Below are 144,179 nucleotides of genomic sequence, written 5' to 3' on the forward strand. Positions count from 1 at the left end.
GAGAACTCCAAAATTACAGCTCACTGCTGAACAACCATCAACAGGAGAATGTTGGAGTCCACCAAAAAAAGATACCCCATATTCAAGGGCAATGGTGAAGCCCCAGCAAGATGCTAGGAGGGGTGAAATTGTGTTTAGAATCAAACCCGATACCTGGCAGAGACACTTGGAGGGCTCAAACAGAACTTTGTGTGCACCAAGAGACCTCACAGAGATTGAGCCAGTCCTGCCTTTGAGTGTTTGAGTGTATCATGCAGAGGTATGGCTTATTGTCACCCTGCTTATTTAACTTAGATGCAGAGTACATCATGCAAAATGCTGGGCTGGATGAAGCACAAGCTCCAATCAAGATTGCCAGGAGAGATATCAATAACCTCATATATGCAGATAACACCACCCTTATGGCAGAAAGCAAAGAATTAAAGAGCCTCTTGGTGAAAGTGAAAGAGGAGAGTGAAAAAGTTGGCTTAAAACTCAACATTCAGAAAACTAAGATCATGGCATCCAGTTCCATCACTGGGTAGATGGGAAATAGATAGATAGATAGATGGCAAATAGATGGAAAAACAATGGAAACAGTGATAGACTTCATTTTCTTGGGCTGCAAAATCACTGCAGATGGTGACTGCAGCCATGAAATTAAAAGATGCTTGCTCCTTGGAAGAAAAGCTATGACCAACATACACAGCATATTAAAAAGCAGAGACATTTCTTTGCCAACAAAGGTTCATCTAGTCAAAGTTATGTTTTTCTAGTAGCCATGTATGGTTGTGACATTTGGACTATAAAGAAAGCTGAGCACTGAAGAACTGATGCTTTTGAACTGTGGTATTGAAGAAGACTCTTGAGAGTCACTTGGACTGCAAGCAGACCCAACCAGTCCATCTTAAAGGAAATCAGTCCTGAATATTTATTGGAAGGACTGATGCTGAGGCTGAAGCTTCAATACTTTGGCCTGTTGTAAAGATCTGACTCATTGGAAAAGACCCTGATGTCAGGAAAGATTGAAGGTAGAATGAGAAAGGGATGACAGATTATGAGATGGTTGGATGGCATTACCAACTTGATGGACATGAGTTTGAGCAAGGACTGGCAATTGATGATGGACAGGGAGGCCTAGCAAGCTGCAGTTCATTGGGTCGCACAGAGTAAGACATGACTGATTGACTGTACTGACTGACTGACTGAAGCTACTTTTCAATTAAAACTAATTTTAATAAATTTAAGTTATGAATTCCACTTTCCATGTTCTCTGTTAAGAAATTATCTAAACAGTTACACCAAAGGAAATGAGAGGGAAGGCAAATTTTACACCATAAAAGTCTTAGAAAAGGAAGTCACTAATGGAGCAAAGCAAGAACGAAAAAGAGGAAAGATGTGTTGAAAACAAATACCAAAATGACAGAAATAAATTATTTCTTAATAGTAATTATTTTAAAGTTAATTTGATTAAACCTGCAGTCAACAGGCAGAAATTGAATGAATAGATTAAAAAAAAAAAAACTATGGAATTCCATACTATTTACAAGAGATTAACTTTATATCCAAAGGCACAAATAGATTCAATGTGAAAAAGTGAAAAAGACAATTTATGCAAATGGCAACAAAATGAGAGCAAAAATGACATACTAATGTCAGACAAAATAGGCTTTAAGTCAAAAACTTTTACAAGAGACTAAGTCATATATAACATTTTTATAAAAGGGTCAATTCATCAAGATTATATAAGAAATAAAAATACATGCAGCAAACAACAGAGTCCCAAATATATGAGACAAACATTAACAGAATTGAAAAGAGAAAGACAATTCTAAAATAATAGTTTCCATTTTCATACTTTAGTAATGAATTTAATTTCTAGACATCAGATTAGTAAGGAAATATTAGTCTTGAACAATGTGCATGTTTTATAAACATGAATAGAAAACTTACCCCCCCAACAAATACACATTTTTTAAGTGCACATGGAACATTCTGCAGACTAGACCATACTTGTCCACAAAACAAATATCAATAAATTTAGAAAAGTTTAATTCATAAAAAGTGTCCTTTTGTTCACAATAATTTGTATACATGTTTTTAGAAGTAAAAATTGCTAATAACACATGAAAATGATCAGTATGATTAATCATTAGGGAAATGCAAATCAAAACTACTTCCTAGCCACCATGATGGCTATAATTAAAATGAGAGACTAACAAGAGTTGATGAGGATGTGAAGAATTTGAAATCCTCATATATGGCTGATGGTCATTTAAAATGGTGCAGTTCCTTTCAAAAATAACTTGGTGGTCCCTTAAAATGATAGTCATAGTTACTATATCAACTAGTAATATTATTTCTACATGTTTACACAAGATAGTTAAAACATAAATCCACACAGAAGCTTAGGATGAACATAGCATTATTCATAAAGCAAAAATAGTGGAAACAATAGAAATTCAGTAATTTATCAACTATTGAAGAGATAAACAGCATGTGATATGTCCATACAATGGAATAGTGTTTGACCATAACTAGGAATGACACATGAAGAAGGCAATGGCACCCACTCCGGTACTCTTGCCTGGAAAATCCTATAAACGAAGGAGCCTGGTATGCTGCAGTCCATGGGGTCGCGAAGTCAGACACGACTGAACGACTTCACTTTCAATTTTTACTTTCATGCATTGGAGAAGGAAATGGCAACCCACTCCAGAGTTCTTGCCTGGAGAATCCCAGGGATGGGGGGAGCCCAGCGGGCTGCTCTCTGTGGGGTTGCACAGAGTCAGACACGACTGAAGTGACTTAGCAGCAGCAGGAAAGACACAGTGAGTTAGACCACAGGGTAAACTTGGAAAACATTATGCTTAGTGAAAAAGCCAGTCACTAAAATCTATGTATTATCTGACGTGTTTCTAGAAAATGTCCAGAATACACAAATGTATAAAGATAGAAAAGTAATTACTGGTTGCCTAGGCCTAGGTTGTAGAGAGGAAAGGAATGATGAGTGATGCTAATTAGTATGGTGTTTCTTTGGAGATGATAAAAATATTCTAACATTAGATTGAGATGATGTGTGCATAACTCTGAATCTACTAAAACCTTAAATTTTGCAGTTTATATAGATGGATTTTTATGGCTTGTGGATTAGTTCTCATTTAGCTGTTAAAAATAAAACAATAGCATTAAGAACTAAATTCTGCAAATGCATTTGACTAATTATCAATTAAGGTTTTTCTTCCTTTGTATAAAATTTGACAAAGGGATTCTGTCATAACTGCTGATTAGATGCAAGGATCTTCTCAATGAGTTGTTGGAGATATGGCTGAACTCTGGCATTTAATGTTCAAAACTTCTGGTGATTGCTCACAACTTTCAAACTCTGAATGTTGCTCATATATTTCAAATTACATGATTCATTGATTTGGGTTGTCTTGGACTTATCAATGCTATATGCCTTATTGGATGATCACTTGTTCTTGTTGAGTATATATATATATTACTGAACGAAACTCAAATACCTTGGATAAACTCCATTGGTTCATCATTTACAATCATTTTTATATATTACTAGGTTCAATTCATTCATATGTACTTAAATACTTTTATACATGCATTAAAGAGAGATACAGGTTTTTGGTATTATAATGTGTGTGTATATATATATATATATTTATGTTTAAATAAAAAATTATTCTTATAAATTGGAAAGCATTGCTCTTCAGTATTCAGAAACATTTTACACAGGATTGACATTACTTTTATTTTTAAATTTTTGAGAGAATTAGTCAGTTTGAGGGAATTAACATCTTGGCTTGGGATTGTTTTCCAGAAGATACAAATTATGAGTTCAAAATCTTTGACAAGATCATCAAATTTATTGTCATATTATTTTTCAAATGTTCCCTTAGTATATTTTTAATGTCTGAATTATCTAGTATTGCTTGTTTTTAAATCTGTATTTTTATACTTTTTATTAGTCCAGCTAGAATTTTATAAATTATGTTGATTTAATTAAGCAAAATCATTTGATTTTATGAATATTTTCTACCATGTAACTTTTCCCAGTAATTTTGACTCATCTTTATTTTACTTTCTTTCTATTTATTTTGGGCTTTATTTAGTCTTCTTTATTATAGTTTTCTTAGGTAAACTCCTAGGTATTGGTCTGAGGTTTTTTTTTTTCTTTTTCCTATTTAAATTGTTACAGCTGTAAATTTCCCACTAAGAAGTGCTTTATTAGCATTGCACAAATTTTCTCAGGTTTTGATTTTCACTCATTTTGAAAAAAAAATCTATTTTTCCTTCAGGTTTATTTTTTTAACAGATGATATTTAGTTTATCCTGCAAACATTTGAATATTTTTAACATACTTTCTGATTTTAAATTCTCATTTGGTTTCATGGTCATCTGAGATACTTTATATGATCCCAAATTATTTAAAATGTAGTGAAATATATTCTGAGTCTGTTAAATGAGGAGAATTTAAAAATATATTTACCAACATATTTATGATTTAATTATTCTCCTTTTGTGTAACTCCATGTTTTCATCTAATGTCTTTTTTATTTTAGTCTGACTACATTTCTTGAAGTGTTTTTTTTTTTTTTGCCAGCAAAATAGTGTCAGCTTTGTGTTGTTTAAAATTTGCCCTCATTTTAGTGCAGTATTTTCTGTGGAGATAGAATTGTAGAGTGACTTTTTTTCTTCTTCTAATTCTTTAAAAATTTCATTCCATTTTTGTCTCGGTTATTATTATATTAGTGAGACAAACAAGCTATTTTTCTCTATGACTGCGATTTTTATTTAGGCTATTGTTATGGTATTATTTTTATACTGAGTCACTTGTGAAAAACTTCCCCAAAAGTGAGAAGCACAGGACTGTCTATTTTCACTGGTAAATTTTAGAAAACATGTAAAGATATAATGCCAATCTTTCTCAGACTTTTTCAGAGAATTGAAGAAGGAAAAGCTCTTCAAAATTCATTTTATATAGCCAGAATTACTAGTACCAAAACCAGAAAAGATATCACAAGAAAACCAAAAAACATTCTTGATTTGTATAGAAAACCCTAAAGACTCCACCAGAAAATTATTAGAGCTAATTAATGAATATAGTAAAGTTGCAGGATATAAAATCAACACACAGAAATCCCTTGTATTCCTATACACTAATAATGAGAAAGTAGAAAAAGAAATTAAGGAAAAAATTCCATCCACCACTGCAACGAAAAGAATAAAATACTTAGGAATATATCTACATGGACTCAATGGACATGAGTCTGAGTGAACTCCGGGAGATGGTGATGGACAGGAAGGCCTGGCGTGCTGCGATTCATGGAGTTGCAAAGAGTCGGACAAGACTGAGCAACTGAACTGAACTGAACTGAACGAAACTAAAGACCTATATATAGAAAACTATAAAACACTGATGAAAGAAATCAAAGAGGACACTAATAGATGGAGAAATATACCATGTTCATGGATCGGAAGAATCAGTATAGTGAAAATGAGTATACTACCCAAAGCAGTCTACAAATTCAATGCAATCCCTATCAAGCTACCAGCGATATTTTTCACAGAACTAGAACAAATAATTTCAAGATTTGTATGGAAATACAAAAACCCTCGAATAGCCAGAGCAATCTTGAGAAAGAAGAATGGAACTGGAGGAATCAACTTGCCTGACTTCAGGCTCTGCTACAAAGCCACAGTCATCAAGACAGTATGGTACTGGCACAAAGACAGAAATATAGATCATTGGAACAAAATAGAAAGCCCAGAGATAAGTCCACACACATATGGACACCTTGTCTTTGAAAAAGGAGGCAAGAATATACAATGGAGGAAAGACAATCTCTTTAACAAGTGGTGCTGGCAAAACTGGTCAACCACTTGTAAAAGAATGAAACTAGATCACTTTCTAACACCACACACAAGACTAAACTCAAAATGGATCAAAGATCTAAAAATAAGACCAGAAACTATAAAACTCCTAGAGGAAACCATAGGCAAAACACTCTCCGACATAAATCACAGAGGAATCCCCAATGAACCACCTCCAAGAATTCTGGAAATAAAAGCAAAAATAAACAAATGGGATCTAATTAAAATGAAAAGCTTCTGCACAACAAAGGAAACTATAAGCAAGGGGAAAAGACAGCCTTCTGAATGGGAGAAAATAATAGCAAATGAAGCAATGGACAAACAACTAATCTCAAAAATATACAAGCAACTTATGAGGCTCAATTCCAGAAAAATAAACGACCCAATCAAAAAATGGGCCAAAAAACTAAATAGACATTTCTCCAAAGAAGACATACAGATGGCTAACAAACACATGAAAAGATGCTCAACATCACTCATTATTAGAGAAATGCAAATCAAGACCACAATGAGGTACCGTCTCACACTAGTCAGAATGGCTGTGATCCAAAAGGCTACAAGCAATAAATACTGGGGAGGGTATGGAGAAAAGGGAACCCTCTTGCACTGTTGGTGGGAATGCAAACTAGTACAGCCACTATGGAGAACGGTGTAGAGATTCCTTAAAAAATTGTAATAGAACTGCCTTATGACCCAGCAATCCTACTGCTGGGCATACACACCAAGGAAACCAGAATTGAGAGACACATGTACCACAATGTTCATTGCAGCACTGTTTATAATAGCCAGGACATGGAAACAAACTAGATGTTCATCAGCAGATGAATGGATAAGAAAGCTGTGGTACATATACACAATGGACTATTAGCCATTAAAAAGAGTACATTTGAATCAGTTCTAATGAGGTGGATGAAACTGGAGCCGATTATACAGAGTGAAGTAAGCCAGAAAGAAAAACATCAATACAGTATTAGTTTCAGTTCAGTCGCTCAGTCGTGTCTGAGTCTTTGAGACCCCATGGATCGCAGCACGCCAGGCCTCCCTGTCCATCACCAACTCCCGGAGTTCACACAGACTCAAGTCCATCGAGTCCATGATGCCATCGAGCCATCTCATCCTCTGTCGTCCCCTTCTCCTCCTGCCCCCAATCCCTCCTAGGATGAGAGTCTTTTTCAATGAGTCAACTCTTTGCATGAGTTGTCCAAAGTACTGGAGCTTCAGCTTTAGCATCATTCCTTCCAAAGAAATCCCAGGGTTGATCTCCTTCAGAATGGACTGGTTGGATCTCCTTGCAGTCCAAGGGACTCTCAAGAGTCTTCTCCAACACCACAGTTCAAACGCATCAATTCTTTGGCACTCAGCCTTCTTCACAGTCCAACTCTTACATCCATACATGACCACTGGAAAAGTCATAGCCTTGCACGAATCTTAGTCAGCAAAGTAATGTCTCTGCTTTTGAATATACTATCTAGGTTGGTCATAACTTTTCTTCCAAGGAACAAGCATCTTTTAATTTCATGGCTGCAGTGACCATCTGCAGTAATTTTGGAGCCCCCAAAAATAAAGTCTGACACTGTTTCCACTGTTTCCCCATCTATTTCCCATGCAGTGATGAGAACAGATGTCATGATCTTCATTTTCTAAATGTTGAGCTTTAAGCCAACTTTTTCACTCTCCTCTTTCACTTTCATCAAGAGCCTTTTTTTTTCCTCTTCACTTTCTGCCATAAGGGTGGTGTCTCTGCATATCAGAGGTTATTGATATTTCTCCTGGAAATCTTGATTCCAGCTTGTGTTTCTTCCAGTCCAGCGTTTCTCATGATGTACTCTGCATATAAGTTAAATAAGCAGGGTGACAATATACAGCCTTGATGTACTCCTTTTCCTATTTGGAACCAGTCTGTGGTTTCATGTCCAGTTCTATCTGTTGCTTCTTGACCTGCATACATATTTCTCAAGAGGCAGGTGAGGTGGCCTGGTATTCCCATCTGTTTCAGAATTTTCCATAGTTTATTGTGATCCACACAGTCAAAGGCTTTGGCATAGTCATTAAAGCAGAAATAGATGTTTTTTTGGAACTCTTGCTTTTTCCATAATCCAGTGGATGTTGGCAATTTGATCTCTGGTTCCTCTGCCTTTTCTAAAACCAGCTTGAACATCAGGGAGTTCACAGTTCACGTATTGCTGAAGTCTGGCTTGGAGAATTTTGAGCATTACTTTACTAGCATGTGAGATGAGTGCAACTGTGCGGTAGTTTGAGCATTCTTTTGCCTTGCCTTTCTTTGGCATTAGAATCAAAACTGATCTTTTCCGGTCCTGTGGCCACTGCTGAGTTTTCCAAACTTGCTGGCATATTGAGTGCAGCACTTTCACAGCATCATCTTCCAGGATTTGAAATAGCTCAACTGGAATTCCATCACCTCCACTAGCTTTGTTCGTAGTGATGCTGTCTAAGGCCCACTTGACTTCACATTCCAGGATGTCTGGCTCTAGATTAGTGATCACATCATCATGATTATCTGGATCGTGAAGATCTTTTTTGTACAGTTCTTCCGTGTATTCTTGCCACCTCTTCTTAATATCTTCTGCTTCTGTTAGGTCCATACCATTTCTGTCCTTTATCGAGCCCATCTTTGCATGAAATGTTCCCTTGGTATCTCTAATTTTCTTGAAGAGATCTTTAGTCTTTCCCATTCTGTTGTTTTCCTCTATTTCTTTGCATTGATCACTGAAGAATGCTCTCTTATCTCTTCTTGCTATTCTTTGGAACTCTGCATTCAGATGCTTATATCTTTGCTTTTCTCCTTTTTCTTTTCGCCTCTCTTCTTTTCGCAGCATTTGTAAGACCTCCCCAGACAGCCATTTTGCTTTTTTGCATTTCTTTTCCATGGGGATGGTCTTGATCCCTGTCTCCTGTACAATGTCACGGACCTCATTCCATAGTTCATCAGGCACTCTATCTATCAGATCTAGAACCTTAAATATATTTCTCACTTCCACATAAGGGATTTGATTTAGTTCATACCTGAACGGTCTAGTGGTTTTCCCTACTTTCTTCAATGTAAGTCTGAAGTTGGCAATAAGGAGTTCATAATCTGAGCCACAGTCAGCTACTGGTCTTGTTTTTGTTGACTGTATAAGCTTCTCCATCTTTGACTGCAAAGAATATAATCAATCTGATTTTGGTGTTGACCATCTGGTGATGTCCATGTGTAGAGTCTTCTCTTGTGTTTTTGGAAGAGGGTGTTTGCTATGACTAGTGCATTTTCTTGTCAAAACTCTATTATTCTTTGCCCTGCTTCATTGCGCATTCCAAGGCCAAATTTGCCTGTTACTCCAGGTGTTTCTTGACTTCCTACTTTTGCATTCCAGTCCCCTATAATGAAAAGGACATCTTTTTTGGGTGTTAGTTCTAAAAGATCTTGTAGGTCTTAATAAAACTGTTCAACTTCAGTTTCTTCAGTGTTACTGGTTGGAGCATAGACTTGGATAACTGTGATATTGAATAGTTTGCCTTGGAGACGAACAGAGATCATTCTGTCATTTTTGAGATTGCCTCCAAGTACTGCATTTTGGACTCTTTTGTTGACCATGATGGCTACTCCATTTCTTCTGAGGGATTCCTGCCCGCAGTAGTAGATGTAATGGTCATCTGACTTAAATTCACCCATTCCAGTCCATTTTAGTTCGCTGATTCCTAAAATGTCGACGTTCACCCTTGCCATCTCTTGTTTGACCACTTCCAATTTGCCTTGATTCATGGACCTAACATTCCAGGTTCCTATGCAATATTGCTCTTTACAGCATCGGATCTTGCTTCTATTACCAGTCACACCCAAAACTGGGTATTGTTTCTGTTTTGGCTCCATCCCTTCATTCTTTCTGGAGTTATTTCTCCACTGATCTCCAGTAGCATATTGGGCACCTAATGACCTGGGGAGTTCCTCTTTGGTATCCTATCATTTTGCCTTTTCATACTGTTCATGGGGTTCTCAAGGCAAGAATACTGAGTGGCTTGCCATTCCCTTCTCCAGTGGACCACATTCTGTCAGGCCTCTCCACCATGACCTGCCCATCTTTGGTTGCCCCATGGAAATGGCTTGGTTTCATTGAGTTAGACAAGGCTGTGGTCCTAGTGTGATTAAATTTGACTAGTTTTCTGTGAGTATGGTTTCAGTGTGTCTGCCCTCTGATGCCCTCTTGCAACACTTACCATCTTACTTGGGTTTCTCTTACCTTGGTGTGGGGTATCTCTTCACGGTTACTCCAGCAAAGCACAGCCACTGCTCCTTACCTTGGACGAGGGATATCTCCTTTCCACCACTGGTCCTGACCTCAACGTGGGATAGCTCCTATAGGCCCTACTGTGCTGCACAGCCACCACTCCTCGGGTTGCTCCTCCCCGCTGCCGGCCCTGGCCTCCGGCTCGGGGTGGCTCAAGATGGTAATGATGACCCTGTATGCGAGACAGCAAAAGAGACACAGATGTGTAGAGCAGACTTTTGGACTATGAGGGAGAGGGAGAGGGTGGGATGATTTGGGAGAATGGCATTGAAACATGTATACTAGCACATAAGAAACGAATCGCCAGTCTATGTTTGATGCAGGATACAGGATGCTTGGGGTTGGTGCACGGGAATGATTTAGAGAGATGATATGGGGTGGGAGGTGGGAGGTGAGAGGGGGGTTCATGTTTGGGAACTCGTGTACACCCGTGGTGGATTCATGTCAATGTATGGCAAAACAATACAGTATTGTAAATTAAAGTAAAGTAAAAATAAAAATTAAAAAAATAAATAAAATAAGGATGATAGCATTCAAAAAAAAATCCTCAATAAAATATTAAAAAACAAATTCAGTAGCACATTAAAAGGACCATACATCACAATCTAGTGTGTCTTATCCGTGAGAAGAAAGGATGGTTGAACATATGTGATCAATTAGATACATCATATTAAAGTGCTAAGGCAAAAAATCACAGTTCATCTCAATAGATGCACAAAAAGCACTTAACAAAATTCAATAGCCTTTCATTATAAAAATACCAAATTAGAAGTAAATTCCCTTGTCATAATAAAGGATATGTATGAAAACCTCACAGCTGTTATCACACTAGGTGATTAATGACTAAAAGTGTTTCCTCTAAGCTTAGGAACAAGGCAAAGATATATATTCTTACCAGTTTTTTTTTTTTTTTAACCATAGAAGCCAGAGCAATTAGGCAAGAAAAATAAAATTTGTCCATATTGGAAAAGAAATAAAATTAATATTATTCATAGATAATACAATGATATTCAAAGAAAACTGTAAAAACTTACCAAAAAAAAAACCCCTCATTTGAATTGATAAATGAATTCAAATAAACTGGTAGTTTACAAAATCAATGTAAAAATTCAATTCTGTTTCTATACACTAACAATGAACATTCAAAAAGGAAAATGTGAAAAAAAAATGTTTTATTTACACTAGCACCAAACAGAATGAATACTTAGGAATAAACTTAACCAAGGTCATAAAAGATTTAAACATTCAAAACTCCAAAACATTGCTGAAACACAAATAAATTGAATATCTCATGTTCATGGACTAGAAGAGTTAACATTGTTAAAATTTCCATAGTGATGTATAGATTCAATGCAATTCCTATCAGAATTTCAATGGAATTTTAAAATATATATAAGACAATTCTAAAAGTTATATATAACCACAAAAGTCATCAAGTCAGAAAAGTCTTGAGCAAGGAGAACACAGTTGTCAGATATTTTGCACTTCCTGATTTCAAAACTCATTGTAAAACTACAGTAAGCAAGACAGTATAGTACTAGTATACAGACCAACCAATGGAAAATAACAGACAGCACAATAGAAAAAAAAGAAAAAGAAAAATCCTCACATACACAGTCAACCATCTTCAACAAAATTGTCAAGAATACGTAACAGGCCATGAATAGTCTCTTCAACAAATAGCATTTGCATAATTGGATATGCATGTATGAAAGAATAGAATTGGATCCTTATCTTTTATCATACAAAAAATTCTCAAAATGAATCAATACTTAAACATACAATCTGAAGCAATAAAATTCCTAAGAGAAAACAGGAGCAAAACTCCATGTCATTGGTCTTGGCAGGGATTTGTTAGATATGAAACCAAAAGCACAGTCAAAAGAAGCAAAAATGGACAGATGGGGTTGCATCATACCAAAAAGTATCTTCTGCCTAGTAAAGGAAACCAGTCACAGGGTGAAAAAGCAAACCTCAGAATAGGAAAAAACATTTGTAAACTGCCTATCTGTTGGCTTCTGTAATGGCTTAGTGGTAAAGAATACACCTGCAATGCAAAAGACCTGGGTTTGATCCCTGGGTTGTGAAAATTCCCTGGAGAAGGAAATAGCAACCCACTCCAATATTTTTGCCTGGGAAATCCCATGGACAGAGGAACCTGGCAGGCTACAGTCCACAGGGTTGCAAGAATTGGACATGACTTAGCAACTAAACCACCACCATGTATCTATTAAGATAATAATATACAAAATATGTAAGGTATGCGACTCTATAGAGGATGAGATGGTTAGATAGCATCATCGACTCAATGGGCCTGAATTTGAGCAAACTCTGGGAGGTAGTGGAGGACAGAGGAGCCTGGCATGCTACAGTCAATGGGGTTGCAAAGAGTCAGACACAACTTAATACTGAACAACAACAACTCTATAGCAGAAAAGCAAATAACCCTTTAAAAATAGGCAAAGAAATTAAACAGACACTTCTCCAAAGATAACATACAAATAGCTAATACATATATGAAAAGGTGCTCAGAGTTACTAATCATAAGAGAGTGCAAATTAAAAACAGAATGTGATATCACCTCACACCTATTAGGATAGCTAAAATCAAAAACAAAGGCAAAAAAGAAAAACAAAATACATTTTGGAGAAGATGTGGAGAAATTAGAACCCTTGTACATAATTTGTGGGAATATATGGAAATCTTCCTCCAAAATTAAAAATAGAACTATCATATGACTAAGCAATCTCACTTCTGAGTATATATCCATAGAATTGAAATCAAGATCTCCAAAAGATATTTGCTCTCCCAGGTTATGTAATGTGAGGTTGCTCAGTCATGTCCGACTGTTTGTGACCCCATGAACTATAGCCTACCACGCTCCTCCATCCATGGGATTTTCCAGGCAAGAGTACTGGAGTGGGTTGCCATTTCCTTCTCCAGAGGATCTTCCCGACCCAGGGATGGAACCCTGGTCTCCCACATTGTAGGCAGACGCTTTACCATCTGAGCCATCAGGGATGTCAGCATTAGTCTCTCAGGTTAATTGCAGCATTATTCAAACTAGCATTATGCAGACTAGCCAAAAGATGGAAACAACCTTCACGTCCACTGAGAGATGAATGGATAAAAAGTATGCTGTATATTCATGTATGCTAAGTTGCTTCAGTCGTGTCTGACTCTGCACCCTGTGGACTGTAGCCCACCAGGCTCCTCTGCCCATGGGATTCTCCAGGCAAGAATAATGAAGTGGGTTGCCATGCCCTCCTCCAGGGGATCTTTCCAACCCAGGGGTCGAATCTGCATCTCTCATATTGCAGATGAATTGTCTACTGCTGAGCCATCAGAGAAGCCCATATACACACATACGATGGTGTATTATTAGGCCTTTAGAAGAGAGAAATCCTATAATATGCAGTAACATTGTTGACATGAAGTGTAGTCTTATGTGTTTTTTACCACTATTTTTAAAAAAGAAAAGATGTATTTACGCACAGACTTGTCACTATTTTACACTTTATGACTTTTAACTCCTGTGAGTTTCCATGTATTTATATGGTAGATCTTGATTTTACTTCTTTGGTCTGTGTTTTTTTGTGTGCTTCACACACTTGAGAAAAAAAGCTGGTCATTATTTCTTTAAATGTTTTTCTCTACTTCCCTTCTCCTTTTTCTGAGGTACCAGTTACCTGTATGTTAGACTGCTTTGTAATAGCACAGGTCAATTGCTAATGCATACTTTTTTCCTTGTGCTTTTTTTTTGCTATGTCTTAAATTTAGTGTATTACAGTTTGTAATCCACTATTAAGTAAAACAAGCTCTTTCCCCCATTTAATCTATTTCATATGTAGAAGTATTTATTTGTTCTTATTTAATTTCTGTTTGTACTAAATTAATAAATACTTGAAATACCTGGACATATTTAATATAAATGTAATAAAATCCACTTCGATTCTTTTATCATTATTTTTTAACGTTCATTTTATTTTTCATTTCTCCTAGTGATATACTTCTTTATTTGAATGTACAATTATTTTTAATAAGATGGTCAATTTCATTGTTATATATTTTATGTTTTCAATTTCTATATTACAAGTATTTCTTTAAAAATTGTTGGACTTTGTTTTGGCAGTTTAACCAATGATTGACAAACCTGACCATTTTGAGGCTATTTTTCAGCTTTTTGTCTTCCTGAGGAAATTAAAATTTTCCCTTATTCTAGGGCTAGCTTAATCCTATGTAAATTTTTTTAGGTCCCTGGCCTACATTTTGTGCAGCCTTCTGAGAGATCCTGAAGAAATGGTTTCAGCTATGCTGTATTTGTATCCTTGACCACAAAACTATGAGACAATAAATGCTTGTTGTTTGAAGCTACTAGACTTTGGACTAATGGACAGTGTGGTAAGAAATAGCCAATGTAATAAGACTATACCTTTGCTCCTTGGAAAGTGGAATCAATTTTTCTGATTTTAATGTTTTAATGTAGTATATTTTTGGAAAGGATGGTGACTAAGAAGATTATTTTTACATCTGCTTTAACCAGAAATCAAATCTTTTAAGTTTCAAATAAGTAGAAGATTATTTACATATCAACAAAAGCAAGCATTCTTTAGTTAATCACAGTAAAATGTTATAGGATGGAATTTAAATTAAAAGTTTCTAAAATTAAATTTTATTTATATAGACCTAAAGTAATAAATAATAGCCACTCTTTTCATTGTTTAGTATACTTGATATACAAAATATAGGAAAACAATTTTTGTAGAAGTATATTTATTGCATATTGTGGCCCAAACCAAGTACTGAACGAGCAAAGTGTAGAAGCAGGAACTAGTTCTTTCAAAGTATATTAACTTGGTTGGAATAAATTCTACAAAATATCTTCCTGCATGATAACTCCCTTGCCTTCTCTCTAGTTAGAATTGAAATACGTACCTTACAAGAAGGCTTTAATTACAGACTTTTTAAAAAAAATTTATGGGAATTTAAAACTGATGTTTGCCTTTGTTAAATTATCAATAGCTCTGTATTTACACTTGGAGGATTCATAATTATTTAAGCATTAATAACAATTAAACACAAGATGTTTTTCAGAATTGTTCATTTTATCCAAACATTTCCGTTTGTTCTCCATAGAATTTTTTATGAAAATTGCCTTTGGCGACATAGGAAATAGAAAGAATTGACATTTTAAGAATTATAAGTATTCAAATATGTGATGAGATTAATATTTTATTAATTAGAAGATTTTAAATTCGACATATTTAAATATATTTTTGCTAAGTTTACAATGTAGATATTAAACCATTTCCTTTTCAGTGAAGTGGCTGAAACTTATAGTCAAGAAAGACGTTATTAAGATTTATGTGTGGGTGTTAAGGAATTAAAAGGCTCTGTGGCTATAACAAATGCTTTTGAAATTTGCTTTAAGCATAGAGTTTATCAAGAGCCTCCTTTTTATTAAAAAATAGATTTCCTGTTGGATATAGTACCCCATAGTTCTCATCCAGACTCTTGGCAGCACTTTGCTTTTAATAAAGAAAAAATCTACAATCAGGGATTTTTTTATTGCACTTGATTAAGCTTCTTTAATAAAAACTAAAACAGTAAAACTGAGCTTAAGTAATATTAAAACTCACTCAGGCACTAACATACATGTGAAAAGAAATTAAATAATCTTGTTGAAACAAATTACAGATATGAAGTTTCAATGAGGATCTGGAGAATCTTTGAAACACTTATAAATTTTAACATTTGTTTGCTATGAATAAATGTATTCTTATTAGCTTAAAACGCAGTCATCCATTGAATCTCTATTATTTAGAAATGATTGTGTACAGGTCTTAGCAAGGTTACTGCTCTCAGGATGTCACATAAAGATTACAAAGACTGTTAGGGGAATTCTCTGGTGGTCCAGTTAGGACTCCTTGCTAAGGGCCTGAGTATATCCCTAGAAGGAGAGCTAAGATCCAGAAGCTGTGTTGCATAGCCAAAAAAAAAAAAAAAAAAGGCTGTCAGTTTACAATAAAGTGTGCTGCCGCTGCTGCTAAGTTGCTTCAGTCATGTCCAGCTCTGTGCGACCCCATAGACGGCAGCCGACGAGGCTCCCCCGTCCCTGGGATTCTCCAGGCAAGAACACTGGAGTGGGTTGCCATTTCCTTCTCCAATGCATGAAAGTGAAAAGTGAAAGTCAAGTTGCTCAGTCATGTCTGACTCTTAGTGACCCCATGAACTGCAGCCTACCAGGCTCTTCCATCCATGGGATTTTCCAGCCAACAGGACTGGAGTGGGGTGCCATCACCTTCTCCACAATAAAGTGTATCTATTTTAAAAAGGTGTAGTCATTTTGTAAAATAATGCTTTATGGAGCTTTATTTTAAAATTTTAAGATAAATTTAAAACTTTAAAATTTTAAGGTAAAAATTCAAAATTTTCTAACAAATGGACTAAGAAAAAACAAGTCTTGGACTTTTGATATCAAGATATCAGGATTATGATGTGGACATTTAAAATGCACACATATATCATCCTGAAGTGGCTCCTAAATTGGCCAAATCTGAAACAATTTAAACAATAAGTAAAATAAATAATGATAAATAATGGAATATACTCTAACTTATAGAATAATATAAGTATCTAAGTAAATATTAGTGTAAATAATTGAATAAATAAGTGGGGAAGATAGATAAACTTTTTCTAAAACTAGACTTACATTTAATAGGTGAAAAAGTGTAACAAATGCATAATGGATTAAGAAAATAGAAAAAACACTATGACATATGTTGGGGCTTCTCTGGTGGTTCAGATGGTAAAGAATATACCTGCAATGCAGGAGACCAAGGTTTGCTCCCTGGGTCTGGAAGATTCCCTGGATATCCACTCCAGTAATGTTGTCTGGAGAACTCCATGGACAGAGGAGCCAGGTGGGTTACATTTCATGGGGTTGCAAAAAGTCGGACTTGACTGAAAAACTAACACTTACCGTGGCATATATTGGAGATATAGTAGAGTAAAAATGGCTTCAGAAAAAAAAATTAATAGATGAGATAAGTAGTGGGTGGAAATATCATGAGGAACAGGATACTTTTATTATTGCCCCAAATGTCTCAAAAATATTTAGCAATTCCAAAAAGCTCTGGCAGATTTATGGATACTAGGATAAATGGAAAGATGAGAGGTAGGACTCGGAGTGCAGAGAAGTACTGTGTCAGAGTAGAGAAAGTGCCTTCAAGTTTTTTTCCTCTTGATAAGGCGATCTTGGCAGAAGTGCCTGAAAGAACACTTCCGACTAATTCTTCAGATAAAGAGACTTTAGAAGGAAGCTGCCTCAGCTAGTGAAAGTTGCTCAGTCATGTCCAACTCTTTGCAACCCCATGGACAATATAGTCCATGGAATTCTCCAGGCAAGAATACTAGAAGGGGTAGCCTTTCCCTTCTCCAGAAGATCTTCCCAATCCAGGGATCAAACCCAGGTCTCCTGCATTGTAGGTGGATTCTTTACCAGCTGAGCCACAAGGGAAGCCCAATGCAACATATGAAGAGTATAACTGACCAGAGATGCCTGAAACCTTGCCTGTAACTCTCTCCAGATACTTCAGTGTGTTGACTGTGAACATAGTCTGTTGTGTGGGGTGCAGCTTTTCTCTTAGATCTGGAAAAACCTTTGTAATTGCCTACAGATAGGCCTGAAAAGTTGCAGATAGGTTTTTAACCAGAAGATGGACTTCTCACCAAGGGGTAGACATTCTTGTTTGTAGAGCAAGGAATTCACTTTTACTTATGGTATCATATGCAAATTTTTATAGGTGATCTTTATCAAATTGAGAAAATTCATTTCTATTGTTATTTTGCTAAAAGGTTTTTTTTTTTTTTTTACCATGAATGGTGTATAATTTTGCCAAATATGTTTTCAATTGCAATGATCAAATGTATTTTTCTTTATTTTGATAATATGATTAATTACATCAGTTTAGAGTTTATGATCCTGATGAGGGTAAAAGAGAGTGAAAAAGCTGGCTTAAAACTCAACATTCAGAAAACTAAGATCATGGCATCCAGTCCAATTACTTCATGGCAAATTGGTGGGGAAACAATGGAAATGGTGGCAGACTTTATTTTGGGGAGCTCCAAAATCACTGCAGATGGTGACTGCAACCATGAAATCAAAAGATGCTTGCTTCTCGGAAGAAAAACTATGACAGACCTAGAGAGCATATTAAAAAGCAAGGACATTACTTTGCCACCAAATGTTCGTCTAGTCAAGGCTATGGTTTTTCCAATAGTCATGTGTGGATGTGAGAATTGGACTATAAATAAAGCTGAGCACCAAATACCTGATGCTTTTAAACTGTGGTGTTGGAGAAGACTCTTGAGATTCCCTTGGACTGCAAGAAGATCAAGCCAGTTCATCCTAAAGGAAATTAGTCCTGAATATTCATTGGAAGGACTGATGCTGAAGCTGAAAGTTCAATACTTTCCCCACCTGATGCAAAGAACTGACTCACTGGAAAAGCCCCTGATGTTGGGAAAAATTAAACACAGGATGAGAAGGGGACAACAGAGGATGAGATTGTTGGATGGCATTACTGTCTTGATGGATATGAGTTTGAGTATGCTCTGGGATTTGGTGATCGACTGGGAGGCTTTGTGTGCTGCAGTCCATGGGGTCTCAAATAGTTGGACACAACTGAGCAACTAAACTGAACTGAACTGAATGTCTTTGATTAGATTTGTACAGATTTGTGTATCCTTATAAATAACTTGAGAATTGTTCTTACTCTGTATTCTAAAATAATTTTATTGATATTGTATTATTTTTCATTAGATGTTATAAATAATTCACAGATGACTTCCTCAAGACTTGGAGTTTACATTGTGGGAGACTTTTTTTTTTTTCAATTCTAATTTCTCTGTTAAATATCAGGCTTTTAAAGATTTGTTTTTTGTTGTGACATATGTGAAAACATTTGTCTTTCAAGTCATTTGTTATTTTATCCAGGTTAGTTGTCAAATATATTAAAATAAATTTTGCACAAACACACTTTTTTCTTCATAATATTATAAGTCTGTACTAATATAGCATTTTTTGCCTTTTCTTACATGTCTAAAGTATAGTTTTGACCATTTTCATTTATAATTTGGGTATCTTCTGTTCACTGTTTTGACATTTAAAAACTCTAATTATTTTTTAATTGAAGGTTAATTGCTTTATCGAATTTTGTTGTTTTTTGTCAAACATCGAAAAGAATCAGCCCTAGGTACACCAAAGTCCCTTCCCTCCCAAAACTCTCTCCCATCTCCCTCCCCATCCCATCCTTTTAGATTGTTAGCCCCTGTTTGGGTTCCCTGAGGCATAGAGCAAATTCCTATTGGCTATCTATTTTACATATGGTATTGTAAATTTCCATGTTACTCTCTCCATGTCTCACCCTCTATCTCCTCCCCCCCCCACTGTGTCCATAAGACTGTTCTCTATGTCTGTTTGTGCATTTCTGCCCTTAAAATAAATTCATCAGTATCATCCTTCTAGATTCCATATATATGCATCAGTGTATGATATTTGTATTTCTCTTTCTGACTTACTTCATTCTATATAGTACACTCTAGATTCATCCACCTCATTAGAATTGACTAAGATGCATTCCTTCTTATGGCTGGGTAATATCCCATTGTATATATGTACCACAGCTTCTTTATCCATTCATCTATCGATGGACGTTTAGGTTACTTCCATGTTCTAGCTGTTGCAAATATTGCTGCAATGAACATTGGGGTACATGTGCCTTTTCCAATTTTGGCTTCCTCAGGGTACATGCCTAGGAGTGGGATTGCTAAGTCATATAGTGGTATTACTCCTAGTTCTCTATGGAATCTCCATACTGTCTTCCATAGTGGCTGTATCAATTTACTTTACATTCCCACAAGCACTGAAAGAGGGTTCCCTTTTCCCCACACCCTCTCCAGCATTTATTGTCTGTAGACTTTTTGATGACGGCCAATTCTGACTGGTGTGAGATGGTACCTCATTTTGATTTGCATTTCTCTAATAAAGAGTGATGTTGGGCATCATTTCATGTGTTCGTTAGCCATCTGTATGTCTTCTTTGGAGCAATGTCTGTTTAGGTCTTTTCCCCACTTTTTGACTGGGTTGTTTGTTTTTCTGGCACTGAGTTGTATCTTATACAACTTGTATACTGCTTGTATATTTTGAAAATTAATCCTTTGTCAGTTGTCTCCTTTGCTATTATTGTCTACCATTCTGAGGGTTGTCTTTTCGCCTTGATTATAGTTTCCTTTTCTGTGCAAAAGATTTTAAGTTTAATTAGGTCCCGCATGTTTATTTTTATTTTTATTCCCATTACTCTAGTAAGTGGGTCATAGAAGATCTTGCTTTGATTTATGTCATCAAATGTTCCGCCTGTGTTTTCCTATAAGAATTTTATAGTTTCTGGTCTTACATTTAGGTTTTTAATCCATTTTGAGTATCCATATATTTGTGTATGGCATTAAGAAATGTTCTAATTTCATTCTTTTGCATGTAGCTGTCCAGTTTCCCAGAACCACTTATTGAAGAGGCTGTATTTGCCCCATTGTATATTCTTGTATTTTTGTAAAAAATAAGGTACCCATATGTGCACTGGTCCCTCTATCTTGTTCTGGGTTCTCTATCTTGTTCAGTTGGTTTATATTTCTGTTTTTGTGCCAGTATCATACTGTCTTGATGGCTGTAGCTTTGTAGTATAGTCTGAAGTCAGGAAGGTTGATTCCTCCAGTTCCATTATTCTTTCAAGATTGCTTTGGCTATTTGGGGTCTTTTGTATTTCCATATGAATTGTGAAATTTTTGTTCTTCTGTAAAAAAATGTCATTGGTGTTTGATAGGGATTGAATTGAATCTGTAGATTGCATTTGATATTATAGTCATTTTCACAATATTGAATTTTCCTACCCAGGAACATGGAATATCTCTCCTTTTATGTTTTTTTTAAATTTCTTTCATTAGTGAATAATTTTCCATATACAGTTATTTTTTAATCACCTTAGTTAGGTTTATTCCTAGATATTTTATTCTTTCTGTTGCAGTGGTGAATGGGATTGATTACTTAATTTCTCTTTCTGATTTTTCATTGTCATTATATATGAATGCAAGTTATTCCTGTGTATTGACCTTGTATTCATAACTTTGCTGAATTCACTGATTAGTTCAAGTAATTTATGATAGTTTCTTTTCTTTTCTTTTTTAGTATAAATCCAATTCCAAAGAAAGGCAATGCAAAAAGAATGCTCAAACTAGCACACAATTGCACTCATCTCACACGCTAGTAAAGTAATGCTCAAAATTATCCAAGCCAGGCTTCAGCAATACATGAACCGTGAATGTCCAGATGTTCAAGCTGGTTTTAGAAAAGGCAGAGGAACCAGAGATCAAATTTCCAGCAGCCGCTGGATCATGGAAAAAGCAAGAGAGTTCCAGAAAAACTATTTCTGCTTTATTTGACTATGCCAAAGCCTTTGACTGTGTGGATCACAATACACTATGGAAAATTCTGAAAGAGATGGGAATACCAGACCACCCAACCTGCCTTTTGAGAAATCTGTATGCAGGTCAGGAAGCAACAGTTAGAATTGGACATGGAACAACAGACTGGTTCCAAATAGGAAAAGGAGTACATCAAGGCTGTATATTGTCACCCTGCTTATTTAACTTATATGCACAGTACATCATGAGAAACGCTGGACTGGAAAAAACACAAGCTGGGATCCAGATTGCTGGGAGAAATATCAATAACCTCAGATATGCAGATGGCACCACCCTTATGGCAGAAAGTGAAGAAGAGCTAAAAAGCCTCTTGATGAAAGTGAAAGAGGAGAGTGAAAAAGTTGGCTTAAAGCTCAACATTCAGAAAAAGAAGATCATGGCATCTGTTCCCATCACTGCATGGGAAATAGATGGGGAAAAAGTAGAAACAGTGTCAGACGTTATTTTTTGGGGCTCCAAAATCACTGCAGATGGTGACTGCAGCCATGAAATTAAAAGACGCTTACACCTTGGAAGAAAAGCTGTGACCCACCTAGATAGTATATTCAAAAGCAGAGACATTACTTTGCCGACCAAGGTCCGTCTAGTCAAGGCTATGGTTTTTCCTGTGGTCATGTATGGATGTGAGAGTTGGACTGTGAAGAAGGCTGAATGCTGAAGAATTGATGTGTTTGAGCTGTGGTGTTGGAGAAGACTCTAGAGTCCCTTGGGCTGCAAGGAGATCCAACCAGACCATTCTGAAGGAGATCAACCCTGGGATTTCTTTGCAAGGAATGATGCTAAAGCTGAAGCTCCAGTACTTTGAATACCTCATGCGAAGAGTTGACTCATTGGAAAAGACTCTGATGCTGGGAGGGACTGGGTGCAGGAGGAGAAGGGGACGACCCAGGATGAGATGGCTGAATGGCATTATAGACTCGATGGACGTGAGTCTGAGTGAACTCCGGGAGATGGTGATGGACAGGGAGGCCTGGCATGCTGCGATTCATGGGGTCTCAAAGAGTCGGACATGACTGAGCGACTGAACTGAACTGAACTGAACTGAATTTATGGTAGTTTCTTTTGGGTTTTCTATGTATAGTATCATGTTATCTGCAAATAGTAAGGGTTTTCCTTCTTTTTCAATCTGAATTCCTCTTATTTGTCCTTTTCTTCTCTAAATACCATAGCTAGGACTTCCAAAATTATATTAAATAATAGTGATGAAAATGGACACTCTTGTCTTTTTCTGAACCTAGAAGGAATGCTTAATTTTTTCACCATTTAGAATAATGTTTGCTGTGGGCTTATCATATATGGCCATTATTATCTTGAGGTAGGTTCCTTCTATGCCCATTTTTTAAAGCGTTATAATCATAAATGGTTGCTAAAATTTGTCAAAGGCTTTTTCTGCATCTATTATGATCATATAGTTTTTCTCTTTCAGTTTATTAATATGGTGTCACATTGGTTGATTTGCATATATTGAAGAATCCTTGCATCCCTGGAATAAACCCAACTTGATCGTGGTGTATGAGATTTTTAATGTGTTGTTGATTCTGTTTGCCAGAATTTTGTTGAGGATTTTTGCATCTATGTTCATCAGTGAACTTGGGTTATAATTATCTTTTTTTGCATTGTTTTTGCCTGGTTTATTTCTGCTTTATTGACTGTGGCAAAGCCTTTGACTGTGTGGATCACAATAAACTATGGAAAATTCTGAAAGAGATGGGAATACCAGACCACGTGACCTGCCTCTTGAGAAATCTGTATGCAGGTCAGGAAGCAACAGTTAGAACTGGACATGGAACAACAGACTGGTTCCAAACAGGAACAGGAGTACATCAAGGCTGTATATTGTCACCCTGCTTTTTAAATTATACGCAGAGTACATCAAGAGAAACCCTGGGCTGGAAGAAGCACAAGCTGGAATCAAGATTGCCGGGAGAAATCTCAATAACCTCAGATATGCAGATGTCATCACTTTTATGGCAGAAAGTGAAGAGGAACTAAAAAGCCTCTTGATGAAAGTGAAAGAGGAGAGTGAAAAAGTTGGCTTAAAGCTCAACATTCAGAAAACGAAGATCATGGCATCCAGTCCCATCACTTCATGTGAAATAGATGGGAAACAGTGGAAACAGTGTCAGACTTTATTTTTCTGGGCTCCAAAATCACTGCAGATGGTGATTGCAACCATGAGATTAAAAGATGCTTACTCCTTGGAAGAAAAGTTAGAATCAACCTAGATAAGTATATTCAAAAGCAGAGACGTTACTTTGCCAACAAAGGTCCGTCTAGTCAAGGCTATGGTTTTTCCTGTGGTCATGTATGGATGTGAGAGTGGACTGTGAAGAAAGCTGAGCACTGAAGAATTGATGCTTTTGAAGTGTGGTGTTGGAGAAGACTCTTGAGAGTCCCTTGGACTGCAAAGAGATCCAACTAGTCCATTCCAAAGGAGATCGGTCCTGGGTGTTCATTGGTTGGAGGGACTGATGCTAAAGCTGAAACTTTGGCCACCTCATGCGAAGAGCTGACTCATTGGAAAAGACTCTGATGTTGGGAGGGATTGGGGGCAGGAGGATAAGAGGATGACAGAGAATGAGATGGCTGGATGACATCACCAATTCAATGGACGTGAGTTTGAGTGAACTCCAGGAGTTGGTGATGAACCGGGAGGCCTGGCGTGCTGCAACTCATGGGGTCGCAAAGAATCAGGCACCACTGAGCTACTGAACTGAACTGATCTTGCCTGGTTTTGGTATCAGGGTGATGATGGTCATGTAAAATGAGTTTGGAAGTGTTCCTTTGTCTTACAATTTTAGAAAGAGTTTCAGGAACATAGACAATAGCTCTTCTCTAAATGTGATTGGAGATGGCAATGGCACCCCACTCCAGTACTCTTGCCTGGATAATCCCATGGATGGAGGAGCATGGTGGGCTGCAGTTCATGGGGTCGCTAAGAGTCGGATATGACTGAATGACTTCACTTTCACTTTTCACTTTCATGCATTGGAGAAGGAAATTTTAACCCTCTCCAGTGTTCTTGCCTTGAGAATCCCAGGGACAGGGGAGTCTGGTGGGCTACTGTCTATGGGGTCACACAGAAGTTGGACATGACTGAAGTGACTTAGCAGCAGCAGCAGCAAATATTTGATAGAATTTCCCTGTGAAGCCATTTGGACCTGAGTTGTTTTTTTTTTTTTTTTGGTGGGGGGGCTTTTTTTTTTAAATTACAGTTTTAATTTGAGTGTTTGTAATTGGCTTGTCCATAATTTCTATTTCTGCCTGGTTCAGTTTTGGGGAGATTGAACTGTTCTAAGAATACGTCCATTTCCTCTCGGTTGCTCATTTTATTAGCATATAATTGCTCATAATATTTTCTTATGATCCTTTGTATTTCTGTGCTGTCTGTTGTAACCTCTACCTTTTTCATTTCTAATTTTGTTGATTTGATTTTTGTCCCTTTTTTCCTTGATGTGTCTGGCTAGTGGTTTGTCAATTTTTTTTTTTAATCTTCTCAAAGAAACGGCTTTTATTTTATTAATCTTTGCAACTGTTTCTTTCATTTCTTTTCATTTATTTCTTCTCTGATCTTTATGATTTGTTTCCTTCGGCTGACTTTGGGGTTTTTTGTTCTTTTTGCAGCTGCTTTAGATGTAGATTTAGGGTCTATTTGATGCTTTTCTTGAGGTAGGATTGTATTGCTATAAACTACCCCCTTAGAACTGGTTTTCTGAATCCCAAAGGTTTTGAATCATCGTGTTTTAGTTGTTATTTGTTTCTAGAAATTTTTTGATTTCCCTTCTTATTTCTTTAGTAACCTCTTTGTTATTTGGTAATGTATTGTTTAATCTCCATTAGTTTGTGTTTTTGCTGTTTTTTCCTCTGGTTGATAACTATTCTCATAGCATTGTCATCAGAGAAAAACTTAATATGATTTCAATTTTACTTAATTTACTGAGCCTTGATTTGTGGCCCAAGATGTGGTCTATCCTGGAGACAGTTTCATGTGCGCTTGAGAAGAGAGTGCATTTTTCCTGCATTTGGATGGAAAGTCCTGAAGATATCAATTAGGTACATTTAGTTTAATGTTTCATTTAAGGTTTATGTTTCCTTATTCATTTTCTGTTTTGATGATCTGTCTACTCGTATAAGTAGTGTGTTAAAGTCCCCCTACTATTACTGTGTTACTGTCAATTTCCCCCTTTATGCCTGTTAGTATTTGCCTTATGTATTGAGGTGTTCCTATGTTGAGTGCATAAATATTTATAATTGTAATGTCTTGTTGGATTGATCCTTTGATCCTTATATAGTGTCCTTCTTTTTTTCTTATAATATTCTTTAAAGTCTATTTTGTCTGAAATAAAGATTGCCACTCTGCCTTTTTTTTTTTTTTTTTTTTGGTTTCCATTCATATGGAATATCTTTTTCCATCCTTTTACTTTCAGTTTGAATGTGTCTCTTGTGGGTCTGAAGTGGGTCTCTTGTAAGCTGCATAGGTATAGATCTTGTTTTTGTATCCATTCAGTCAGTTAGTATCTTTTGGTTGGTGCACTTAATCTATTTACATTTAAGGTAATTATTGATATATATGTCCATATTGACATTTTCTTAATAGTTTTCAGTTTGTTTTTGTAGGTCTTCCATTTTTCTTGTGTTTACTGGCTATATAAGTCCATTTAGTATTTGTTGTAAGATTGGTTTGGTGGTGCTAAATTCTCTTAACTTTTGCTTGTCTGTAAAGCTTTTCATTTCTTCATATATTTTGAATGAGATCTTTGCTGGGTATACTAATCTTGGTTGTAGATTTTTTTCTTTCAGTGCTTTAAATATATCCTACCATTCCCTTCTATTCTGCAGAGTTCCTACTGAAAGATCCTGTTAATCATATGGGTTTTCCCTTGCATGTTACTTGTTGCTTTTCCCTTGCTGCTTTTAATATTCTTTCTTTGTGATTAATCTCTGTTAGCTTGCTTAATAATATGTTTCTCAGTGTGTTTTTCCTTGGGTTTCTCCTATAAGGGACTCTGTGCTTCTTGGGCTTAATTGACTGTTTCCTTTCCCATGTTGGGGAAATTTTCAACTACAATTTCTTCAAAAATTTTCTCAGTGCTATTTTTCTTCTTCTTCCTCTGGGACCCCTATAACTTGAATGTTGGTGCATTTAATATTGTCTCAAAGGTTTCTGAGCCTATCCTCAATTCTTTTCATTCTTTTCCCTTTATTCTGCTCTTCAGCAGTTATTTCTACCATTCTATTTTCCAGCTCATTTATACGTTCTTTTGCCTCAGTTATTCTATTATTGGTTCCTTCTAGAGTATTTTTAATTTCAGTAATTGTGTTATTCATCTCTGTTTGCTGTTTCTTTATTTCTTCTATGTACTTGGTGATTGTATTAATTGTGTTAATTGTTTCTTGGATTTTCTGCATTCTATTTTCAAGTCTTTGGAGCATCTTTACTATCATTATTCTGAATTCTCTTTCAGGTAGATTGTTTAGTTCCTCGTCATTTACTTGGTCATGTGAGTATCTACCTTTTCTTTCATTTATGCCGTGTTTATCTGTCTTTTCATTTTTCCCAAACTTGCTCCAATTGAGTTATCTTTTCCCCAAACTTTAGGGTTACATTCCTTCTTCCTTTTGCTTTTGCCCCTGGAAAGAAAGGTTTGTTGAATGGTTTGTGTTGACTTCTTGTTAGGGGTGATTTCTGCCTGTGTTCTAGAGGGAGGATATCAAGCACATCAAGCAAGTAGTTAAAGAAATAATGGGACATATATACACACTTCCACACACACAGTTATAATCAAAGTGTTCTAAAGAATGAAGTACAGGAGATTGACTTGCTGAATGAGAGAAACCAAAAGTGATATCGACCAATTAAAAACGGAGTTGATCTGTCCATTATTTTAAACTGAGATATTGAAATCCCCTACTATTAATCTACTTCTGTCTGTTTTTTCTTCAGTTTTATCAATGTTTGCTTTATATATTTAAATGCTCTGATGTTAGGTGCACATATCTTTATGATTATCATTAATATATATTACTGTTGAATTGGGCTTCCCTGATGGCTTCCAGTAAAGAATCCACCTGCCAGTGCAGGAGACACGATTTAATATCTGGGTTGGAAAGATCACCTGGAGAAGGAAATGGCAATCTATTCCAATATTCTTACTTAGGAAATGCTGTGGACAAAGGAATCCATTAGGCTACAATCCATGGTTTCATGAAACAGTCAGACTTGACTTACCAAGTGAACAACAGAAATACTGTTGGTCTCTTTATCATTATATAAAGTTCTTTCTTCTCTTGTGATGATTATTGCCTAAAAATATATTTTGCCTCATATAAGTATAACCACTTCTGCTCTATTTTCATTGACATTGTATAGAATATATTTTTTTACCTTTTAACTTTCAATTTATATGCAATCTTAAATATAAAGTCAGATTTTTTTTGTTTATTTTGTTGACAGCATATATTTGTATTTCAGAGTTAAATTTTTACTGTTGTTCTAGCTTCCCATAATGAAAGGTTTCAAAACTTCCTTAATGTATGTTAAAGCTATAAATTTTCTCCTAAGTTCAGGTTAAGATTGTCCCAGAATTTTTAGTATGTTTTGCTTTCATTATCTTTGTTTTTTTTTTTTTGTTTGTTTGTTTTTTTTCTGTGATTTCACATTTTATTTTTTTTTTTTTTTATTTTTTTATGTTTGTAATCAACCTTTAGTGGGAGATCCCCTGGGGAAGATCTCCTTGAAATCTTTTTTTTTTTTTAATTTTTATTTTTTAGTTTTTTATTTTTAAATTTTAAAATCTTTAATTCTTACATGCATTCCCAAACATGAACCCCCCTCCCATCTCCCTCCCCATAACATCTTTGAATTTTTACAGTTTTATAATATCCTTTGCAGCTTTTTCCTTAACAATTGGCTGCATAGAATTAAATTGTTAGATTTATAGATACTCACTGATTTTATAGATGCTTTGTTGTTAATTTCTAATTAATACATGGTGATTGAAGAATACATCTATTGTATTTTAATCTTTTGAAATAAATTTTGTTGCATGCCAGTTTTAGAAGGAAACTGAAAATAGATATTATTTGATAAGTATGGCAAACCTACCATTAAGAAACATGCCCAAGAATACTGGAATCGGTAGTCTATCCCTTCTCCAGGGGGACTTCTTGAGCCAGGAATCAAATTGGAATCTCTGCATTGCAGGCAGATTCTTTACCAGCTGAGTTACCAGGAAAGCACAGAGAGGTTAATATTTCTGGGTTTTGTTCAGTATAGAAAATTACAATTCAAACTTATGGTTTTATTTTGAATGCAAATTAAAAATCTTACTTGAATACTCTTTCCTCAACCTTTACATAGGCATATCTTAAAGATATTTTGGACTTCTTTACAGACCACCAGTAAAGAGCAAATATCACAAAATAGTGAGTCCCATAACTTTTTAAAAAAATTTTCCAATGTATATAAAAGTTCTGATTATATTAGAGCCTACAAAGTATGTAATTGACTTATGTCTTAAACAAGTTTCTACCTTAATTAAAAATACTTCATTGCTAAAAATGCTAACCATCATCTGAACCTTCAGTGTCATAGTAGTAAAATCAAAGATTACTGATCACAGATCACCATACAAATAAAAGTTTGAAACAGTGTTAGAATTACCAATTTGTGATATAGAGATATTAAGTGAGCAAATGCTGTTGAAAAAAAAATGGCTCCAATAAGTTTACTCTAAACAGGGTTCCTACAAACCTTTACATTGTAAAACCAATATTTTCAAAGTGCCGTAAATTAAACAAAATGAAATGAGGTTTACTCTAAATACTTCATTTTATATAGTTCATTTTGAAGGGGTTTACTCTCCTGCTGGTTTCTTTATACACTAATTAAGCATATTTTTGATGGAGCTTTATTCTAAACAAAAAATATGATATTTGACAAACAACTGATGAAGAATCTTAAAAGTATTTTTAAAAAAATGAATGGCAAGCAGATTTTAGGCAAATGAAAAAAAACTTACCAGACAGTAATTAAAATATCAAAATAAACTAAAATATTTTAAAATAACACACTTTAAAACTCAAGTTTTTAAAAAGAAAATAATGTTCATAATTTCTACTGCAGATGTATGTTTTGGGATGCTTGCTATTTTCAATTATTTTCTGATGTTTCAAAATTTTGTATTAGGGTTTATTTTGCACATACTCAGAAAGTATTATTTTAAATCAATGTGGGGAAATTTACATAAAGAAACAATGTCATAGAAAATCTATTTATTAATATATTTGATATTTTTGTCTATGATGTTATATGTTAAATGAATAGCAGGATAGAAAGGTAATATAAATCTATGGTTTATAGGGCTTGCAGAGTAATCTACTATAATTACTGTTGATAAAGTCTTTATTGAAATTTTATTGTCATGATGGACAACTTAGAAACTGAATAGTGAAAACAATTGATTAGAAGTTAGAGGAAATAATTTTCTGAGTTGAAATTACAGTTTATAGTTTGACGATAGAATACTTTAAATAAATACTGTCTTTCATCAATATCACATGTGTATATTTAATCCATGTGCTTTTTTAATTTAAATTTTTATTTTTACTTCATTTTGCTTTACAACACTGTATTGGTTTTGCCATACATTGACATGAATCGACCACGGGTGTACATGTGTTCCCAAACATGAACCCCTCTCCCACCTCCCCTCCCCATAACATCTCTCTGGGTCTCCGTGCACCAGCCCCAAGCATCCCCGTGCAACAGCCCCAAGCATCCTGTATCCTCCATCAGACATAGACTGGAGATTTGTATCTTACATGATACTATATATGTTTCAATGCCATTCTCCCAAATAATCCCACCCTCTCCCTCTCCCTCAGAGTCCAAAAGTCTGCTCTACACATCTGTGTCCCTTTGCTGTCTCGCATACAGGGTTATCATTACCATCTTTCTAAATTCCATATATATGTTTTAGTATAATGTATTGCTATTTTTCTTTCTGGCTTACTTCACTCTGTATAATTGGCTCCAGTTTCATCCATCTCATTAGAACTGATTCAAATGTATTCTTTTTAATGGATGAGTAATACTCCATTGTGTATATGTACCACAGTTTTCTTATCCATTCATCTGCTGATGGACATCTAGGTTGCTTCCATGTCCTGGCTATTATAAACAGTGCTGCAATGAACATTGGGGTACATGTGTCTCTTTCAATTCTGGTTTCCTCGGTGTGTATGCCCAGCAGTGGGATTGCTGGGTCATATGGCAGCTCTATTTGCAATTTTTAAAGGAATCTCCACACTGTTCTCCATAGTGGCTGTACTAGTTTGCATTCCCACCAACAGTGTAAGAGGGTTCCCTTTTCTCCACACCCTCTCCAGAATTTATTGCTTGCAGATTTTTGGATCGCAGCCATTCTGACTGGTGTGAAGTGGTACCTCATTGTGATTTTGATTTGCATTTCTCTAATAATGAGTGATGCTGAGCATCTTTTCATGTGTTTGTTAGCCATCTGTATGTCTTCTTTGGATAAATGTCTATTTAGTTCGTTGGCTTATTTTTTGATTGGGTGGTTTGTTTTTCTGGAATTGAGCTGCAGGAGTTGCTTGTGTATTTTTGAGATTAGTTGTTTGTCCATTGCTTCATTTGCCATTATTTTCTCCCATTCAGAGGCTGTCTTTTCACCTTGCTTATAGTTTCCTTTGTTGTGCAGAAGCTTTTAATTTTAATTAGATCCCATTTGTTTATTTTTGCTTTTATTTCCAGAATTCTGGGGGTTGGATCATAGAGGATCCTGCTGTGATTTATGTCAGAGAGTGTTTTGCCTATGTTCTCCTCTAGGAGTTTTATAGTTTCTGGTCTTACATTTTGATCTTTAATCCATTTTGAGTTTATTTTTGTGTGTGGTGTTAGAAAGTGTTCTAGTTTCATTCTTTTACAAGTGGTTGCCCAGTTTTCCCAGCACCACTTGTTAAAGAGATTGTCTTTACTCCATTGTATATTCTTGCTTCCTTTGTCAAAGATAAGTTGTCCATATGTGTGTGGATTTATCTCTGGGCTTTCTATTTTGTTCCATTGATCTATATTTCTGTCTTTGTGCCAGTACAATACTGTCTTGATGACTGTGGCTTTGTAGTAGAGCCTGAAGTCAGGCAAGTTGATTCCTCCAGTTCCATTCTTCTTTCTCACGATTGCTTTGGCTATTCGAGGTTTTTTTGCATTTCCATACAAATCTTGAAATTATTTGTTCTAGTTCTGTGAAAAATACCGCTGGTAGCTTGATAGGGATTGCATTGAATTTGTAGACTGCTTTGGGTAGTATACTCATTTTCACTATATTGATTCTTCCAATCCATGAACATGGTATATTTCTCCATCTATTAGTGTCCTCTTTGATTTCTTTCATCAGTGTTTTATAGTTTTCTATATGTAGGTCTTTAGTTTCTTTAGGTAGATATATTCCTAAGTTCATTATTCGTTTCGTTGCAATGGTGAATGGAATTGTTTCCTTAATTTTTTCTACTTTCTCATTATTAGTGTATAGAAATGCAAGGGATTTCTGTGTGTTGATTTTATATCCTGCAACTTTACTATATTCATTGATTAGCTCTAGTAATTTTCTTATGGAGTCTTTAGGGTTTTCTATGTAGAGGATCATGCCATCTGCAAACAGTGAGAGTTTTACTTCTTCTTTTCCAATTTGGATTCCTTTTATTTCTTTTTCTGCTCTGATTGCTGTGGCCAAAACTTCCAGAACTATGTTGAATAGTAGCGGTGAAAGTGGACACCCTTGTCCTGTTCCTGACTTTAGGGGAAATGCTTTCAATTTTTCACCATTGAGGATAATGTTTGCTGTGGGTTTGTCATATATAGCTTTTATTATGTTGAGGTATGTTCCTTCTATTCCTGCTTTCTAGAGAGTTTTTATCATAAATGGATGTTGAATTTTGTCAAAGGCCTTCTCTGCATCTATTGAGATAATCATATGGTTTTTATTTTTCAATTTGTTAATGTGGTGAATTACATTGATTGATTTGCGGATATTGAAGAATCCTTGCATCCCTGGGATAAAGCCCACTTGGTCATGGTGTATGATCTTTTTAATGTGTTGTTGGATTCTGATTGCTAGAATTTTGTTGAGGATTTTTGCATCTATGTTCATCAGTGATATTGGCCTGTGGTTTTCTTTTTTTGTAGCATCTTTGTCAGGTTTTGGTATTAGGGTGATGGTGGCCTCATAGAATGAGTTTGGAAGTTTACCTTCCTCTGCAATTTTCTGGAAGAATTTGAGTAGGATAGGTATTGGCTCTTCTCTAAATTTTTTGTAGAATTCAGCTGTGAAGCCGTCTGGACCTGGGCTTTTGTTTGCTGGAAGATTTCTGATTACAGTTTCAATTTCTGTGCTTGTGATGGGTCTGTTATGATTTTTTATTTCTTCCTGGTTCAGTTTTGGAAAGTTGTACTTTTCTAAGAATTTATCCACTTCTTCCACGTTGTCCATTTTATTGGCATATAATTTCTGATAGTAGTCTCTTATGATCCTTTGTATTTCTGTGTTGTCTATTGTGATCTCTCCATTTTCATTTCTAATTTTATTGATTTGATTTTTCTGTCTTTGTTTCTTAATGAGTCTGGCTAGTGGTTTGTCAATTTAATTTATCCTTTCAAAGAACCAGCTTTTGGCTTTGTTGATTTTTGCTATGGTCTCTTTTGTTTCTTTTGCATTTATTTCTGCCCTAATTTTTAAGATTTCTTTCCTTCTACTAACTCTGGGGTTCTCCATTTCTTCCTTTTCTAGTTGCTTTAGGTGTAGAGTTAGGTTATTTATTTGACTTTTTTCTTGTTTTGAGGTATGCCTGTATTGCTATGAACTTTCTTCTTAGCACTGCTTTTATAGTGTCCCTATACTGAACCTCTTTAGCAGATGAAAAGATTGTAGCTTGGAGGAGTCAAGTGCCAGTCATATAGTAAACAAATGGTTTATTAGTTTCTGTCAGTTTCATAAGGGATATACTGATGCTTTCATAACTTTTATATCCATTATGGCTTTGAATATAATAGAAATATGTTTACATTGACATCTGACTTCAAATGGAAGCTTTATTTTAAATAACCTAAACTATTTTGCTGGCCATCAAGTCTCTGCTGAAATCTAGGTTGTCTTTGTAAAGTTCAGTAAAAACAGTGGCTCCCACTCCACCTGTCTTTGTCACCCTAATTTTTTGACAAGAGTGGGGCAGGCTGTGAAACCATTTCAACTGTCTTGCTTTTGCTGCTAGTAGAGGCTCAGTTGATGTGCAGCATAGTTAGTTGAAGTGTGATCTTAGTGGCAAGCAAACAGGACACCTGTAGGCTTTACTAGCCTGTGGTTGTGATTTTTTAAGGCTCAAGCAGTGGACAAGTGAATTTGTTAGGATATTTAAAAGGGAGTTCTAGAAGTGAAAAAGCCATATCTTAGCCAAAACTGATGTTATCCTCATGTCCTGAGTTGACCAGAAACTGTGTGTATACATATCAGAGACTATAGTGGGCCCAAGCTACCCACATGGGAATACCAGATCATCTGACCTGCCTCTTGAGAAACCTATATGCAGGTCAGGAAGCAACAGTTAGAACTGGACATAGAACAACAGACTGGTTCCAAATAAGAGAAGGAGTATGTCAAGGCTATATATTGTCACCCTGCTTATTTAAATTATATGCAGAGTACATCATGAGAAACACTGGACTGGAAGAAACACAAGCTGGAATCAAGATTGCTGGGAGAAATCTCAATAACGTCAGATATGCAGATGACACCACCCTTATGGCAGAAAGTGAAGAGGAACTCAAAAGCCTCTTGATGAAAGTGAAAGAGGAGAGTGAAAAAGTTGGCTTAAAGCTCAACATTCAGAAAACGAAGATCATGGCATCTGGTCCCATCACTTCATTGGAAATAGATGGGGAAACAGTGGAAACAGTGTCAGACTTTATTTATTTAGGCTCCAAAATCACTGCAGATGGTGATTGCAGCCATGAAATTAAAAGACGCTTACTCCTTGTAAGGAAAGTTATGACCAACCTAGATAGGATATTAAAAAGCAGAGACATTACTTTGCTAACAAAGGTCCGTCTAGTCAAGGCTATGGTTTTTTCCATTGGTCATGTATGGATGTGAGAGTTGGACTGTGAAGAAAGCTGAGCACCAAAGAATTGATGCTTTTGAAGTGTGGTGTTGGAGAAGACTCTTGAGAGTCCCTTGGACTGCAAGGAGGTCCAACCAGTCCATCCTAAAGGAGACCAGTCATGGGTGTTCATTAGAAGGACAGATGCTAAAGCTGAAATTCCAATAATTTGGCCACCTGATGCAAAGATCTGACTCATTTGAGAAGACCCTGATGCTGGAAAAAATTGAGGGCAGGAAGAGAAGGGGAGGACAGAGGATGAGATGGCTGATGGCATCACCGACTTGATGCACATATGTTTGAGTGAACTCTGGGAGTTGGTGATGGACAGGTAGGCCTGGTGTGCTGCGATTCATGGGGTCCCAAAGAGTTGGACACGATTGAGAAACTGAACTGAAGTGAAACATGAAAATAACGCATTTTTCACATTTATACTAACTCCTTGTGACTAGGACATGTCTTCTCAGATAGATATTGTCTTTGTGAAGTCTAAATGTAGAAATTTTCGCTGCCTCATCAAGTTTATTTCCATAGGTAGAATGGGTGAAATACCACAAGGCTATTTAATTTTTGTTCCTATTATCTAAACCAATTTACCTGGATTTTCCTTAATTTGTTTCATTATTTTGGCATTTCAGTATAAAATGGTAATAATAATACATCTAAAGATAATAATGCAATATAATAATGCAAATATTAATACAAATTTAAATGCAGTAATAATGAATTTAAAGGTGAACAAAATTACATACAACAGAGAAATGGTAGCAGTGAAGAAGTACTATGACAAAATAACCAAAAATTTTTTGCCACACACACATTGCACAAGTGAAAAATATTACTCAAAAATTACTTAATGTGGATCAAGTTGTAAATTACCACCATATGCAACATCACTTCTAATATTTGTCCAAGTCATCAAACTGATTTCAGTTAACTATAATGATTTATATGCCCTCCTGTGGTACACAGTTGAGGAACACCAGATGAATATTATCTATGATGTTGATTAAAAGTTGCAATAGCACAAGTGGGATTTGTCAGCACAACTGGTATAACAACCTTTCCTATGTCAAAGCAGATCAAATGATGAAATTTAGCAAGAAGTTCTGTACAGATACCCTAACTGTCAACTATTTGTGCTGTGAACTAATGAAAAACATGCTGATATTGGTATGCTTGGATGAAGAATTGCCAAGAAAAACCAATGTTGCAGTTACTCTTCTGTTCATGAAAAATCAATTGTTGGTATATAGGTAATCAAATATAGGTTGAAACACTAAGATAATGAAACAAATGTACTGAGCAATTATTCTAGACTGTAGTCTGACTACAACTATATACTTTTCTGGAACTAAAAAGCTGTTTTATTAGTGAAAGTAAAAGTGAAGTCACTCAGTCGTGTCTGACTCTTTGCGACCCCATGGGCTATAGTTCACCAGGCTGCTCCGTCCATGGAATTCTCCAGGCAAGAATACTGGAGTGATTTGCCAAGATAACTGTAAAAATTATTGGAAAAGGTTTACAAGTATTTTAGTATTCAATTAGTATATTGCTGGAATGGTTTGACAGGTAGATTTTGTTTGTTTTTAATCAAAGGAAATATGTACATAGTTGGGTCTTTGATTATGAATGCCAGAACCATTATGCCACATAGCAGAATATGCTGGACACATTATGTTAATCTGTCAAGGAAGCCTAACAGACATATAGTACATATAGCATTATATATATATATATATATATATATATATATATATATATATATACACACATATATATAGTGGAAGCAGTAGTCATATTCTAGAGTTGTTCTGGCATTTGCATGGTTCTATTTCTCATGCTAAAATGAAGTAAGATAAGGTCATTTATGGTATCAGAGAAGGCAATGGCAACCCACTCCAGTACTCTTGCCTGGAAAATCCCATGGACAGAGGAGTCTGGTAGGCTGCAGTCCATGGGGTCGTGAAGAGTCGGACACGACTGAGTGACTTCATGTTCCCTTTTCACTTTCACGCATTGGAGAAGGAAATGGCAACTCACTCCATTGTTCTTACCTGGAGAATCTCAGGGACAGGGGAGCCTGGTGGGCTGCCATCTATGGGGTCGCACAGAGTTGGGCACGACTGAAGCAACTTAGCAGCGGCAGCAGCAGCATTATGGTCTCAGCTTTGTATTGAAATAGTGAGGTCTTCCATAATTTGTATGTAATATGGAACTAAATATTGAAAACAAATATGTAGCCTTTATGTAATTATTGCCAAATATGTTATTTTACAGACATTATTTTGCCGACTAAGGTCCATCTAGTCAAGGCTATAGTTTTTCCTGTGGTCATGTATGGATGTGAGAGTTGGACTGTGAAGAAAGCTGAGCGCTGAAAGATTGATGCTTTTGAACTGTGGTGTTGAAGAAGACTCTTGGGAGTCCCTTGGACTACAAGGAGATCCAACCAATCCATTCTGAAGGAGATCAGCCCTGGGATTACTTTGGAAGGAATAATGCTAAAGCTGAAACTCCGGTACTTTGGCCACCTCATGCAAAGAGTTGACTGATTGGAAAAGACTCTGATGCTGGGAGGAATTGGGGGCAGGAGGAGAAGGGGACGACAGAGGATAAGATGGCTGGATGGCATCACTGACTCGATGGACGTGAGTCTGAGTGAACCCCGGGAGGTGGTGATGGACAGGGAGGCCTGGCGTGCTGCAATTCATGGGGTCTCAAAGAGTCGGACACGACTGAGCGACTGAACTGAACTGAACTGACAGTGAGTTTGTGTTACATTTTATTATCTGTGCATCTGGTGTTCCTAACCTTCTAGAAAAAAAATTTATGTAACAATTTCTGACTTAAAAAATGTAAAATGTGAGAGTTGCAACTTAAGTTTTATTTGGAGAAAAATGAGGACTGTGACCTGGGGGGCAGCATTTCAGATAGCTCTGAGAAACTGCTCCAAACAACTGGAGAGGAGAAGGTCAGTATATATGTGATTTCAGTCAAGGGGAAGTTCATGCCATCAAGCACATATTTTTGCAGGTTTCTGCTAGTCTTGAGGAACAGACATCACTGTGAAAGAATTTAGCGCTTTTCTAGATATGGGGAGATGCAAGAATTGGGCTCATAAAATCAGTTCCTGAAAATATCTAACTATCTGAAAACCTATTCTGCCAATTAATAAATCAAACTCTAATGGTTATATTTTAAAACTATAGGTACAAGTGCTTTACTATTTTAGTGCATGGTACCATTTTGTATTCAATTGCCTGTCAGAAAAATTGAGTCATTTCTGAATCTTTCTCTTCCTCCACCCATATATTGGCAGGGAGCCAAGTCAAATTGCTTCCATCTACTCCTTTCCATTTCTACTGCTGCTGCTTACTGGATTATTGAAATCAGATCTGAATTGGTCTTTCTTCTTTTCCTCTTAACGCCATCCCTTCATGTATAGTTGTCAGAGTAATAATTCTCAAATTTTATCAGATCATGTCAGCCATCTGGTTTAAAATACTTTTGCAACTTCTCTTACATAACATTATAAAATTCAGAAATCAAAACTCTTCAGTTGACAAATATAGTTTATGTCCACTTTCAGCCTTTTTTCCCCTCTCCATTCTTTCAAATGTGTGTACTTGTATTTAACATGAGCTTGCTTTGTTATGTTTTTCTCTGTGTGTAATATCATTTACTCCCTCTCCTACTGTGAACGTTATATTTATTCTTCTTGTTTCTTAAATATCATTTTTTTACCATAATTTCACTACATTTTCTTTCTCTTTAGGGCCAGTCAGTTTTATATGTTCAAATGACTTTTTTTTTTCTATTAGCATCAATTTAGCCTAACAAAATGCACGAGTTCTTGATCACCAAAACACAATAATGCTACTCATTTAAATACCGAAGCACTAAGTAACTTTATGTCATACTTAACCTGTCAAGTTTAAAATATTTTCAGAAACATCTGACAGTATTACTATTGTTACTAAATATAGCATAGAAATGATACTTCGTTAGGATTATAAAAATATCTAGTCCTTTTTCTTATATCTTGATTATTTGATATATTATTGCATTCTTAAAATATTTGGTCAATGGTACCTTAAAGTAATTTTTTTAACTGCATTTAAGAAATATTTTGGAATTTATGAAGAAGAAGAAGAAAGCACTAAGTCATGTCCGACTCTTGCAGTCACATAAATTGTAGCCTGCCAGGCTCCTCTGTCCATGGGATTCTCTAGGCAAGAATATTGGAACGGGTTGCCATTTCCTTCTCCAGGGGAATTTCCCGACCCAGGAATTGAACCCGTCTCCTACATTGCAGGCAGATGCTTTACCAACTGAGGTATGTAGGAAGCCCTTGGAGTTTATGACATAATCCTAATTTACAATTTAAAAATCTCTTAAAATGAAGCATTTTAAGTGTAAAATTTATTTCAACTAGATTATCAGTATAGCTGATCTGCCTAGTGTTACAATGAGCTCAAAATTACTCCATTCTAGAATGGATAAGGAAACTGCTCTCAAATAGTCTAAGATTTTGATAATTATAATAAACATGAATTTGCAGAAATTCTCTTGTTTATTCAAGATTGTTCTGATCATCTACCTTATTCTGGGAACTGAGTTTCAAATGATACTAGGGTTAGTATGTTCTCTAAAACCAAATAAACATACATGGAAAGAGAAACAACATTGTGTGGGAGAGTCTATGATGGTAGCAAAAATAGGACAGTATTCAGAACTGCCTTAATTACTTAGAAATTTATATGTAAAATGATATGTAGAGTGGACCCTGACTATATTAATGTTTTGTGTATGTAAAGGAAAAATTAAAGTTCCTGAATAGAAAGGCACAAACGCACCACATTGGGGGCTAACCCTTCTTTTGAAGCAAAGTATTGGGCAGAATTTTAACAAAACATTATTTAAAGACAGTGAAAGATCATCAGTTTAAATCAAGTCTAAGGGATTCAATACTTCAAAAAGGGAAACAGCAAAAACCACATTTATTTTAGATTTCTTGCTGTGAACAATTTTTACAGTTCCAACTTTACTGAAAGAGTCTTGTGATGCAATATTATAATATTGAGGGTGTCAGCATAAGAGTTTGGGCTGAAAAAAAAGGTCAGAACTAAGAAAAGGGAGTCACACCAAGAAAGAGAGCAAAAAATAGCTGCTGAGGCTGAATATCATATTTGAAAATAATATATTGAGGTTTTCAGTTCAGTTCAATTGCTCAGTCATGTCAGACTCTGTGACTCCATGGATTGCAGAGTACCAGGCTTTCCTGTCCATCAGAGCTCCCTAAGCTTGCTAAAACTCATGTCTATCGAGTCAGTCATGCCTTCCAACCATCACATCCTCTGTTGTCCCCTTCTCCTCCTACCTTCATTCTTTCCCAGCATCAGGGTCTTTTCCAACAAGTCAGTTCTTCACATCAGGTGGTCAGAGTATTGGAGTTACAGCTTCAGCATCAGTCCTTCCAATGGATATTCAGGACTGATTTCCTTTAGGATTGACTGGTTTAATCTCCTTGCAGTCCAAGGATCTCTCAAGAGTCTTCTCCAATACTGCAGTTCAAAAACATCAATTCTTTGGTGCTCAGCTTTCTCTATAGTCCAACTCTCACATCTACCGATGACTAGTAGAAAAACCATAGCTTTGACTAGAGGGACCTTTTCAGCAATGTAATGACTCTGCTTTTTAATATGCTGCCTAGATTGATCATTGTTTTTCTTCCAAGGAGCAAGCGTCTTTTGATTTCATGGCTGCAGTCACCATCTGCAGTGATTTTGGAGCCCAAGAAAAAAAGTCTGTCACTGTTTCCATTGTTTCCTCATCTATTGGCCATGAAATGATGGGACCAGATGCCATGTTCTCAGTTTTTTGATTGTTGAGATTTAAACCAGCTTTTTCACTCTCCTCTTTCACTTTCATCAAATGGCTCTTTAGTTCTTTTTCACTTTCTGCCATAGGGGTGGTGTCATCTGCATATCTGGGGCTATTGATATATTTCCCAGCAATCTTGATTCCAGCTTGTGCTTCATTCAGCCCAGCATTTCACGTGATGTACTCTGAATAGAAATAAATAAGCAGAGTGACAATATACAGCCTTAACGTACTCCTTTCCCAATTTGGAACCAGTCTGTTGCTCCATGTCCATTTCTAACTGTTGCTTCTTGACCTGTATACAGAGTTCTCAGAAGGCTGGTCAGATGGTCTGGTATTCCCATCTCTTGAAGAATTTTCCACAGTTTGTTATGATCCACTCAGTCAAAGGCTTTGGCATAGTCAATAAAGTAGAAGTAGATGTTTTTCTGGAATTCTCTTGCTTTTTTGATGATCCAACTTTCTAAGGCATATTGAAGTTTAGATTTTCAAATTTTGGAAGAATTTATGAACATGCTAGCTGATTGCTCAAAGGAAGCCCTGTCTGATTTTAAATGAGTAAATTATAGCAAATAATTTTAAAAGCAGTATTATAATCATGTTTAAACTTACAAAAACATTTAATTTGGTATGTGATCCATATTGGTCTTCATGTGTGATATGAAACAAAATGAAAACTCTAAAGGAAGGACCTTGAACCTCAAGATTTCTCAAGTCATCCCTGATCTTGTTCTTTGGGATTGTTACAATATTGGTCTCAAGGAGAATAATCTGCACTCAGTGAAGGCAAGATTATGGAGAAAATATAATTTGGGGGCCTAATTTGTTTGTACAAAGAAGAACACTCCAATGGCATTAAAAGGGCAGAAAGATATTATGTTGAAGAAGATGTGTAGGATATTAGGATAAGGAGATAACGTTTGAGATTGTGGCAAAGGTGAAAGGCACAGACAGAATGACTGTTGCTCTATACTTTCTTTTTCTGTTCCAGAATGTCAGAAGAATGCCAGGCAGTGTTAGGGCTAGAATTCCTCAATTTATAATTACATTCGGACATGACTGAAGTGATGCAGCATCAGCAGGGACTTCCTCAGTCAATTATTGGCTTCCTATTTTCCTACTGAAAGGTTGTTGCCGAAACACAAAAGAAGCCGGGATTCTTGGCCTCTGGAGGAGAAGAATTCAATCTGGGGCCAGAGACAAGGTTTGATCACTCAGAGCTTTTGTGTAATAGAGTTTTATTAAAATATAAAAGGGATAGAGAAAGCTTCTGACAGAGACATCAAAAGAGGGCAGAAAGAGTGCCCCTCGCTAGTGTTAGCAATGGAGTTATATACATTTTAATTACTTATTGCAGCGAATCAAAAGGATGTCTGGAAGTTGTAAAGACCTTACTAGACCTACTCCTGTAATTTACAATTTTAGATAACAGGATTAGCCAGAAGGTTTTTTCTATAAACTGTCCTCAAGCAGGATACATTATTGTTATATAATTCTAAGGGATGTAGAGGGAAAGAAGTTTTTCCTTTCCTCCTTCTTGAGAATTCCAGACCCCTCTCTCCTTGAGGACACCCGGACTTCTTATCAACCTGCCTAGGAATTGACTCTCTCACTATTCTCGTACTTTTCATTACATATAGAATGAGATTATATCGATAGATCAGTTCCAAATTTTATATATATATATATATATACACATATATATACATATCCATGTATAATTTTGTTCAATTTTCACTTCAGTGATATTGCTTGTTTTCTCTGGATGGCACATAGCCCCAGATCATCCAAATAAATGTGTGTATCTCAGCTGTCAGGGAACAAATGATTGGCATCAGCCATCCATGTTCATTAAGTTGAAGATTTGGCATGCCTTGTATTAAAAAAAACTAAATTTAATAAAAGTCATGTAGCCTGCCAGATGTTCCATTGTAATATATGATAGATTTTACCAGAATAATGTTTCATAAACAAGGTCAGTTGAATTCAATTAAATTGTCTTCATATATTCTTAATATCAGTTTATGAGAATAACAAGTTGTTTTATAATTTTGAAACTATAATTTCATTCTTCTATATGTAAATTTCAACTTCCAGTTTATCAAAGAAACTTTAGTGGTAAAATGGAGGTTTAGTCCAAGCAACATAAGAAATAGATGTACTTTAGTTTTTTTTTAAGGACGTTAACCTAGAATGCAGGAATACTATTCATACTGTGTTATACTATTAGTTTTTGTGTTTCCTGCTCCTGTTTTTCATGCTATTTCTGAACATACCAAAAAAAAAAAGAAAGAAAGAAAGGAAATATTATTTTTTCCTGCTTTGAATAGCTTTGTTTATAGCTCAGAAAAAAATTGATCAATTTCACTCATTTCCCCCCTAATCTACTTGTTAACTGTATAAAAAATCACTGTCAAATTAGGTCTTACAGTTACAAGCATGCAGGATATAGAGTGAAAAGTGTCACAGTTTTGTGTATTCTTGCCTGGAAAACACTATGGATGGACGAGCCTGGTAGGCTACTGTCCATGGGGTAGCAAAGAGTTAGACATGACTGATTGACTTCACTTTCACTTTCTGTATGCTATACACACATACTCTACATACTCAGTATAGAATATTTCATAGATTAATAATCAATTAACTATTTGTTGACCAACAGAGTGGGTGAAAGAGACAGGTATTTTTGACTCTATCAATATATTAACTAGTTATTTAGAACTGAAACTAAAAATTGCAAAGAATAATGGAAATATATTGTGAAGAGGGTAAAATTATTAAGAAAATATAAACTTTTTTTAAAGAGAAAGAAGCTTTTAATTTTAATTAGATCCCATTTGTTTATTTTTGCTTTTATTTCCAGCATTCTGGGAGGTGGATCATAGAGGATCCTGCTGTGATTTATGTCTGAGAGTGTTTTGCCTATGTTCTCCTCTAGGAGAATTCATTTGAATCAGTTCTGATGAGATGGATGAAACTGGAGCCAATTATACAGAGTGAAGTAAGCCAGAAAGAAAACACCAATACAGTATACTAACACATATATATGGAATTTAGGAAGATGGCAATGACGACCCTGTATGCAAGACAGGGAAAGAGACACAGATGTGTATAACGGACTTTTGGACTCAGAGGGAGAGGGAGAGGGTGGGATGATTTGGGAGAATGACATTCTAACATGTATACTATCATGTGAATTGAATCGCCAGTCTATGTCTGACGCAGGATGCAGCATGCTTGGGGCTGGTGCATGGGGATGACCCAGAAAGATGTTATGGGGAGGGGAGGTGGGAGGGGGGTTCATGTTTGGGAATGCATGTAAGAATTAAAGATTTTAAAATTTAAAAAATAAAAAACTAAAAATTAAAAAAAAAAAGAGAAAAAGCTGCAATATGTTGACTTATGAAACACCAGATTCAATGATTACTTGACATTAGACCCTCAATAACTGCTTGAAATTAGACCCATTGCATTCAATTTTCCATGATTTATTTTATTGGACAAATATTTTGCCCACCTGATGTGAAGAGCTGGCTCATTTGAAAAGACCCTGATGCTGGGAAAGATTGAGGGCAGGAGGAGAAGGGGACGACAGAGGATAAGATGATTGGATGGCATTACTGACACAATGGACATGGGTTTGGGTGGACTCCGGAAGTTGGTGATGGACAGGGAGGTCCGGTATGCTGCGGTTCATGGGGTTGCAAAGAGACAGACACGACTGAGTGACTGAACTAAACTGAATTTTGTGAACTAATCAACAATGAAATCATGAAAAACAAGTAAAATTAAAAAAAAAAAAAAAAGCAATAGCAACAACAAAAGCCACAATTTAGTGCTTAAATTCATAGATTCTGGAATCAGAGGGTTTGACTTTCCTGGCTTGTTTGTTTAGTATTTTTCTGATATTAGGCAAGTTACCTAATGCCTCTGTTCCTCAGTTTACTTATCTGATAGTGGTGATAATAATGATGTTGGGAGGAATGAATAAGTTAACATGCATAGGGCTTTATGAGCAACACTTAGAAAACAAATGTCAGTATGTGAAAATTATTATAACCCTAAACCCTAATTTCTTTCACAGTCTCTTGAATCTTCTTGGATTTGAAATAGTTGTAAGAATCATCACCATGCATAGGAGGTTATCAAACAATAAGATGTTAAACAGCTTAAACAGCAGTATTGTTCTCTTAATTGCTGTTCTCTGACTTCACTCTAACATGCTATGCTAATTATCAAATTCTGTATACATCTTTCTTGGACCTGCTTCACTGTTTGTGCAGTCTACCTTGAATTGCCTGCATTTATCCCATGGCACTTCCATCTCATCTCCAGGCTTTCCTCGTCTCTTTCTGATTCATTGAATTTCCTTCTGTCAGTCAATATCTTTCCCGTGGTCATTGAAACGTCTTCCCAAAGACTAACTTTTATCTACATTTTCTTGTTCTCTAGTATACTTTATTCCCATTTATTTTGTTAGCACCTCATATTGACCCCTCTCAATCTCTAAGATCCCGGCTTAAGTGTCAGATTCCTAATTCACATAATTTTATAAGTATTCTAGAAGTACCTATAACTCAATCTGTACAAAACCTCGACTAGCTCTCATCTTTCCTCACTGTCTCTTAAAATCATTTCTATTCTTTTAGGTCCTGTTCACCTTTCTAAGCCTACCTTAGCCACTATACTCAGAATAAAAAATTTTCTAACTTCATATTTTTGTATGTCAAGGTCTTTATGCTATTATGGAAGTTACTCAACGTTTATTTAATTCTAACTATTCCGTCTCATGCTCTATTTTTCCTATTAAGATATTTTTAAAAGCATGAACCATGTTTTATATGAATTTATACATATCAAATATTTAGCATCAAATCTAGAATATAATGAGTATTATTATTTTTAATTTTAATATGATCAAATGCAGATAAACAAATAAGTGGAGAAAGATTTATAAGAGTCATCATTTAAACATTTACAAAATAAATATTTAAGTGTTATTGTATATAACAGAAGTTACTAATGAAATGTTAGACAGTCAGTTCAGTTCCGTTAAGTTGCTCATTCATGTCTGACTCTTTGCGACCCCATGAATTGCAGCACGCCAGGCCTCCCTGTCCATCACCAACTCCTGGAGTTCACCCAAACTCATGTCCATCGAGTGGGTGATGCCATCCAGCCATCTCATCTTCTGTCATCCCCTTCTCCTCCTGCCTCCAATCCTTCCCAACATCAGAGTCTTTTCCAAGGATTCAACTCTTTGCATGAAGTGGCCAAAGTGTTGGAGTTTCAGCTTTAGCATCATTCCTTCCAAAGAAATCTCAGGGCTGATCTCCTTCAGAATGGACTGGTTGGATCTCCTTGCAGTCCAAGGGACTCTCAAGAGTCTTCTCCAAACCACAGTTCAAAAGCATTAACTCTTCTGTGCTCACCTTTCTTCACAGTCCAACTGTCACATTCATACATGACCACTGGAAAAACCATAGCTTTGACTAGATGGACCTTTGTTGGTAAAGTAATGTCTCTGCTTTTGAATATGTTGTCTACGCTGGTCATAACTTTCCTTCCAAGGAGTAAGTGTCTTTTAATTTCATGGCTGCAATCATCATCTGCAGTGATTTTGGAGCCCAAAAAAATAAAGTCTGACACTATTTCCACTGTTTCCTCATCTATTTCCCATGAAGTGATGGGACTGGATGCCATGATCTTCGTTTTCTGAACGTTGAGCTTTTTCACTCTCCTCTTTCACTTTCATCAAGAGGCTTTTTAGTTCCTCTTCACTTTCTGCCATTACAGAGGTGTCATCTGCATATCTGAGGTTACTGATATTTCTCCCAGTAATGTTGGTTCCCGCTTGTGCTTCCTCCAGCCCAGCGTTTCTCATGATGTACTCTGCATAGAAGTTAAATAAGCAGGGTGACAATATACAGCCTTGACATACTCCTTTTCCCATTTGGAACCAGTCTGTTCTTCCATGTGCAATTCTAACTGTTGCTTCCTGACCTGCATACAGGTTTCTCGAGAGGCAGGTCAGGTGACCTAGTATTCCCATCTCTTTCTGAATTTTCCACAATTTATTGTGATCCCCAGAGTTAAAGGCTTTGGCCTAGTCAATAAAGCAGAAATAGAAGTTTTTCTGGAACTCTCTTCCTTTTTTGATGACCCAGCGAATGTTGGCAATTTGATCTCTGGTTCCTCTGCCTTTTCTAAAACCAGCTTGAGTTCAGCAATACATGAACTGTTTAGATCCTACTTGCATGTAGAATAGCAAAAGTAATAAGTCCATAAGATATTGTCCTGAATAACATGTGAGCCAAGGGGAGTTGCCTGATGTAGTAGTCACTATTTCCTTTCCAATAAATTGAGTTTCTAAACGGTCAGACAATAATTAAATTAATAACAGAACTCATTAGTCATTCATGAAAGGTTTTGTTATTGCTTTAATATGAGAGGTGTGCATGTAGATGAACTGAGACAGTATTGAGGGGTACTGAAAGTAATATAGCACTGAGATTTAGCTTCTGTTTGTACACTACTGTGCATTCTGCTGGCATCCAATACTTTCATGTTTTGCATGCATTATTCCTTAGGTTTCCCTGTGCCACTTCAAAATTATTCTCTCAATCCCACCTTGGTCTTGGACTCACTCTCTAAGTTAAAATGACTATTATTCATAAGATATGTACGTTTGCTTCTGTACACTATGTTTTAAAATTAAAACATAGTGTTTTATATATTTATTAATTTTATATTTAAAATTACCAATAGATTATATTGGAATTTTAAACTAAAAGCCCAAGAAAAATAGGCTATTAAAGGTTAATAGGATTTTTCTTACACTGTAGGAATATAATTCTCTGTATTCTTGTCACCTTCACCTTAATCTTGAGGTAAAGCTGTTGAATAAATAGATCTGAGATTATCATACAGTATATATTCACGTGTAAAATGGAGTTGTTTTTAAAGTTCATTGCTTCAACTGGAATATTCGTTGTAGCATTTCCTTTGAAGAACCCTGCTGTAGTATGTTATGATACATTGGAAACACACTTTACTCTTTTAGCTTACTCATCAGTGCCTGGGGAATGTGTTAATTTTTTAACTTTGTTTATTTATTTATTTTTGGTTATACTTTGAACGTTTTTGACAGAAATGATATCAATTTTAACACTACTCAGTGATTACATTAGAGGGCAACATATAATATTTCTACACTAGCAATGTTATTTAAATGTGCAAAACCATAGCACAAGAAAATCACTGTTTGTGCCATTGTGAGAAATATTTATGTTTATAAAAATAATTTTCTGCAACTTCCCTTCAGTCCCAGCTGATCTCCTCACTGGTGAGGGGGCTTCCCAGGGAGAAGGAAGCGTTACTTTTTCAAGGCTTCCTTGTAGAGGGGCAGGTCCCATTCCTTAGTCCTTTCTCACTTTTTTAAAAATTCTTTTTTTCCCTCTTTTTTTGTCCTATCTGTCTACATGGAAATTTTCTTGCCCTTTCAGAAGTCTGAGATTTTCTGCCTGCATTCAATAGATAGTCTGTGAGACTCGTTGCACATGTAGATGCATTTTTGCTGTATTTGTGGTGGGAGTTGTGTTACATGCCTTACTACTCCGCCACCATCTTGATCCACTCCCCCACACCTAATTTTCTATTCTATATTAGTAAGAATTTTACTGAAAATAATTTTTACTATAAGAATTTAGCCTTGACAATTTATAATCATAGTATGGAATACATACAGGTGGTGTGTGGTAAAGCATCTCTCTTGCAGTGCAGGAGATGTGGGTTGGATCTCTGGGTCAGGAAAATCCCCTGGAGGAGTAAATGGCAACCCATTCCGGTATTCTTGCTTGGAGAACCCCATGAACAGAGGAGGCTGGCGGACTACAGTTCATAGTGTTGCATAGAGTCAGACATAACTGAGCGATTGAACAGGCAGAAAACAGATGAATGGAGTAAAGAGGCCATATCCTCATCACAAGGAATATATGATTGTTTTAAATTCACATCAACATTTAAGTTCATGACATTTTCCCCCTGATTCCTCCTTTACTTTCCCCATAAATTTAGACCTCTATCCATTACTCATCTGACTAATTAGAAAGTGTTTTCCTTGATTTCAGTGATTAACATAACTTTTCCCCTCAATGTCACCAGTAAAGTATTCTTTATAAGATACAATTCTAAGAATATCATCCTCCTGATGAAAATGTTAATTAGTTTTTCAAGATCCATGGTCACAATTTACCCACATATTAAACTTGTACCAGTGGTGGATCAAAACATTTGCTGTAGCAAAACATTCAGAAGAAAGAAGAGTTGTATAAAGAACAATTCAGAGTCTTTGAGAGAAAAGTAAGTTTTTCTTCATAAAATTTTCCTCCTAAGTAAACAAGTAGGAAAGATGTATAAAATATTCTTAAGAATCTCTGTGATTTCAGAAGCAATATTTGAAGAGAATAAGACTCATAATACACCAAAACTGAGAAAATATATACTCACTACAGAGATTCTAGGATCACTACAAGTTTTAAGAGCAATAAATACAAGAACAAGTACAGTAAGCATATCATAACATTATTAACAATCAGAGAGTGACAAGAATCATATTACAGTTGACTTCAGAGGAAGTGCCTTAAGAATGTTCCCTCTCTCAACTGCAGAGATTGCTAGGTAGCCGATTGCTCATAGTCCTATTTTTGTCTGTGAAAGCCAGAAGTCAATGGTGCTGCCTTACCCAAAACTCAGTCTTCCTACCTGGGAGTATCTTCCTTTTGTAAACTGATAGATGCAGGCACACAAAGGCATAACCTCCCCCAATTTGTGACTCTTCTGAAGGGCACCATCCCTGCTTTGGAGCCCTTTGTGGGAGATTAGGCTTCTGCGACAGCAGAATTAAAGTGTGATTTCTCCTTCTATGTAACCCTGCATTACTCACTGCCCAAGGGTCTGGTTCTTGAGAACTGTCTCTGATAAACACATGCATGAAAATCTAGACTAGATTTTCTCCTACAGTTTTTTTTTTTCTTTTTCTTTTGTATACTATGTAGTAAGTATGCTTTATTTATCTTTAAAAGACTAGTGGCTAGTGCGTGTTGAATACATAGTGAACACACAAAGTATTCGTTACATGACTACATTGCCAAGAAAATACCTCTTTTCAAATAGATTTGTGCAGTATTTCTATAGCATTCTAAATGATCTTAGGAGATAACTTTAAATCAGTAGTACCTATACAAAGGATTTATGTAAGATTGTTTAAATTCCTATATGAAAAGAATTATATTACCATCCTTTCCAGGTTAGTGGTTTATATCATTACTTGACAATAAGGCCACCCTATAGAACAGTGGGAAAAAGATATTTTTCTTTCAAAAAGTAAAAGTGAAGTCACTCAGTCTTGTCCAACTCTTTGCAATCCCATGGACTTTAGCCTATCAGGTTGCTCCATCCATGGGGTTTTCCAGGCAAGAATACTGGAGGGGGTTACCATTTCCTTCTCCAGATTTCTTTCAAAAGGAACTGCTCAATTGTAACTTGTTATGAAGGAACATATAGCAATAGAGTGACATTGCTGAAGACAGCAATAGAGCAACATTGAAGACATTTTAAAATATGAAGCAGTCTGATTGATCTTTAATGAAATAGGTGATATCAGAGGTGAGTGTTCTGTTACATGTTATGATACTTTGTTTTCAGAGGCCTGTGGATGTTCCTAGCTTGGATGGTTTTACTTTAAGCAAAAAAGAAAAAAAAAATCAGATTGCAACTACTATTAAATTTGTAGAAAATATTCTCTCCAATCAGGAAGCTTCCATATATCTCTTATCTTTATCCATCAGAGAACCAAATTGAAAACTAACCAAACTAACCAAAATTGATCACATGGGCCACAAACTTGTTTAACACAATGAAACAGAGCCATGCCATGTAGAACCACCCAAAATGGATGGGTAATAGTGGAGAATTCTGAAAAACATGATTCACTGGAGAAGGGAATGGCAAACCACTTCAGTATTCTTGCATGAACGTGTGAAAAAGCAAAAAGATATGACACTGAAAGTTGAACTCCCTTGATGGGTAGGTGCCCAAATACTACTGGAGAAGAGTGAAGAAATAACTCCAGAAAGAATGAAGGGATGGAGCCAGAGAGAAAACAACACCCAGTTGTGGATGTGACTGGTGATTGGAGTAAAGTCTGATGCTGTAAAGAACAATATTGCATGGGAACCTGGAATGTTAGGTCCATGAAACAAGGCAAATTGGAAACAGTCAAACAGGAGATGACAAGAGTGAACATTGACATTTTAGGAATCAGTGAACTAAAATGGACTGGAATGGGTGAATTTAATTCAGAACTACTACTGTGGGCAAGAATTCCTTTGAAGAAATGAGTAATCCTCATAGTCAATAAAAGAGTCCAAAATGCAGTACATGGGTGTAGTCTCAAAAATGACAGAATGATCATGTTTGCTTCCAAGGCAACACATTCAATATCAGAGTAATCCAAATCTATGTCCTGACCACTAATGCTGAAGAAGCTGAAGTTGAACAGTTGTATGAAGACCTACAAGACCTTCTAAAACTAACACCTGAAAACGATGTTCTTTTTATCATAAGGGAAAAAAAAGTAGGAAAAAAAAAGTAGGAATCAAGAGATACCTGAAGTAACAGGAAAGTTTGAACTTGGAGTAAAAAATGAAGCAGGGCAAAGGCTAACAGGGTTTTGCCAAGAGAATTTACTGGTTATAAAAAATACCTCTGTCCAACAACACAAGAGATGACTCTACACATGGACATCACCAGATGGTCAATATCAAAATCAAACTGATTATATTCTTTGCAACCAAATATGGAGAATCTATATACAGTCAGCATAAAAAGGAACCAGGAGCTGACGATGGCTCATGTCATGAAGTCCTCATTGCGAATTTCAGACTTAACTTGAATAAAACCGCTAGACCATTCAGTTATGACCTAAATCATATCCTTTGCAATTATACAGTACATGCCTGCATACTCATTCATGTTCAATACTTTGCGACCCCATGGATTGTTGCTGGCCCGAGGCTTCTCTGTCCATAGGATTCTCCAAGCAAGAATGAGGGAGGGGCTTGCCATTTCCTGTTCCAATGATTATACAGTGGAAGTGACAAATAGAATCAAGGGATTAGGCTTGATAGAGTGCCTGAAGAACTATGGAGACAAGTTTGTTACATTGTAAAGGAGGCAGTGACAAGACAATTCCCAAAAAAAGAAACACAAAAAGGGAAAATGATTGTCTGAGGAGACCTTACAAATAGCTGAGAAAAGAAGAGAAGTGAAAGGAAAAGGAGAAAAGGAAAGGTATACCCATTTGAATGCAGAGTTTCAAAGAATAGCAAGGATAGCTAAGAAAGCCTTCCTCAGTGATCAGTGCAAAGAAATAGAGGAAAACAATAGAATGGGAAAGACTAGAGATTGCTTCAAGAAAATTAGACATACCAAGGGAAAATTTTATGCAAAGATGTGCACAATAAAGGGCGGAAATGGTATGGAACTAACAGAGGCAGAAGACATTAAGAAGAGGTGGCAAGAATACACAGAAGAAATATAAAATAAAAAGATCTTCACAACCCAGATAATCACAAGGTGTGATCACTCCCCAAGAGCCAGACATCCTGTGGTCATTAGGAAGCATCACTACAAACAAAGCTAGTGGAGGTGATGGAATTCCAGCTGAGATATTTCAAGTCCTAAAAGATAATGCTGTGAAAGTGCTGCACTCAATATACCAAAAAATTTGGAAAACTCAGCAGTGGCCACTGGACTGGAAAAGGTCAGTTTTCATTCCAATCCCAAAGAAAGGCAATGCCAAAGAATGCTCAAACTACCGAATAATTGTCCTCATCTCACATGCTAACCAAGTAATGCTCAAAATTTTCCAACCCAGGTTTCAAAGCTATGTGAACCAAGAACTTCCAGATGTTCAAGATGAATTTAGAAAAGGAATAGGAACTGAGGTCAAATTTCCAACATCTGTTGGATCATAGAAAATGCAAGAGAGTTCCAGAAAAACATCTACTTCTGCTTTATTGACTATGCCAAGCCTTTGACTGTGTAGATCACAACAAACTGTGGAAAATTCTGAAAAAGGTGGGAATACCAGACCACCTGACCAGCCTCCTGAGAAAGCTGTATGCATGTCAAGGAGCAACAGTTAGAATCGGACATGGAACAACCGACTGGTTTCAAATTGGGAAAGGAGTACATCAAGGCTGTATATTGACACCCTGCTTACTTAACTTATATGCAGAATACATCATGAGAAATGCTGGGCTAGGTGAAGCACAAGCTGGAATCAAGACTACATGGAGAAATATCAACAACCCCAGATATGCAGATGTCACCACCCTTATGGAAGAAAGCAAAGAGGAGCTAAAGTGCCTCTTAATGAGTGTGTGAAAGAGGAGAGTTAAAATGCTGGCTTAAAACTCAACATTGAAAAAACTAAGATCATGGCATTTTGTCCTATCACTTAATGGGAAATAAATGAGGGAGCAATGGAAACAGTGACAGACTTTATTTTCTTGGGCTCTAAAATCACGACAGATGGTGACTGCAGCCTTGAAATTCAAAGATGTTTGCTCCTTGAAAGAAAAGCTATGACCAACCTAGACAGCATGTTAAAAAGCAGAGACATTACTTTGCCAACATAGGTCTGCCTAGTCAAAGCTGTGTTTTTTCTGGTAGTCATGTATGGATGTGAGAGTTGGACCATTGTCAGGAGCCACATTAGGCATTACTGACAAAATGGAGGCATGGCCCCAACTCCCTCTCCTTGTCCCGCAGGCACGGACCCGGGATGAAGGAGTTAGACCTTGTGATTCTGACTTGTTTTTTCCTCCCCTTGACTGAGTTGACTGAAAAGAATGTTAAGGTGCTTATTGCTCTTGAGAGGAGCATAAGAAGGCACAAAGCCTTCTGCAGCTGTGCTCAGAGAATAATTCATAAAGTTAATCATTGACATTATTTCAAGGACCTTTACAAAAGAGTGTTCCAGGATGAGCATGTAGGCCACAGCTTGAGGCCATGGAAGGGATTTGTATCTGAAACCTATCTGTGAGGGAAATGTTTATGACAAAGGGGTTGAATTTAGGGCTTAGGAATAATTGAAATAGTTAGAAGCTAAAGATTTAAGGAATATTGTAATGTTAGTGTATTGTACTATAACTTATAGAGATTAGGAATTTTGGAGATATTAGTGGTAGAAGCCTTTTTAGAGAAGGTGAGCTCAGGATACTAGGGGCAAACAGGATTTAGAAAGATAAGAAATAAACTGAGGAATGTGGTATGCAGCCCAGACATTAGCATGAGTTACAATGTATTCTCAAGGACACATGAGAAGAAGTAGATAAGAGTATCGCTGAGGAGGGACTCCTTTTGAGGGGTAACAATGATGTATGAAGACAACAAATCTGGGTCAGGGGGAACTGAAAATGTCAAGCCTCTGACCTAATGCTTTTGTAAATGTATAAAAAAGAATCTTAAGTTTGAAATAAATATGCAGTCCAAGAAAACTAAGAGGTTGCATTGTTTCTCACTGACACCACCCATCCCTTCAGGCTGATTCCCTTGCTGCTGGAGCTGGACTCCGGCAGGCCACAAAGAAAGCTGAAACTGAAGAACTGATGCTTTTGAGCTGTGTTATTGGAGAAGATTCTTGAGAGTCCACTGAACTGCAAGGATATCAAACCAGGCCATTCTAAAGGAAATCAGTCTTGAATATTCATTGGAAGGACTGATGCTGAAGCTGAAACTCTGATACTTTAGCCATCTGTTGTGAAGAACTGACTTATTGGAAAAAAACCACGATGCTGGGGAAGATTGAAGGCATGAGGAAAAGGGGACAACAAAGGATGAGATGATTGGATGGCATGACTGAATCGATGGACATGAGTTTGAGCAAGCTCTGGGAGCTGGTGACCAACAGGGAAGCCTGGCGTGCTGCATGCACTCTTTGCAAACCCATGCAGTCCATGGGTTTGTAAAGATTTAGACATGTCTGAGCGACTGAACTGAACTGAACTACACTTTAAATAGTGAGAAAACTTTAAGGAAAACTCAACGTTGTTCATATTAATTTTTAGAAGTTGAATTTGTTTAATATCAAGTCTCTTTACTTTTGGAAATAGTAGGTAATAGATTTGATTTGGTTAAAGTTGTTCTACTAAAAATTTAAAAGTTGCTCTAGTTTAATTAAAAAAAATAACAGAGTTCTTATAAACAATAAGCACTGATACCTAAAACAAATATTATGATGTATGTTAGTTTTATCTCTATAACATGAAAACAAAACATCAAATTTTATTTTTTCTGAATAAAAATAAATTTTTTTTCAAATTTACTATTATTTGTTAAAAATGTGAACTCAAAACTTAAATTTTGAAAAGAGTTACTTTTATCATGGGAATTAAAATAGGAAAATTATATGCTTCTTATATACCTGATGTATCTTAAGTGAAAGTTTCTTCCTGGACTTCAGTTCAGTTCAGTTCAGTTCAATCGCTCAGTTGTGTCCAGCTCTTTGTGACCCCATGAATCGCAGGAAACCAGGCCTCCCTGTCCATCATCATCTCCTGGAGTTCACTCAGACTCACGTCCATGAAGTCCGTGATGCCATCCAGCCATCTCATCTTCGGTTGTCCCCTTCTCCTCTTGCCCCCAATCTCTCACAGCATCAAAGTCTTTTCCAATGAGTCAACTCTTCGCATGAGGTGTCCAAAGTACTGAAGTTTCAGCTTTAGCATCATTCCTTCCAAAGAAATCCCAGGGCTGATCTCCTTCAGAATGGACAGGTTGGATCTCCTTGCAGTCCTTGCAGTCCAAGGGACTCTCAAGAGTCTTCTCCAACACCAATTGGATCAAAAGCACCAATTCTTCAGCACTCAGCCTTCTTCATAGTCCAACTCTCACATCCATACACGATCACTGGAAAAACCATAGCCTTGACTAGATGGACCTTAGTCGGCAAAGTAATGTCTCTGCTTTTGAATATGCTATCTAGGTTGGTCATAACTTTTCTTCCAAGGAGTAAGCATCTTTTAATTTCATGGCTGTAGTCACCATCTGCAGTGATTTTGGAGCTCAAAAAAAATAAAGTCTAACACTGTTTCTACTGTTTTCTCATCTATTTCCCATGAAGTGATGGGACCAGATGCCATGATCTTCGTTTTCTGAATGTTGAGCTTTAAGCCAACTTTTTTGCTCTCCTCTTTCACTTTCATCAAGAGGCTTTTACTCAGCACCTCCTTTCTCATTATTAATAAATCATTCTAATTATAACATTTTAAATATCATACTTTGAATTTTTTCATCCTCATATTCTTCTCCATCTCAGAAAAGGATAACTTGATTATTTCAGGTGATAGGAAAAAATCTTGAAGACCTTTTTACTCTTCTTTGTTTCTTATCATAAATAATTCTTCAGCTAATCCTACTATCCCTTTCTTTGAACTTTATGCAGGATGCTATAATTTCTCTCCACTCTCACTTTAAACATTATAATCCCTAACCAATGTTGCTTCTTATGTGTATTATTTGTGACAGCATTCTTACCGTTTTCTTTATCTCTCTATAGTTTGTTCCTATAAACAAGTGCTCATTATCTTTAGTGGCTTCCCAGTTCACTAAAATAAAACTCCCAAACCTTGCTGAACTCCTGAACCTCAATGCCCATCACTCTCTCCTTTCACTTACCCAAACTAGTGACTTCTTGAAATGTCTTGAAAATGCCATCCTGCTAACCCCTGAGAGATTCTCATTAGCTTAACTGGAGAGCTCTTATAGGACTCTGGTTGTATTGTATATCCCTTTGAGGACGTATGAGCTTGGGCAGCAGCAATGGTGCACAAGTGCGGGTGGCTGTAATGGCGCACAAGCCTGGCTGAGAGGAGATCCCCCATGTCCAAAGTCAGGGGGTGGAGGCCAGGAGGAGCTACCCCATGTCCAAGGTCAGGGGTGGCAGCCAAGAAGAACTGCCCAGCGTCCGAGGTCAGGGGCGGTGGCCAAGAGTGCCAGGTTGTGACAGTGCAGCAGCGGTTGGGGGGAGCTACTCCCGGCCCGAGGCCAGTGGGGGTGGTAGGGAAGAACTACCCCTGGCCCAAGGCCAAGGGCATCTTCCTGGAGGAGTTACCCTATGCCTGAGGCCAGGGGCAGCAGCTGGGAGGAGCTACCCCAGGTCCAAGAGAGGTGGCTGCATGGGCGCAGGAGGGTGGAGAGGAGCTACTCCACGTTCAACGTCAAGAGGGGTGGCGGTGAGGAGATACCCTTTGTCCGAGGTAAGGAACAGCGGATGTACTTTGCTGGAGCAGCCATGAAGAAATACCCCACATCCAAGGTAAGAGAAACCCAAGTAAGACAGTAGGTGTTGCAAGAGGGCATCAAAGGGCAGACACACGGAAACCATAATCACAGAAAATGAGTCAATCTAATCACATTAGGACAACAGCCTTGTCTAACTCAATGAAACTAAGCCAGGCCCTGTGGTGCCACCCAAGACGCGTGGGTCATGGTGGAGAGGTCTGACAGAATGTGGTCCACTGGAGAAGGGAATGAAAAACCACTTCAGTATTCTTGCCTTGAGAACTCCATGAACAGTATGAAAAGGAAAAATGGTAGGATATTGAAAGGGAAACTGCCCGGATTGGTAGGTGCTGAATATGCTACTGGAGATCAGTGGAGAAATAACTTCAGAAAGAATGAAGGGATGGAGCTAAAGCAAAAACAATACCCAGTTGTGGATGTGACTGGTGATAGAAGCAAGGTCCAATGCTGTAAGGAGCAGTATTGTATAGGAACCTGAATGCTAGATCCATGAATCAAGGAAAACTGAAAGTAGTCAAACGGAGATGGCAAGAGTGAACATCACCATTCTAGGAATCAAAGAATTAAATGGACTGGAATGGGTGAATTTAAGTCAGATGACCATTACATCTACTACTGCGGGCAGGAATCCCTTAGAAGAAATGCAGTAGCCATCACGGTCAACAAAAGAGTCCTAAATGAAGTACTTGGATGCAGTCTCAAAAATGACAGAATGATCTCTGTTCGTTCCCAAGGCAAACCATTCAATATCACGGTAATCCAAGTCTATGCCCCAACCAGTAATGCTGAAGAAGCTGAAGTTGAACGGTTCTATGAAGAACTATAAGACCTTTTAGAACTAACACCCCCAAAAGATGTCCTTTTCATTATAGGGGACTGGAATGCAAAAGTAGGAAGTCAAGAAACACCTGGAGTAACAGGCAAATTTGGCCTTGGAATATGTAATGAAGCAGGGCAAAGGCTAATATAAGTTTTCCAAGAGAATGAACTAGTCATAGCAAACATCCTCTTCCAAAAACACAAGAGAAGACTCTACATATGGACAACAGCAGATGGTCAACACCAAAATCAGATTGATTATATTCTTTGCAGCAAAAGATGGAGATGCTCTATACAGTCGACAAAAACAAGACAGGGAGCTGACTGTGGCTCAAATCATGAGCTCCTTATTCCAAACTCAGACTTAAATTGAAGAAATTATGGAAAACCGCTAGACCATTCGGGTATAACCTAAATCAAAACCCTTATGATTATACAGTGGGTGAGAAATAGATTTAAGGGCCTAGATCTGATAGATAGAGAGCCTGATGAACTATGGAATGAGGTTTGTGACATTGTACAGGAGACAGGGATCAAGACCATCCCCATGGAAAAGAAATGCAAAAAGGCAAAATAGCTGTCTGGAGAGGTCTTAAAAATAGCTGTGAAAAGAAGAGAAGCAAAAAGCAAAGGAGAAAAAGAAAGTTATAAGCATATGAATGCAGAGTTCCAAAGAAGAGCAAGAAGAGATAAGAAAGCCTTCCTCAGTGATCAATACAAAGAAATAGAAGTAAAGAACAGAATGGGAAATACTAGAGATCTCTTGTAACTAACTTGCAATTAAAATAAATAAATTTATAGTGAAAAAAGAGAGACGTTAAATACTTCCAGGGAGATTGGGATTAACATATGTACAACACTATGAATAAAACAGATATAAAATAGAAAAAAAAAAAAGAAAAAAGCAAATTAGAAATACCAAGGCAGCATTTCATGCAAAGATGGGCATGATAAAGGACAGAAATGGTATGGACCTAACAGAAGCAGAAGATATTAAGAAGAGGTGACAAGAATACACAGAACTGTACAAAAAAGATCTTCATGACCAAGATAACCATGATGCTGTGATCACTCACTTAGACCCAGACATCCTGGAATGTGAAGTTAAGTGGGTGTTAGAAAGCATCACTACGAACAAAGCTAGTGAAGGTGATGGAATTCCAGTTGAGCTATTTCAAATCATGAAAGATGATGCTGTGAAAGTGCTGCACTCAATATGCCAGCAAATTGGGAAAACTCAGCAAGGGCCACAGGACTGGAAAAGGTCAGTTTTCATTCCAATCCCAAAGAAAGGCAATGCCAAAGAATGCTCAAACTACCAACAACTGCACTCATCTCACATGCTAGTAAAGCAATGCTCAAAATTGTCCAAGCCAGGCTTCAGCAATATGTGAACCATGAAATTCCAGATGTTCAAGTTGGTTTTAGAAAAGCTAAAGGAACCAGTGATCAAATTGCCAACATCCGCTGGATCATTGAAAAAGCAAGAGAGTTCCAGAAAAACATGTATTTCTGTTTTATTGAATATGTCAAAGCTTTTGACTGTGTGGATTACAATAAACTGTGGAAAATTCTGAAAGAGATGGGAATACCAGACCACTTGACCTGCCTCTTGAGAAACCTGAATGCAGGTCACGAAGCAACAATTAGAGCTGGACATGGAACAACAGACTGGTTCCAAATAAGAAAAGGAGTATGACAAGGCTGTATATTCTCACTCTGCTTATTTAACTTATATGCAGAGTGTATCATGAGAAACCTTGGGCTGGAAGAAGCACAAGCTGGAATCAAGATTTCCAGGATAAATATCAATAACCTCAGATATGCAGATGACACCACCCTTATGGCAGAAAGTGAAGAGGAACTAAAAAGCCTCTTGATGAAAGTGAAAGAGGAGAGTGAGAAAGTTGGCTTAACGCTCAACATTCAGAAAATGAAGATCATGGCATCTGGTCCCATCACTTTATGGGAAATAGATGGGGAAACAGTGTCAGACTTTATTTTTTGGGGCTCCAAAATCACTGCAGATGGTGACTGCAGCCATGAAATTAAAAGACCCTTACTTCTTGGAAGAAAAGTTATGACCAGCCTAGACAGCATATTGAAAAGCAGAGACGTTAATTTGCCAACAAAGGTCTATCTAATCAAGGCTATGTTTTTTCCAGCAGTTATGTATGGATGTGACAGTTGGACTGTGAAGAAAGATGAGCACAGAAGAGTTAATGCTTTTGAAATGTGGTTTGGAGAAGACTCTTGAGAGTCCCTTGGACTGCAAGGAGATCCAACAAGTCCACTCTGAAGGAGATTAGCCCTGGGATTTCTTTGGAAGGAATGATGCTAAAGCTGAAACTCCAGTACTTTGGACACCTCATGCAAAGAGTTGACTCATTTGAAAAGACCCTGATGCTGGGAAAGATTGAGGGCAGGAGAAGAAGAGGACGATAGAGGATGAGATGGTTGGATTGCATCACTGACTCAATAGAGATGGGTTTGGGTAGACTTTGGGAGTTGATGATGGACAGGGAGGCCTGGAATGCTGCAGTTCATGGGGTTGCAAAGAGCTGGACACGACTGAGCGACTGAACTGAACTGAACTGGATTGCTATAAAAGTCTGTTTATGCTCTAGTATCACTTAACACTTAGTTCCTTTGGATACTAACTTTGGATACCCTTTGGATACTATGTGTAAAGCTGCTGAGATATTCATATACAAGTTTATATGTTTGTAAATTGTCATTTTGGGAGAATAATTGCTCAAGAGAGCAACTGGTGCTTTATAAGATAATAAAAGTTTTAATTTTATAAGAAACTGACAAAACTATTTTCCAGAATAGCTGTACTAGTTTACATCCCCAGAATCAACTTAAGAGTTATTCAGTTTCTCCACATCCTTGCCATCATTTGATGTTTGCATTAACTTTTAATTTTCCATTCTCTAGGTGTGTTTGGATATTTCATAGTGGTGTTAATTTGCAATTTTGTAGCAATAAAATATGTTGAATATTTTTCATGTGCCTATTTTATTATCTGTTTTCTACATTGAAATGTCTGCTCATATTTTCTGATTGAATTGTCTTACTTTTGGCTTTCTCTCTCAATTTGGGGGAATTTTTACATGTACTAGAAACTAGTCCTTTGTGGTACATATGTTTTGCAAAATTTTTCTCCTATTCTATAGCTTTTTGTTAATTTTCCTAGATCGAGTCTTTCACAGGTAAAATACTTTTAAATTAATTTTAATGAAGGATAATTACTTTACAATATTTTGATGATTTTTGCAATACATCAACATGAACCAGCCATGAGTGCACTGTGCCTCCACCGCCCATCCTAAACCCACTTCCTGCCTCCCTCCCTACCCCATCCCTCTGGGTTGTCCCAGATAATGGCTTTGAGTGACCTACTTCACCTATCGAACTTGCACTAGTCATCTATTTTACATATGGTATACATGTTTCAATGCTATTCTCTCAAATCATCCCACCTTCGCCTTCTCCTAGAGTCCAAAATTTGTTCTTTGCATCTGTGTCTCTTTTTCTGCCTTGCTTATAGGATTGTCGTTAATGTCTTTCTAAATTCTACATATATGAGTTCAGTTCAGTTCAGTTGCTCAGTCGTGTCCGACTTTTTGTGACCCCATGAATCGCAGCACGCCAGGCCTCCCTGTCCATCACCAACTTCCGGAGTTCACACAGACTCAAGTCCATTGAGTTGGTGATGCCATCCAGCCATCTCATCCTCTGTCGTCCCCTTCTCCTCTTGCCCCCAATCCCTCCCAGCATCAGAGTCCTTCCCAATGAGTCAACTCTTCACATCAGGTAGCCAAAGTACTAGAGTTTCAGCTTGAGCATTATTCCTTCCAAAGAAATCCCAGGGCTGATCTCCTTCAGAATGGACTGGTTGGATCTCCTTGCAGTCCAAGGGACTCTCAAGAGTCTTCTCCAACACCACAGTTCAAAAGCATCAATTCTTCCATGCTCAGCCTTATTCAAAGTCCAACTGTCACATACATATATGACTATTAGAAAACCCATAGACTTGACTAGATGGACCTTTATTGGCAAAGTAACGTCTCTGCTTTTCAATATGCTATCTAGATTGGTCATAACTTTCCTTACAAGAAGTAAGTGTCTTTTAATTTCATGGCTGCAGTCACCATCTGCAGTGATTTTGGAGGCCAGAAAAATAAAGTCTGACACTGTTTCCACTGTTTTCCCATCTAGTTCCCATGAAGTGATGGGACCAGATGCCATGATCTTCGTTTTCTGAATGTTGAGCTTTAAGCCAACTTTCTCGCTCTCCTCTTTCACTTTCATCAAGAGGCTTTTAGCTCCTCTTCACTTTCTGCCATAAGGGTGGTGTCATCTGCATATCTGAGGTTATTGATATTTCTCCCGGCAATCTTGATTCCAGCTTTCACTTCTTCCAGTCCAGCGTGTCTCATGATGTACTCTGCATAGAAGTTAAATAAGCAAGGTGACAATATACAGCCTTGACGTACTCATTTTCCCATTTGGAACCAGTCTGTTGTTCCATGTCCAGTTCTAACTGTTGCTTCCTGACTTGCATATAGGTTTCTCAAGAGGCTGGTCAGGTAGTCTGGTATTCCCATCTCTTTCAGAATTTTCCACAGTTTATTGTGATGCACACAATCAAAGGCTTTAGCATTGTCAATAAAGTACACAGTATTTGTGTTTATCTTTCTGACTTACCTCGAACAGAGAAAATATTTTTTTTGTTAAGTTCAGTTTTTCCTGTTGAGAGGAGATTGGTCCCAATGTAGTGAAGCCACAGAGTGTTGGCTGTACCTTAGCTCACTTCCCTGGTGAAGAGAAGAAGTTCTCACCAAGCCAGGTAGATAACAGAAACAACTGAAGGCTTGTGGCAATATAGGAGAGCTTATTGAAGAGAAACAGCGAGGACTTCTGACCTAGATATGAGAAGAGGGTAAAGAGAATACCCATGTGATTGACTTACACAGAGCATTATATACCTGTTCAGTTGGTTACTAGTAATAGATCCAAAGAATATGTCCAGATCCTAAAGTTCTCACCAGACACTCTCCCTCAATATACATCTTGAGATAACATCAGTACAAGATTAACCTTAAGGGACTGGTTCTTTCCTCAAGCAATAGATTGTTGTTATTTAGTCATTAACATGGAGCCTACCTAAGGCAAAGAATGTATACCTCCTTCTTAAAGGATCTTGGACTCCTTACTAACCTGCCTAAAGTTAACTATATCACTGTTACTAATTGTGCTTGTGATGTTAAGTTTAGAAACTCTTGATTATCTCCAGATCCAGAAGATTTGCTATTTAATTTTTTTCTAAATTTTATAGTTTTACATTTTACAACTAGGTCTGTGATATATTTTCAGGCTATTTTTCATTATGCAAGATAAGTGCTGTAAGTTATTTTGTCCATGGATATAGGAATGCACCAGAAACATTTATTGAAAAAGCTGTATTTCCTTCATTTAATTATTGTTTTGCACCTGTTTAAAAAAATTCATATGATCTCTATTCTTTTCCTTCATCTATGTGTTCAGATTTCCGTCAGTATCACATAGTCTTGATCAGTTCAGTTCAGTTCAGTCACTCAGACATGTCTGACTCTTTGCCACCCCATGAATTGCAGCATGCCAGGCCTCCCTGTCCATTACCAACTCCCAGAATTCACTTAAACTCATGTCCATTGAGCCAGTGATGCCATCCAACCATCTCATCCTCTGTCATCCCCTTCTCCTCCTGCCCCCAATCCCTCCCAGCATCAGAGTCTTTTCCAATGAGTCAACTCTTCTCATGAGGTATCCAAGTATTGGGGTTTCAACTTTAACATCGGTCCTTCCAAAGAACAGCAAGGACTGTTCTCCTTTAGAATGGACTGGTTGGACAACCTTGCAGTCCAAGGGACTCTCAAGTGTCTTCTCCAACACCACAGTTCAAAAGCATCAATTATTCAGCGCTCTGCTTTCTTCACAGTCCAACTATCACATCCATACATGACCACTGGAAAAATCATAGCCTTTACTAGACAGATCTTTGTTGGCAAAGCAACGTCTCTGCTTTTGAATATGCTACCTAGGTTGGTCATAACTTTCCTTCCAAGGAGTAAGCATCTTTTACTTTCATGGCGGCAATCACCATCTGCAGTGATTTTGGAGCCCAGAAAAGTAAAGTCTGACACTGTTTCCACTGTTTCCCCATCTATTTCCCATGAAGTGATGGGACCAGATGCCATGATCTTCATTTTCTGAATGTTGAGCTTTAAGCCAAGTTTTTCACTCTCCTCTTTCACTTTCATCAAGAAGCTTTTTAGTTCCTCTTCACTTTCTGCCATAGGGTGGTATCATCTGCATATCTGAGGTTATTGATATTTCTGCCAGCAATCTTGATTCCAGCTTGTGCTTCTTCCAGTCCAGGGTTTCTCATGAAGTACTCTGCATATAAGTTAAATAAGCAGGGTGACAATATACAGCCTTGACATGCTCCTTATCCTATTTGGAACCAGTCTGTTGTTCCATGTCCAGTTCTAATTGTTGCTTCGTGACCTGCATTCAGGTTTCTCAAGAGGCAGGACAGGTGGTCTGGTATTGCCATCTCTTTCAGAATTTTCCATAGTTTATTGTAATCGACAGAGTCAAAGGCTTTGGCATACTCAATAAAGCAGAAATAGATGTTTTTATGGAACTCTTGCTTTTTTGATGATCCAGCGGATGTTGGCAATTTGATCTTTGGTTCCTCTGCCTTTTCTAAAACCAGCTTGAACATCTGAAAGTTCACAGTTCATGTATTGCTGAAGCCTGGCTTGGAGAATTTTGAGCATTACTTTACTAGCATGTGAGATGAGTGCAATTGTGCGGTAGTTTGAGCATTCTTCGGCATTGCCTTTCTTTGGGATTGGAATGAAAACTGACCTTTTCCAGTCCTGTGGCCACTGCTGAGTTTTCCAAATTTGCTGGCATATTGAGTGAAACAATTTCACAGCATCATCTTCCAGAATTAGAAATAGCTCAAGTGGAATTCCATCACCTCCACTAGCTCTGTTTGTAGTGATGCTTTCTAAGTCCCACTTGACTTCACATTCCAGGATGTCTGGCTCTAGATGAGTGATCACACCATTGTGATTATCTTGGTCATGAAGATCTTTTTTGTACAGTTCTGTGTGTTCTTGCTATCTCTTCTTAATATCTTCTGCTTCTGTTAGATCCATAAAATTTCTGTCCTTTATCAAGCCCATCTTTGCACGAAATGTTCCCTTGGTATCACTAATTTTCCTGAATTGATCTCTAGCCTTTCCCATTCTGTACTTTTCCACTATTTTTTTGCTTTGGTCACTGAGGAAGTCTTTTTAATCTCTCCTTGCTATTCTTTGGAACTCTTCATTCAGATGCTTATATCTTTGCTTTTCTCCTTGGCTTTTTGTTTCTCTTCTTTTCACAGCTATTTGTAAGACCTCCCCAAACAGCCATTTTGCTTTTTTGCATTTCTTTTCCATGGGGATGGCCTTGATCCCTGTCTCCTGTACAATGTCATGTACCTCATTCCATAGTTCATCAGGCACTCTGTCTATCAGATCTAGGCGCTTAAATCTATTTCTCACTTCCACTGTATAATCATAACGGATTTGATTTATGTCATACTTGAATGGTCTAGTGATTTTCTCTACTTTCTTCAGTTTAAGTCTGAATTTGGCAATAAGGAGTTCATGATCTGAGCCACAGTCAGCTCCTGGTCTTATTTTTGCTCACTTTATAGAGCTTCTCCATCTTTGGCTGCAAAGAATATAATCAATCTGATTTTGGTGTTGAGCATCTGATGATGTCCATGTGTAGAGTCTTCTCTTGTGTCAGAACAAGCTGTTTTCTATGACCACTGAATTCCCTTGGCAAAACTCTATTAGCCTTTGTCCTGCTTCATTCCATATTCCAAGGCCAAATTTGCCTGTTACTCCAGGTGTTTCTTGACTTCCTACTTTTGCATTCCGGTCCCTTATAATGAAAAGGACATCTTTTTCGGGTGTTCATTCTAAAAGGTCTTGTAGGTCTTCATAGAACCGTTCAACTTCAGCTTCTTCAGAGTTACTGGTTGGGGCATAGACTTTGATTACTGTGATATTGAATGGTTTGCCTTGGAAACAAACAGAGATCATTCGGTCATTTTTGAGATTGCTTCCAAGTTCTGCATTTCGGACTCTTTTGTTGACCATGATGGCTACTGCATTTCTTCTAAGGGATTCCTGCCCGCAGTAGTAGATATAATGGTCATCTGAGTTAAATTCACGCAATTCCAGTCCATTTTAGTTCGCTGATTCCTAGAATGGTGACGTTCACTTTTGCTATCTCCGTTTGACTACTTCAGTTTTCCTTGATTCATAGATCTAGCATTCCAAGTTCCTATACAATATTGCTCTTACAGTATTGGACCTTACATCTATCATGAGCCACATCCACAACTGGGTATTGTTTTTGCTTTGGCTCCATCCCTTCATTCATTCTGGAGTTATTTCTCCACTGGTCTCCAGTAGCATATTCAGCACCTATCGACCCGGGGAGTTTCCCTTTCAATATCCTATCAGTTTTCATTTTCATACTGTTCATGGGGTTCTCAAGGCAAGAATACTGAAGTGGTTTACCATTCCCTTCTCCAGTGGACCACATTCTATGAGACCCCTTCACCATGACCTGACCGTCTTTGGTGGCCCCACAGGGCCTGGCTTAGTTTCATTGAGTTAGACAAGGCTGTGGTCCGTGTGATCGGATTGGCTAGTTTTCTGTGATTATTGTTTCAGTGTGTCTGCCCTCTCGCAACACCTACTGTCTTACTTGGGTTTCTCTTACCTTGGTAAATGGAGTATCTCTTCATGGCTGCTCCAGCAAAGTGAAGCCACTGCTCCTTACCTTGGACAAGGGGTATCTCCTCAAAGCCGCCCCTCCTTATCTTGAATGTGAAGTAGCTCCTCTCGGCCCTTGATATTTGTATCATATACTGTATTCAAAGACATGTAGCCATTTCTCTCACTTTATTTTTTCTTAAAAGTTTCACTAATCTAGAGCTTCTGATTTTCATTAAAAATTTGAGAACAATATTGTTTGTATCTACAAAAATAAATTTTTGAAATTTTCATAGGATTTTGATTAAATGTATCTATCAACTTGAGGAGATTAGACATATTACTGTGTTAAAACTTTCAGTCCATGAGCATACCATGTCTCTCTGTGTATTAAGATAACCATTTATCTGCAAATACTGATAGTTTTGTTCCTGATCTATATAATTTTTAAATATCTTTCTATTTTTTTTATTGCTTCACTTAAATTTCCAGCACTGTGTTGTAAAGAAGTTATGAGTGGGGATATTCTTGTTTTATTTCTGATTGTAGGGTGAAAGTATTCAGTATTTCACCTTTAAGTGTAACATTAGCTTAAAGGAGAATAACATTAATGGTATGCCCTGTGGAAATAAAATAAAGTGGTGTGGTAATAGAAGTGTGCAGGCTATTATAGGGCACAACGTACTCCTTGTTGCTATTTTTACTTGCATTAAATTCTAGAGGTTGGTATCATTATATTCATATCATAAACACCTAGCATATGTTGAGCTGAGTGTTAAGGTTAAAGAATGAAAACTGCAGTGGAAAGGAAATGTGTATGCTCTATGATTCAGACCAGAAAGCTTCCTTCCTTGATTTTCTGAAAATTTTCTAGACTCAGCCTTGTTTAATGTTTAAAGAGCACCCAAGATTTTGAGCTCAATTTATTGGCAGTTACAGAACATGAAAATAAATCACAATCCTGAGCAATTAGCCTAATATATCATATTTGCAAACTATTTCTTGAGAATCTGTACACTTGGGTACTTATCTTGTAAGGAATAAAATAGTTTTTTTTCCTTAAAATTTCCTGCTGTCAACCTACAAATTTCTAAACAAATTAATAAATTTAAGGCACACTGAAAGTTGTAATTCAAGATATTGCTACTGTGCAGTGTCAAGTGTAGTATATTACTAAGTTGAACTCACTCAATTTTCTTATATATTATCTTAGCCTTTAATATACAATAAGAAATTTGCAGAGACAGTATACAGTTGTAGAAGCAGTATATTGATTCTCTGTGATTTACAGCCAGGTATGCAAGGCTTCTGGTTGTTCTCAACCATGGATATTACAACTACAATGGCTTTGATGAACTACCTTGATTTGTGTCTGAAAATGAACATCAGTCAACTTGATGTCACTTTGGTTGGTTCATTAGCTGACAATGGATTTCTGCAGGGAAAATTTTCACGTGTAATTTACTATTAGCTAACTTGACAAAGATATGTTTGTCAAGCAGAAAGTCACAACTACTCAAAACAACTAAAGAAAATTCAACTAGAAAAATACTGGGATTAGAACAGAGATTCAGTGCCATTGCAGGATAATATGCAGAATGACATGATGAAATTAATAATTCGACTCATAACAATTACTTTTTTTCATCTCAGTGTTTGTAAATTGGGAACAAATGAAGCCTTCTTATGAGGAATTATGTACTCTACTTGTAGTAAATTCTTATTCTATTTGAAATTAATTTTTTGAAAAGTATTTTTTCAGATGTTTTATTTTGAAATAAATTTAAACATATAAAGGTTGCAGAAAGAACACAGGGTTCTTTTTTATCTTGCACAAAGCATCTGATAATTTAGAGGCATACTATAAGTAGGATGACTCTTTTATAATTTTAAAATATCCCTCTTTTCCTCTAACAATTTCATCTTAAATTATTTTGGTCTGAGTATAATCATCCTAGTTCTCTTTCATGAATTATTTACTTGGGATGCTTTTTATTATATTCATTTACTTATTGTGCCTTAACCTCTTGTTTTTGCTTATAACAGGCTAGAGCACACTAGAGGCTTTCCTAGGCAGCACTAGTGGTAAAGAATCTGCCTGCAATACTGGAGATGCAGAATCAATTCATGGTTTGGGAAGATCCCCTGGATGAGGAAAGGGCAACCCACTACAGTGTTCTTGCCTGGGAAGTCCCATCGACAGAGGAACCTGGCAAGCTACAGTCCATGGAGTCACAAGGAGTTGGACACGACTGAGTAAGCCTAAGAAAAAAGCACACTTAAGTAAACGTTTTAGCCTTTGTTTTCAGCTTATATGGGCCTCCGTGGTAGCTCAGATGGTTAAGAATCTGCCTGCAATGCAGGAGACCTGCATTTGATCCCTTTTTTGAGAAGATCCCTGGGAGAAGGAAATGGCTATCCACTAAAGTATTCTTTTCTGGAGAGTGCCATGGACAGAGGAGCCTGGTGGGCTAGAATCGGCAGGGTCACAAAGAGTCGGAGACGACTGAGCAACTAACACTTTTACTTTCTGCTTATATAGATACTCGAAGTCAGTCAGAGGTTAGAATTTAGTCTTCTCAGATCTTTTCTGATTATCTTTTCACCTCCCAGATGCTCAGCAATGTGTCAGAAATTGTCAGAATTGCCTGTGGACCTTTCATTCTTCAATCTTTATAATTATTAATTTTGGTCAGCTTGTGTTTTGGTCATGTTGTTATTGTTGCTGTTGCTTTATTTATTGAGTTTTAATTTTTTTAATTAAAAATTGTTTATTTATTTTAATTGGAGGTTAATTGCTTTACAATATTGTGGTTTCTGCTATACATTGACATGAATCAACCATGCGTGTACATGTGTCTCCCATTTAAAAAGCATTTTTCCTTTTATAGAGAACTCTTATTTACTGCCTTAACAACTTCCTTATGTAACATATACAGTGTTAATTATATTAATCATGCTGTATAATACATGCCTAGTACTGATTTCTTATAACTGGAAGTTTGTACCTTTTGATCACCTTTATCCAATAACACCCTCCTCCCACTCCCTACTGCTCTCTACCTCTAATAACTGCAAATCCGATCTCTTTCTCTATGCATTTCTTTGTTTTTGTTTTTTTTTAAAGTATAATTGCCTACAACACAATGCAAGTTCTTGGTGCACAACATTTGATATTTCTACACTTTACAAAATCATCACCACAAAAAGTCTAGTTAGTACCATTGCCAAACAAAATTAGTAACTTTTCATTGATTATATTACACTGTAATTTCATCCTTATTGCTCATTTATTTGTAAATGGGTGTTTGTACCCCTTAATTTTCCTCATCCATTTCACTAATTTGCCTATTCCTTCTCCTCTGGGATCCACCTATTTGTTCTCTGTATCTGTGACTCTGATATTTATGTTCTCTGTGACTGTTTCTCTTTTCTTATATTTGTTAATTTGTTTTGTTTTTTAAATTTCAAATATAAGTATAATCAGATGGTATTTGTCTTTTTCTCTTTGAGTTATTTCACATTGTACAATACCCTCCAGATTCATCGCTGTTATCACAAATGGTAAGATTTCATTCTTTTCTACGGCTGAGTAGTATTCCATTGTGTGTGTGAATGTAAAATACATACACATATCCCACATCTTCTTTATCTATTCATCATCTGTCTGTGGACACTTAGGTTGCTTCCACAACTTAGCTATTGTGAATAAGACTGCAATGAGCATCAGAGTGTATATGTCTATTTAAATCAGTGTTTTGTTTATTTTTATTTTTTGGAAAAATATCCAAAAGTAAGATTGCTGGATTACATGGTAGTTCTATTCTTAGTGTTTTTAGGAATCTCCATACTATTTTTCATAAGTGACTGTACAAATTTACATTCCTACCAACAGGGCACAAGGGTTTCCTTTTTCCACATCCGCACCAACACTTATTATTTATTGTATTTTTGATAATAAAAATTCTGACTGGTATAAGGTGATAGCTCATTGTGGTTTTGATTTGCAAGGGCTCGATAAAGGACAGAAATGGTATGGACTTAACAGAAGCAGAAAATATTAAGAAGAGGTGGCAAGAATACACAGAAGAACTGTACAAAAAAAACTTCGTGACCCAGATAATCATGATGGTCTGATCACTCATCTAGAGCCAGACACCCTGGATGTGAAGTCAAGTGGGACTTAGAAAGCATCACTACAAACAAAGCTAGTGGAGGTGATGGAATTCCAGTAGAGCTATATCAAATCCTGAAAGATGATGCTGTGAAAGTGCTGCATTCAATATGCCAGCAAATTTGGAAAACTGAGCAGTGGCCACAGGACTGGAAAAGGTCAGTTTTCATTCCAATCCCAGAGAAATGCAATGCCAAAGAATGCTCACGCTACTGCACACTTGCATTCATCTGACATGCTAGTAAAGTAATGCTCAAAATTCTCCAATCAGGCTTCAGCAATACGTGAACCGTGAACTTTCAGATGTTCAAGCTGGTTTTAGAAAAGGCAGAGGAACCAGAGATCAAATTGCCAACATCTGCTGGATCATGGAAAAAGCAAGAGAGTTTCAGAAAAACATCTCTTTCTGCTTTATTGACTATGCCAAAGCCTTTGACTGTGTGGATCACAATAAACTATGGAAAATTCTGAAAGAGATGGGAATACCAGACCACCTGACCTGTCTCTTGAGAAATCGGTATGCAGGTGAGGAAGCAACAGTTAGAACTGGACATGGAACAACAGACTGGTTCCAAATCGAAAAGGAGTACGTCAAGGCTGTATATTGTCACCATGTTTATTTAACTTCTATGCAGAGTACATCATGAGAAACCCTGGAATGGAAGAAAAACAAGCTGGAATCAAGATTTGTGACTAAACAACAATAAAGTGGCAATTGAGTTTCTTATAAAATGCTAAACGCATTATTCATTACCTTCACTGAAATCAAACAATTACTCTATAGGGTATTTTTATCATCTCCCTTATCTGTGTAAGGAGGCTTATGTTTAGCGATTTGGCCAAGCTGTTATAGTAGCTTTGGGGCCAAGACACAGCTTAGTACAAAGATCAGTACTCTTTAAAATGCTATATAATAGGAAAAGCTTCAAATGCATACATTGTTTAATTAACAAACATTTATAGTTCATAAGCTGCTTTGATAAGGATTTTCTTCAAAAAATTTACTAAAGGATATACTAGATCAGGTAAAATGTTAAAATTCTCATCAAATAACTCTTAATAGTGTTACACTAGACATATGTCAAACTATTATCATCCTGATCTTTCAAAACATGAGTTTAAAGTCTGACCTAAAATCGTTTCCTTCATAAACAGGGAAAGATCAAATTTACCTTCTAGAATTTAACCAGGGAATAAAGGTGCATAACCTTCATAATCTCCCTTCTAATCTTAACAACGAAGACTAGAAACTTCATTTTCTGAATTTCAATTTTCCTGAAAACTTTCATTTGCTAGTGTTTTATTTTACATATATTGTTTTAAATTTGTTTTCTGATTTTTAATATCAGTTTTAATATAAGGAGTCATACATTTAAAGCTATTTATGCATAGCCATATCCCCAAAATACTTATGCCTTTCATGATACATAATAGATATCAAAAATATCAAAATAGTGGTATCTTTGGGCAGGTGAGAAGAGTCCAAGGAAGTGGCATATGAGAACTTTCTGTGATGCTAAAAATATTTTGCATCTTGACAGGTGACAATTATATAAAAGTATCATATGTAAAAGTCTATCTCAGTAAGTGTAAGATCCATGCATTTCATTGTATAGTATTCAAGGATATTTTTAATGAAATGAACAGGAATAATTTGTTTTATGTGTAAAACAATAATTTTCCTCTGTCCCTTTTTGTAAAAGTTTGAAACATTATTTTGAAATTACCATCATTCTTTAAAGGTCATATATTATTTTAGCATAAATACTGACAAGATATATTGTGTGTTTGAACTTGGTACTTTAAGATAGGATTCTGATTTAATTCCCATGAATATATAAAGTAGTTTGAATGAATCATAACTTCATATGATGTCAGATGTATATAGGATCTTGAAATAACTTGATCCAAATTTTTGGAAAAATCTTAAGTTACTGAGAAAACCACCACCAAATAGATACTGGATTTAGTTCTTTCAAGATTACAGAAAATAACAGTGCTGGGAAGCTAACTTTATTTTGATCATGCTCTTCACACTCTAATACTTCATATATTTATTGTCTTTCTCAGCAGAAATATAGCCTGTTAATGACTAATAAAAGTACAGATCTTCCATGTTGGGAATTTATGGATATAATTCAATCATCCCTGATGAGATTAAATAACTTTTACATAAAATAACTAGAACAGCCCTGGGATTTCTTTGGAAGGAATGATGCTAAAGCTGAAACTCCAGTACTTTGGCCACCTCATGCAAAGAGTTGACTCATTGGAAAAGACTCTGATGCTGGGAGGGATTGGGGGCAGGAGGAGAAGGGGACGACAGAGGATGAGATGGCTGGATGGCATCACTGGCTCGATGGACATGAGTCTGAGTGAACTCCAGGACTTGATGATGGACAGGGAGGCCTGGCGTGCTGCGATCCATGGGGTCGCAAAGAGTCGGACATGACTGAGCGACTGAACTGAACTGAACTGAGGTAATCAAACCCTTAAATATTCCTTTGGAATCACCTTATTAATCACAATCCTTAGCCAGTGGGCCAGGTATGACAACATGGAAACGGAAAACTCAAGGAATATAGTAAGGTAATAAATTCACGTTTGTGGTTTACTGACACTGTCACCATACACATAGATGACTTTCCTGGAAATACTCTCAGAACAGTAAAATTAGTGGACACATCTGTGTAGCAGGATGTTAGATCCCAGGTTGGTCCATGTAAATAAATAAACTTTATACAAAACTTTTAGGGGAAACCTTAAAGTTAGCTAACTTCCACATGTCCTTTTTTATCTAGTGAGCTTAAAAATGGCTCATCTAAGTATCTGCCCTCTCTTTAACTATCATCCACATTCTTCTTTCCCCTTCTTTTCTGCTAATCCATTTCCTTAAGTGATATCTATCCTTTGCAAGTTCTTTCCATTAAATCCTCTGCAACAATAGAAAGTTTTTTTCTTGTTTTGGATTCATTAACTTTTCAAACATTTAAAAAATTCTATCCACATTAGGGTATTACATTTTCTGTCATTAGCAGTTTAAACACTAATAATAATTTAGAAAAAATCATGAGCAGCTCCTATCCTAACCACATAAGTTCTGTTGCATTATTCTATATATATATTGCCTATTTCCCAGCAAATAGATATGATGATCTTGGTGTAAGTTGTATAAAAAGCAATTATTAATAGAAATATATTCCTTAGGAGTTTGAAAAAAACTTTTCATTAATTATTTTTACTGAATATTTTATTACTTACCTTAATTAAAAATTGACTCTCAGTTGAAAAGAAAGGGATATATATGTTGTGTCTTCCAAATCATAAATATTCATTTTTTAGCAATAAGTAACTCATTTTAATAATCTTAAACACTTCCTATTTTATCTACTCCCACTAATCTTTCCACATTCATTAAGGACATTTGAGCTGACTCTTTCTCATTCCTATTAAATGTATTTCACCATCTTGCATATTTTCAGAGTCCATGTGGTCAATGTATTCAACATTTTGTTTCATAATTCTGTGGCATAAATAACAATGACATTTCCTCCATTTTAACTGCTTGAAATGCTCACCTCCCAAAACTTACTTTTTCCTTCACTTGCATGTTTTGAAGTAACACCAAACTTAAAAAAAAAAAGAAACATCAAGAATAATACAGTACAGCCACTATGGAAAACCATAATTGGAGGTTCCCTAAAAAACTAAAAATAGAGCTACCATATGATCCAACAATCCCACTCTTGGGCATATAACAAGAGAAAACTGTAATTTAAAAAGATACATGCACTAAGTGTTCAATGCAGCACTATTTATGGTAACCATGACATGGAAGCAGTGTAAATGTCTATCAGCAGAGGAATGGATAGAGAAGGTATAGTACACATATACAGTGGAATATTACTCAGACATAAAAAAACAATGAAATTATGCCATTTGCAGCACCTTGAAGTGAAGTGAAGTCGCTCAGTCATGTCCAACTCTTTACGACCCCGTGGATCAGGCTCCTCTGTCCATGGGATTCTCCAGGCAAGAATACTGGAGTGGGTTGCCATTTCCTTCTCCAGGGGAATCTTCCTGACCCAGGGATTGAACCCAGGTCTCCCACATTGCAGGCTGATGCTTTAAACTCTGAGCCACCAGGGAAGCTAGATGGACCTAAAAGAGATTATCATACTAAGTGAAGTAAATCAGACAGAGAAAGATAAATATCATGGTAACACTTATAAGTGGAATCAAAGAAAAGGGTACAAGTGAGCTTATAGAAAATACAAAAATAGAGTTAAAGATGTAGAAATCAAACTTATAGTTACCAGGAAATAAGAGGGTGGAGGTATAAATTGGGAGATTGGGATTGACACATATACACTGCTGTATATAAAATTGATAACTAATAAGAACCTACTGTATAGCACAGGAAGCTCTACTTAATATTCTGTAATGGCCTATATGGGAAAAGAATATAATAAAGAGTGGACAATGTGTATGTAAAACTGATTCGCTTTGTACACCTGAAACTAATACAATATTGTAAATCAATTATACTTCAATAATTATTTCTTTAGAAAGAGTAGTACAAAGAAATCCCATGTATCATTCATCAAATTCCCCACATTTTATTTTACTTGAGGAGAAAAATTTTTTATTTACAATGGGATAGCAACTGATAAATACTGAAGAAATAATATTAGATCATCATTTGACAAACACTACCAATAATTATTTAGTCAAAACCCACTAATATGTGCTATGAATTATGACTTATGGATAAAATGTGGATACTCTTGGAAAAGACCCTGATGCTGGGAAAGATTGCATGCAGGAGGAAAAGGGGACAACAGAGGACGAGATGGTTGGATGGCATCACTGACTCAATGAACATGAGTTTGAGCAAGCTCCAGGAGACAGTGAAGGATAGGGAAGCCTGACATCTGCAGTCCATGGGGTCACAAAGAGTCAGATACGACTGAGCAACTGACCAATAATAACCAATTAAAGAATATTATTAGGATAATTGGCAAAACTTGAATGAGTTGTGTAGATTCATTTCAGTTCTGTCAGTCAGTCGTGTCTGGCTCTATGCAACCCCATGAATTGCAGCACCAAGCCTCCTTGTCCATTACCAACTCCCGGAGTTTACCCAAACTCATGTCCATTAAGTTGGTGATGCCATGCAGCCATCTCATCCTCTGTCGTCCCCTTCTCCTCCTGCCCGCAATCCCTCCCAGCATTGGAGTCTTTTCCAATGAGTCAACTCTTCGCATGAGGTGGCCAAAGTACTGGAGTTTCAGCTTTGTCCTTCCAAAGAACACCCAGGACCGATCTCCTTTAGAATGCACTGTTTGGATCTCCTTGCAGTACAAGGGACTCTCAAGAGTCTTCTCCAACACCACAGTTCAAAAGCATCAATTCTTCGGTTCTCAGCTTTCTTCACAGTCCGACTCTCACATCCATACATGACCACTGGAAAAACCATAGCCTTGACTAGACAGACCTTTGTTGGCAAAGTAATGTCTCTGCTTTTCAATATGCTATCTAGGCTGGTCATAACTTTCCTTCCAAGGAGTAAGCATCTTTTAATTTCATGGCTGCAATCACCATCTGCAGTGATTTTGGAGCCTAAAAAAATAAAGTCTGACACTGTTTCCACTGTTTTCCCATCTATTTCCCATGAAGTGATGGGACCAGATGCCATGATCTTCGTTCTCTGAATGTTAAGCTTTAAGCCAACTTTCTCACTCTCCTCTTTCACTTTCACCAAGAGGCTTTTTAGCTCCTCTTCACTTTCTGTCATAAGGGTGGTGTCATCTGCATATCTGAGGTTACTGATATTTTTCCCAGCAATCTTAATTCCAGCTTTTGCTTCTTCCAGCACAGCGTTTCTCACGATGTACCCTGCATGTAAGTTAAATAAGCAGGGTACCAATATTCAGCCTTGACATACTCCTTTTCCTCTTTGGAACCAGTCTGTTGTTCCATGTCCAGTTCTAACTGTTGCTTCCTGACATGCATATAGGTTTCTCAAGAGACAGATCAGGTGGTCTGGTATTCCAATCTCTTTTAGAATTTTCCAGTTTATTGTGATCCACACAATCAAAGGCTTTGGCATAGTCAATAAAGCAGAAATAGATGTTTTTCTGGAACTCTTGCTTTTTTGATGATCCAGCGGATGTTGGCAATTTGATCTCTGGTTCCTCTGCCTTTTCTAAAACCAGCTTGAACATCTGGAAGTTCATGGTTCACGTATCGCTGAAGCCTGGCTTGAAGAATTTTGAGCATTATTTTAGTAGCGTGTGAGATTAGTCAGAAGCAGTTGTCCATGTTATTTTCCTTATTTTTCATTTTGGTTTATTTATTTTATCTTTAACTTTAAATTTATTTATTTTTTCACTGAAGGATAATTGCTTTACAGAATTGTATTTGTTTCTGCCAAACATCATAACATGGAAATTTACATTACCATATGTAAAAGAGATTGCCAATGAGAATTTGCTGTATTACTCAGGGAACTCAAACCAGGGCTCTTTAAAAACCTAGATGGTTGGGATGGGCAGGAGATGGGAAGGAGGTTAAAGAGAGAGGGGATATATATATACTTATGGCCATTTCATGTTGTTTTATTTTTAATTGGTAAATAATTACTGTACAATATCATATTGATCTCTGCTATATATTAACATGAATCAGGTATACATCCCTGATTTTTAGTATTTTACCAAGTTAAATATAAATTTTAAATGTTGTTTTCTAAACTATTAGAGTAAGCTATTAAAAATACTTATTTGTAGTTTAGAACATAGGCTTTTAGGAATTTACAGGCATTAAAAATAGGATTAAAGATAAATACAAATTTTTTATTGTCTTATCTATACAGTAATGATACAAATCAATAACAGAATTAATATATAATATCAATCATAACCAACGTTTGTTCCTTTTAGATAGGATCAGATAATATGAACAAGTAAAGTTCTCAAACCAGTCATGAGTCCATTGTTAGTTTAAATATTTTAAAAAAATAAAATAAAATTAATTTTCTGTTGTTGTTATTTTGATGAGGAAATAAAATGTATCAGCAGTTGGGAAGACAGAACCACTGTGAAGGAAATCTCAAAGTGTTTATAGAAGACAAATTTTGTAATTTCTTATGTAAATAAAACCAGAGTGAATATTCAAAAGACATTGTTGTTGTTCAGTTGCTCAGTCATGTCCAACTGTTTGTGACCACATGGACTGTAGCACATCTCACTTCCCTGTCTTTCACTGTCTCCCAGAGCTTGTTTGAACTTATGCCCATTGAGTCAGTGATACCATCCAACCATCTCATCCTCAGTTGTCCCCTTCTCCTTCTGCCTTCTGTCTTTCCCAGCACCAGGGTCTTTTCCAATGAGTCAGCTCTTTGCACAGGTGGCGGAAGTATTTGAGCTTCAGCTTCTGCATCAGTCCTTCCAGTGAAAATTCAGGGTTGATTTCCTTTAGGATTGACTGGTTTGATCTCCTTATCAAAATACATTAGAGTTTCTAAAACAAACAAACATACAAAACCTCGGGAATTCAATTAGAGCTTGTAAAAAGACTCAAGAATTGCTTGGAAATACATTTTTATTTGTCCTCTACCGTGTTTATTAATCTAAGAATTAAGGTGTCATAGTTTTACTTGATGAAACAATGCTAATTTGGGGCACTAGAAGATAAATATATTCAAATTGCTCAAAATTCACTTGGTTCAAACGTTATTATTGCTGATTCTATCTGCTAGGTACTATCCAAAGATCAATGCAAGTGGGAAAGCAAACTTGTACTGAGATTTGAGATATTCTGCTCCTGCTTTTCTTAAGCTGTAACCGAATAGGACATCACATAAAATGAAACACATAATCAGCTTTCAGTATATATTTACCTTCATTAATCATAAACTGTAGGCAAATTCTGAGCTTGCAAATTTAGACACTTTATTGTTGTTTTGTGTTAATGATTATTGTTCTTTATTCCCCTTTGGGTTAGCATTTTCAAAAACTACAGCGTACAGATGGTGGCAAGTCCTTGCAGAAATGTAATCAGCATATGTGAACATGATGTATTCAAACACATGATAAATGAAAATACTGAGTTAATTTCTGTCCTAGATAATAAATTAAAATGCTATAATATAAATGCATATAACAAAACAGTCACAATTTTGTTTTATTACTGGAATTTCAGTTATGTGTATATAAAATTAAATATTAATTCCCATTAAGTGATTATGTTAGATAAAAAGATATATAGTAATCTCCATATTTTAATTGATGCCAATATTAATAAAGTAACCTTATTATATTATTCATAAAAATATAACTAATGATAAAAACATTTGTAAAATTGTTTAAAGAATTGCAGCACTTTAAACATTATCTTGACATTAACATTCTTTAAGAGTGTATTAATTTATAAAACCATTAAAAGTCCATAAAATTTATATTGTTATGACCATAGTCAGAACTTCAGTCATATATAAATTCTGCCCAAATAAGAACACCAATAAGTTTTGAAATAGATTTTTAATTTTAAAGTATTTTCAAAGTATTTATAAAAATTTTAAGTATTAATAATCTTCAAATATGTATATATAAAATCTTTCACTTTATCCACATTTTTTTATACAGAAATTGATGTATAGTCTTGCAAACCAACCCTTGGTTAAGTCTTTAACAGCATAAAACAATACTGATTTAGAGGAAGATGTGGCTGAATAATTATCAAGCTTTCTCCAGAATATTTCAAACATTATAGGAGTAATCAATCCATTTCCAACCACACTTCTTTTTTATATAAAAAGCTGTGGGATTTGGGAAGAGGAAATCAATATCTTCCTGTGACCAACTAGATTGGAATCCCCACTGATATTTTTGAAATATTAGTGCTTCACAATGTTGCTCTAATAGTTTTAACAAGTTTGATCGATAACAAACAAAAAGTCCTTAAATTGAAAATAGCTTCTGTTTTTTTTTTTAAACTGCTTTTCAAAGAGTGAACTGTCTGCATTTGATTACTCATTCTGCTAGCTAAATATGAAGATTCTTATTACCATCTCAGTCCTACTAAATCCAAACACCTTACACTATAAAATTGTTTGGCTCTCAGCATCACTGCTGTGCTTTAAGAAAACAAACAAACAAACAAAAACCTAATTGCCATCTCATGAATCCGCAAATTTAGACACTTTTCCATCTTTTCCATAGCTTTGGCACAAACTATGGATAATACTTTAGTACATTTTGGAGTGGCCTCATACACAAATTGGGGAAATTCTCCTTCCTTTTCCTGGATGTACCATATTGTTGATTTACTAATAGTAAATTCACAGCCAACAGTACTATAATTCATATCTGAATAAAACTTTTCTTGATCACATATATTTTCCATAAGGCCTATCACAGTCTCATGCTTACCAGCACTAGACATCACATCAACAATATGCTTGGTGGCATTTTAAGTAGCAAAATGGACAAAAATGCAAAACCAGTTGCACTAAATAAATCTTGTTTGCAGTATGAGAACTGAAACAAGAAAATAAAATGTCACCTCATTCAGCATCAGTTGGGAATATAGAGAGCGAACAATTCAAAGTGTCTGCCAGTATGATTGTGAATGACTGCAAAAGTACCTGGAGCATTTATTTGGGATTTAGACATAAAATTTTAGTATCATATATATATATATATATATATATATATATATATATATATATATACACACACACACACACCTACATGCAGAAAGGTAACATAATTATGTAATGAATAGTAACTATGTTATATCTCATTAGAAAACAGTGAGTAGGCAGCAGAGGGATGTTAAAAGGCACATAAGACTTAGTATAATAATATCTATTGACAATTTAATTGTAAAAGGAATGTAATTGATCTTTCAACGATAAGCGACTTACTGAAGAAAATTCTTCGAATAAAGAGGCACATATTTTGTTAAGCACATTAATTTTGTTAAAAATTTGATAATTAAAATCTAGACTTATAGACTAAGGTTATTAAATAAGAGAAGCGTCCTTATCAATGAAATGCCTTAAGCTGACTATTCCTAGTGAAACAGGAATCAGTTCTTGTTCTTGGAGCAAAAGAATGGAATCCACGTACACAAACACTCATAGCAAATGAATAAGATTTATTAGAGAGGAGAAAAGTACAAAAAACTCAGCATAGACACCAAGGGCAGTTAAAGAGTCTAGCAGTTTTTGTATCTTTAATCTCTATATTTTTGTTTGGCTCCTGTCCTTAAAATACATTGATGGTGGTGGTTTAATTGTTAAGTCATGTCCAGCTCTTGCAACCCCATGGACTGTAGCTTACCAGACTGCTCTGTCCAGGGGATTCTCCAGGCAAGAATTTTGGTGTGGGTTGCCATTTCCACCTCCATGGGATCTTTCCAACCCAGGAATCAACCCTGGGTCTCCTGCATTGCAGGCAGATTCTTTACCAACTGAGCTAAAGCCAAAAAACGCATTATTTAATTTTTATCTCATCAGTTTAAAGGTCAAAATGTTTAGCTGGACATCTTTATGGCTTCTATTGATCCTTGGATTAAGTCCCAACCTTTTTCAGGCCCCCTGGCCATTTTACAGTGGACCAGATGTATGGGTTTAAGATTAATGATCATCAGTTTTCCCTCAGGCATATGTAACAGAAGTAAATTACTGCACTTCCCTGCATTTGAGAGCTGATAATTTATCAGATCAAGAAATTAAGGACATTCCAAGAATTTAGGACAAAGAATATAGCTTTAGGCTAATGGAGCAAGATATTTATTGAAAACAAGACTGAGGTCTCAGAGTCCTACACTGACTGCCTAGCAATTTTACCTCACTGGTATCTTAGTTTGTGCTGCTATTACAGGTTATCATAGAATAAATGCTTTAAAAAATGATTATCTCACAGTTCTGGAGGCCGTAAGTTTAGGATCAGAGAGATAGGACAGTCAGGTTCTTGGCAGGGGCCTTATTTCTGGTGATAGACAGTGAGCTTCTTGCTGTGTCCTCACATAGCAGAAAATAGAGCAAGCTCTATTCCCTTTCTCTTTTAAGGAAACCAAGGGAACTTTTCATGCAAAGACAGGCTCGATAAAGGACAGAAATGGTATGGACCTAACAGAAGCAAAAGATATTAAGAAGAGGTGGCAAGAATACACGGAAGAACTGTACAAGAAAGATCTTCACCACCCAGATAATCATGATGATGTGATCACTAATCTCGAGCCAGACATCTTGGAATGTGAAGTCAAGTGGGACTTAGAAAGCATCATTACGAACAAAGCTAGTGGAGGTGATGGAATTCCAGTTGAGCTATTTCAAATCCTGAAAGATGATGCTGTGAAAGTGCTGCACTCAATATGCCAGCAAATTTGCAAAACTCAGCAGTGGCCACAGGACTGGAAAAGGTCAGTTTTCATTCTAATCCTAAAGAAAGGCAATGCAAAAGAATGCTCAAACTACCGCACAATTGCACTCATCTCACATGCTAGTAAAGTAATGCTCAAAATTCTCCAAGCCAGGCTTCAGCAATATGCGAATGGTGAACTCCCTGATGTTCAAGCTGGTTTTAGAAAAGGCAGAGGAACCAGAGATCAAATTGCCAACATCCACAAGACCATGGAAAAAGCAAGAGAGTTCCAGAAAAATATCTATTTCTGCTTTATTGAAGATGCCAAAGCCTTTGACTGTGTGGATCACAATACACTGTGGAAAACTCTGAAAGAGATGGGAATACCAGACCACCTAACCTGCCTCTTGAGAAATCGGTATGCAGGTCAGGAGGCAACAGTTAGAACTGGACATGGAACAACAGACTAGTTCCAAATAGGAAAAGAAATATGTCAAGGCTGTATATTGTCACCCTGCTTATTTAACTTATATGCAGAGTACATCATGAGAAATGCTGGAATGGAAGAAACACAAGCTGGAATCAAGATTGCCAGGAGAAATATCAATAACCTCAGATATGCAGATGACACCACCCTTATGAAAGAAAGTGAAGAGGAGCTAAAAGCCTCTTGATGAAAGTGAAAGAGGAGAGTGAAAAAGTTGGCTTAAAGCTCAACATTCAGAAAATGAAGATCATGGCATCCGGTCCCATCACTTCATGGGAAATAGATGGGGAAACAGTGGAAACACTGTCAGACCTTATTTTTTTGGTTTCCAAAATCACTGCAGAAGGTGACTGCAGCCATGAAATTAAAAGATGCTTACTCCTTGGAAGAAAAGTTATGATGAACCTAGATAGTATATTCAAAAGCAGAGACATTACTTTGCCGACTAAGATCCGTCTAGTCAAGGCTGTGGTTTTTCCTGTGGTCATGTATGGATGTGAGAGTTGGACTATGAAGAAAGCTGATCGCTAAAGAATTGATGCTTTTGAACTGTGGTGTTGGAGAAGACTCTTGAGAGTCCCTTGGACTGCAAGGAGTTGCAAGCAGTCCATTCTGAAGGAGATCAGTCCTGGGTGTTCTTTGGAAAGAAGGATGCTAAAGCTGAAACTCCAGTACTTTGGCCACCTCATGCGAAGAGTTGACTCATTGGAAAAGACTCTGATGCTAGGAGGGATTGGAGGCAGGAGGAGAAGGGGACAACCGAGGATGAGATGGCTGGATGGCATCACGGACTCTATGGACGTGAGTCTGAGTGAACTCCGGTAGATGGTGATGGACAGGGAGGCCTGACGTGCTGTGATTCATGGGGTCACAAAGAGTCGGACACGACTGAGCGACTGAACTGAACTGAACTGAATCCCATAATGGAAGCCCTACCTTCTGACCTCATCTAAATCTAGTTATCTCCCATATCCCCTATATCCTGATAACATTCCCTTAAGGAAAAGGTCTCAAAATATGAGTTTTGGGAGGAGACACACATGTAGTTCAGGTGTACATAATTCATTTGGTAAAAATTCTGCCTGCAATGCAGGAGACCAGGGGTTGATTCCTGGGTCTGGAAGATCCTCTGGAGAAGGAAATGGTTACCCACTCCAGTATTCTTGCCTGTAGAAAACCATGGACAGGGGAGCCTGGTAGGCTATAGTCCGTGGGGTTGTAAGAGTTGGACATGACTTAGTGACTAAACCACCACCACCACAAAAGTAGTTCATGACACTTAGCTTAGAATTCCGTATGGTAAACACATCCACAACCTATGGAGTATGAGCAAGACTACCAGGAATATTATACATAAGCTATGACTATGATGAATAAAATAAAGATAGTTCATAACTTAAATATTCCCAACTGTGTGAGATAATAACTACTGAATTAACAGAGACCTACACTTTTAATATGGACTATTAAGCACACGTGTCCAGGAGTGTCCAGTGTAAAACACTACTTTAAAAAAAAAATCTCTATATATATGTATTTATAGAATGCAACCATATTATCACATCAAATATATATTATATAGACAAGTACATATGGACTTGTATACATAAGGGCACAAACATGAAGACACTGCAAGCAGAATCCTGGAAACATGTTGAATGTCCCAGGCTTCTTCCAGCTTTACCCATGCTTTTTGATCACTTGTAACTTTGAAATTATTAGGAAGGCTTGATACTGTGTAAAATCTCTAATTTGTGTGAGTTTGATTTATAATCAGCGATTTGGTTAAGTTAGCTCATACTGGTGTGATGAATGATATTGTCTTCTGGACCAACAAGCCATTATTTATGATACATTTAGCCAGAAAAAAAGAAGGGAAATTATAAAGGACAAATATCACCAGTAAAATTTGGAGAAAATAGATTTAGATCCAAGAAGAAGCTAGGTAGAATGATAGAGAAGAATAGCTAGAAAGAAAAAGCAATGGATGAAGGGAGTTAAAAGAGCTGGACCTGAAAGAACTGACTACTCATTCTTCTTTTCAGTAGGATATCACAGAAAATAAAGATGATGACCTGATTAAAAATAAAGACTGCTGATACTTACTAAGAGTAACATATTCATACTTTATCTCTAAAATACCCTAGAGAATGTCCCTGGCCAAGGATTATCTGATAGAACTCAGAGTCTATAAGTCATGGCTCCCTGGAGAGTATCAGTTCAGTTGTTCAGTCGTGTATGACTCTTTGCGGCCCCATGGACTGCAGCACACCAGGCCTCCACGTCCATCACCAACTCCTGTAGTTTACCCAAACTCATGTCCATTGAGTCGGAGATGTGATTCAACCATCTCATCCTCTGTCATCCCCTTCTTCTCCTGCTCTCACTCTTTCCCAGCATCAGGGTCTTTTCAAATGAGTCAGCTCTTCGCATCAGGTGGCCAAATTATTGGAGTTTCAGCTTCAACTTTAGTCCTTCCAAAGAACACCCAGGACTGATCTCCTTTAGGATGGACTGGTTGGATCTCCTTGCAGTCCAAGGGACTCTCAACAGTCTTCTCCAACACCACAGTTCAAAAGCACCAATTCTTTGGCGCTCAGCTTTCTTTACAATCCAAATCTCACATACATACATGACTATTAGAAAAACCATAGCCTTGACTAGATGGATCTTTGTTGACAAAGGAATGTCTTTGCTTTTTAATATGCTGTCTTCAGTTCAGTTCAGCTCAGTTCAGTCACTCAGTCGTGTCCAACTCTTTGTGACCCCATGAATTGCAGCACGCCAGGCCTTCCTGTCCATGACAAACTCCCAGAGTTCACTCAGACTTGTGTCCATCGAGTCAGTGATGCCATCCAGCCATCTCATCCTCGGTCGTTCCATTCTTTTCCTGCCTCCAATCCCTCCCAGCATCAGAGTCTTTTCCAATGAGTCAACTCTTCGCATGAGGTGGCCAAAGTACTGGAGTTTCAGCTTTAGCATCATTCCTTCCAAAGAAATCCCAGGGTTGATCTCTTTCAGAATGGACTGCTTGGATCTCCTTGCAGTCCAAGGGACTCTCAAGAGTCTTGTCAAAACTTGCCTTCCAAGGAGTAAACGTCTTTTAATTTCATGGCTGCAATCACCATCTGCAGTGGTTTTGGAGCTCCCAAAGACAAAATCTTACACTGTTTCCACTTTTTCCCCATCTATTTCCTATGAAGTGATGGAACTGGATACCATGATCTTCGTTTTCTGAATGTTGAGCTTTAAGCCAACTTTCTCACTCTCCTCTTTTACTTTCATCAAGAAGCTTTTTAGTTCCTCTTCACTTTCTGCCATAAGGGTGGTGTCATCTGCATATCTGAGGTTATTGATATTTCTCCTGGCAATCTTGATTCCAGCTTGTGTTTCTTCCAGTCCAGCGTTTCTCATGACATATTCTTTATATAAGTTAAATAAGCAGGGTGACAATATACAGCCTTGACGTGCTCCTTTCCTATTTGGAACCAGTCTGTTGTTTCATACCAATTCTAACTGTTGCTTCCTGACCTGCATGCAGGTTTCTCAGGACGCAAGTCAGGTGTTCTGGTATTCCCATCTCTTTCAGAATTTTTCACAGTTTATTGTGATCCATACAATCAAAGGCTTTGGCATAGTTACTAAAGCAGGAATAGATGCATTTCTTGAGTGCTCTTGCAGGGCTAAACTCTTCTCTGGAGCATAAAATGAACATCATTGATAATTTAACTACTGCTGCTGTATGAGATGATCCTCTGAAACCCAGTTACAAAACTTCTGTTTTCTGCACTGGAGGGACAGATTTTGTGTGAGAAGGACCCGAGGAAAAATTGACATACCATACTTCTCTTTGCTTCATCTAGTCCTTATAATAGATTTTATCTTTTTCAATATTTATTAAAACAATATTGATGAGTGTTATTTGACTATACAATCTTATGAGTTAGGTTAATAGGTTAAAATTGTACCCTGGCAGTTGCTAGCAGCAGTGGCAATAATGAGACCCTTAAAAGAGGAGAAATGCTGTCAAACTTGTTTTTTCTTATTATTGGAAGGCTCACTTTTTCTTCTGAGCTACCTGGAGTTATTCAGCATTCATTCACAAAATAAAGTAGTTAACGCTTACAGTTCCCAGTTGGATCCCTGGGTCGGGAAGATCCCCTGGAGGAGGGCGTGGCAACCCACTCCAGTATTCTTGCCTAGAGAATCCCAGGGACAGAGGAGCCTGGTGGGCTACAGTCCATAGGGTTGCAAGGAGTCAGACATGACTGAAGCAACTGAAGAGCAGCAGCAGAATGCCTACAGATATGGGAAGTTCTATAGTTGAAGAACAAGATCAGTGACCTATGAATCCTAAGAATATTCTATAAAAGAATTTGAATATTTCAGCAAGAAATGCTAGCTGAAGTCTGATCTGTCTAGACATGAATATATACTCAGTTGCCAGGAAGGTATACTGCTAATTTCAGATACTACATGAAAACAAACAAGCAAACAAAAAAATAGGACCATAAACATCTAAGAGGCCACAAACTTCTATGAGCAGATGTTTCTGAATAATATGACAGTTAATCTGTTCCCTGGAGTAAATGACATGCTGGAACAAACCTATTTGAGAAGAGTTACTTTCCCACACCCTTCTCCACGCACAAATGGGATACTTCTTACAAAGTGGTTGGACTGCTATAAGTACAAGACCTTAGACTGATTAACTGGTGACCAAAAAGAGAGTTTAATTTAAGTTGTTGACAGTACTGATTATAGACGTGGTCCTTGAGGGGCTGGGATGGAAGCTCTTTATTTAAGGTTTCCTTATTTAAGCATCTCCTCAAAATATTGTGGAGGCAGCAGCTAAGCTGCTGGCTCAGTTTCTGTAAATAGAATGCGTGTTGTGTAGATAGAGAGCATGAAAATGAAAAAAATACATTCAGTAGAAAAATTAAAAGAGAAATTAAATTGGTTAAAGGAAGAAATTCTGAGACTAGTAGGTATTTGTGTGTGTGCTCAGTTGCTCAGTCGTGTCTGACTGACTCTTTTTGACCCTATGGTCTATAGCCCACCTGGCTCCTCTTTCCATGGGATTTCTCAACAAGAATACTGGAGTGGGTTGCCATTTCCTTCTTCAGAGGATCTTCCTGACTCAGGGATCAAACCCATATAGCCTGAATTGGTAGGTGGATTCTTTACCATTGATCCACTGGGGAAGCCCAAACAAACATAATACTTAACACTCAAAAATTTGTCACAGACTTTGCTTCAGGAAAGACTCAAAATAAGAAAGAAAAGTAGACTAACTAGACTAACTAACTAAAGACCTGTCATTTACTCTTTCTAAACAAGACAGTTCCAGAAAAACATCTATTTCTGCTTTATTGACTATGCCAAAGACTTTGACTGTGTGGATCACAATACACTGTGGAAAATTCTGAAAGGGATGGGAATACCAGAACACCTGACCTGCCTCTTGAGAAATCTGTATGCAGGTCAGGAAGCAACAGTTAGAACTGAACATGGAACAAGAGACTGGTTCCAAATAGGAAAAGGAGTACGTCAAGGCTGTATATTGTCACCCTGCTTATTTAACTTCTATGCAGAGTACATCATAAGAAACGCTGGACTGGAAGAAACACAAGCTGGAATCAAGATTGCCAGGAGAAATATCAATAACCTCAGATATGCAGATGACACCACCCTATGGCAGAAAGTGAAGAGGAACTAAAAAGCTTCTTGATGAAAGTGAAAGAGGAGAGTGAAAAAGTTGGCTTAAAGCTCAACATTCAGAAAATGAAGATCATGGTATCCGGTCCCATCACTTCATGGAAAATAGATGGGGAAACAGTGGAAAGAGGGTCAGACTTTATTTTGGGGGGCTCCAAAATCACTGCAGATGGTGATTGTAGCCATGAGATTAAAAGATGCTTACTCCTTGGAAGAAAAGTTATGATGAACCTAGATAGGATATTCAAAAGCAGAGACATTACTTTGCTGATGAATGTCCGTCTAGTCAAGGCTATGGTTTTTCCTGTGGTCATGTATGGATGTGCGAGTTGGACTGTGATGAAGGCTGAGTGCTGAAGAATTGATGCTTTTGAACTGTGGTGTGGGAGAAGACTGTTGAGAGTCCCTTGGACTGCAAGGAGATCCAACTAGTCCATTCTGAAGGACATCAACCCTAGGATTTCTTTGGAAGGACTGATGCTAAAGCTGAAACTCCAGTACTTTGGCCACCTCATGTGAAGAGTTGACTCACTGGAAAAGACTCTGATGCTGGGAGGGATTGGGGGCAGGAGGAGAAGAGGACAACCGAGGATGAGATGGCTGGATGGCATCACGGACTCGATGGACGTGAGTCTGAGTGAACTCCGGGAGATGGTGATGAATAGGGAGGCCTGGCATGCTGCGATTCATGGGGTTGCAAAGAGTCGGACATGACTGAGCGACTGAACTGAACTGAATCCTTGGTTGATTTTCCATAATCTTTTTCCACTCAAGATGTTAACCAAAGTAAATAAAATTATAATTATAGCTAACAACTTAAATATTATCACTATGTATATGAATCTAAACCAAGTAAATACTCAATTACAAGATTATGATCTTACATTGAATTTAGGGGAGAAATGTTTTCAGGTCACATAAAAGAAGCACATTAAATAAAAGAACAAAGAAAAAAATGAAGGAAATTTCATATTACACTACCTAACCAAAAAATTGTAGGAAAATTAAATGTAAACTTTAAAAAATTCCTAGAGAAAGACATTTTGTAATCAGAAGAGTATCAATACACTTGGGATACTGAATAATTCAAATTTATATGCAGTTTTAAACAGAACTTTAAAGTATGTACAACATATTCAGAGTTTTTGTTTCCAATAAATTATTTAATCTACCATCAATTTAAACAAAACTAATAAAATAACTAGATGGAATATGTTACAAATCCTACAGAAACCATATGATCAAATTTATTGCTGGCTCAAATTCTTCAAAAAAATTGACTGTGTTTGCATAACTTGATTGCGAAATGCGGAAAAGGTGAAAAGTTGTCATTGATTTTTGCACCATCTTTATGAAACTAATCTCATATGCCTAATTTTGTGAATTTATAGGCTTTACATTCCTATAGATTTTTGAAGATTTAACCATACAGGAGAACATAATTTTCCATATGGTACTTATAATTAGAGCCTTGCCTAGATCAAGTACTTAATAGTTATTAATAAATGAGATAATAAATATCATTTGTTTCGTGGATGCTTATTTCATCATATTTAACAGAAATAAGGGTAGTTATTTTGCCAAGTTAAAAGACATACACTTATTGATGTGCCTTATTGTTGTTATTTCATTCATATTTTTGAATCATGACCACTTCCTCCCCTTTGAAGATTTCAAGCATATATAATAGAAAAGAGTTTCACAAAGAATTTAAAGTGTCTTTAGAACTTTTATCACCTTAGATTTGTCAAATTAGTGATTGTATCATATCTTGACAGTATAATTCATCTTAGTGTTCTTTACTGAAACAGAACATTGCAGTCATTCAGTTATTGTTAGACAACTTGATAATAACTTCCCACAAGTAAGCAAAAAAACGCAAGTTCATTTTGTAATCACTTTAAAAAAATGGAGTGTAGTTTATTTACAATGTTGTGTTAGTTTCAGGTGTATAGCAAAATGAATCAGTTATATATATATATATATATATATATATATATCCATTTTTTTTCAGATTATTTTCCCACATAGACTTTCACAGAATACTGAGTAGAGTTCCCTGTACTATACATTAGGTTCTTATTAGTTATCTAATTTATGTATAGTAGTGTGTATATGTTAATCCCAGTATACTAACTTGTCTCTTCCTCCCATGTTTCCCCTTTGGTAACCATGAGTTTGATTTTCAGATCTGTCAGCCAGTTTTTATTTTGTAAATTCATCTGTTTAATTTTTTAAATTAATTACATGTATAAGTTACATCATATGATATTTATCTTTCTATGACTTCACTTAGTATGATAATCTCTAGGTCCATCCATGTTGCTACAAAAGCTGAGTGCCGAAGAATTGATTCTTTTGAACTGTGGTGTTGGAGAAGACTCTTGAGTCCCTTGGACTGCAAGGAGATCCAGCCAGTCAATTCTGAAGGAGATAAGCCCTGGAATTTCTTTGGAAGGAATGATGCTAAAGCCGAAACTCCAGTACTTTGGCCACCTCATGCGAAGAGCTGACTCATTGGAAAAGACTCTGATGCTGGGAGGGATTGGAGGCAGGAGGAGAAGGGGACGACAGAGGATGAGATGGCTGGATGGTATCACCAACTCGATGGACATGAGTCTGAGTGAACTCCAGGAGTTGGTGATGGACAGGGAGGCCTGGTGTGCTGCGATTCATGGGGTCGCAAAGAGTTGGACACGACTGAGCGACTGAACTGAGCTGAACTGATAAGTTTCATCATATGATATTTATCTTTCTATGGCTTCACTTAGTATGATAATCTCTAGGTCCATCCATGTTGCTACAATTGGCATTATTTTGTTTTATTTTATGCCTGAGTAAAAATATATGTACCACCTTCTTTATCTGTTCCTCTGTTGATGAACATTCACATTGCTTTCACACCTTGGCTAATGTAAATAGTGCTGCAATGAACACTGGAGTGCATGTATGCTTTCCAGTTATGGTTTTCTCTAAATATACACATCAGGAGTGGGGTTTCTGGATCCTATCATAGTTCTATAGTTAGATAACATCACCAAACTAATGGACCTAAATGTGAAGAGTTTTCTGGGAGATAGTGGAGCCTGGTGTGCTGCAGTCCATGGGGTTGCAGAGTTGGATGTGACTTAGTGACTGAACAACAATGATAGTTCTATATTTAGTTTTTTAAGGAACCGCTACACTGTTCTCCATAGTAGTTGCACCAATTTACATTGCCACAACAGTAAAGGACGCTTCCCTTTTCTCCATACTCTCTACAGCATTCATTATTTGTAATCACTTCTTAATTGCATTCTCTGCACATCTTGTCTTTAACTTTAAAAAGATAAATCCTTTAATTAAATGTCCAAATACAATGATTGAAAATTGAATAATACATGTTGCATTATATAACATGAAATAAAATCTATTAATTACAAATATAGAAGCTGTTGACTTTTGATAATTAAATATATACCTTATAACTGCAACCAAGATACATAAAATAAATATTATCTCAAAAATATTCCCTTGTAACTTTTTCAGTCATTCTTCTTCTACAATTTGTCCCAGAAAATCACTTATCTTTCTCTCACTATAGTGAGCTATATATTAGTTATATAAATATATATATTAATTTTATAGTTATATATATAACTATATATTAGTTTTGTGTGTTCTAGTATTTCATATCAGTGGAATCATACGATATATACCTTATCAGTTTACTGCTGATACAAATAATAGCATAAAATGTGGATCAACCTCAGAAAGTGCAGTGTGAGAAAGAACCTGGACACAAGGGTTTGTACCATATGATTCCACTGTTATGAAATCCCAGACCACACAAAACTAATCTATAGTGAGAGAAAGGATATCAGTGATTTCCTGGGACCAATTGTAGAAAAAGAATGACTGAAAAAGTTACAAGGGAATATTTTTGAGATAATATTTGTTTTGTGAATCTTGCTTGCAGTTATAAGGTATATATTTAATTATCAAAAGTCAACATCTTCTACATTTGTAATGAATATATTTTATTTCATGCTGTATAATAGAACATGTATTATTCATTTTTAAAATAATTGTATGTGTCTTTTGTTGCTTAATTCATCCTTGGAAATTATTTGAGACTGTGTATGGCCCTGTATATATGTCTCTTTTGTCAAAAAATTCCTTGTATTTTAAAGTGTTTTCTGTATTTCTTGGATTATTATATGTATCTCACTTCATCAAATTTTGTTATTCATATTGTTAACATCTTTTGGGGCTTCTCTGGTGGCTCAGACTGTAAAGACTCTGCTTTTAATTCAGGATAACACTGAGTTGGGAAGATCCCAATTATTTGGCCCCCTGATGTGAAGAGTTGATTCACTGGAAAAGATCCTGATGCTGGAAAAGACTGAAAGCAGGAAGAGAAGGAGCAACAGAGGATGATATGGTTGAGTGGCGTCACCAACTCAATGAACGTGAGTTTGAGCAAACTCAGGGAGATAATGGAAGACAGGGAAGCCTGGCATGCTGCAGTGAATGGGGTCAGGAGAGGACCGGACTTAGCAAATAGGCAACAATGACATTGCTACTGCTATTGTTTCTTTTGTTAATTGTGATGTATCAATTCTCTTATTTGAAATTAAAATATTTAACAATTATATTGGATTTGTTAATTTTTTCTTTCAGTGAGCTCCATTTGCTTTTATATTTTGATACTTTGTTACGAAATGCATGTTTAGAACACATATCTTACTGACGATATTTTTTCATTAGAAAGGATACCTATTCATCTCATATTATTTCCTGCATTTAAGTCTTCTTTTCTCTGAATTTTAATTTAGCTAAATCAGATTTTTTTAAGTTCATCTTTTCTTCTTAACAATTATTTTAAGTAGTGTGGATTTATATGTATATACAACAGACTGGTTCCAAATAGGAAAAGCAGTACGTAGCTTATTTAACTTATATGCAGAGAACATCATGAGAAACACTGGACTGGAAGAAACACAAGCTGGAATCAAGATTGCCGGGAGAAATATCAATAACCTCAAATATGCAGATGACACCATCCTTATGACAGAAAGTGAAGAGGAGCTAAAAGCCTCTTGATGAAAGTGAAAGAGGAGAGCGAAAAAGTTGGCTTAAAGCTCAACATTCAGAAAACGAAGATCACAGCATCTGGTCCCATCACTTCATGGGAAATAGATGGGAAAACAGTGGAAACAGTGTCAGACTTTATTTTGGGGGGCTCCAAAATCACTGCAGATGGTGATTGCAGCCATGAAATTAAGACGCTTACTCCTTGGAAGGAAAGTTATAACCAACCTAGATAGCATATTGAAAAGCAGAGACATTACTTTGCCAACAAAGGTCCGTCTAGTCAAGGCTATGGTTTTTCCAGTGGTCATGTGTGGATGTGAGAGTTGGACTGTGAAGAAAGCTGAGAGCCTAAGAACTGATGCTTTTGAAGTGTGGTGTTGGAGAAGACTCTAGAGTCCCTTGGACTGCAAGGAGATCCAACCAGTCCATTCTGAAGGAGATCAGCCCTGAATGTTCTTTGGAGGGAATGATGCTGAAGCTGAAACTCCAGTGCTTTGGAGTACTGGATACTAATTGTGATACTTTTATTATACTTATTGGTACTTTAGTAATTAAAAGCTCAAGTTTAGACTGATTATTTCTCTAATTGAGTTTCATTTACTGCCTCATTCCTTTTTCTGTGCTATTGATGTTATATATAAATCCACATATATTTGATACATTTAGAAGTTATTGTGATTTATTTAAAGTTATATATATATTTTGTCATTCTAATGCTTCTCATCCCTTTGTATATTATAATAATTTCCTATTAAATTATTATGATTTTGGCTAAAGAACTCCCTTTAATTTTTTTGTGTGTGTGCACAGATGTGGTCAAGTCAAATTATCTTATATTTTTTGTTTTAAAATACTTTTATTTTATCTTTAGTTTTGAATGTCATTATGTTTAATATGGATTTAATTTTGTTGCTCAGTACATATTTTGAAAGTTATTTTTCTTAGGACTTGAACTAAACCATTTAATTATTTTCTTGTTTTTATGCTTTCAGTTGAAGAATCAGATGTTAATTTTATTACTGCTTTTGAAGTTTAATACATGAGTTTTATTCAGATATTTTTAATGTTTTCTGTTTATATTTCATTTTTCACAGTTTAACAATTTTCTCTTCGTATGAACTTTTATATTTATATTCTTAAGATTTGAGTTTATTGTATCTGTGGTACTGTGTTGTCAGTTTGAAAACAAATGGTCTCTTTATTTCTTCAAATATTGCCTTTTCTTGTTTTATTTCCTTCATCTAGGAGTCATATTTCATGTGCATTAGATATTTTCATCATGCTGTTTGGCTCTTTACAGTATTTTCTGTTTTTTTTTTTTCTCCCATGTGCTTCACTTTATATCAACATTTATTATGGCCAACTAATACTCTCCTCTGACGTGTCCAGTGATTTGGTGATCTGTTAATCCCATCTGCTGCCTTCTTCTCCAGCATTAAACTTATATTTATATATTTTCCACATTTCTTTTTTATAATTATCAGTTCTCTGAAATCCTCTTTCAGGGGATTTTATTTTCTTCTCAATGATTGATAAAGAGTAGCTCACCATACACTAAGAATAAGATTATTGGGAGCTCTGTGTCAGTTTTTACGGGAGCTAGCATATTTCCAAGTTGCCTTGTTCTTCTAGAAGGTAGCTGTTCACTGGTCTCAGTCAAAAGCCTGTGATTTTATCAGGACCTGTCCTATTCAGATGGGGTTTTGGACAAATGCCTAAAAGGAAGATTGTGAAGTGATTATGTTTATTACTTCCTTCCCTCCTTCATTCTTTCCTTTCCTTATTTCTTCCTTTCTTTATTTCTATTAGTATATTAGTGCCTCAATTCTGCTCTCCCTGATACTCCTAAATATGATGTAAGATGTATCCTGGGAGAGAAAAACAGTATACATTGGTTTCATCTTGTTGTTCTGTCCGTCTGGATGGAGTATGAGACCAAATGACACTGCAGCTGAAATGTGACCATTGAATAGTTGGCAAATTATGAAGAAGCAAACATACAGTCTAATTGAGTTATTAAGATCAAAGTTAATGTAACTGAGAGATCTCCAATATGTAGGGTTCTCCAGAGAACCCATAACTGTGTTTCATGAGAAAAATAGTTTCACACATCAATCAAATCTGAATATTGTTATCACAGAACCTCTCAAAAAGTAAAGTTGTTCCTATTCATCTCTCTCTTTCTCTAGCCTACCGTACATGCATATTGCATAGTAAAGAATGCTGGCTTGAAACATCTGAAAAATCTGGAAAGGACAAAACTGTCAAAAGAAAGTTAAAAACAAATTAGCTGCTTTTCTCTATCCATTATATTTTTATAAATAAGCTTAAAAAATGGAGGGCTGTTTACATTTTAGTAGTATTACATTTTAGTTAGATTTTTAAATTGCTTTTTGATAAATTAAAAGATAATTTGGAGATATATATTTATATTACCTTATAATGGTAAAATACTCTAGCTGTTTCTAAGGTAAATATGAAAAGAAGATTTTAAAATTCATAAGAATAAAACAACACAATAAATAATATTGGATCTATTGTGTGCTAAAGGTATGGTGTATTTAAAGTTATTTAATGAACATGTTCTTAAACTTTAGCTTTCATTATCATGTTTTCTTAGAAGAAGCAGGCTTGAAAATTTTGACCTCTATTCTGAACGTTTATTTTCTACTAATACAAGATGTTTTGGACTGCAAACAATACAGAATATTTGCTAAATCAGAACAAACTGGAATGTTGATTTTATAAAGAAAACTGAATGTTCAATTTATCTATTCCTCAAACTGGTATTCCTATCACACTTAGCCAGAACTCCAGTTTATAAGCTTAATAAACTCAATTTTACATATACAAGTAAATTATAAATTAAAGATAAAGGTAGAAAATAAACTGTGCAAGTATGTGTCCTCTCACTTAAGTAAAAGAACTACAATTCAAAATATCCATTCTTCTTTCTCAAGATTGCTTTTGGCTATTCGAGGTTTTTTACATTTCCATACAAATCTTGAAATTATTTGTTCTAGTTCTGTGAAAAATGTGGCTGGTAGCTTGATAGGGATTGCATTGAATTTGTAAATTGCTTTGGGTAGTATACTCATTTTCACTATATTGATTCTTCTGATCCATGAACATGGTATATTTCTCCATCTATTAGTGTCCTCTTTGATTTCTTTCATCAGTGTTTTATAGTTTTCTATATATAGGTCTTTAGTTTCTTTAGGTAGATATATTCCTAAGTATTTTATTCTTTTCGTTGCAATGGTGAATGGACTTGTTTCCTTAATTTCTTTTTCTACTTTCTCATTATTCGTGTATAAGAATGCAAGGGATTTCTGTGTGTTGGTTTTATATCCTGCAACTTTACTATATTCATTGATGAGCTCTAGTAATTTTCTGGTGGAGTCTTTAGGGTTTTCCATGTAGAGGATCATGGGAATGCAAACTAGTACAGCCACTATGGAGAACAGTGTGGAGATTCCTTAAAAAATTGCAAATAGAACTACCTTATGACCCAGCAATCCCACTGCTGGGCATACACACCAAGGAAACCAGAATGGAAAGAGACACATGTACCCCAATGTTCATTGCAGCACTGTTTATAATAGCCAGGACATGGAAACAACCTAGATGTCCATCAGCAGATGAATGGATAAGAAAGCTGTGGTACATATACACAATGGAGTATTACTCAGCCGTTAAAAAGAATTCATTTGAATCAGTTCTGATGAGATGGATGAAACTGGAGCCGATTATACAGAGTGAAGTAAGCCAGAAAGAAAAACACCAATACAGTATACTAACACATATATATGGAATTTAGGAAGATAGCAATGACGACCCTGTATGCAAGACAGGAAAAAAGACACAGATGTGTATAACGGACTTTTGGACTGTGAGGGAGAGGGAGAGGGTGGGATGATTTGGGAGAATGGCATTCTAACATGTATACTATCATGTAAGAATTGAATTGCCAGTCTATGTCTGACACAGAATACAGCATGCTTGGGGCTGGTGCATGGGGATGACCCAGAGAGATGTTATGGGGAGGGAGGTGGGAGGGGTGTTCATATTTGGGAACACATGTAAGAATTAAAGATTTTAAAATTTAAAAAATAAAAAACTAATATATATATATATATATATATATATATATATATATATATATATATATATATATATGTTTGTTATAGGAAACCAAAAAAAAAAAAAATCCAAAGATTTTTAGTACACTAACTGTAGGAAAACTGGCTTTGGTTGGTTCTCCTTTTAATAATTCCTAGAAATGACTAAACAGCCTCTTGAAGAAAGTGAAACAGTAGAGTGAAAATGTTGACTTAAAACTCAACATTCAGAAAACTAAGATTATGGTGTCTTGTCCCATCACTTCATGGCAAATAGATGCGGAAAAAAATGGAAACAGTGATAGACTTTATTTTGGGGGGGGGGCTCCAAAATCACTGCAGATGGTGACTGCAGCCATGAAATTAAAAGACGCTTGCTCCTTGGAAGAAAAGTTATGACCAACCTAGACAGCATATTAAAAAGCAGAGAAATTACTTTGCCAACAAATGTCCATCTAGTCAAGGCTATGGTTTTTCCAGTAGTCATGAATGAATGTGAGAATGTGAGAAAGCTTAGCACCGAAGAATTGATGATTTTGAACTGTGATGTTGGAGAAAACTCTTTGAAAGTGGCTCGTATTGTAAGGAGACCCAACCAGTCAATCCTAAAAAAAAATCAGTCCTGATAATTCATTGGAAGGACTGATGTTGAAGCTGAAACTCCAATAGTTTGGCTATCTGATGAGAACTGACTCATTGGAAAAGACCTTGATGCTGGGAAAGATTGAAGGCCAGAGGAGAAGGGGATGACAGAGGATGAGATGGTTGGATCGCATCACTGACATCATGGACATGAGTTTGAGTAGGATCCAGGAGTTGATGATGGACAGGGAAGCCTGGTTTGCTGCAGTCCATGGGGTTGCAGAATTGGACACGACTGAGTGACTGAACTGAACTGAGAAATGACTTTAAAAGTATGGTAATTGTTTTATACATTTTTCAATTAATTATACACTTTGAGGTTTTGAAATTTGAAATTTCATGAAACTTAATTTTACAACTTTAAAATTTCTTATATTATATCTATGTCTGCTTTTTCTATAATAGTTTCCAAAAAGGAAGTAAAATCATTTGGAGATTGTTCAAAGTGTGTTTATAGCCTGAAGGGAAGTAGCAATTGCTAGAAACCTAATAATATAGCCAGTATTTAAGAGGTTAGTTTCTAGGAAATTTTTGCACACCTAAGATATTTGAGAGTTTTAATAAGTAGTCAAAGTTTTGTATACTCTTAAGGTACTAGGAGTTTTATAAATATTCAGAGTTTTAATAACTCATAGTTTCCTTTTGATCTTACATAAAAGAACATCTGTGGACTAGTAGGAAAATTTCCCAAATTGTGTTCCACAGAATGTTAGCTCTATAGTATATTTATAAATTACGTTCCCTCACACATACATATGTAAAAATGAGCACTGTATGATATAATTGTGTGACTTGCTGTTTAAATTTTTTGACTATAGTTTAAATTCAGAATTTATTATATAAATTAACCTAATTATTATATCAATTTATTATTTAAAAACTATATGAAATGGTTGAAAAATATAATCCCAAAGAAAACTGATGATTGAAAACAAATCTTTAGTAGAAAATGATAAATAATAATTAAATTAAAAAAAGGAATTTTAACCACAATATAAAACAAATCCTATTACATTGCTAATATTTGTATAACTCTCAGACTACTAGGCTGGAAGAACTATACCTTCACTACTTTCATATCACATACTTTTTTATTTGCTTCCTTCAGCTTCCCAATTTATTGTTTGTTTATTAACATGTATGACATATTTTAATCTAGGTAAACTCTATTTTCCTACACCTTTAAGAATTAAGTCCATTTATATCATAAAGTTAAGAAGTCAGTTGGTATTGAATTTAAATATATTGCCTAAATATTATTTATTTTGTATAATAGTTTTTTAAAATAATTTAAGAACTTAACATCAATTTAAATGACATATTTAAGCATTACCTCTTTTGTCTTACTGAATTAAATTAATATTATGTGGATTTGTATATTAGAAAATAATCTAAGGCTACATGGTTCTATATCAATTGAACAGATTGTGAAAAATCACTTATTTTCTCTTGATGGCCTTAGGAATAATGGAAGTAACAAGGATATAACATTTTGTAATTCTGACTGCAGAAAATAAAAACAGTATTGGTTTTTCCATACTAACTGATATGTCAAGATAAGGTTTTATTTCTCATTAAACTGAATTAATAATTTAGCATTTTATCGTAATCCTGAATAGCAACCAAATTTGAATCTCCAAAATTATAATAATCATAAACTTATTGAAGCCAACTTAAAAGCAAGAATAAAGAATATAACCTTGACTTCCACTTGGGCAGAACAAGTTGACAGCTGTTGTGGTGGTGTTGAAACTCTGCAGATGTTTTTAATGAGAGCTATTTATTCTCTGTTCTCTAATGACATTAATTTTTCAATAAGAACATGAAGTATATGCTCTCTGAGAAAGAAGATTCCATTTGCTGTAAGAAATCAGATATTTTTCTATAATTTTAAAAAATTAGACCTGTTGTGATATATGTATCTTTGGAAGCAGTTTGGATTGTTCAGAAGGAAATAATCAAATTCTACATTTAGATAATAATAGTTATTCAGTACCATATTTCTTATGAAATGTGTTACATTGGTCTTAACATGTAAATTTACACATATAGTAACAAGTGGCTATTATGATTCTAAGTTGAAAAAAGTACAAGTGACAGGTGTTTTTAAGGCTTCTAAATTGCACCTATTTTATTGTATGATTAATATCCATAACTATCTAGTAACCACCACAATCTTAGGCAAAACTTTTCAATTATTTAGTCTTCTTCAGTACAGTTATATATATATTTATTCTTTCTGAATGTACTCACTACCTAATAATTTCCCTTGCATGAGACAACATAGATATCTGATGAGGCTATTTAAAGTATGAATACTCAGAAGAGATTATTCATTCAGCTTTAAGCAGTGCCACACATACAAAGTGCAATTTTATTTCATTTCTTAATTACTATTTTTAGGAAGTTATTTGTTTGTAGGAAAAGTCCAGTAGTTTTTTATAGTTTGCCTATACAGTAAGTAAATGGAAAAAATGAGATTTGAGCTCCAGTATTTGATAGGAGAGTTTATGTGTCTTCTGCAGCATTCTCTTTCCTTTCCACAATTCTATACTAATTAGAAAAGCCACAAATTAAGCATTACATACATTGTGAATCAGATTTGTTAATCTATAAAATATGTATTCTGCATCTGTAATGTGTCTAGCTCTGAGAGGAAAGGAAAAAGTATGCTATTGACCCCTGAACAATACAAGTTTGAAATGCAAGGGTCTACTTATATGCAGATTATGTAAAAGAAATACACAAGAAAAAAAATTTTGGAGATTTGCAACAGTTTGAAAAAACTCGTAAATAAACTGCATAGTTGAGAAATATTGAAGAAATTAAGAAAAATTTGATAGATCATAAATGTATAAAATAGATGGAGATACTAGTTTATGACAACCCACTCCAGTATTCTTGCCTGAAGAATTCCCACAAACAGAGGAACCTGATGGACTACCGTCCATAGCGTGGCAAAGAGTCGGACATGACTGAGCTACTAACACACAAACACATTCATAAGTGGAATTTAATATAAAATGGAAAAGGTGTTAATTTTCTTACTGCTTTATAATTTTGCTTTCAAAGATTTAGATTACTTTACAGTATGACAGGGCTTCCCTGGTGGCTCAGATGGTAAAGCGTCTGCCTGCAATGTGGGAGACCAGGGAGACCCTGGTCAGCCCCTGGGTCAGGAAGATCCCCTGGAGAAGGAAATGGCCACCCACTCCAGTACTCTTGCCCGGATAATTCCATGGAATGAGGAGCCTGGTAAGCTACAGTCCATGGGGTTGCTAAGCATTGGACATGACTGAGCGACTTCACTTCACAGCATGACAATAAATACAGTAAACAATAAACAATTTACAGTAAACAATAGAATGGGAAAGATGAGTGATGTCTTCAAGAAAATTAGTGACAGCAAGGGAACATTTCATGCAAAGATGGGCACTATAAATGTCAGAAATGGTATGGACCTAACAAGAGCCAAACATATTAAGAAGAGGTGGCAAGAATGCACAGAAGAACTATAAAAAAGATCTTCATGACCCAGATAACCATGATGGTATGATCACTCACCTAGAGCCAGACATCCTGGAATGTGATATCAAGTGGGCCTTTAGAAAGCATCACTACAAAAAAACCTACTGGAGGTGATGGAATTCTAGTTAAGCTATTTCAATCCTAAAAGATGATGTTGTGAAAGTGTGGCAGTCAATATGACAACAAATTTTAAAAACTCAAAAGTGGCCACAGGACCAGAAAAGGTCAGTTTTCATTTCAATCCCAGGGAAAGACAATGCCAAAGAGTGTTCAAATTACCACCCAATCATCTCAAAAACTAGAAAAATAATGCTCAAAATTCTCCAAGCCAGCCTTCAACAATACATGAACCATGAACTTCCAGATGTTTAAGCTGGGTTTAGAAAAAGCAGAGGAACCAGTGATCAAATTGCCAACATCCTTTGGATCATGGAAAAAGCAAGAGAGTTCCAGAAAAACATCTACTTCTGCTTTATTGACTATGCCAAACCCTTTGTGTGGATCACAACAAACTGTGGAAAATTCTGAAAGAGATGGGAATACCAGACCCTTGACCTGCCACCTGAGAAATCTTTATACAGGTCAAGATGCAACAGTTAGAACTGAATATGGAACAACAACCTGGTTCCAAATGGGGCAAGGAGTGCGTCAAGGCTGCATATTGTCATCCTGCTTATTTAACTTGTATGCATAGAATGTCATGTGAAATGCTGGACTGGATGAAGCACAAGCTGGAATCAAGCCTGCCAGGAGAAATATCAATAACTTCAGATATGCAGATGACATCACTCTTATGGCAGAAAGTGAAGAAGAACTAAAGAGCCTCTTGATGAAATGAAAGAGGAGATTGAAAAAGTTGGCTTAAAACCCAACGTTCAGAAAACTAAGATCATGCCTCTAGTCCCATCACTTCATGAGAAACAAATGGGGAAACAGTGAGAGATTTAATTTTGGGGGGCTCCCAAATTACTGCAGATGGTGATTGCAGCCATGAAATTTAGGATGCTTGCTCCTTGCAAGAAAAGCTAAGACCAACCTAGACAGCATGCAAAAAAGCAGAGACATTACTTTGCCAACAAAGGGCCATCTAATCAAAGATATGGTTTTCCAATGGTCATGTATGGATGTGAGAGTTGGACTATAAAGAAAGCTGAGTGACAAAGAATTGATGCTTTGAACTGTGGTGTTGGAGAAGACTCTTGAGAGTCCCTTGGACTGCATGGAGATCCAAGCAGTCAATCCTAAGGGGACTCAGTCCTTAATATTCATTGGAAGGACTGATGCTGAAGATGAAACTCCAATACTTTGGCTACTTGACACAAAGAACTGACTTCTTGGAAAAGACCCTGATGCTGGGAAACATTGAAGGCAGTATATAATGGGAACAGCAGAGGATGATATGGCTGGATGGCGAAACTGACTCAATGGGCATGAGTTTGAGCAATCTCTGGGATTTGGTGATAGACAGGGAAGCCTGACGTGCAGTAGTCCATGAGGCTGCAAATAGTCGGACTTGACTGAGAGACTGAACTGACTGAATTGCCCCTCATTTTTATGTTTGGAGAAATTTTTGCCCACCTATCATCACATCACATTTAACAAAATTAATACTATTTCCAATATGTACCATGAATATGACTATAATACTATATGTAAGAAACATTTTATAAGAATTCATTAGTGTATAGGTTATCATGAAGCAATCACATTGACTACAGTGAGCTACCCTAAAATAATCATAGTGTTGCTTCTTTTTTATCAATGCATGAACAATAACTGTAAATAAATGTTAATTTCTTTTTCACATTATCTTTTCATTTCTGATGTCAATGTTATTAATTGTGTAACATCCACAATGTTTTGTATTATATAAGACGATATTGATGTAGATACTAACAGACAAGTCATCTTATAAACAGATGACACAACTTATAGCATTGATAGATATAGTACAGTACTGTAAATATACTTTTATTGCTGTTCAGTCTCTAGGTCATTTCAGACTGTTAGTGACCCCATGGACTGCAGCAGGCAAGGCTTCTCTGCCCCTCACTGTCTCATGGAGTTTACTCAAACTCATGTCCCTTGAGTCAGTGATGCCTTCCCACCATCTCATCCTCTATTGCCACCTTCTCCTTCTGCCCTCAATCTTTCCCAGAATCAGTATCTTTTCCAGTGAGTTGGTTCTTCACATCAGTTGGCCAAAGTATTTGAGCTTCAGCTTCAGCATCATTCCTTCCAATGAATATTCAGGCTTGATATCCTTTAGGACTGACTGGTTTTATCTCCTTGCTGTCAAGGGACTCTAGCCTTGTATCAGACTTTGGTATCAGACTCTAGTCTAATACCTCCTACCCCCATGTTATTCAAGGGTTAACTGTAAAAAGGATACATTTGGTCTAAAAACATTCTCTGGAGTGCTGACATTGTATTATGACCTGGGTCACACATGGAAAATATGAGGACAGTGTGTTTCAAGTGGTGAAATAAAAAATTGCGATACCCTCAAGGTGGAACTAGTTTATCTCACAGACTAATACTGGTATGATTATAGCACAACAAGCAGCGGATGAGTGGTTAAAAATGTGGAAGAAGAGTCATCAGTTCAGTTCAGTCACTCAGTCGTGTCCGACTCTTTGTGACCCCATAAACTGCAGCACGCCAGGCCTCCCTGTCCATCATCACCACCCATAATTTACCCAAACCTATGTCCATTGAGTCTGTGATGCCATCCAACCATCTCACCCTCTGTTGTCCCCTTCTCCTCCTGCCCTCAATCTTTCCCAGCATCAGGTTCTTTTCCAATGAGTCAGCTCTTCGCATCAGGTGGCCAAAGTATTGGAGTTTCAGCTTCAACATCAGTCCTTCCAATGAACACTCAGGACTGATCTCCTTTAGGATGGACTGGTTGGATCTCCTTACAGTCCAAGGGACTCTCAAGAGTCTTCTCCAACACCACAGTTCAGAAGCATCAATTCTTCTGCACTCAGCTTTCTTTATAGTCCAACTCTCACATCCATACATGACCACTGGAAAAACCATAGCTTTAATTAAATGGACCTTTGCTGACAAAGTAATGTCTCTGCTTTTTAATATGCTGTCTAGGTTATTCATAACTTTCCTTCCAAGGAGTATGTGTCTTTTAATTTCATGGCTGCAATCACGATCTGCAGTGATTTTGGAGCCCAGAGAAATAAAGTCAGCCAGTTTCCACTGTTTTCCCATCTATTTGCCATGAAGCAATGGGACCAGATGCCATGATCTTAACTAATACTGGTATGGTTATAGCACAACAAGCAGTGGATGAGTGGTTAAAAGATGTGGAAGAATAATCATTAAAGGAAGCAATATAGTCATAATATGCAGATTAGAATTTTGTAGATGAAAAGTAGTTTTAAATATAGAGATATTTTTAGTTTAAGATATTTCATTGGTTAGTGTGTAGAGAATGGATTTCAGGGGTTAAGAATGGAAGAACATACCCCAGTCAAGATAATTTTCCCTCCATAACCCAGGTGAGGAGGAATTTTATAGCTTGCAAAAGAAGTGGGCAATAGGATGAATCAAGAATGTCTTCTGATTTTGACCTGAGTAATTTGGTGAATACTGTTAACATTTGCTAATTTAGGAATACTGTAAGAGAAAGAAGATGAAAAGTATATTCTAAAAGGAAAACAATCAAATGCATGACTTTGCAATTCTATAAAACCCTAAGAAAATTTCAGAGAAATTTATTAAATATTCAAATTATATTTAGTACTATAATTCTGAAATCCTAGCTTTAGGTGAATTTTCTAAATGTACTTTTTTTTTTCTCTTTAGCTTTTTATATTAGTCCAATGCATCCTGAGATAATGCATCCAGATAGCATATCTATATGTACTATAGATATAGTTACGTGGACTTTTATCCTTAGTCATTGTCATAAGAGATACTCATACAATACTCATAATGGTTTCATTTTCTTTTCAATCTCAAAGAAAGGCAGTGCCAAAGAATGTTCGAACTACCATACAATTGGGCTCATTTCACATCCTAGCAAGGTAATGCTCAAAATCCTTTTCTAGATGTACAAACTGGATTTAGAAAAGGCAGAGGAACCAGAGATCAAACTGCCAATATTCGTTGGATCATAGAAAAAACAAGGGAATTCCACAAAAACATCTACTTCTGCTTCAATGACTATGCTAAAGACTTTGATTGTGTGGATCACAACAAACTGTGGAAAAATTTTAAAGATATGGAATATCACTTTACCTGTCTCCTGAGAAACCTGTCTGGGGGTCGAGAAGAAACAGTTAGAACTAGACAGGGAACAACAGACTGGTTACAAATAGGGAAAGGAGTAAATCAAGGCTGTATATTATCCTGCTTATTTAACTTATTTGAGAGTACGTTATGCAAAATGCCGAGCTAAATGAAGCACAAGCTGGAATTAAGATTCCTGGGAGAAATGTCAATAACCTCAGATATGCAGATTATATTGCTCTAATGGTAGAAAGTGAAGAACAATTAAAGAGGAGAGTTGAAAGAGGAAAAGTTGGCTTAAAACTCGATCTTCAAAAAACTAAGATAATGGCATCTGGTCCCATCACTTCATGGCAGATAGAAGGAGAACAATTTCATAAACATTATTAATAAGTTTCTTGCCACCCTCAATAAAAATTGTTTACTCTGAAAGAGATTTTGAAGTTCCAAAATTATTATGCAGTACACTATTTAATTTTTTTGCTGAGAAAAAAATCAAAATAATAATTAACTGGTTTTTATTTATAATTTTGGCAACTGGTCAGGTAAGAACTCATATGTCTAAAGGGTGGGAAAACAGGAGTTTGTAGATTCCTTCTTAGTTAGTAAAAACATGACTTTCCAATATCTGATATGGTGATTTTTGTGTAAAATCACAAAATCGTGATAAAAACTTAATATACACCTACCTTAAGTAAAATGTATTTGGTTCAGAAAAACAGTATAGTAGTTTCTATACATAGATATAGTTGTGAGGATTATAGTATTTTATTGATTTATGTGAGGTGGTATGCATTATATGACTAGTTAAGCATTATAGATCTTTTTACTTACATACATATACCAGGTGGCTCGGTGTTGAAAGAATCCCCCTGCCAATGCAGGAGATGCAGGGGATGCTGGTTCAATACCTGGGTCAGGAAAGTCCCCTGGAAGAAGAAATGGCAACCTACTCCAATATTATTGTCTGGAGAAGCCTATGGACAAGAGGACTCTGGCAGGCTACAGTTCATAGGATCATAAACAGTTTGACACAACTGAACACCTGAGGATTCATGCACTATATATAAATATATTTTAATTGAAATATATTTTGAGAAAGCATATTAGATTAGAGGGTAAATATCTGTAGCTACATAATGGAAATAGTGATTACTATACACATCAATAAATTTTCATTAGGAGGAAGAAACTCTTATTCTAACAGAATCAGCAGTTTTTCTCTAATTAGACATATGCTATACTTCTAAACTCTGTTAAAAAAAATGTCCTCTTATTAAATTTGGGCAGAACTAGTGTTCTCCTCTTGTAGTTACTTAAAACTATTCTAAGTTTATGTTATCAGCATCAATTGGAGAAACATGCATATATGTTTGCTTAGTCGTTCAGTCATGTCCGGCTCTTTGTGACCCCATGGGCTGTAGCCTGCCAGGCTCCTCTGTCCATAGGGGTTCTCCAGGCAAGAACAGTGGAGTGGATTGCCATGGCCTCCTCCAGGGGATATTCCCAATCCAGAGATCAAATCCAGGTCTCCCGCATTGCAGGCAGATTCTTTACTATCTGAGCCACCAGGAAAGCCCAGGAAAAGACATATATTAGGCTAAAAAAAATGCATATGTTGAAAAATTTAATTATGTATTAAGACATTTTAAAGTTTGTTTTGTGAAATTTGGAATGTTTTACAAGGAGAATAACAATTGAGCGTGTATAAGTATTGTATTCCTTCGCATGGACTTCACACTACTTCTATTCTTCCTTTTACAGCTTCTTAAGGTGCTTGAAAGAGAATTAGGCATTCTCCAATTTTCCTCATATCTTTTTCTCTAAAACTCATTTAAATGTTTGGCTTTTCCTTCCACTGTTTCATTTAAACTGCTCTTGCCAAAGTCACCAATGAGCTTACTCTTACTAAGTCTAACGTTTAACTGTAAGATTTCTTTTTATTTAAATAATTTTTAGCATTTGACATAGTAAATCATTTCCTCTTCTTTAGAGCACATGCTTTAGAGCACATGCTTGGTTTCTGCTGCTGCTTCTGCTAAGTTGCTTCAGTTGTGTCCAACTCTGTGCGACCCCACAGATGGCAGCCCACCAGGCTCCCCTGTCCCTGGGATTCTCCAGGCAAGAACACTGGAGTGGGTTGCCATTTCCTTCTCCAATGCATGAAAGTGAAAAGTGAAAGTGAAGTCACTCAGTTGTGTCCGACTCTTAGCCACCCCATGGACTGCAGCCTACCAGGCTCTTCTGTCCATGGGATTTTCCAGGCAAGAGTACTGGAGTGGGGTGCCATTGCCTTCTCTGGCCCTTGGTTTCTAAGATATCATATTTCCCTGGTTTCCCTAATACATTACAAAATTGTTCATTCCTCAGTATTATTTGCTGGTTCCTTATTTTGTGGACCTCTTAAAATCATTAAAATATTATTATTATTTAATAATTATTAAAATGTTTGCTGCTACTGCTGCTGTTAAGTCACTTCAATCATGTCCGACTCTGTATGACCCCATAGACGGCAGCCCACCAGGCTCCCCCATCCCTGGGATTCTCCAGGCAAGAGTACTGAAGTGGGGTGCCATTGCCTTCTCCAATGCATGAAAGTGAAAAATGAAAGTGAAGTCGCTCAGTCATGTCTGACTCTTAGCGATCCCATGGGCTGCAGCCCACCAGGCTCCTCCATCCATGGGATTTTTTCAGGCAAGAGTACTGGAGTGGGGTGCCATTTGCCTTCTCTGATTAAAATGTTTAGGGGGTATCAAATTTATGATGAGTTATTCATGATATTTCTTTGCTGTCCTAGAAATGTTCATAGGGCTTCTGGTAGGCAACATATATTGGTAACCTGAAAATCTCAGATTTTAATTGGCACATTAGACCATTGACATTAAAATGATTATGGATATACTTGGATTAGGATCTACTCTATTCCTTATAGTTTTCTATTTGTTGTCTTGTTCTTTGTTCCTATTTTTGTCATCCATTCATTTTCTGCTTTTGGTGATTTTAGTTGGGCAGTTTTTATGATTTGCATTTAGTTGAGTATTGTATATGATTGAGCATTTTATGTGATTCCCTTTTCTCTCAACATATCAGTTATACGTTTTAAAAACCATTTTATAGTTTGTGGCTTTGGTTTTGAAATATTCATTTTCAAATAATCCAAGTCTACTTTCAAATCACACTGTACAATTTCACAGGTAGTGTCAATAATTTATAAGAAAATAATTATAATTTCTTCCTCCCATTCTTGTATCATTGCTGTCATTTATATCACTTTTATATAAGAATCCATAAGTTGATATATGCATATGTATAGATACATATATACATGTATCAGCTTATACATATGCATGTATCAATTTATTGATACATATATGCATATGCATATATAGGTACATATAGATACATGTATACATATGCATGTATCAACTTATACATATGCATATATCAATTTATGGATTCTTATATATAAGTGATATAAATGACAGCAATGATACTGGAATGGGAGGAAGAAATTATAATTATTTTCTTATTATAAGGTATTAACACTACCTATGAAATTGTACAGTGTTATTTAAAAGTAGACTTGGATTATTTGAAAATGAATACATATTGGAGAAGGTAATGGCACCCCACTCCAATACTCTTGCATGGAAAACCCTATGAATGGAAGAGTCTGGTAGCCTGCAGTCCATGGGGTAGCTAAGAGTCAGACACAACTTAGCAACTTCAATTTCACTTTTCATTTTCATGCATTGGAGAAGGAAATGGCAACCCACTCCAGTGTTCTTGCCTGGAGAATCCCAGGGACGGGGGAGCCTGGTAGGCTGCCATCTATGGGGTCACACAGAGTTGGACACGACTGAAGTGATTTAGCAGCATGTATACATAAGTTTAATAATTGAAATATTGTTGCCATTATTATTTTGAAAAATGTTATACATTAATCTAATTAAGGATGAGAAAAGTAAAAGTTTTTGTTTTTATTTTATCTTTACTATACCTTTTCTTATGCTCTTCCTTTATGCAGACCGGAGTTCCTGACCACATTATATTTCTCTCTTGAGAAATTCTTTTACTATTTTTTGCAAGAATGATTACTGGCAATGGATTTTATCAGTTTTTATTTCTTTCAGTTCAGCTCAGTTCAGTTGCTCAATCGTGTCCGACTCTTTGCAACCCCATGAATCGCAGCACGCCAGGCCTTCCTGTCCATCACCAACTCCCAGAGTTCACCCAAACTCATGTCCATCAAGTCGGTTATGACACCCAGCCATCTCATCCTCTGTCATCCCCTTCTCCTCCTGCCCCTAATCTTTCCCAGCATCAGGGTCTTTTCTAATGAGTCAACTCTTCACATGAGGTGGCCAAAGTATTGGCGGTTCGGCTTCAGCATCAGTCCTTCCATTGGACACCTAGGACTGATGTCCTTTAGGATGGACTGGTTGGATCTCCTTGCAGTCCAAGGGACTCTCAAGAGTCTTCTCCAACACCACAGCTCAAAAGCATCAATTCTTCAGTGCTCAGCTTTCTTCACAGTCCAAATCTCATACCCATACATGACCACTGGAAAAACCATAGCCTTGACCAGATGGTCCTTTGTTGGCAAAGTAATGTCTCTACTATTTAATATGCTATCTAGGTTTGCCATAACTTTCCTTCCAAGCAGCAAGTGTCTTTTAATTTCATGGCTGCAATCGTCATCTGCAGTAATTTTGGATAGAAAGTTTATTTCTCCTTCACTATACTTTTTAATATATTTTTATTTGGGAGAAAATTGCTTTACAATGTTGTGTTGGTTCCTGCCATGCAACAATGCAAATCAGGCATAATTATACATATTAATATATCACCCCTTTCTTGAGCCTCTCTTCCCTCCCCACCTGTCACGCTTCTAGGTCGTCATAAAACACCCACCTAGATGATCTGTGTTATATAGCAAATTCTCACCAGCATTTTACACATGGTATTGGTATCTGTTGATGCTACTTTTTCCATTTGTCTTATTCTCTTCTTCCCGCACTATATCCATGGTCCATTCTCTATATCTGAATCTCCGTTCCTTCCCTGAAAATATGTATAAATGTATATATATATATATATATATATATATATATATATGTACTTATATATACAGATGTATATATATATATATATGTGTGTGTGTGTGTATAAATATATGTGTGTGTTTGTTAATATATGATATTTGTTTTTCTTTTTCTGACTTCCTTCACTCTATATAACAGGCTCTAGGTTCATCCGCCTCACCAGAACTGACTAAAATGCATCTCTTTTTGTGGTTGAGTAATATTCCATTGTGTGTGTGTGTGTGCACATGTGTGTGTGTGTGTGTGTGTACCTCACAGCTTCTTTATCCATTCATCTGTCTATGGACATCTAGATTGTTCCATGCCATGCCATTTGTAAATAGTGTTGCTATGAACATTGGAGAATCCCATGGACAGAGGAGTCTGGCCAGCTATAGTCCATAGATCACAAAGAGTCAGACACAACTGAAGTGACTTAGCACATGAATTTTGTGGTATATGTCTTTTTCAGTTATGGTTTCCTCAGAGTATATACCCAGTAGTAGAATTGCTGGTCATAGGGTAGTTTTATTTCTAATTTTTTAAAAACTTGCTTTCCTTTCTGTAATATATTTTTCAGCATACAGAAGTTTAGGTCGGTGTTTTGTTGTGCTTTACTTTGTGGCAAAGCATTGATATCTTTATCATATAAAGAAATTTACAGCACATTTGGAAAAAATTACATACCTCAATAGAAAGAAAAGGGTAGAGGAAAATTAGAGTTAATTTGTGGAAAAGAAATGAGAATTTTTAAAAACATTTTTAAATTAAGCACTCTAGGAATCAATAAAATGCTAATTGAAACAATTCTCATCTGTTAATTTGACAAAAGTTTAGTAGAATAATTATTAGTGCTAGTGAGAATATTAAAAAATGTTCTGTACTATTTGTGGCTTTTGATTTTGCATAGTCTGTTAGATTAGAAGTTTGCCAATTTACAGAGGCTTAAAAATTCATAACTTGTGTTCTAGGGATTATTTCTAGGGAATAATAATAAATTCAAATTTTTGTAAGGAATATTCAGAGAAGCATAAAAAAAGGAAAATAAAAACAACTAGGAGTCTTACAATATGGGATCAGTTAAGACAGTTGCATCTAGAGAAGGGAATATTCAGTTCAGTTCAGTTCAGTCTCTCAGTTGTGTCCGATTCATTGCGACCCTATGAATCGCAGCATGCCAGGCCTCTCTGTCCACCACCATCTCCCGGAGTTCACTCAGACTGATGTCCATCGAGTCAGAGATGCCATGCCCCCATCTCATCCTCTGTCGTCCCCTTCTCCTCCTGCCGCCATCTCTCCCAGCATCATAGTCTTCTGCAATGAGTCAACACTTCACATGAGGTGGCCAAGGTACTGGAGCTTCAGCTATAGCATCATTCCTTCCAAAGAAATCCCAGGGTTGATTTCCTTCAGAATTGACTGGTTGGATCTCCTTGCAGTCCAAGGGACTATCAAGAGTCTTCTCCAACACCACAGTACAAAAGCATCAATTCATTGGCACTCAACCTTCTTCACAATCCAACTCTCACATCCATACACGACCACTGGAAAAACCATAGCCTTGACGAGACGGACCTTAGTCCGCAAAGTAATGTCTCTGCTTTTGAATATACTATCTGCTGCTGCTGCTAAGTCACTTCAGTCATGTCCGACTCTGTGCGACCCCATAGACGGCAGCCCACCAGGTTCCCCCGTCCCTGGGATTCTCCAAGCAAGAACACTGGAGGGAGTTACCATTGCCTTCTCCAATGCGTGACCGTGAAAAGTGAAAGTGAAGTCGTCCTGTCTGACTCTTAGTGACCTCATGGACTGCAGCCTACCGGGCTCTTCCATCCATGGGATTTTCCAGGCAAGGGTACTGGAGTGGGATGCCATTGCCTTCTCCCGAATATACTATCTAGGTTGGTCATAACTTTTCTTCCAAGGAGTAAGTGTCTTTTAATTTCATGGCTGCAGTCACCATCTGCAGTGATTTTGGAGCCCAGAAAAATAGTCTGACACTGTTTCCACTGTTTCCCCATCTATTTCCCATGACCAGATGCCATGATCTTCATTTTCTGAATGTTGAGCTTTAAGACAACTTTTTCGCTCTCCTCTTTAACTTTCATCAAGAGGCTTTTCAGTTCCTCTTCACTTTCTGACATAAGGGTGGTGTCATCCGCATATCTGAGATTATTGATATTTCTCCCGGCAATCTTGATTCCAGCTTGTGTTTCTTCCAGTCCAGCATTTCTCATAATGTACTCTGCATATAAGTTAAATAATCAGGTTGACAATATACAGCCTTGACATACTCCTTTTCCTATTTGGAACCAATCTGTTGTTCCATATCCAGTTTTACCTGTTGCTCCCTGACCTGCATACAGATTTCTTAAGAGGCAGGTTAGGTGGTCTGGTATTTCCATCTCTTTCAGAATTTTCCACAGTGTATTGTGATCCACACAGTCAAAGGCTTTGGCATAGTCAATAAAGCAGAAATAGATATTTTTCTGGAACTCTCTTGCTTTTTCCATGATCCAGCGGATGTTGGCAATTTGATCTCTGGTTCCTCTGCCTTTTCTAAAACCAGCTTGAACATCAGGGACTTCACAGTTCACGTATTGCTGAAGCCTCGCTTGGAGAATTTTGAGCATTACTTTACTAGCATGTGAGATGGCGGTGCTTAGTCATGTCAGACATTTTATGACCCCATGGACTGCAGTTCACCAGGCTCCTCTGTCCATGGGATTTCCCAGGCAAAAATACTGGAGTGGGTTGTAATTTCGTACTTCAAGGGATATTTCCAATCAGGGGTCGAACCTGTGCCTTTTTTGTCTTCTACTTTAACAGGCAGATTTTTTTTACTACTTAACAACTTGGGAAGGCCAGACAACTCTTAGAAGTTGTGTTTTGGTGACTATTTACTTATTGGGAAAACTTTCCAGAATTCTAGTGGGAGAATAAAGAGAAAAAAAAATAGTATTTTTGAGACAACAGTAGCTTTGGGAAGGCTCTCATTAATACAATAGTGAGTTTATGAGCTATTTGAATATTTACCTATACATTTTGTAGGCCCCTTTAGTATTAACTTTTATAATAATTATTATAATTTTTTTTCTACACCTCAGTGCAGGCTGAGGTGTAGACAAAAAGGTCAGTTTTCATTCCAATCCCAAAGAAAGGCAATGCCAAAGAATGCTCAAACTACCAAACAATTGCACACATCTCACATGCAAGTAAATTAATGCTCAAAATTCTCCAAGTCAGGCTTCAACAGTATGTGAACCGTGAACTTCCTGATGTTAAAGCTGGTTTTAGAAAAGGCTGAGGAACCAGAGATCAAATTGCCAACAACCACTGGATCATGGAAAAAGCAAGAGAGTTCCAGAAAAACATCTATTTCTGCTTTATTGACTATGCCAAAGCCTTTGACTGTGTGGATCACAATACACTGTGGAAAATTCTTAAAAAGATGGGAATACCAGACCACCAAACCTGCCTCTTGAGAAATCTGTATGCAGGTCAGGAAGCAACAATTAGAATTGGATATGGAACAACACACTGGTCCCAAATAGGAAAGGAGTATGTCAAGGCTGTATATTGTCACCCTGCTTATTTAACTTCTATGCAGAGTACATCATGAGAAACACTGGACTGGAAGAAGCACAACCTGGAATCAAGATTGCCGGAAGAAATATCAATAATCTTAGATATGCGGATGACACCACCCTTATGGCAGAAAGTGAAGAGGAACTAAAAAGCCTCTTGATGAAAGTGAAAGAGGAGAGTGAAAAAGTCGGCTTAAAGCTCAACATTCAGAAAACAAAGATCATGGCATCCAGTCCCATCACTTCATGGGAAGTAGATGGGGAAACAGTGGAAACAATGTCAGACTTTATTTTTGGGGGCTCCAAAATCACTGCAGATGGTGACTGCAGCCATGAAATTAAAAGAGGCTTACTCCTTGGAAGAAAAGTGATGACCAACCTAGATAGCATATTCAAAAGCAGAGACATTACTTTGCTGACTAATGTTAGTCTAGTCAAGGCTATGGTTTTTCCAGTGGTCATGTATGGATTTGAGAGTTGGACTGTGAAGAAGACTGAGCGCTGAAGAATTGATGCTTTTGAACTGTGGTGTTGGAGAAGACTGTTGAGAGTCCCTTGGACTGCAAGGAGATCCAACCAGTCCATTCTGAAGGAGATCAGCCCTGGGATTTCTTTGGAAGGAATGATGCTAAAGCTGAAACTCCAGTACTTTGGCCATCTCATGAGAAGTGTTGACTCATTGGAAAAGACTTTGATGCTGGGAGGGATTGGGGGGAGGAGAAGAAGGGGACGACAGAGGATAAGATGGCTGGCAGGCATCACTGACTCGATGAACATTAGTCTGAGTCAACTCCAGGAGTTGGTGATGGACAGGGAGGCCTGGCGTGCTGCGATTCATAGGGTGGCAAAGAGTCAGACATGAATGAGCGACTGAACTGAATTGAACAGGGTAAGTGGCGGTAGCAGCGGCGGCACAGTGGTGGCACAGCAGCGGTTGGCGCAGTAAGCACAGCTGAGAGCTATGCCACATCTGAGGCCAGGGGCAGTCGCTGAGAGGAGCTACCCCACATCTGAGGCCAGGGGTGAAGGCTGAGAGGAGATACCCTGCGTCTGAGGCCAGGAATGTCGGCCGAGGCCAGGGCCAGTGGCCGGGAGGAGAAACCCTATGCCCGAGGCCAGGGCGGCGACCGGGAGGAGCAACCTCATGCCCAAGGAGTGGTGCCTGTGCCAGGGCAGGAGGGCCTAGAGAAGCCATCCCACGTAGAAAGTCAGAAAGGGCCACAGGAGGAGATACCCCTCATCCAAGGTAAGGAGCAGCAGTTGTGCTTTGCTGGAGCAGGCGTGAAAGGATACCCCATGCTCAAGGTAAGAGAAATCCAAGTAAGATGGTAGGTGTTGCAAGAGGGCATCAGAGGGCAGACACACTGAAACTGTACTCAGAGAAACTTGTAAATCTAATCACATTAGAACCACAGCCTTGTCTAACTCAGTGAAACTAAGCCATGCCCATGGGACAACCCAAGACGGGCAGGTCATAGTGGAGAGAGCTGACTGAATGTGGTCTACTGGAGAAGGGAATGGCAAGCCACTTCAGTATTCTTGCCTTGAGAACCCCATGAGCAGTATGAAAAGGCAAAATGGTAGGATACTGAAAGAGGTACTCTCCAGGTCAGTAGGTGCCCAATATGCTACTGGAGATCAGTGGAGAAATAACTCCAGAAAGAATGAAGGGATGGAGCCAAAGCGAAAACAATACCCAGCTGTGGATGGAACTGGTGATAGAAGCAAGGTCTGATGCTGTGAAGAGCAGTATTGCATAGGAACCTGGAATGTTAGGTCCATGAATCAAGGCAAATTGGAAGTGGTCAAACAGGAGATGGCAAGAGTGAAACGTCGACATTCTAGGAATCAGCAAACTAAAATGGACCGGAATGGGTGAATTTAACTCAGATGACCATTATATCTACTACTGTGGGCAGGAATCCCTTAGAAGAAATGGAGTAGCCATCATGGTCAAAAAAAGAGTCTGAAATGCAGTACTTGGATGCAATCTCATAAACGACAGAATGATCTCTCTTCGTTTCCAAGGCAAACCATTCGATATCACAGTTATCCAAGTCTATGCCCCAACCAGTAACGCTGAAGAAGCTGAAGTTGAACGGTTCTATGAAGACCTACAAGACCTTTTAGAACTAACACCCCAAAAAGATGTCCTTTTCATTATAGGGGACTGGAATGCAAAAGTAGGAAGTCAAGAAACACCTGGAGTAACAGGCAAATTTGGCCTTGGAATGCAGAATGAAACAGGGCAAAGAATAATAGAGTTTTGCCAAGAAAATGCACTGGTCATAGCAAACACCCTCTTCCAACAACACAAGAGAAGACTCTACACATGGATATCACCAGATGGTCAACACCGAAATCAGATTGATTATATTCTCTGCAGCAAACGATGGAGAAGCTCCATACAGTCAATAAAAACAAGACCAGGAGCTGACTGTGGCTCAGATCATGAACTCCTTATTACCAACTTCAGACTTAAATTGAAGAAAGTGGGGGAAACCATTAGACCATTCAGGTATGACCTAAATCAAATCCCTTATGATTATACAGTGGAAGTGAGAAATAGATTTAAGGGCCTAGATCTGAAAGAGTGCCTGATGAACTATGGAATTAGGTTCGTGACACTGTAAAGGAGATGGGAATCAAGACCAACCCCATGGAAAAGAAATGCAAAAAAGCGAAATGGCTGTCTGGGAAGGCCTTACAAATAGCTGTGAAAAGAAGAGAAGTGAAAAGCCAAGGAGAAAAGGAAAGATATAAGCATCTGAATGCAGAGTTCCAAAGAATAGCAAGGAGAGATAAGAAAGCCTTCTTCAGCGATCAATGCAAAGAAATAGAGGAAAACAACAGAACGGGAAAGACTAGCGATCTCTTCAAGAAAACTAGAGATACCATGGGAACATTTCACACAAAGATGGGCTCGATAAAGGACAGAAACGGTATGGACCTAACAGAAGCAGAAGATATTAAGAAGAGATGGCAAGAATACACAGAAGAACTGTACAGAAAAGATCTTCATGACCCGGATAATCACGATGGTGTGATCACTCATCTAGAGCCAGATATCCTGGAATGTGAAATCAAGTGGGCCTTAGAAAGCATCACTATGAACAAAGCTAGTGGCAGTGATGGAATTCCAGTTGAGCTCTTTCAAATCCTGAAAGATGATGCTGTGAGAGTGCTGCACTCAATATGCCAGCAAATTTGGAAAACTCAGCAGTGGCCATAGGACTGGAAAAGGTCAGTTTTCATTCCAATCCTAAAGAAAGGCAATGCCAAAGAATGTGCAAACTACAACACAGTTGCACTCATCTCACACGCTAGTAAAGTAATGCTCAAAATTCTCCAAGCTAGGCTTCAGAAATACCTGAACTATTAACTCCCTGGTGTACAAGCTGGTTTTAGAAAAGGCAGAGGAACCAGAGATCAAATTGCCAACATCTGCTGGATCATGGAAAGAGCAAGAGAGTTCCAGAAAAACATTTATTTCTGCTTTATTGGCTATGCCAAAGCCTTTGACTGTGTGGATCACAATAAACTGTGGAAAATTCTGAAAGAGATGGGAATACCAGACCACCTGACCTGCGTCTTGAGAAATCTGTATGCAGGTCAGGCAGCAACAATTAGAACTGGACATGGAACAAAAGACTGGTTTCAAACAGGAAAAGGAGTACTTCAGGGCTGTATATTGTCACCTTGCTTATTTAACATATATGCAGACTACATAATGAGAAACGCTGGACTGGAAGAAGCACAACCTGGAATCAAGATTGCTGGGAGAAATATCAATAACTTCAGATATGCGGATGACACCACCCTTATGGCAGACAGTGAAGAGGAACTGAAAAGCCTCTTGATGAAAGTGAAAGAAGAGAGCGAAAAAGTTGGCTTAAAGCTCAACATTCAGAAAACGAAGATCATGGCATCCGGTCCCATCACTTCATGGGAAATAGATGGGGAAACAGTGGAAACAATGTCATACTTTATTTTGGGGGGCTCCAAAATCACTGCAGATGGTGACTTCAGCCATGAAATTAAAAGACACTTACTCCTTGGAAGAAAAGTTATGACCAACCTAGATAGTGTATTCAAAGACAGAGACATTACTTTGCTGACTAAGGTGCATCTAGCCAAGGCTATGGTTTTTCCAGTGGTCATGTATGGATGTGAGAGTTGGACTGTGAATAAGGCTGAGCGCCGAAGAATTGATGCTTTTGATCTGTGGTGGTGGAGAAGACTCTTAAGAGTCCCTTGGACTGCAAGGAGATCCTATCAGTCCATTCTGAACGAGATCAACCCTGGGTTTTCTTTGGAAGGACTGATGCTAAAGCTGAAACTCCAGTACTTTGGCCATCTCATGCGAAGAGTTTACTCATTGGAAAAGACTTTGATGCTGGGAGGGATTGGGGGCAGGAAGAGAAGGGACGATAGAGGATAAGATGGCTGAATGGAATCACTGACTTGATTGGGAGTCTGAGTCAACTCTGGGAGTTGGGGATGAGCAGGGAGTCCTGGTGTGCTGCAATTCATGGGGTGCAAAGAGTCGGACACGACTGAGCGACTGAACTGAACTGAACACCCTCTTTTTGTTTACATGTTTTCTGAGAAAGTGAAAGTGCAAGTCACTCAGGCATGTCTGACTCTTTGTGACCCCATGGGCTATACCGTCCATGGAATTCTCCACGCCAGAAAACTGTAGTGGGTAGCTTTTCCCTTCTCCAGGGTATTTTCCCAACCAGGAATTGAACCCAAGTCTCTTGCATTTCACGCAGATTTTTTTTTTATTTTTAAACCAGCTGAGCTGCAACGGAAGCCCAAGGATACTGGAGTGGGTACCTATCCTTACTCGAGGGGATTTTCCCGACCCAGGAATCAATCTGGGGTCTTCTGCATTGTAGCAGATTCTTTACCAACTGAGCTATCAGGGAAACTTGCAGTTCTTATCTTTGTCCCTCCTTTTTTCTGTGATACTTTTTAATTTATCTTTGATTTTCTGTAATTTGAAGATGATATGTTTATATGTAGGGTTGTTTCTTGTGTTTTCTTTTTTTTTGTTTTGTTTGTTTGCCATTTTCCTGTTTGGTGTTCTTGGAAATTTCTACATGTGTGGTTTGATGTCTGATACTGATTTGGACAAATTCTCAGTCATTATTGTTGCAAATATTTCTTCTGTTCCTGTTTTTGTCTTTATTTTCCTTCTGGTATTCACATTTGGCCTTTGTTGCTTCTTTTGTAGTTGTCCTACAATCTTTGGATATTTTGTTAGTTTTCCACCTTTGCTCGTCTTTTTTTTTTTTTTTTTTTTTGAGAATTATATATATACTCTAGCTTGGAGATTATTTCCTCAACCATGTCCAATCCACTAATAAGTCCATCAAAGTGATTCTTCATTTCTGTAAGTTTTTTTTTTAATGTTCAACATTTATTTTATATCCTGTCTTAGGATTTCAATCTGTTTACATTGCTCATGTGTTCTTGCATGACATTTACTTTATAAAACCCTTACTATACTAAATATTGTTACTTAAATTCCTAGTCTGATAATTACAATAGCTCTGCATTGAGTTTTTCTTTAAATTGTACTTTTGCTTTCTGTAATTGTTTTCTTGATGTCCAGACATGATGTAGGTAAAATGAATTGCTCTAAACAAGGTTTTAGTAATGTCATGGTGAGGTATGGAGGGAGGGAAAGTGTTCTATAGTCCTATGATTAAATCTCATGTCTCAGTCTTTTAATGAGTCTATTCCTCTGGACTGTGAACTTCACAAGTGTGTCTGAGTTTCCCCCCCCCCTACTTTGGTGAGATCGAATATCAATATATGTATCTTTATAAATTTTATAGTTTAAAGGTTTATGATTCTTAATAATGTTAATAAATTGGATCACCGTCATTAAATAATGTCACTTGGTGCACCTGGTATCTTAGTCTGGCTCTAATACATATGATGTTAATCTGTCATTCCTGTTTTTGTTTTTGTTTTTGTTTAAATGCCTGTCCTTGTCCAAATGTTCCTTTTCAACTATGTTGTTGCTTTCCCTTGTCAGGATTTATTTAAAATGCATGCATCTCAGGTTTCTTAATTCTGAACATTTTTGTCTCATTTAGCCTAACGACTTCTATATTTGATTTGCATTTTTCTAACTTACTTTAATTCATATTTATGGTGTCCTTTCACTTTTACCATTTTTCCCTTATTTTTGCATTCTAAACATACTGCTATTCAATCTTTCTTTCTACCTGCTGATATAGAAATTCTTCTGTATTTTCTATTCCATTGATGGGTGCCATCAATTCTCTGCACTATAGATTAATTTCAATCTAATCACATTAAAAAATAAGATAGCAGCTCTTCTCTTTACAGACTAAGTGTTTTCTACACCATGATGCTTGTTTTTCTTATATGGAGAGAACTCTTCTATTGGACATTTAACTTTTAGTTTGCCTTTTTGACTATGCTTGTCAGTAAGATAGTGTCTTCTCTTTTTTTTTTACCTTGGGGAGTTTACAGTCATTTGCTACTATGACAGTTTCATCTTGAATATGTTATTTTCTGTTTGTTTGTTTTTTGCTTTGAAGATCTGAAATTGGTATAAGTATGTTAAACCTAAACTTAAATAACCCAGCTACTAACAATAGGACTAAGAGTGTAGTCAGGTGAACTTACCAATATATGATTCGTATATTCTATGACTGAGAAATTGACCTTCCTAAATGGATATCTGATCCAGTCAGTCTCCATATTAATGCCACAGAAGTATGTACTGGGGTGTTAGTTACCTAAGATGTTGTGAACATAAGTACAATCTAAGAGTATATTAAAAGTTCTTCTGAATCCTATGGAAACCTTACTCCTATCAATTGGTAATATCAATAGCCATAGGTCAGATTAGTTTTACCAAAAATAATGATCAATATTTCTATTGCTATCTTCTACTCCATTTGACCATCTATGTGAAGTACACTGTGATTTTTTCATATGTGTCTTGGAACATTTACGTCACACACATCAATTATAATCATTTTAACAACCTAGAGAAAAATTCTAGGAAAGAGATATCTTAGGTAGATCTTTGATTTGGACAAAGACCTGGCACTATGAAATTTTCCCTTTAACTATTTATTTTTAGCATTATAATATTTTTACTTTAGTTATTTGTATAACAATTTTCTTTCTTAATACATTACTAGGTTTTTTGAGAGAATGTTCATACTTAATACAGTATTTTGAAGATGACATGTGATGATATTAAAGTTAAAATTTTGCTATAAATGTTTAGAGAGCATTCCTTTTTAATAACTGAATCATTTTTAAGAAAGTCTTTTTTTCATTCATGATTGCTTACTATAATCTTAGAAAGCATTTTAACATTCTATTTTATATTAAAATAAATAAACATTTAAAAACTTATTCCTTTAAAAATTTAATTTATACTTTTTCCCTAATTACAGATTTGACCAACTGAGCCAAACAGCAGCCTGTGGGGAATTTACTTGTGCTTTGCTACCTAATGAAGGTCTTTCCCCTTTTGTAGCAGATGTGAATGATTTAATAGAAAATTACCTTTTAATTTGCATAGAAGTTACATTATGCATGGTATAATCAGATTCCTAAAATTAATGAGTGCCCGTATTCTCAGAACTCCAAGGCAAAAGGAGTTCCAAGAAGTATCTTAAAATTTTGTCCTTTTTTCTAACTTCTTAGTGGACTACTGGCCAAATAAACTGCTCTTCTCAAAGATAATATCCTACAGATTGACCTCACACATAGTCTGCTCCATTATGAATTTGCACCATCAGAGCTCATGAGAAGCTCTGCAACCTTCTATTAATGACTTCTCTCGCTCTCTCTCTGTCTCTCTCTCTCTCTTTTTTTTTTTTTTGAATAATATATTTCAGTTGTTGTGGCTGTTCAGTCATTAAGTTGTGTCTGACTCTGCGACGCCATTGGCTGCAGCAAGCCATGCTCCTCTGTCCTCCACTATCTCCCAGAGTTTGTACAAATTCATGTCCATTAATTTGGTAATGCTATCTAACCATCTCATTCTCTGCTGTCCCCTCCTCCTTTTGCCATCAGTCTTTCCCAGAATCAGGTTCATTTCCCAGTGAGTCGGCCCTTCACATCAGGTGGCCAAAATATTGGAGCTTCAACTTCAACATAAATCCTTCCAGTGAATATTCAGGCTTGATTTCCTTTCAGATTGACTGGTTTGATTTCCTTGCAGTCCAAGGAATTCTCAAGAATCTTTTCTAGCACCACATTTTGAAAAAATCAATTCTTTGGCATTTAACCTTCTTTATGGTCCAACTCTCACATGTGCATGTCTACTAGAAAACTATAGCTTTGACTATATGGAACTTTGTCTGCAAAGTGATGTCTCTGTTCTTTAAAACACTCTCTAGGTTTGTCATTGCTTTCTTTCCAAGGAGCAATATGAACAGTATGTATTTCAATGGAAAATATTTTTTTTAAGTACACAGTATTTTGACATTACTTTTTTCCCCATATTTAAGTATTTATTTAATTCTTAATTTTTTAATGTATTTATTTTTATATTTTACTTTACAATATTGCATTGGTTTTGCCATACATTGACATGAATCCACCATGGTGTACATGTGTTCCCCATCCTGAACCCCCTCCCACCTCTCTCCCCATCCCATCCCTCTGGGTCATTCCAGTGCACCAGCCCCGAGCACCCTGTATCTTGCATCAAACCTGGACTGGTGATTCGTTTCACATGTGATAATTGACATATTTCAATGCCATTCCCTCATATCATCCCATCTTTGCCCTCTCCCACAGAGTACAAAAGACTGTTCTATACATCTGTGTCTTTTTTGCTGTCTTGCATACAGAGTTATCGTTACAATCTTTCTAAATGCCATGCATATGCATGAGTATACTGTACTGGTGTTTTTCTTTCTGGCTTACTTCATTCTGTATAATAGACAAGGGTGCCCACTCTCACCACTACTATTCAACATAGCTTTGGAAGTTTTGGCCACAGCATTCAGAGCAGAAAAAGAAATAAAAGGAATCCAGATTGGAAAAGAAGAAGTAAAACTCTCACTGTTTGCAGATGACATGATCCTCTACATAGAAAACCCTAAAGACTCCACCAGAAAATTACTAGAGCTAATCAATTAATATAGTAAAGTTGCAGGATATAAAATCAACACACAGAAATCTCTTACATTCCTATACACTAACAATGAGACAACAGAAAGAGACATTAAGGAAACAATTCCATTCACCATTGCAATGAAAAGAATAAAATACTTAGGAAAACATCTACCTAAAGAAACAAAAGAGTTATATACAGAAAACTATAAAACACTGGTGAAATAAATAAAAAAGGACACAAACAGATGGAGAAATATACCATGTTTATGGATCTGAAGAATCAATAGAATGAAAATGAGTATACTACCCAAAGCAATCTATAGATTCAATGCAATCCCTATCAAGCTACCAATGGTATTTTTCAGAGAACTGTAACAAATAATTTCACAATTTGTATGCAAATACAAAAAAAAAACCAACACAAAAACAAAACAAAAAAACAAGCAAAAAAAAAGAAACCTCGAATAGCCAAAGCAATCTTGAGAAAGAAGAATGGAACTGGAGGAATCAACCTGCCTGACTTCAGTCTCTACTACAAAGCCACAGTCATCAAGACAGTATGTTACTGGTACAAAGACAGAAATATAGATCAACGGGACAAAAAAGAAAGCCCAGAGATAAATCCATGCACCTATGGACACCTTATCTTTGACAAAAGAGGGAAGAATATGCAATGGAGAAAAGATAATCTCTTTAACAAGTGGCACTGGGAAAACTGGTCAACCGCTTGTAAAAGAATGAAACTAGAACACTTTCTAACACCATACACAAAAATAAATTCAAAATGGATTAAAGATATAATTGTAAGACCAGAAACTATAAAACTCCTAGAGGAAAACATAGGCAGAATACTCTCTGACATAAACCACAGCAGGATCCTCTATGACTCATCTCCCAGAATATTGGAAATAAAAGCAAAAATAAACAAATGGGACCTAATTAAAAGTAAAAGCTTCTGCACAACAAAGGAAACTATAAGCAAAGTGGAAAAACAGCCTTCAGAATGGGAGAAAATAATAGCAAACAAAGCAACGGACAAAGAATTAATCTCAAAAATACACAAGCAATTCCTGCATCTCTATTCCAGAAAAATAAACTGCTCAATCAAAAAGTGGGACAAATAACTAAATAGACATTTCTCCAAAGAAGACATACAGATGGCTAACAAACATATGAAAAGTTGCTCAACATCACTCATTATCAGAGAAATTCAAATCAAAACCACAATGAGGTACCATTTCACGCCAGTCAGATGGCTGCAATCCAAAAGTCTACAAGCAATAGATGCTGGAGAAGGTGTGGAGAAAAGGGAATCCTCTTACACTGTGGGTGGGAGTGAAAATTAGTTCAGCCGCTATGGAGAACAGTGTGGAAATTCCTTAATAAACTAGAAATAGAACTGCCATATGACCCAGCAATCCCACTGCTGGGCATAAACAGCGAGGAAACCAGAACTGAAAGAGACACGTGTACCCCAATGTTCATTGCAGCACTGTTTGTAATAGTCAGGACATGGAAGCAGCCTAGATGTCCATCATCAGAAGAATAGATAAGAAAGCTGTGGTATATATACACAATGGAATCTTACTCAGCCATTAAAAAGAATACATTCTAATCAGTTCTAATGAGGTGGGTGAAACTGAAGCCTATTATACAGAGTAACGTTACATTTTTGGGCAAAGAACTTCAACACTTCACTCAATAGTATATTTTAGTCATAATATATCATAAGAAATAAATTTGAGTTGTGCAATTTGTTGCTTTGTGGATATGTCCAAGATATATGTACCCATTTTTTTCAATCACAGTCTGTTTTTAATACATATGCTAATGCCATGTGGCTTGAGACAGGTTTATCTTTAGATTTTGTTTTATTCAAAGTGTAATTGTCTGTGTCGTAACTTTTTAAAGCACAATTTTGATAAAAGATGATGGTGAATTGCCAAAGTTTTGAAATATTACCAAAGAAAATAGAATGATAGAACAGAATGATAGAATGAAGAATGCCCCTCCAAGTATCACTCTCTGCAAAACTCCCCTGCCAGCAATTCCCCTCTTTTCTTCTTTCAGAGATGGTGGTATATCTTTGTTATGTTAATTTTTATGTACAAACCATTTATATATATATGCACATACATACATATATAATTTTGAGGTTTTTTATTATTTCCATAAACTTTTCCTTTTTCAAATGATGCTTTTTTCTCTGCCTATGGAGATTGTTTGCCTATCTTGAGATTAAATACATCATACATTTTAAACAGTTTTTTATTTAGAGACAAATTAAAATTGTAATGAGTAGATATATATGGGGCCATCCTTGGGGGCTTAGTGGTAAAGAACCAGGTGCCAATTCAAGAGATTCACGTTTGATCCTTTGTTTGGAAAGATCCTCTGAAGGAGAAACTGACAACCTACTCCAGTGGTTTGTCTGGGAAATCCCATGGACAGAGGAGCCTGGCAGCTACAGTCCATGGGGTTATAAGAGTCAGACATGACCTAGTGTCTAAACAACAATAACAAAAATATATGTGGACACGTTTCAGTCATGTCTCATGAGCATATTTATATTATCAAACTCTTAAGAATGTTTAACATAAGTGTTGGAAATTATTTTATAGTGCTCATATAGTAAGTTAATTCACTTTAATGAATGAAATTTCTTGCAATATTTGGTTGTCTTTGTTTGTCTTTCAGTTGTATTTCATGTCAACATTCATTAGCTACTTACTTTTTAAATATTTTCTTTACTATGCCTAGATTTCACTACTTTTAATTTTTCTGCAAATATGAATGCTTCTATATACTGAATATACATATTATTTTCCTGTCTACATATGCTTGATATAATAGCACTGTGAAGACCATGTTTGTCTAGATTAGGATTGGTTCCTTTTTAAACAAAGGCTATAAAGAGTTATTTAGAGAGAGATCACATAAAATTTTTAATAACTAAGAATTTAAAACTTCAAGGTGAGTTAGCCTATGAAAAAGTCTTTTCAAGAAGATGGTAAAAATAAAGTTGAAACTTCTTTCTGTTCATTCATTATTACAGCAGTATCTCTAAGGGATGCCTCCCAAGAGATGAATAAAATTAAACTACTGCACAGCTAAAGTTGAAATTTTTAATCTGTTCAGAAGTTCACAAGAATACTTTATGACATAATTTTCTTAATCAAAAATCATGAAGATAATGATATTTTGTTTCTTTCACTCCTGTGTCTATCACCAAGAATAGTGCTTTGTACATAATTTCTATTGAATAGATATTTTTGCAGTATAATATCATTATAACTATTCATAATTATACATTATATTAATAAATACAATAATAATAGCACCTAATATTGTAATGATTTTTGCTATAGAAAATATTTCCACATATATTAACTTTTATGTCAGAACACTTCAAATTTACAAGATAAATATTATTCTCATTTTAAATAAGTAAAGTAATGTTCAGTGGCTCAGTCATGTCTGACTCTTTGTGACCCCCATGGACTGCAGCAGGCCAAGACTCCTGTTTATCACCAAATCCCGGAGTTTACTCAAACTCATGCTCATTGAGTTGGAGATGCCACCCAACCATCTCATCCTCTGTCGTCCCCTTCTCCTCCTGCCTTCAATCTTTCCCAGCATCAGGGTCTTTTCCAAGGAATAAGTTCTTTGCATCAGGTGGCCAAAGCATTGGAGTTTCATTCAGCTTCAGCATCAGTCCTTCCAATGAATGTTCAGGACTTATTTCCCTTAGGATTGACCGGCTGGATGTCCTTGTAGTCCATGGGACTCTTGAGTTTTCTCCAACACGACAGTTCAAAAGAATGAATTCTTCCTTGATCAGCTTTCTTTATAGTGCAACTGCTAAATCCATGCGTGACTCCTGGAAAAACCATAGCTTTGACTAGATTAAGATTTATTGGCAAAGTAATGTCTCTGCTTTTTAATATGCAGTCTACTCTTGTCATAACTTTTCTTCTAAGGAGTAAGCGTCTTAATTTCATGACTGCAGTCACCATCTGCAGTGATTTTAGAGCCCCCCAAAATAAAATCTTGTCACTGTTTCCACTGTTCCCCCATGTATTTGCCATGAAGTGATGGGACCAGACGCCATGATCTTAGTTTTCTGAATGGTGAGCTATAAGCCAATGATTTCACTCTCCTCTTTCAATTTCATCAAGAGGCTTTTAGTTCCTCTTCACTTTCTGCCATAAGGGTGGTGTGATCTGCATAACTGATTTTACTGATATTTCTCCAGGCAATCTTGATTCCAGCTTGTGCTTCTTTTAGCCCAGCGTTTCAAATGATGTACTCTGCATATAAGTTAAATAAGCAGGGTGACAATATACAGCCTTGACGCACTCCTTTCTCTATATGGAACCAGTCTGTAGTTCCATATCCAGTTTCAACTGATGATTCCTGATCTGCATACACATTTTACAAGAGGAGGGTCAGGTGGTCTGGTATTCCCATCTCTTGAAGAATTTTCCCAGTTTATTGTGATCCGTACAATCAAATGCTTTCCATAGTCAATAAAGCAGGAACAGATATTTCTCTGGTATTCTTCTGCTTCTTCTATGATGGAACAGATGTTGGGAATTTGATCTCTGCTTCCTCTGACTTTTCTAAATCCAGCTTGAACATCTGGATGTTCACAGTTCATGTACTGTTGAAGCCTGGCTTGTAGAATTTTGAGCATTACTTTACTAGCATGTCAGATGAGTTCAATTGTGCTGTAGTTTGAGCATTCTTTGACATTTCCTTTCTTTGAATTTGGAATTAAAACTGACCTTTTCCAGTCCTGTGGCCACTGCTGAGTTTTCCAAACTTGCTGGCGTATTGAGTGCAGCACTTTCACAGCATCATCTTCTAGGATTTGAAAGAGCTCAAGTGGAATTCCATCACCTCCACTAGCTCTGTTCATAGTGATGCTTTCTAAGGCCCACTTGACTTCACATTCCAGGATGTCTGGCTCTAGGTGAGTAATCACAGCATCATGGTTATCTGGGTCATGAATATCTTTTTGGTAAAGTTCTGTGTATTCTTGCCACCTCTTCTTAATATCTTTTGCTTCTGTTAGGTCCATACCATTTCTGTCCTTTATTGTTCCCATCTTTGCCTGAAATGTTCCCGTGGTATCTCTAACTTTTTTGAAGAGATCTCTAGTCTTTCCCATTCTATTGTTTTCCTCTATTTCTTTGCACTGATCACTGAGAAAGGCTTTCTTGTCTCTCCTTGCTATTCTTGGAAATCTGCATTCAAATAGCCATATCTTTCCTTTTCTCCTTTGCGTTTCTCTTCTTTTCACAGCTATTTGTAAGGCCTCCTCAGACAGCCACTTTGCTTTTTTGTGTCTTTTTCCTTGGGGATGATCTTGATCCCTGTCTCCTGACAATGTCATCCATCCATAATTCTTCAGGCACTCTGACTATCATATCCAATTCCTTGAATCTATTTGTCATTTCCACTGTATAATGGAAAGGGATTTGATTTACTCATACCTGAACAATCTAGTGGTTTTCCCTACTTAATTTAAGTCTGATTTTGACAATAAGAAGTTCATGATATGAGCCACAGTCCACTCCTGGTCTTGTTTTAGCTGACTGTATAGAGTTTCTCCATCTTTGGCTACAAATAATATAATCAATATGATTTTGTTGTTGACTATCTGGTGATGTCCATGTGTAGAGTCTTCTCCTTTGTTGTTGGAAGAGGGTGTTTGCTATGACCAGTGTGTTATCTTGGCAAAAGTCTATTAGCCTGTACCCTTCTTCATTCTGTACTCCAAGGCCAAATTTGCCTGTTACTCCAGGTGTTTCTTGACGTTCTACTTTTGCATTCCTGTCCCCTATAATGAAAAGGACATCTTTTGGGGGGTGTTAATTCTAGAAGGTCAATGAACCTCAGCTTTTTTGAGCATTATTGGTCGGGGCATAGTTTTGGATTCCTGTGATATTGAATGGTTTGCCTTGGAAATGAACAGTGATTATTCTCTTGTTTTTAAGATTGCATCCAAGTAATGCAGAATGATCTCTGTTTGTTTCCAAGGCAAACCATTCAATACCAGAGTAATCCAAGTCTGCGCTCCAACCAGTAATTCTGAAGAAGCTGAAGTTGAACGGTTCTATGAAGACTTACAAGAACTTTTAGAACTAACACCCCAAAAAAGATGTCCTTTTCATTATAGGAGAGAGGAATGATAAGTAGGAAGTCAAGAATCACCTGGAGTAAGAGGAAAATTTGGCCTTGGAATATGGAATGAAGCAGGGGAAAGGCTAATAGAGTTTTGCCAAGAGAACACACTGGTCATAGCAAACACCCACTTCCAACAATACAAGAGAAAACTCTACACATGGACATCACCAGATGGTCAACACCAAAATCAGATTGATTATATTCTTTGCAGCAAAAGATGGAGAAGCACTATACAGTCAGCAAAAACAAGACCAGGAGCTGATTGTGGCTCAGATCATGAACCCCTTATTGCCAAATTCAGACTGAAATTGAAGAAAGTAGGGAAAACCACTAGACCATTCAGGTATGACCTAAATCAGATCCCTTATGATTATACAGTGAAAGTGAGAAATAGATTTAAGGGACTAGATCTGATAGATAGACTGACTGAAGAACTATGGATGGAGGTTCGTGACATTGTACAAGAGACAGGGATCAAGACCATCCCCATGGAAAAGAAATGCAAAAAGCAAAATGGCTGTCTAGGGAGGCCTTACAAATAGCTGTGAAAAGAAGAGAAATGAAAAGCAAAGGAGAAAAGCAAAGATATAAGCATCTGAATGCAGAGATCCAAGGAATAGCACGGAGAGATAAGAAAGCCTTCTTCAGCGATCAATGCAAAGAAATAGCGGAAAACGACAGAATGGGAAAGACTAGAGATGTCTTCAAGAAAATTAGAGATACCAAGGCAATATTTCATGCAAATATGGGCTCAATACAGACAGAAGTGTTATGGACCTAACAGAACCAGAAGATATAAAAAAGAGATAACAAGAATACACAGAAGAACTATGCTAAAAATATCTTAACTACCAAGATAATCACGATGGTGTGATCACTCATCTAGAGCCAGACATCCTGGAATCTGAAGTCAAGTGGGCCTTAGGAAGCATCACTACGAACAAAGCTAGTGAAGTGATGGAATTCCAGTTGAGCTCTTTCAAATCCTAGAAGATGATGCTGTGAAAGTGCTGCACTCAATATACCAGCAAATTTGGAAAACTCAGCAGTGGCCACAGGACTGGAAAAGGTCAGTTTTCATTCTATACCCAAAGTAAGGCAATACCAAAGAATGCTCAAACTACAGCACACTTGGACTCATCTGACACGCTACCAAAGTAATGCTCAAAATTCTCCAAGCCAGGCTTCAGCAATACATGAACTGTGAACTTCCAGATGTTCAAGCTGGATTAGAAAAGGTGAAGGAACCAGGGATCAAATTGCCAACGTCTGGTGGATCATCCAAAAAGTCAGAGAGTTCCAGAAAAACATCTATCTCTGCTTTATTGACTATTGCAAAGCTTTTGACTGTGTGGATCACAACAATCTGTGGAAAATTCTGAAAAAGATGGGAATGCCAGACCACCTGACCTTCCTCTTGAGAAACCTATATGCAGGTCAGGAAGCAACAGTTAGAACTAGACATGGAACTACAGACTGGTTCCAAATGGGAAAAGGAGTACGCCAAGGCTGTATATTGTCACCCTGCTTCCTTAACTTATATGCAGAGTAGATTATGAGAAACGCTGGGCTGGAAGAAGCACAAGCTGGAATCAAGATTGCCGGGAGAAATATCAATAACCTCAGATATGCAGATAACACCACTCTTATGGCAGAAAGTGAAGACGAACTAAAGAACCTCTTGATGAAAGTGAAAAGGAGAGTGAAAAAGTTGGCTTAAAGCTCAACATTCAGAAAGCTAACATCATGGCCTCTGGTTCTAACACTTTATGGAAAATAGATGGGGACACATTGGAAACAGTGTCAGACTTTATTTTGGGGGTCTCCAAAATCACAGCAGATAATGACTGCAGCCATGAAATTAAAAGATGCTTACTCCTTGGAAAAAAAGTTATGACCAACATAAATAGCATATTCAAAAGCAGACACATTACTTTGCCTACAAAGGTCCGTCTAGTCAAGGCTATGGTTTTTCTAGTAGTCTTGTATGGATGTGTCAGTTGGTCTGTGAAGAAAGCTGAGCACCACAGAATTGATGGGTTTGATCTGCATTGTTGGAGAAGACTCTTGAGAGTCTCATGGTCTGCAAGGAGATCCAACCAGTCCATCCTAAAGGAGATCGGTCCTTGGTGTTCATTAGAAGGACTGATGCTAAAGCTGAAACTCCAGTACTTTGGCCACCTCATGTGAAGAGTTGACTCACTGGAAAAGACTCTGATGCTGGGAGGGATTGGGGGCAGGGGGAGAAGCGAACGACAGAGGATGAGATGGCTGAATGGCATCACTAACTTGATGGATGTGAGTTTGAGTGAACTCCGGGAGTTGGTGATGGACAGGGAGGCTGGTGTGCTGCAATTCATGGGGTCTCAAAGAGTCGGACACAAGTGAGCAACTGAACTGAATTAAACTGATTGCATTTTGTACTCTTTTATGGACCATGATGACTACTCCATTTCTTCTAAGGGATTCTTGCCCACAGTAGTAGATATAATGGTCATCTGATTTAAATTCAACCATTGGTTGGACAAATATGTTTTAAATAAACCTTCCACTATACTTTGCTTGTTTTGACTTTACTGAACTCCACTGCGCCTACATACACAGCTGAGGTTGTAATTCTTTATGAAAGTTTCAGCAATTCCTCTACAATCTGTGTATTGCAAAGTGTATAGTGGGTTTATTAGGTGGATTTATAATATTTCCATTCTCTGGAAGATGAGAATGCTTGACTAGTTAGGCTTATGAAATTATTTGGACAATAAAATTGATTATAAAATAAAAAATGTTCTTCAAATCCTTTTTCCTCAATGATTGCCAAATTATCCTTTTTCTTATTTTAAAAATGTAGTTAAATTCTTTGGTGCCTAAAACAAATACAGTATCGAGTTTGCCTTTTACTAAAATGGCCAATCTTTAATGATATGTTTTTTTTTTTTAATCTAGGAATAGCCTTGATCAAACTATATGCTTGAAGGAAAGTATTCTAAACTGTCATTCTTTCAAAATATTTTCATACATCTTTCTTCATATTAATTTCCTGAGAAATGTGGCAACTCCAATTCCAGTCTATGTTGTTGTTGCTCAGTCACTAAGTTTTGTCCAACTGTTTGCAACCCCATGAAATGCATCATGTCAGGCTCCCCTGTCCTTCACTGTCTCCTGGAGTTTGCTCCAACGAATGTCTATCAAGTCAATGATGCCATCCAAGCATATTATCGTCTGTCTCCCCCTTTTGTTCCTGCCCTCAATCTTGCCAAGCATCAAGGCCTTTTCCACTGAGTTGGTTCTTCATATCAAGTAGCCTTAGTATACCTTCCCCTGAAGCTCAGTTGGTAAGAATCAGCCTGCAGTGCAGGAGTCTGCCAGCAACGCAGGGGACCCAGGTTCAACTGCTAGGTTGGGAAAATCCCCAGCAGAATGAAATGGCAATACACTCCAGTATTCTTTGCTGGGAAATTCCATGGACAAAGGAGCCTGGTGAACTATAGTCCTTGGGGTTACAAGAGTCGGACACAAGTTAACAACTAAACCACTGCCAGTCTAAGTATTGGAGCTTTAACTTTAGCCTCAGTTTTTTCTTTCTTTTAAAAAAAATTTATTTTATTTTATTTATTTATTTTTTAGTTTTTTATTTTTTTAATTTTAAAATCTTTAATTCTTACATGTTTCAGGATTGATTTCCTTTAGGATTGACTGGTTTGTTCTCCTTGCTTTCCAAGGGTCTCTCAAGAGTCTTTTCCAGCACAATAATTTGAAAGTACCAGTTCTTCAGTGCTCAGCCTTCTTTATGGTCCAACTATCACATCCACATAATTACTGGAAAAACCATAGCTTTGACTATATGGACCTTTTTCTGCAAAGTGATATCTCTGCTTTATATTACACTATCTAGGTTTGTCATAGCTTTTTTTCCCAAGGAGCAAGTGTGTTTTAATTTCATTGCTGCAGTCACCACCTGCAGTGATCTTGGGCCCCAAGAAAACAAAATCTGTCACTGTTTCCACATTTCCCCCCATCAATTTGCCATGAAATGATGGAGCTTGATGCTATGATCTTCATTTTTTGAATGTTCAGTTTTAAGTGAGCTCTTTCACTCTCTTCTTTCACCCTCTTCAACAGGCTCTTTAGTTCTTTCTTTGCTTTCTGCAGTTAAAGTGGTATCATCTCCATATCTGAGGTTGTTGATATTTCTCCAAGCGATATGATTCTGGTTTGTGATGCATCCAGCCTAACATTTTGCATGATGTACTCTGCATGTCAGTTGAATAAGCAGTGAGGCAATATACAGCCTTAACATACTTCTTTTCCATATTTTGAACCAGTCTGTTGTTCCATGTCCAGTTCTAGCTGTTGCTTCCTGACCTGCATACAGGTTTCTCAGGAGACAAGTAAGGTGATTTTGTATTCCCATCTCTTTAAGAATTTTCCATAGTATGATGTGATCCATTCAGTCAAAGAATTTCAGGTAGTCAATGAAGCAGAAATAGATAGTCTTCTGGAATTCCTTTGCTTTCTCTATGATCCAATGGATGCTGACATTTGATATTTGTTCCTCTGCCTTTTCTAAATCCAGCTTGTACATCTGGAAGTTCTCTGTTCAGATATTGTTGAAGCTTAGCTTGTAGGATTTTGAGCATTACCTTGCTAGCATGTGAAATGAGCAAAATTGCAGAGAAGTGTGAAATTCTTTAATATTGCTCTTCTTTGAGATTAGAATGAAAATTGACTTTTTCCATTTCTATGGCCACGTTCAGTTTTTAAAATCTGCTGACATATTGAATACAGCTCTTTAACAGCATCATCTTACAGGATTTGAAATAGCTCAGCTGGAATCCCATCACCTTCAATAGCTTTGTTTGTAGTGATGTTTCCTAAGGCCTACTTGACTTTGCACACCAGAATGTCTGGCTCTAGCTGAGTGTGGTCATCAGACATTGTGGTTATCCAGATTTTATTTTTAAACAAAAATTCACCATTCATAATAACATTGTGAAATCAGTTTATTTCAACACATGCGAATGTGTGTATCTCTTCCTCTCTATACTACATATATCATATATTATATAGATATCATATATTATATATATATCATATATATATATCTGACAAATGTGGTTTTGATACACGATTTTTCATAATGCAGAGCCATTAAAATCAGCTTTTTTTGTGAAAAATAAACACAGGAAAAAACTGCAAACAATACTGCTGACGAGATTAAGATCCATCATAAGAAAAGCTATGTTGGGAAAAAAAAAAAAAACTGCAGTGGCTAGTTGTCATTTAATATTTCTGAAAGAAGACATTACTAAATTAAATGGGTAAAATATGCATAAAGTAAAAAAGAAAAATATTCTACTAATGTAAGTCTGATATTATAAATGTGTATAAATTATAAATGTGTATATAACATTAAATGTGTTCTATATTTTCAGGTATATTAAGATATTTATAATTTAGTATATTATACTGTTTTTAGTTCTCTCTGGTGTCTTTGTCAAAATGAATTACTAGTTCTTATGAAGCAATTTTAACTTAAGATTAGTTTATAATTAAATAATAAATGGAATCATGGGAGAAGGGGATGATAGAAGATGATAGAGTCACCTGGTTTGTTTAATGAATCTTCCAGAGGATATGGCTTTGTGTTTTCTTGACCTTGTACACAGTAATTTTTTCAAACATTTCAAATACTGAAATAATTAATTAATGTATCTTATGGTTAGCAACTGAAATCAGTTAAATTATAAGGATATATTATTCAGATGGCAAAATAATTCATTTGACAACCATTTGACTTCCAACGGGCATTATTTTAAGAAGCGTATCATTCATTTGATAACTGATAGTTACACTTAGAATAGGACTCTACCATGAAGAACTGCCAACTTGTTTAAAATAATAAGCACCTTAAAGAAAAGATGTAAACAGGATATAACATAAATAAATTTACCAAATCATTCAGTGTTTCTAATGAATATTTAACAATCAAAAAAATAAATATAACAAATCACCTTCCCCACATTCTCACCTGACCTAGAAACCAGTGTATAGGTCTAATCATTTTCTCTCACATTTTGCTCATCACAAATCCATCCTTTCTTTTCTGCCTTCTTTATGTCAACTAACAAAACAAACCAGCAACTACAAGAAGATATATTGTAAATAAACTGACTGGCATTGCAATTTTACCACATTATGCTTTCTAAAACTGTTTTCGTAATTTTTAAACCTGAAAAAGCCCATTTGAAGTAATCTGTTTCCTTCTTTTTTTTCCTCTAGAATTTAACCATGTTCTGTGGCAGAAAATATACCTCCTATACAAGTGAGCAAGCATATCTCCTATAGTTAGTTAAATCGCTCAGTCATGTCCGACTCTTTGCTACCCCGTGACTGTAGCCCACCAGGCTCCTCCATCCATGGGATTCTCCAGGCAAGAATACTGGAGTGGGTTGCCATTTCCTTCTCCAGTGGATCAAACCCAAGTCTCCTGCATTGCAGGCAGACATTTTAACCTCTGAGCCACTAGGGAAGCCCTATACAATGCTACATTTGTCACTGACAGAGGTGAGATTGCTGAGATTGATTAATAGAGAATTTTAATAGAACAGCTTAAAACATACTTCCTTTATGACATTAATTTTCAGCCATATTTTGAAGGAAAGAGAAGAAATACTTTCAGATAAGAAATGACTAATATAAACCAGGGCAAAATGTTGGTTTATCCAAATGTGCCGTGTATTTTCATGTATCCATATTTTTGTGTATAATGCTTACCACCTATGCTGAAATTGAACTTATTTACTGAAGGAAAAAAGCCCATGTTTCATGGACCAAGTGATATGTCCAATGAAACAGTATTGTAACATATTAGCTACCATACTTCCTCTGCACTTATTCTATGAAACTAGTTGTCTCCAACATTAGTGCAAACCCAGAAAACTAGAAGGCAAAAATTTAAATTATATCAAGAAGTCCTGAAGCGATTTAGTTTATTCTGAAGTTATCAAGTTAAAATATTCATGACTATGAACACTGAATAGTATACTAAAGATTTGCAAAGGACTTATGTACAGTTGTTTTAAAAATATTATGCATAATATATGGCATATTATATCATACTTATTACACATGCCATTTCAAAATGAAACCTTCCATGTTCCTCTTTTTAGTCAAATGAATTGCTTCTTCTGCTTCACTGTAATACTTTGTTCAAAGCTGTTATACCGCAGTCACCAAAGACTTCCATATATTAGAGTAATTTATGTATATTATTAGTCTCCTGTCACAATAGCAAATTTCCAGGCGCACTGAAAATGTCTTTCCTGTTACGGACCTCTCAGGTCCTAAAAGAGATCAGTATCTAGCATGTGTCCCATAAATGTGAATTTAATTGCATTTAACTGAACTGTATTGAAGTCACAGAGAAAGGGGTCCTAAGTGCAGTGAATAGTAAATATATTTGAAAAGATTGTGTTGGAACTGATTTTGCAGCAAAAACCATATGAGACATTTATAATACTACATGGAAATAAGATGTTACACAAAAGAGATACTGAAACACAAAGAAAAGAATATTGAATTATAGATGAGAATAATCACTTTCTGGGACAGTTTGTGAAAACAATAGATCTATGATCATGAACAAATGAAAAGTGTTTTACTCACTTAAAAATGGAGCCATGGCCAAAACAACACCCGGTTGTGAATGTGACTGGTGATAGAAGCAAAACTCGATGCTGTAAAGAGCAATATTGCATTGGAACCTGGAATGTTAGGTCCATGAGTCAAGGCAAATTGGAAGTGGTCAAACAGGAGACAGCAAGAGTGAACATTGACATTCCAGGAATCAGTGAACTAAAATAGACTGGAATGGGTGAATTTAACTCAGATGCCCATTATATCTACTAATGTGGGCAGGGATCCCTTAGAAGAAATGAAGTAGTCATCATGGTCAACAAAAGAGTCCGACACCCATGGTGGATTCATGTTGATGTATGGCAAAATCAATACAGTATTGTAAAGTAAAATAAAGTAAAATAAAAATAAATAAATAAATAAATAAATAAACAAAAACAGAATGATCTTTGTTTATTTCTAAGGCAAACCACTCAATATCATGGTAATCCAAGACATATGTAGGTTCTATGAAGACCTACAAGACATTCTAGAAATAACACCCTAAAAAGATGTCCTTTTTATTATAGGGGACAGGAATGCAAAAGTAGGAAGTCAAGAAACACCTGGAAGAACAGACAAATTTGGCCTTGGAGTACAGAATGAAGCCGGGCAAAGGCTAATAGACTTTTGCCAAGAGAACACACTGGTCATAGCAAACACCTGCTGGGGGCCAGTGTGAGGAATCCCTCCTGTGGCAAAGGTCATGAGGAAGGAAGCCTGACAAAATGCAAAGGCATGATCTGGCTTCAGGGGTTCCCCCTGGGTTTTCCTGAACATCTACCCCCCAAAACCAGAGTCTGCCTGCTTTATTGTACTGTGCTTTCCACTCTTCTGACATTCTCTGGAAAAAGTTAACTCAGGTCTTCAGTTAATAGTCTCCTGCATATAAAAAGCAATGTCTCAGTTTAAACCCCTTTGATGGCTTTCTAACTTACCTAACGGTCTGCCCAGACTTTTACAACTTGTGAATTATTTACAGCCCCCCAACTGCGAGAGGCACAAAGCTTAAAACATCTTAAAGATACAGAGCCTTTTCTAAAGAGCCAAAAATTATATTGGTGACAGGTTTCACTTTTGAGTCAATGAGTGCTGCCAATCCTCCATATTCTTTATCTTTTAGGCACCTGAAGGATATTAATCAATGTAATTGGGATATAGAAAAAGGAATATAATAGTTTTGATGTTAGCAACACTAGACTTTTGAGTTAATTAACTTTCTCTTTGTTATAAATCACTGTACTTCTTTCATTGTTATAAATTGCTGTGTCCTTGCTATGTAAGAATGTAACTTTATTTAGTGCTTTCTGAGAGTGGCACCAAACTTTGGGAAGAACAACACTTTTAAGACAAATAAGTCTTCCGGTTGACAAACCCTTATCAGAAAAGGGCCATAAAATGTTAACTGGCCTTCTGGCCAGAAGATGATGTTAATCACCTAAGACTTGTGTATACAACTAAGTATGCAGAGAGAAAGCCTGGTCTCGATAAGAGTCAGGGCTGCTGACGCTGCATAATTTTGTATTATCCATTGATCTCTATGTAAAATCAAAAGTATATAAGGCATTTTCGGACAATAGAGGATGGGCCAGTCACTGGACTGGTTTTCCCGATGTCTTTTCTTACTCTATTTTCTGGCTGAATTCCCATCTGGGGCATGGAGGCTCACCGTGTCTACTTACTTGCCTTGGCTTTTAAGATCCACACAAGAGGGAGCACAAGGCGGGGCACTCCCCGCTGTTCAAGAAGATGCCAGCGGCCTAATGTAGATGGTGCAAGTTCCTTGTCTTGGAACTTTAATGGTTTTCCACGCAAGCCAGATTATTCAGCCTCTTTTCTCCACTAAATTTTCCTACTACACTTTTTGTTCCTAATCTCTTTTTATATTTCTAAATAAATAAGTTTTTCCTCACCTACTCCGTCTCCCCTTTGAATTACCCTGGGTCCACTGGGGCTGGACCCTGGCAAATAGCCTCTTCCAACAACACAAGAGAAGACTCTACACATGGACATCACCAGATGGTCAACAACAAAATCAGATTGATTATATTCTTTGTAGCCAAAGATGGAGAAGCTCTATACAGTCAGCAAAAACAAGACTGGGAGCGGACTATGGCTCAGATCATGAACTCCTTATTGTCAAATTCAGACTTAAACTAAAGAAAGTAGGGAAAACTACTAGATCATTCAGGTATGACTAAATCAAATCCCTTTCCATTATACACTGGAAATGACAAATAGATTCAAGGGACTGAATCTGAAAGTCAGATTGCCTGAAGAACTATAGATGGATGACATTGTCAAGAGACAGGGATCAAGATCATCCTCAAGGGGGAAAAAAAAAAAACAACGCAAAAAAGCGAAGTGGCTGTCTGAGGAGGCCTTACAAATAGCTGTGAAAAGAAGAGAAACAAAAAGGAGAAGAGGAAAGATATACCTATTTGAATGCAGAGTTCCAAAGAATAGCAAGGAGAGATAAGAAAGCCTTTCTCAGTGATCAGTGCAAAGAAATAGAGGAACACAATAGAATGGGAAAGATGAGAGATCTCTTCAGAAAAGTTAGAGATACCATGGGAACATTTCAAGCAAAGATGGGAACAATAAAGGACAGAAATGGTATGGACCTAACAAAAGCAGAAGATATTAAGAAGAGGTGGCAAGAATACACAGAAGAACTGTACAAAAAAGATCTTCATGACCAGATGACCATGATGCTGTGATTACTCACCTAGAGTCAGACATCCTGGCATGTGAAGTCAAGTGGGCCTTACAAAGCATCACTATGAACAAAGCTAGTGGAGGTAATGGAATTCCAGTTGAGCTCTTTCAAATCCTAAAAGATGATGCTGTGAAAGTGTTGCACTCAATATGCCAGCAAGTTTGGAAAACTCAGCAGTGGCCACAGACTGGAAAAGGTCAATTTTCATTCCAATCCCAAAGAAAGACAATGCCAAAGAATGCTCAGACTACCACACAATTGCACTCATCTGACATGCTAGCAAAGTAATGCTCAAAATTCTACAAGCCAGGCTTCAACAGTACGTGAACCGTGAACATCCAGATGTTCAAGCTGGATTTAGAAAAGTCAGAGGAAGCAGAGATCAAAATCCCAACATCTGTTGGATCATCGAAAATGTTAGAGTTCCAGAAAAAACATCCACTTCTGCTTCATAGACTATGCTAAGTCCTTTGACTCTGTAGATCACAATAAACTGTGGAAAATTCTTCAAGAGATGGGAATACTAGACCACCTGTCCAGCCTCCTGGGAAATCTGTATGCAGGTCCAGAAGCAACAGTTAGAAATAGGCATGGAACAACAAACACATTCTAACTTGGGAAAGAAGTTTGTCAAGTCTGTATATTGTCACCCTGCGTATTTAACTTATATGAAGAGTATATCATGAGAAATGCTGGCCTGGATGAAGCACAAGCTTGAATCAAGATTGCCTGGAGACATATCAATAACCTCAGATATGGAGATGACATCACCCTTTACGGCAGAAAGCAAAGAAGAACTAAAGAGCTTCTTGATGAAAGTGAAAGAGGAGATTGACTTAAAACTCACCATTCAGAAAGCTAAGATCATGGCATCTGGTCCCATCACTTCATGACAAATAGATGGGGAACAATGCAATCAGTGACAGACTCTATTTTGGAGTGTTCTAAAATCACTGCAGATGGTAACTGCAGCCATGAAATTAAAAGACACTTGCTCCTTGGAAGAAAAGTTATGACCAGCCTAGACAACATATTAAAAAGCAGAGACATTGCTTTGCCAACAAGGGTCCATCTAGTCAAAGCTATGTTTTTTCTAGTAGTAATGTATGGATGTGAAAGTTGAACTATAAAGAAAGCTGAGCTTTTGAACTGTGGTGTTGGAAAAGAAGACTCTTGAGAGTCCCGTGGACTGCAAGGAGATCCAAACAGTCTATCCTAAATGGAATCAGTCCTGCATATTCATTAGAAGGACTTGTGCTGAAGTTGAAACTCCAGTACTTTGGTCACCTAATGCAAAGAGATGACTCAGAAAAGACCCTGATTCTGGGAAAGATTGAAGGCGGGAGGAGAAGGGGATGACACAGGATAAGATGGTTGGATGGCATCACTGACTCAATGGACATGAGTTTGAGTAAACTCCAGGATTTGGTGATGGACAGAGAGGCCTGCTGTGCTGCAGTCCATGGGGTCACAAGGAGTTGGACACGACCGAGGAACTGAACTGTATTAATCAAAAGACACGCCAAATCTACAGAGCCCAAGTGTTTACACATTGACATGTGCAAATGAATACTCACCCAATGCACACACAATGCACCATTCCTGTACATTTTAAATACATTTAAAAATACTTATTAAGTAATGTACCTTTTGTTGACAAAAAAATTGCTAATCATAAGAGGGTAAGATAGATTCACTAAGGTAAGATTATTAGCCATCAGCAAAGAGTTTACCAATTTTAAATAAGTGAATATTTCAAGGTGAATTCACTTTCATTTCTCACATAATTGTTACTTAGATTGTATCTCAAAATTTCACATGGACAAATAGAAAATGCAGAACAAAATGAAGAGGTGCCAAATTATATGCATATAAACAATCTGAATGCTCGGCTGTATCTATCTGACTCTTTGAAACTCCGTGGACTGCAGCCCTCCAGGCTACTCTGCCCTCCTGATATTTCCCAGGCAAGAACACTGAAGTGGGCTGCCATTTCCTTCTCCTGAGAAAGTCAGGAAGATCCGCGACTCAGTGGTTGAAGCTGTGTCTCTTCTGTCTCCTGCACTGGCAGCAGATTCTTTACCACTGAGGCACCTGGGAAGCCTAATTATAGATATAGTCTTACATATGCAATAAAGTGAGAGAAAAAGATATATTTATTAGATAGTAATGTAATACTTAGTCTGAGAGATTTGTGTTTTAGCTCAGAGCACAAAAGCAATTTAGAAGTAATAACATCTTCTAACAGCCTTACCTTGGATATAGGATATGGCAAACTTCATCAACTGTCTGATTCCTATAAGAGATAGCAGATTTAATTAGAATTTGGTTAAATTTAAGTATGTCTCTTTTTCTAAAATTTCAAACATTTATCATTACTAACTCTAATTGACATTATACTCATGATGTCATGGGGGTGTTATTCCAAGATCAATACTCATTAAATATAGTGTTATGAATATTAAGATCAATCTGTAAAATATATTGCATTTGTCTGTAATTCAGTGAACTGTACTCAACTAGCTTTCAGTTCAGTTCAGTTCAGTCACTCAGCCGTGTCCAACTCTTTGCAACCCCATGAATCGCAGCATGCCAGGCCTCCCTGTCCATCACCATCTCCCGGAGTTAACTCAAACTCACGTCCATTGAGTTGGTGATGCTATCCAGCCATCTCATCCTCTGTCATCCCCTTTTCCTTCTGCCCTTAATCCCTCCCAGCATCAGAGTCTTTTCCAATGAGTCAACTCTTCGCATGAGGTGGCCAAAGTACTGGAGTTTCAGCTTTAGTGTCAGTCCTTCCAATGAACACCCAGGACTGGTCTCCTTCAGAATGGACTGGTTGGATCTCCTTGCAGTCCAAGGGACTCTCAAGAGTCTTCTCCAACACCACAGTTCAAAAGCAGCAATTCTTCAGCACTCAGCTTTCTTCACAGTCCAACTGTCACATACATACATAACCACTGGAAAAACCGTAGCCTTGACTAGACGGACCTTTGTTGGCAAAGTAATGGCTCTGCCTTTCAAAATGCTATCTAGGTTGGTCATAACTTTTCTTCCAAGGAGTAAGTGTCTTTTAATTTCATGGCTGCAGTTACCATCTGAAGTGATTTTGGAGCCCAGAAAAATAAAGTCTGACACTGTTTCCCCATCTATTTCCCATGAAGTGATGGGACCAGATGCCATGATCTTCGTTTTCTGAATGTTGAGCTTTAAGCCAACTTTTTCACTCTCTTCTTTCACTTTCATCAAGAGGCTCTTTAGTTCCTCTTCACTTGCTGCCATAAGGGTGGTGTCATCTGCATATCTGAAGTTATTGATATTTCTCCTGGTAATATTGATTCCAGCTTGTGCTTCTTCCAGCCCAGCATTTCTCATGATGTACTCTGTATATAATTTAAATAAGTAGGGGACAATATACAGCCCTGATGTACTCATTTTCCTATTTGGAACCAGTCTGTTGTTCCATGTGCAGTTCTAACTTGCTTCCTGACCTGCATATAGGTTTCTCAAGAGGCAGGTCAGGTGGTCTGATAATCCCATCTCTTTCAGAATTTTCCAGTTTATTGTGATCCACACAGTCAAAGGCTTTCTTATAGTCAATGAAGCAGAAATAGATGTTTTTTTCCTGGAACTCTCTTGTTTTTTCCATG

Source organism: Ovis aries, chromosome 2, assembly GCF_016772045.2.
Source record: "Ovis aries strain OAR_USU_Benz2616 breed Rambouillet chromosome 2, ARS-UI_Ramb_v3.0, whole genome shotgun sequence".
Lineage (NCBI taxonomy): Eukaryota > Metazoa > Chordata > Mammalia > Artiodactyla > Bovidae > Ovis > Ovis aries.